We start from the raw sequence: 107,404 nt of genomic DNA on the forward strand, positions 1-107,404 counted from the left end.
TTTTTGGTAATATGTTGTGTGACAACCGACTTTTTCGTTTCTTTGATATTTTGTAGTGACATCTCATTTGTAAATCTTTTTCTAAAAAGATGTTTGTCCGTCTCCATGACATTTGATAATGGGTTTTTTGCCAGGTTAGCCTCAAAGGCCCCAGTTTATTGATATTTTTAAAACTGGTTTGTACAAACGTGTTATGTCAATAAAAAAGTTTAAAAAAAAAAAGAAGGACAAATTCAAGCAGAAAAGATGCTTTGCCTGCATAACACTTGACAATAAAGTGATTAAAACTGTCTTAAACTCCACTCTGATGCTCTGGTGTTTGTGTGGATTAATCAGATGGAAAGTCCCAAAGAAACACCAAGGAGCCCTAACAATACCTACTCATTGTACACTTTGACTTCAACACACACACACACACAGCTTCTATAACTCCACCTCCTTATTACTGGGTAATCCCTCCTGTGTTGTGACAGCAGTGATGATATCTGTGCTTCCTTTGGGAACAATTACTGTTCCCAGTTACCGTTTCTGCTGTTGATGGACTCCAAATTGATGCTGCGAGGATCGAACCTGTGACTATACAGTTGCAGGACAATTCGTTACCACTCAAAAACACACAGCTGCTTTGACTGATTGAGTTAGCGTCGACAGATAATGAGACATTAGACGGTCTACTTCAGAAAACATGATCTACAAAACACCCCGAGTGTAACTGAGCTACGATCAAAGTGTGACTTGTGGGAGTTCACCAGCAGGTCAGTCTGTCTGCCAGTATACAAAAAGAATCACGTAGTAGGCAGCTCACGCTTACCTTTGACATGTCACTCCTTTGAAGCACTTCAAAAACACCCTAATCTACAACCTCTCTCTGCACCCTCGGGTGTTTTTGTGGAGTTTTGAAGGTAAAAAGGAGTTTAATGTAAAGAACTCTCAAAGTATCAGAAGGACAGATGTTTTACGTTTTAATTCCATTAATTGTTATGACTTTGGATGTAAATTGATACATTGGGTTAGATAGACAATCAAAATGTCAACACTGGGCTGAATCCTTTTTCAGGAGCAGTCTACAGATTTGTATCTGTAACATTGATCTGGAGCGTGCACCGTAACACTGACACTATAGATAGATGATGAAGACACCAATAAGTAGATAAAGGTTGTAATAAACCACTCTATAGAGTGCTGCAGGAATGAGCCCTAAAACACGGAAATTAGGTAGCTTTTTTAGCTCTTCCGGTTCCCTCGTCTGGAAGTGAATGTTTTTTTGTTTTTTTAAATGGGTTTTTAGTTAGAAGCCTGAAATAAGGTCTGTGGTTAACACAAGCTGAATTTTAACCTTTTGTCCTACAATATAAAATACATCAGTAAATATCCCACTTGTGAATTTTTAAGCTTTTATGTGTCTTAAAACAAGGCGGTTGCTAACAAGTGGCTAAATGAGACTCAAAACGCCATCACGCCGACTCGTCCGCCTTTACAGCCACGTTGTGTATACTCACACTCATGCGACCGTGGTGTAGTTCGTTTATAGCCTAATGTTAGCTTTTTACTTCTGGAGATTGCATTCACACTTCAAAAATCATAGAAGTGGTGTTCATCTGTGGAGATTGTCTGAATGTTTGTTTGTTACAGAGCTTATTTTCTGCAATAATCCAAAACTCAATGAAAAATTCCACTGGCTTTTTGTTGAGGGAAAGCATGCGATTCTGATTTACGGGTTGGCCTACAGAAATACGTCATCCCTGCACCACTTTATTGCCTGCCTCATGAAGACCCAGCGACCTCAAGTTGACCTGTGACTGTGCTGTGACCCCTGCCCTGCAGCATTGCTACCTGGTCATTACATGAGGTCAGCTGACTGGCTCAAGAGCAGCAGTTGACCTGGATCGGACCCCACTCACCCGGGGAAATGACACCACGTATACAGCAGCCACACACACTTGCCTGCAGCAACCTTTCAGACAACTTTGGTGCAGAATAGGAGGTTGTGTGCACCTCACCTAAATGTACAATAAAGTTGGGCTTGATTTTCCTTCTTTAAAAGACACTGTGGTGTTGTGTGTGGTGAATCCAACAGATAAAAGCCTCCATAATTATATATATATATATATACATATAAAACATGGCAAATCATTTAGATAATGCCATTTTATTAGAATTTTCAGTGGAATGACAACAAAGCTCACTTTAAGAAAAGTAGAAGGTATATAAAAAGGCTCCTTTTGCATCCGTAACACAGAAAATAACCATAGCTTACATTTGTTCTAACATCAAGAGAAGAAAATGAAAATATACAACTCAAAGTATTGACTTTAAAACAACAAAAACATCTCTGCATCTTATACAGGCTTACATCAGGCTCTATCAAACATATTAACAGTGTATGTGCCTTGTGTTAAAGTGATATCAAAAAACAACATCTTTTTGTTTCTCTAGTTGGATAAAAAGGTTGATCTAAACCTAAAAGTGTACATTAAAATGAGTTCTACGGTACTGTGCAGCATGAGAGCGCGCTCTGGGTTCTAGCTGTAGGTTCTCCTCTCTGGACTTCACTGCACATCCTTCTGAATGCTGCGATGGAGACAAAACAAGACATGAGCTCTATCTGCTGTCACAATAGTCTTCAGAAGGGCTGCAACCAATCATTATTGATCTGCAAGTATTTTTTTCCAGTTAATCAATAAACACTTCTGTCTTGGAAATATCAGGAAACAATGAAAAATACACATCCCAATTTCCCAGAGCTGAAGATGTGCAGACTGACTCTCGTCAGTTTCTCTGTGACACCACGTTAGAGTACACGTTGCCCGCCCCACAAAACTTCTCCTCAATCATTACCAGTCATCATGTACAAGTTCACATTAATAAAAGATCAAATATTCATTTGAATGTGTGTTTCAGCATCCTACTTCTATGTAGGTAGGCTATGTAAGCTCAATGACATGTAACTGACCAACCATGTACAGGGCATTTGTGCTGCATTCATGTGGTGTCAGAATAATCAGAAAAATTAAGTCCCGATCATATTTCATGGCTCACCTGATCAAGTTTCCTCTGCTCTTTGTTGTCACACAAATACTGGAAACAGCTATCAATGTGTTGTTTAAATGCTTTGAGCAATAAAATACAACACGTCTTCTTTGTAGCGTCTATGTTGTTTCCACAGTACGACTTAAAGAAGACCGAAGTCTGAAGAACAACATCCCAACTCTGGAAATGGGCCCATCCGCGGAGCACATGAATGCACCATAGACTGTATATAAGAAATGGGACGCAGTCACTGTGACGTCACCCATTGATTTGTGGACTGCCGTTAAGCCTCAAGTTCAGCTTTTTGGAGTCGTCATCTTGGTTTTTTGCAACCAGAAGTGACCGAACCGAACCCTGAATAAAATGTTTTCATCTTTTTGACCAAAATGGTTATAATTAACTTTCATGAAGTGAAAACACACTGTGAAAGGATTTAAGTTGTAAGACGAAAACAAAGACAACTCCCAGACCGGACAACGCTGTGGTAGCGACCTGTCAATCACAAGGTAGCCACGCCCTAAAGCATCCCCTGCTTTATGGTCTATTTGACTCTAAATGGGACCATAATTTACTAAATGAACATCATGCTGTATTGAAGAAGACTAGAAACTAGTGATTGAGACCATAAACTCATGTTTACAAAGTGAGAAGTAGGGTCATTTTCTCATAGACTTCTATACAATCAGTTTTGCAACCAGAGGAGTCGCCCCCTGCTGGCTATTAGAAAGAATGCAAGTTTGAGGCACTTCTGCATTGGCTTCATTTTTCAGGACCTGGAGTTGCCCACTGAAATGAACCATTAACCTGCTGCGAGTCCGATTCAATTGGTTCTCGCTCGTTCATTCAGTGCCGCTGGGTCCGTCTACGCCGCTTCCTACGTTTTGAGCGACTGCACCATCGTAGCAGGCAGCGTGAGCGGTACGCCACGATATCAGCAAGTGGGAAAAGTCGGTGATTCATGAGCACTTGGTACGTTCGACAGGCTGACCCAGTACATACCGGAAACTAAAAAGAGTTGTTCCAATAGATTTGTTTGTTGATTTTTGCCCATCACTACACAGAGCTCAAGGTAACGTCTTAAAAGAGCTTGTTTTGTCAAACTTGCTCTCCAAAACCCCAAAAATATTAAATTTTCAGCTATATAAAAAAGAGAAAAGCAGCAATTCAAGCAGATTCTCCTAATTCCGTGCTCGATGCCTTAGCACAGACATTTTCCAACAGTGGTTTACAGTCAGTTTACACCGACCGTTCCTAATCAAATTCCTAAAATGTTCACATCATGGCAGTTTTAGTGAGATCCCATCCAGGTCTGAAACATTGAACTGTACAGGGAGACTGAGGCTACGTACCGCGCCAGATACTCGTGGACATTGTCGTGGCCGTTGTAGCGGGCCAATCCCACCAGGTTGCCGGTAGCACAGCGGCCCTCCTTCTTACGACACAGACTGCAGTTGCACATCTCTCGGCAGATGGGGCACGACCACGTCTACAAAGAAAAGGTCCAGATTTAATGTGGGTGACCAGCCGTGTTGTTACTCTGCTACACAAGTTAATCCCTGTTGAGGTTTCATGTTCCTTTCACCTTCAAGTCTTAAACATTTTCACATCACCTGCTACTTCTGGGTATGAATACTCAACATATACTTGTGATTTTGTCATAATAAAATGTGTACAAATAGGCATGCATTCATAAAGTCACACACTGTAAATACACTGAAAAATGTTCAATGCATCGGTTTTCTGATTCTTCTTTAGGCAGGATCTTTGCTGGTAAGCGGTCATTGATTTTTCCCACATTGTCAATAGCACTTTGACAAGACAGGGACACAATTCAAACAGGTGCCTAAAGACAAACCATGTCTACTGAGACTGTGATAAGCACAATATATAAATATATCTAATATGTTTTGTGATGCATGTGTAAGCTTCAGTTAGCACAACAGCCCCAACTGTCGTCTAGTTTCACTTATTAACTGAATACTCACACACACAAGCATAGATGCTACTTCATGTAGGTAACTATGTACAATAATAAACTACAATTAGCGCTTTGCGTTGGTATGCCTTCGCCAACCAGTCAAGTTGCAGTTTACATCCATGTCAGTCCAAAATGTCATCACTTCATTTTATCCCGTTAGACATTTGTGTGAAATGGTCGTAATTAGCTTATGAATTCTTGAGTTATGTGTTTTGTGAGGTCACAGTGACCTTGACCTATGACCGCCAAAATAATCAGCTCATCCCTGAGTGGACGTTTGTGCCAAATTTGAAGAAATTCCCTCCAGGTGTTCCTGAGATATCACGTGGGTCCATACGTAAACTTAATACCTCGGGTGTTGCTGTAGGCATAAAAATCTAATTTATAAAACAATCTTTGTCTCTTCTTTACATTTTAGTCTAGTTCTGGCTTGGACACGGTATCTTCGTTTGTATTTTGACCTTACATTCTGCATCTTTTTGCTTGGATTTTCCAGTAATTAAGTTAAAGTTTCTGTAGGTGGTGCTCTTTGCTTTGTTTAGATATGTTGGTCCCCACCTCTTCTGTTCAGCTTTTACTTAAAACAAAAAAGCCGTATGGCTGTCACTGTAAATGTAACTAAATCCCACAATTTCCAACCAGATGTTCGAAAAGAAAATATAAAAGCTTTCAATAACTACGTATCAATCGGCATAACAGAAAATACATTTATCTGAAAGCCCTTCTGATTCTCCCTTTAAAAGGTGTTATTTAAAAAATCCTGTTAGCAACACAAAAACAACTCAAACATTATAGAATATAATATCTTCCTATGTAAAACCAAGGCTAATATACATTTTAAGGAAACATCTTTGAAACACCAGACACAGTAATAAGACGGCATAACAGTGTGGTAAAAATTTTTAAATAAAATCAAAACCTCATTGTATTCACTTGTAAACATGACAGCTTATTAAAGCTTATAATATTATCCCTGACCACTTCATTACCCCCAGCTGTGAATGATAGTACTCTTACTTTCCCTGTTACGTATTATTTGCTTTTAATTGTCCCTTCAGTAGGACTTTGCGATAGCTTTTTATTATAAGTGACGAGATCCAAAAACAAGATAAACAGATCTTTAATCCGTTTGTAACTTGCAATGCTTTGTGAGATTTAAAATTCAGCCACTTCAGGTTTGACGAAGTTTGTTTTGTCTCGGAAGACCCCCACATTTATCTCCAGTTTACCAAATCCAAAGTGAGAGAAATTAAGAATTAGATGATTAACGTGTTGTGTGTATCAGCACTGACCGGGTCGACAAGCACATCGCATACGTCCTCTCCGTAGCGGTTCTTCAGGCACGGCCCACAGAACTGACCTTTGCCCTTCACACAGAAACCGCTGCGACACACCGTCTTGGTGTCCAGAGTCTTCTGTCTGCACTGGTGACACGAGCTGCCCTGAAAGAATAACACGCACACATATACACTGTGAAGAACCGTATTAACACAGGAAACCTGACAGTATAATACGGTGGACCACTAAATGGGTAAATGTGACTCACATTCTCCTTGTCCCAGATCTTGTCTTTGCTTCGGTACGCTATGTTGTCCAGGTCTTCTTTGGTGATATCGTCAACTGACCTCACCTCATAGTAGCTCCTCCTCTTCTTCTTTTTCTTCAGCCCGTTCTCACCGGCTTCTTCATCCACCTGCCCAATCACAACCGACAGATTGAGGATAAGTAATATTGAACTTTCTTTTCAGTTTAATTAGTTTTTGAGACATTTAATTTGTAGAAAGGCTGCTGAGATTAGTTGACTAGATAACTAAAGCCAAGTTCACTACACGACTTTCAAAATCGTCAGATCGCTGTAATGTTCACACGACACAACTTGCTGTCTTGTAATCGTGAGTCTTTAAGTAGTTGTGGCTTTAACACTACAGGACTGACCGGCAACAGGGGGTCACACACTACAAGATCTTTCACTGGGAGGAAACCCAGATGAGGTCTCCAAACTATGTTTTGTCACGAAAACACACGCTAGAAGTGACACAGGCGTGGTCACGCTTGTTGGCACACATGTAGGCTACTAATAGCCCGTTTCAACACCTCTTTACTATTTCCCCTATGTAGATCATTCAACGTGTTATGTTTATTCATGCAAACATCCCACACCCTAGGTGCAACAACTTTGGTCCGTGTTGCAAATGCAACACAGACAGTAAGTTCCTTGTTACAGGCGACCCCCCCGCCAGGTTTGTGTTTCTTCTGCTCTAATTGGCTGTATCTCCCCGACGGCCTCCCCAACAAGTCCAGATATTTAGCATGGCAGATATCTGGAATTATTCTGCGAGGCACCGGCGAGCCACTAGGCTTGTGTCTTTGAACAGTTCACAAATATCGCGCGAGCGCCAACGCAGATTTGCCTCTGATCTGGGGGTTTTGTCAGGGAGCTCCAGAAACTCGCCAAGTGGAAGATCAGGGCTAAAGTCGTGTAGTGTGAACGAGGCATTACTGACTGTAATTGCGTAATTTGAGTGCACAAATTACTTCACTGAAGATGTTAAAACTTCTCTCAAAATTAAACAACGTCTGGCTAAAAACGGTGTTTGAAACAGAAAATTTGATATGAAATATAACAGCACAAAATTTAAGTATGTGACTACCAGTTTATCAACATACAACCAAAGCACTTCCCTGCTACGACACTGTATTTACAGTATAGATGACATATAATGAAGAACTTCTCCATAAAAACCTCCCATATTAAACAACTTCCCTTTTCCTTTGAACTTCATTGCATCACACATACATGAGAGCTGTAAATGACTGTGTGTATGCTGTAGATGTCAGCCCACAGTGTGAAGTGTGTGTTGCTAATCGTACCTCCAACAGTCTTCTGATGTCTACAGTCCGGGGGTTTCTGTGGGGGAGCGGCTCGCTCTTTTCCTCCACTGCAAAGTTCTCAGGAGGACGAGCCTTACGGGAAGGGTTCCTCCTTTCTGACCCCCTCTCTTGTTCAAACTTGCGTTTCTCTGGCGCCCGCCTCTTCTTCTGCAGAAATAAAACAAAGACAGTGTTTACAAATCAGAACAGTAAAAAAAAAAACAGTCTCTATAATACACAAAACAGCTAATCTTATTACTAAAACATCTTACCTAAAATCTACTTTATTAACCTAAAATCTAGTTGATGAATTAAGAGTACTTGAAGTACTTTCCCTCGTAAATAAGAACCTTTTGAGGAACTCATTGCGTTTCGACAGCAGGATCCAGGGTCTATATTAAGTTCCGGGAACATTACTTTCTGAAAGTACAGGAACTTCCAGGGTGGAGTTTGCAGAGATGACCGTCGCTGATTGGTCAAACACACATAGCGCCGCTGCTTCAACTTGTGTACCACTTCAGTCATAAAACAAGACCATTTCAGGACAAGGGGAGAGCATTTCTCTTGGTTTGATAACCTTAAAAGTAAAGTTGGGCTCTGCGGTCAGCTTCCCGAATCATTTAAAAAAAGACGGAGAGAAAAGGAGAGAGAGATCGCGTGAGCAAGCCAAGAGGGCGAGCGGTAGAAGAGACAAACAGCACGTTGGTGCTGTGAATGACAGAAAAAAAGTTATTTTCTGATTGTTTCACGGCGGTTCTGTTATAAAGCACAAATAAATTACCATCAAACACTCAACAGATGATTTACTGTGGAGACAGATGCTCTTAGTTTCATTTTCCTCCTCTGTATTTCATTCACTACATCCAACGTGCATCAGTAAATATGACGCAGCAGTCAGAGTGTGTTTACCGCTGTGACCACCAGCAGCCCTCGTCCCATGTCATGCTGCTTTTTCATACGTGAGCGGACTAATTTGCCTAATCTTCGCAGGTCTTCAGACCGCTATGGAAACGCAGAGAACTGGCTGAAGGAACCTTGAAAAGTAGTCTTGGGACTAAAATTATCAGGAACATCTTGGTGGAAACCCAGCTATGGTTATCTGACCTGCAACCACAGCCCTCCATCAACTACTGTTTAACATGCGTCAGACACTCATCAAATTTACTATGAAAAGGTAAAAAAAGGAGTTACTAGAAAACGAATGACCCAATAAGTCAATATTGATAACGTCTAGTAATTACATGCAATTAGAGTTTTCATAATGTCTGAGTAAAAAGAAGAAATCCTAAAAAGTGACACAGAAAATAAAACCAAAAATAGATTTATTTTATTGTAGCATTGTTTGTGTCTTGCATTGTTCTGTATATATTTTTTTGAGCCCATGTAGGGAAAGGTTTTGCAAACTAACTTAGGCTATAAACACTATGGTATGTGGCATTGGTTCCTGCTATACACAGGACCTTATACGAATAAACATTAAATAAACAACCACTCTTTTAATTGAACTCATGGAAACCAAAGTAAACTTGTGGTCTTAAGTGAACATTGACACCCAGATTATTACCGGTACTTACAATATAGGATGACATCTAACTCTTGTTCCTTTGGAGTTTGAATGCACTTACTGAAATTCGCTTCGGACAAAACAGTCAAATACATGTAATGTTGCTGGTGATCAATTCTCTTTAAATGAATAGTTCTTTTACTTGTTAATTTTTCTATTATATGGTTGTGACGGAAACTGGTGCTAGTGTGTATACTCACTTGAGGAGTGGTGGGAGGAGTCAGGTCAGCCATGCTGCTCAGATCAGCAAACAGCTTAGCCAGCTGAAAGACAACAGCAGAGAAGACCAGAGTCAAAGTTCATGTAACAAAAGGAGGGACTGATGTCATTTTAGGACACAGATCACACAGTTTGTCAGAATATGGAGACAACACAAAAGGCTGAAAGGGTCCATTACCATGGCCTTGTTTTCCTGGATGTTCTTGTCTCGTTTCCGTAGGCTCTGGGACAGGACCTCCTCTTTGTCCTCCTCCTCCTCCTTCTCTTCCTCATCCTGCTGCTGCTGCTGCTGCTGCTGCTGCTGCTGCTGCTGCTGCTGCTGCTGCCTCTGCTGCCTCTGCCTTCCACTGGATCTCTGTGAAGGTGGAGGTTCTTTGACTGGCTTTTTGGCTTTTTTCTCTTGCAGTTCCTGTTTGGGGGTCGACAGTCTTTTGACGGGAAACCTGAGGATGAAGATTAAAATTCGATCCTTGTTCAATCACTGGAGAATCAACACAGTTGTAATGAAACAGGTCTGTGTTTCCGACGGCCCCTTGTATAGTTGGGCAATTAGGATGAATACCGTGGAAAACAGCGATAAGATGAATCTATGACCAATTCACTTTTTTTGGCCAAATTACAATTATTATTGCCTTTATATTTCTGCCTGATCAAGATTCAAGCCGTCAAATGTGACACAAATAATTAACCTCATGAGTAGTAATGTAACAGTTATCGGTTTCACGATATATCACGGGAAAAATTGCGGCGGTTAGTATTACCGTTTCAAATTTCAATTATCATTAAAACTGTGTTTGATTACTACCAGTGTTTTGCAAGCCCAGCGTAACGTTAGCGAGTGTGCGGTCGAGATAAGGAGAGAGTGACCGTTTGTGTAACCGCACAGTGCGCGTTGTGTTTGTTTACTAAAAAGTTCATGTGTTTTAGGGTTGACGAGAGGAGACGGGTTTCCACCAGCCAGTGTATTCCAAGATTGGCGGCTGGTAACGTTAGGGAGTGTGCGTTTTGAGAGAGACTGATGGGGAGTATGAAGTCAGCAGTAACGTTATAGATGTGAACGTAGCAGTGCGGTGTGTGTACAGTATAGGCTGTCGGTGAATAAATGTTACAACTCCTCCAGACCCACGCCAAGTGAAGTAAAAGTGAAGGGGGTTAGCCCCGAAGTTAGCGAGAACCACGGCTCAGACTCACTTAATGTGGGCTGTTAAGGTGGACCAGCTATTCTGCAACGTGGGTTGACTCCTATACAAGACTCCTCTATATTTATGTCAATTGTTGGGCTCATTGTAGTTACTCAAACAACACAGAGGATAGACTATGTGTGTGAGAGATTAATAATACTTCATACTTCAGATTCTTTGTTCATGCTAGCAGCACTAAAGGATATTTAGACATAAACATACAGTGATCATCCCTAGGTTAAAAACAAAAAGGTGCAGCAACTATCCGTTTGCTCATCTACAAACTGACACCCACACGCACCTCAGGGCAACTAAAAGACTCCTCCTCTTTGGTTGGGGGTCCTCCTCGCCATCAGAGTAGAAGCCTGTGTCCACCTCGCTGTCCTCCTCTGAATCCACCATCTGGAGAAAAAAACAATAAAAAAAAGCATTTGGTCTGGTGCTTCTTTAGCTGCGGTATCGCACACATTTTCATTAAATATTAGTAGTACCTTGGTCTTTAGCCTTTTGTTAACAGATCTTCTGCCCTCTTCTTCCTCATCCTCGCTGAAACCTTCAAACTCCTCCTCGCTGTCCGACTGGCTGAACAGACGAGCCAGCTCAGCGGTGATGAACTTGGATTTGAAACACGGAGCCTGTTGACAGACATATCAAGCATCATATATATACACATATAAACTGGGTTGTGGATGTGGCGCTTTTGACCCGTTGTTCTACGAGTGGGTGCCCGTTTTGTGTTTCTCGTGCACATGCACACAAGGTGACACGGTACACAGTCCTGCCATTGGTGTCACACTATCCCACTGATCAACAGGTGGCAGTGACACGCCAATATATGCTGAAATGCACCAGCAAAGAAGAAGACTGCAAGCTAGTGAACATGGATGTAAACAATGCTGGCTAAAAAAAAAAAAAATCTGCTTTGCAAATGTTTTATTGGGAAGAAAATGCACTCAACACATTTGCTAACACAATGCGTTTTGGTGAGTAACACTGACTGTAACCAGAACTGTTGTTGTTCTTTACAGGAAAACTCCACAGGATCAATATTCACACTTTACACCAGAGGGAGCACCACTCTATCAGTGGACATCCTTGAACCTCACTAACCGAATGCTGTGGGAACAATGAATTTAGTTCAGCTGTGTCAGTTGTCACGCCACTGCCAGGAAGACCAGCGCTGAGACTGGCTGTCACTGAAGTGAACTTGTCTTCTTGAGTTTACATTGGCAGATACCAAACTGTAGCCAAGGACGTCCTTATCACTACAGGCCTGTGCAACTTCTCAGCCATGGCAGGACAGGGAAATTTACGACCAATGACAAAGTGGAGTGGAAAAGGAACAGACACTTAACCCTTTTACTTTGTTGACATTGGCTTTACTTCCTCATTGTTTGGGTCTCACAGTCCCTAATGCTGTGTGTAATGAATAACTAAATAAATATTAATTTAACCATTTTTGTCACATATTTGTTTTTCTTTTCTTCTGACCTAACCTAATTAAAACCAAACAGCCTATGTAAAAAAGTTTTGAATTTGGGCATGCACACTTGATGAAGGTGATCAAATATGGAAATTACATCCCACTGAGCAAATTGACGTTGAAATGATGTTTAATAGATGTATCTTACACGTCTTTTTGTCTGTAGACGTTTAGTTTAGATTATGGTTATTCTAGATTGAAAAGTGAAAGTTTAGTAGATGTCTAGTCTTAGCCTAGGCGTTGTTTCAATCTGTGAGTCAGTCTATATGTCAAAAAAATAAACATTTATATTGTAAACACGGGGCTGTGTCAGTGCTTATGTTTATATTTTTTATATTTAAAAGGTTGTTATGCAGTTTTAAAATATGTAATGATGATGGTAAAATACCAAACACATTATTCTTTAATGGGTGCTTATGACGACAGTGTGTGCAAGCCTTTATCTAGGGGCAAGACTGAATTTTTGGGCGTCTTTGACAAATATGTGCATGTGAAACAGAATTTTTTTTATATAATTGTATATTATAAATAATAATTTGCGCATATAAGAAAAGATAACAAATAGTCAATATGATTAAGTTATATTATAAGTAATGAATTGGTATTCTGGATTGATACATTTATATTTTGATAAGGATAATTATATCAGTAATTAATTTATATTTCTGTATGACACAGATTAAAGGTAATAATTATAGTTAGAATAATTATAAATAATAATAATTATAGTTAGACAAATTTAGGAAAATTTAATTAGAGTATATGTATGGCTCAATAAGGAAGCTGGTTAATAATTAATAATTGACTTATGGAGAAGGGGTGGGATTAAATAAGTTTATACTTCTTCTCACTCCTTTTCGAATATGTAAATCAAGGCATCAAGAGTTTGACAATTTATTTTTCTTATGCTTTTCATTGTATAATGAAAAGCATTGTATTTTCATTTGTATATTGGTAGAAATTCAATTGTTTTATTCTTATTTTATTCTAACGTTTTTATCTATTCTTTTGTTATTATACTATTTACTTGCACCAACAATACCAAAGCAAATTCCTAGTGTATACCTCTTACACCTGGCAATAAACACAATTCTGATTCTTCTGATTCTGATAAATACTACTTGTTTCTGACTGTCCACTTGTTGGTATGATCATTCTCTTTATTTTTTATTTTTTTTGTATTCTACATGAAAAAGTGAAATTAAATGAAATTGTTATAATGTAAAACAGAGTCAAGCTGTGTCTGATCCATTTGTTGATATCTGCTGAACCATGCCCTCCTGCCTCAGGGGGAGTTGACCTCTGACCTTCAAGAAAGAGGGAGAAGCAACTACCAGCTAGTGATGGGAATCCGGGCTCTTTTTAGTGAGCCAGATCATTTGGCTCAGCTCACCAAGAAGAGCCGGCTCTTTCGGCTCCCAAACGGCTCTTCATTTTACCACTTCTGCCTTTTTATAATTCAGCCAAATTTAGCTTTAGTTGTTTTGACCTATGATTAGTATGTGTGCACATATATCACTTAAATTATTCAATATAATTATACTAAACCTTGTAATTTCCAGAATACCATAATTTTACATGCTGCTTCGTTTCCGACTGTCACTCATCTTGTCTGCTATTCGCGCACCTCACTCCTCTCTCTTTCTCTCCTCCTCTCCCTCCTGCTCTGTACCTGTAGACCGTCAGCGCGCCGCGCACCTGCTTGATGGTATAATCCTTGTCTGTCATCACCTGATTGGTCGCATGGATGTCATTAACACAACATTCAGTCACAGTAAGTGCATGGAGTGCCCGTGGCGCGGAGAAGATTGTCCTATCATTCTGCCTTGAATTAATAAAAAAAAATTTAAAAAAGAAGAAAAAAAAAAAAACGGCTTTCTGACAGGAGCCGGCTCTTATAGTTCACTTACAAGAGCCGGCTCTTTGAACCGGCTCGTCCGCGACGACACATCACTACTACCAGCTCCTATAGACAGAAACACTGAACATGCTCTCCTTTACTCTCAGTAATCAGCTCACTGTTCAACATGTGAACGACCAGCTCACTGCTCACGTATAAACTAGCTGACATGACAATATAACAGGATGTCTGGATTACAGGACTGAAGTAAATAACAGCCAGAAAATCCCACTTTTTTCGCGGGAGAAACATGTGACTGCCTCCTTTACAATGGAGCAGCTCCAGGCCGCACAACGTTACCTGGTAACAATAGTGCTCATTTTGACTCATTGCGACCACAAAAATCAACGTGATAAATAAAGGTACATTTACATGCAGTGCTCTGCCGCTTACCTTTGATTTGAGGGTCATTTTTATCTCCGTTTATCGGTAAAATGTCTGTTAAACGCAAACTTTTGTCTAAAAAAGAAAATCAATGAGTAGAGAGGTTGTTGTTTAAAAAACCAACCGCTAGAGCAGTCCGGTAATTTGCAAATGTAGGGGGTTTGTTGTTAGCGGGCGTACACGTAAGTTTGTAGTTAAGTCCAATGAGTGTAATTTTGAACATCATTAACAACCGGATAAGCTCAAATAGCCTCCGCTTACTTGTACTTTTCAATAAAGAAGTTTCTCTTTATGTTTAGGAGTAGACTTTCTTCTGAGCCCCCCCCCCCCGCACTCACAATGGTGCAGTCCGTCCTTTCGCGCGAAAACGGCCTATGGGCGTGGTTAGCATTCTCTTTACATCCATGGTGGTAATATAACTTGCACCCATAGGAATACAGCAGATAACATATACTGGGGAATTATTCAGTTTTTAAGAGAAACTGATTTAGTGAAACGAATCTAGAGTTTCCTCTTTATTATTATTATTATTATTATTATTATTATTATTGTTATTATTATTATTATTATTATTATTATTATTTTTATTTTTTATTTTGTTTCTGCACAATCTCCTGTTCCACACTCCAGTCGAGATGGTAGCGGTAATGCACCTCTAAGATGGTTTGCCAATAAACACCAAAGAAGAAGAAGATACTGCCCCATAGTCTTACCGTAGTACAGGCCAATGCATGGATGAATTTATTATAGTTTTAGTTTGCAAATTCACATTCAAATTGATTCTCTGAAAAGTAACTAAAGCTATCAGACCAATGTAGTGGAGTAAAAAGTACAAAAGATGGAAATACTCAAGTAAAGTACGTTTTTAATTTAAAGTTCAATACAGCTAAAGAGGATACATGTTCCATATTTTCATTATAAAAATTGTAGTAAATATTAAGGCTGTCAAAGGTAACGCGATAACGTGTTAAAGCTGAAGTAGGCGAGATTGGAGCAAATATGATTTAAAAAAGTTATTTTTATAAAACGGTCGCTATATCCTGACAGTAGTACATGAGACGGGTAACCTGAAAAAAATCGTGTCTGTGTCCTCCGGTGCTCCTAACGGCATCTGCAAGATTTCACAGACCTGAGGAAAACAAGCAGTAAGAGCTGATCTGAGGTCTGCTGTCCAGCTGCTGTCTACTCGCGAACTCCAACCAAACGGTCAAACTAGGCAGCGCTGATCAAATATGAATCAATATTATTTTACATTAATGCCTATTTCTCGCCTCAAATGTTTTCAGAATCATCTTGTAGTGTACGGTTTAGCTGTAAAATGAGAAAGTTTGTGACGTGGCCTTCATTGTAAAATCTGTTGAAGGAACGTCAAGTACCTGTCACATGACCGGAGCACAGCCAATAGGAAAGCTCTCTCAATGAAATGACCTGTGATAGATTTTTTAAAGCCTGAAAACAGAGCCATGAGGAGGAGCAGAAGTCTAGTTCAGAACACTTGAACTACAATATGCTGAAAGGTTATTATGGAATTTTTGCCCAATGATGCCAAAAATATACTGCCTACTGCCACTTTAACGGACATTTGTTTTAATGCCACTGATTTCTTTTGCATATTAAAGCAGCAGGTCTTTCGGAAGTTGTAGCAGGCTCAGTTTTAAAGGTAAAACTAGTAAGAGTGAAGATACTTACAAATAAATAACGCTCTAAACGTTTGGCGAGGAAAAACTGTCATGGCCATTTTCAAAGGGGTCCCTTGACCTCTGACCTCAAGATATGTGAATGAAAATGGATTCTATGGGTAGCCACAAGTCTCCCCTTTACAGACATACCCACTTTATGATAATCACATGCAGTTTGGGGCAAGTCATAGTCAAGTCAGCACACTGACACACTGACAGCTGTTGCTTGTTGGGCTGCAGTTTGCCACGATTTGAGCATATTTTTTATGTTAAATGCAGTACCTGTGAGGGTTTCTGGACAATATTTGTCATTGTTTTGTGTTGCTAATTGATTTCCAGTAATAAATATATGCATACATTTGCATAAAGCAAGCATATTTGCCCACTTCCATGTTGATAAGAGTTTTAAATACTTGACAAAACAAAACTCCCTTTAAGGTACATTTTGAACAGATACAAAAATGTGAGATTAATTTGCGATTAATCGCGATTAAATATTTTAATCGACAGCCCTAGTAAATATATTTCACAGTACAAATATACAAACATAAAATTAATTATACAACAAAATACAGTTATTCAGCTGTGACACGTAGGATATATGTGATAATAAGTGAGCTGTAGAGGTACAGGTGGATTTTGTTACCGTTGGACAGAGCCAGGCTATCTGCTTCCCCCTGTTCCCAGTCTTTATGCTAAACTAAGCTAACAGACTGTTGGCTGCAACCTACTTTTAGAACAACAAATAAAGGATTTCCTATAGCAGAATAGTATTCCTGGCAGTTTGCAGAAGGCTTTGGGAGCATTTTTACATTCATATTGGAAAATAAAATTATAGTAGATTTGGTAGACTTCGGCTATGACCTGAGTATTTTTTTAAAAGCCTGGCTATGACCTTTCTACTTAAGGCTAATATATCAATTTCCAAGTACACTGTGCCAGATTGACAATTACACAGCACCTGCATCACTGTCTGTTTGTCTCAGCGCCCTCATTACTATTTCATCCTCCACTGTTGTTTAGCTGTCAGAAGCCTGCTGGGTAAAATAGGCCTTCCTGTCAGGATGACTGCAAAATGATAGGGGTTAGAGGTCAGCAGCGTCAGGAAACCATAATACACACAGAGCACATGGAGGGTTTACCGCTTAACGTCATAGTTCATGCCAGCTGGAATCAGCGGAGATGAGACAGAGGCAGCTGTTTACACATTGCAAAATTATTCTGCCTCTCCCTCCTCTTTAACTACAAGCTCTTTGGCTTTAAGTCCCTTCAAACTGAAATGGTCTCCTCTTCATCTCTTCTTCCTTCTCTCAGACCCTCCTGCTGCTCCCCTCTCGTTCTGTCCCTCTCTCACGATCTAAAGGCCCGCGGTCCCATAACTGAAGCCGATCCACTTGTTTTGGGTCATTTCAGTGATGTATCATTGTTCAGGGTGTGATCAGTTTGCATTAGTCAACATTACAGGGAAGTATTATGTACAGTTTATTCCAGTGAATTCCCATTAAAGCTGGAAAGGTGGCAAGTTTTTCCACTTTTCCCTGCAAATCAGCCATTATAGAATGATTTTAACTTATGTTTTAATTATTTATTTAATTTTAGGGGAATTATTTTTGGTCCCTCTTGCAATAAAAGCAAATAATCATTTTGCTTTTTATGAATTGCTGATCAAATTGGAGATGTGGGCAGGGATTAAGATGCTCCACTTTTTGATTCATTCACTTCATGCCTGCATATGTCTGAATGCACTCAATCTTTGCTATTTCTGTTTCCTCCAGCCCTTCTTTTAATTGATCGTCTGATCTTCTCCCCATGACTGACTCACCCAGAGTATCTTTTTTTTACGGTATATTAACCGTATATAAATACAAAAACTGCTCACGTCAGGGGTACATTACATTTATAAAGTAAAAAAAATAAAATAAAAAATGAATAAAAACAATAATATATATATGTATTATTATTATTTATTTGATTTTATTTATTATATTTTATTTCTATTTTTTATTCAATTTTGTATTTAAGAAAATATAAGTATGTTAAAAGTATATACATACAAGAACTGCTCATGTCAGGGGTACATTTATAAAGTTAAAAAATAAAATGAAATAAATATTACCAATAAAATATATACATACATATATCTAAAGAAAAAGTAATACAAATTCAGAATAAATACTCATTGGTCCATATGGATTTTATCAAATGCATAATTCATTTTAATTGCCTTCTTATTTTTACTGTTTCTTGTCATGGTGCCATATTGAGGCAGTTCTTGATAAAACATATTCAAAATTTGGTTCGGAGTCCGCCCATCTCTTCCTGTGAATATGGAATTTCACAATTTTGAAAAGAACATTATATCGTTTTTCATTACCTTCAAATCATATAAAAAATGTCTTTATCCTGTCAATTGTTTTCCTTCTTAAATAATGTTGAACATCCACCCAAAATATTCTGGTATGAACACATTGATAAAACAAATTACAAATTGTTTCTTCTAGTTCACAGAAAGTGCAAGAATACTCTATATCAATTCTAAATCTCTCTAATGTTGTTTTTGCTGGATATATACGATGTAAAACTTCAAAGGAAACTTCTTTAACTTTATTACTAAGACAACATTTGTCACCAATTTGCCAAATTTTCTACCAATTAATTTCACCATAAAGCGAAGCCCAAAATAATCTTTCTGGAGGCAGAGTTACAGCCTGTATGCAGTTCCTAATGTATTTATCGGAGCATTCTCTCGGTAATGTCGACTTCTCCAAGGAATACCACTATTAAATGAATCAATCATCGAAAGCCAACCAGACTATTTCTATTTTTCAGAGGAAAATGATCCCTTACATCATCTTATCACAGTATTTTGTGGTGTTCAGAGTAGACTGAGGAGCAGAGATGTAGCCAGTGATTTCTCGACTTGTCACTTGTAGCGTTGTAGACTGAAACTTTGGTCATTTCACTGTCCTGTCATGTCTGTCAATTTTTTAGTTGAGGTGGTTGCATGTGATGTGATCCTGTTTGTTCAGAAATTATGGTGTTCATCTCAACACAGGGCCGGCTCTAGCCCTTTTGGTGGCCGAGGCGAAATTCAAATTTGGAGCCACCCCCAGTGGCGCCGTGGTCAGGGTTCAACCGTCCAACCCAACGCCCCGTAAACCACAACACACACCAGACATCTCAATGGTTTTAAGACAAAAAACATTAATATTTTTATTTTCATAAATAACTGTATTTAGTGTGTTATGATTAAACAATTGGTCCCTGATATTGTTGGCTTAGAAGTGTTTCGTCAGTTTCATTACAACAAGAGTTATATGGGTGAAAAGTGTATTTCTTTCTTTCTTTTTTTCTTTCTTCCTTTATTTGTTCATTTGTTACCTCAATACAGAAAATGATGAGGGGTGCACGCTGGCATTTAATTTTTAAAAATGTATTTATTTGTTTATTTATTATTATTATTATTATTATTATTATTATTATTATTATTATTATTATTATTATTATTTATTTTTATATTTTTTTTAAGAGGGTGACCAGCGCCCCCCAGAAGGTGACGCCAAGCCAGCATGTTCAACATGTTGGTAACTTGGAGATATTTTGATATTTTTCCTCTTGTGTTGAAAAGAGACGACAAGTCTTCAAACTGTTGTTCCCAGATTTAACACACACACACACACACACACACACACACACACACACACACACACACACACACACACACAGTGGATGGTGGACAGATGGAGCAGACACGCGAAACCACAAAAAACTGTTGGTCAAAGACTGGAGTTACCTGTGAATGTCCAACATTCATGAAAATGAAGGTTAGTGAAATGACTTGTGTACAGACACATATAAGTGTACATTTGTGTCTTTATTGAGGAGGCCAAATGCATGTCAACAGAGCAACAGGTGAGCAGTGACCAGGTTCAATCAGACATGTGTAACATCTCAGGTGCTAAGGACAGGTTATACGAGATGCACAAACAAAGGGAGAAGTTGTAACACATTCGTAGTCATTCCAATTCCATCCTGGAGAATAGTTGAGTTGACCACAGTTTTGACTACCTGCACCGTTTGGCTGGCCGGATTCCCATTTGGTAAACTTCACTGGGCAGCCGTCAGACCACATCCATGTGCTGTCTTTGTGAAGGTCGCTGAATCCAAACCAGGTGAGTCCCTCAGCAGGGTCAAAGTTCTTGATCAAGGATTTGACGAAACTTTCTTCATCCAGACTGTGGATAGACACCAGGTTGGCTCCTTGTGACAAACAGTGGATCTCTGCATCAGCCCAGGTCATGTCTGTGGCGACGTACTTGTAGCAGCGGTTGTTGAAGCTGTACCAGAACATGGGACAGCTGCCACGCTGTAGCTTCACTTCATGTTCCTCAGAAGGAGACACGGCACCCAGAGCCAGACCAAACAAGAAGAGGAACAACAGCATGTTGGTGTCTCTCTGTCACAGGAGCAGGATGAGGATGTTGTTGTGTTGGTTGGAGTTGATCTGCACCGTTTGATGGGATCAAGACCCTGAAGGAGACCGGTGACAGGCTGCTTTTATATGCTTCAGAGAGGGTGTTTGTACTGTTGGCATAATATTATTGGTCAGCTGAACTTGGCATACACTTTCAAGTTGATCGCAACCACACAGTATCTGAGCATAAGCCAAAAATAGACCACCAGCTCACCTGGAGATTTCACATAAAACATACAATTTATTCAAATCATTTTAAACAAGTTTTGTTCTTTTTGCACTTTACCTGGTACACCTGTGCTGTTCCCATATTTATCTAATACACAGAGACTGGAACAGACATGGAAAAACTAATAATTGAAAGCAACACAAACAAGCAGGTGTAAAATCTGTAGAATTAAATGTCTTCATGTCATTACTGTTTACTGCAATGCAAATTCTGTTATATTTGTATTTTGTACAAAGGGAAAAGAAATGTATTATTAAAAAATGAGTGAATTACCAGAGTGGATGCCCAACATTAGCTAAATTAATGTGAATAAAATGACCTCTGTACAGGCATGAACATGCACATTTATGTCTTTATTTTGGAGGTCCAATGCATTTACCCAGAGTAAACAACAACGTAACTTTACAGGGTGACAAATGCAGATAAAACACTAAATACACCTTCCTGTTGGTTTCCTGTCCATTACAGCATTTGACACCAGAGGACAGAGATGAGCGTCATCACACTGACTTGCTCTTCTGCTGCCCTCAAGTGGCCACAAAACATAACAACAAGTACTTTTATGTTCCAGCATGGTAGCTCCAAACCACTTACTTGTTTTCTTCTCAAGAATGCACTTCCACATTGTCAAACCTCTGAACATGGCACCTCAAAAATACATAAATAATCAATATCTTACAATAAATAAGTAGAATAGCACAATTATTCTGCTCCTTGAACACAATGAGCAGATGTGTGTTTGTGCATGTGTGGGTCATGTACAGGTTAATAGTAAAAATGACTTTCTATGACAGTGGCTCCCAAACTTTTTCATGTCAAGGACCCCAAAACGGACACAAATTACTGACTCAGGCACCGATTGACGAACCATGCCCGAGTACGGTACGGAGCGTTCACACGAATCAAACGAACTGGACTTTGGGAGCAAGTGTACTCAGATCCGGGCCCCGTGTCCCTGATGTGAAAGCACCCTTACTAATGTGAAAGCTGAGCGGCCGGGGAGTGGAGAGGGGGGGCAATCTTACATACCGATGAATTGTCCCTAATATGAAAACGCCCTAATTCTCTTAATAGATGCATGTACATGTTTATTGTGCATAATGAAAGGATATTATATTATTAACACTAATTTAGAGTTTATTAAAAAGGCGTGGAAATATTCACTTTGATCAACCACTGATACCTGTTTGAATGTCCAGCATTCATGAAAATGAAATGACTTCTTTACAGACAAATATAAGTTTACATTTGTGTCTTTATTGTGGAGGCCAAATGCATGTCAACAGAGCAACAGGTGAGCAGTGACCAGTTTCAATCAGACATGTGTAACATCTCAGGTGCTAACGACAGGATACACGAGATGCACAAACAGAGGGAGAAATATCAGAACATGGAAGGTCATTCCATTTCAGATCGTTACTGAAGCTGTTTTGAACGCAGTTTTCATGTCCTCCTTTGTTGTTTGGTTCTCCTGTTCTCCAAAAATGAAAGTTGAATGCAGACCCATAAGACCACATCCATGCGCCTTCTTTGTGGATGTCACTGAGTCTGATCCAGGTGAGTCCCTCAGCAGGGTCAAAGTTTTTGATCAGGGATTTGACAAAGTTCTCTTCATCCAGACTGTGGATAGACACCAGGTGGGCTCCTTGTGACACCAGAGAGGGTGTTTGCACTGTTGGCCTAATATTATTGGTCAAATCAACTTGGCAAACACTTTCAAGTTGCTCACACAGTATCTGAATATAAGCCAAAAATAGACCACCAGGTCACCTGGAGATGTCACATAAAACCTAGAATTTATTCAAATAATCTTTCAAGTTTTTGTTTTTTTGAGGTAAAAAGCTCTGTGTGTTTTAAAATGAAATCATGATGAACACATTTCTACTTTTTTTTTGCATGTTACCCCCCACAGATTCTCGTGGGACAATATTTAAAAAGTACAAATATGTTTGTTTGTTTGTTTCCTGCTCCAGTCCTGCCTGCTGCCTCTGACAACACACTTAATATAAACTTCACGCTGCTCTGACTCACAACAGTGTCATTTCATTATCATAAGTGAGAGTGCAGTAAATGTTGATTTTTGAGTACAAAATGAGATATTCACATGCTGGATAGGTAGTGTACTTGTGATTACAACATCTGGTACACCTGTGCTGTTCCCATATTTATCTAATACACAGAGACTGGAACAGACATGGAAAAACACTTTAATAATTGAAATCAACACAAACAAGCAGGCGTAAAATCTGTAGAATTAAATGTCTTCATGTCATTACTGTTTACTGCAATGCAAATTCTGTTTATTTTTATTTTGCACAAAGGGAAAAGAAATGTATTATAAAAAATGAGTGAATTACCAGAGTGGATGCCCAACATTAGCTAAATTAATGTGAATAAAATGACCTCTGCACAGGCATGAACTTGCACATGTATGTCTTTATTTTGGAGGTCCAATGCATTTACCCAGAGTAAACAACAACGTAACTTTACAGGGTGACAAATGCCGATAAAACACTAAATACACCTTCCTGTTGGTTTCCTGTCCATTACAGCATTTGACACCAGAGGACAGAGATGAGCGTCATCACACTGACTTGCTCTTCTGCTGCCCTCAAGTGGCCACAAAACATAACAACAAGTACTTTTATGTTCCAGCATGGCAGCTCCAAACCACTAACTTGTTTTCTTCTCAAGAATGCACTTCCACATTGTCAAACCTCTGAACATGGCACCTCAAAAATACATAAATAATCAATATCTTATAATAAATAAGTAATATAGCACAATTAATCTGCTCTTTGAACACAATGTACAAATATGTTTGTTTGTTTCCTGCTCCAGTCCTGCCTGCTGCCTCTGACAACACACTTAATATAAACTTCATGCTGCTCTAACTCACAACAGTGTCATTTCATTATCATAAGTGAGAGTGCAGTAAATGTTTAGTTTTGTGTACAAAGTTAGATATTCACATGCTGGATAGGTAGTGTACTTGTGATTACAACATCTGGTACACCTGTGCTGTTCCCATATTTATCTAATACACAGAGACTGGAACAGACATGGAAAAACTAATAATTGAAAGCAACACAAACAAGCTGTAGAATGAAATGCCTTCATGTCATTACTGTTTACTGCAATACTAATTCTGTTAATATTACATTTCTATTTTGCACAATGAAGGGAAAATACATTTATTATTAAAATAATAATAATAAAAATAGTCAGGGTCAGTGGTCAGGGAGCGGTTCAATCAGACCAGCCTGGTCTCCTAAAAATGACCATCGTTCCCATACAACGAAACTGCATTGTCAATTACGTTTCGAGGGAAATGTATTGTCTCCCAGATTACGTTTGTTTTCGACGTATCAGAAAAACGTTTCACTTCTGGCCGTGCAGATTCAAACCATGCTGCGTTGACTTCCGTTTCCATTACCAGCTTTAACACGTTGAGTTGTGCCAAGTCATACCCAAGATGGACCATATCCGGAGTTGGGTCAAAGCGCGTCCGACCGCCTCCCAGCAGGTTAATTGCAGTGAAGTTAGATGGGCTTCGTCACCATTCAGTGACCATTCAGCATCATGTTTAAAAAGCCTCTGCTGCTATTGCCAGACATAGCAGATATGGTGCTATGTAGCTGGCTACCAACAACCGTTGCACAGCGTAACAGTAAATAGTGCTAAAGAGGGCACTGCTTTTAAATGTCATCGACTCAAGACAAGCATCAGCGGGTGACCTGTTGTAATGGAGATGCAAATCCCTGCCAATGGCCCGCCGAGTCAACCTGAGTCAAGCCAAGCCAGCCCGTGTGTATGGAAAAGGGGCAATAGTCAGCAGAAGTTTGAGTACGGAGGAGGTCGGGGTGGATGGGTGGGTCAAACAAACACAGGACTTTCCCCCAGGAGACTACTGTTTTTGTCCTGTGTGAAACCAAAAGTCAACGCTGATTTATTGTAATTTACATCTTAAATAACATAACAAATGTTCTTATTTTAAGCCACACCATGACGTTTTACTGAACATAACCAAGTCATTTTGTTTAAATTTATAACGTTAACAACGTGTTTAAAACTGCAGCCGTAATCCAGGAGAAAATATGTTTCCCTCGGGGAAAAACACACACACACACACACACACACACACACACACCCACACACACAAAGTGGATGATGGACAGATGGAGCAGACACGCCAAACACCAAAAAACTGTTGGTCAACCACTGGAGTTACCTGTGAATGTCCAATATTCATGAAAATGAAGGTCAGTGAAATGACTTGTGTACAGACACATATAAGTGTACATTTGTGTCTTTATTGAGGCGGCCAAATGCATGTCAACAGAGCAACAGGTGAGCAGTGACCAGGTTCAATCAGACATGTGTAACATCTCAGGTGTTAAGGACAGGTTATACAGATGCACAAACAGAGGGAGAAATAGCAGAACATGGGAAGTCATTCCATTTCGGCTGGTTAATGAAGCTGCTTTGAACGCAGTGTTCATTTCCTCCAGCGTTGTTTGGTTCTCCTGTTCCCCAAAAATGAAATTTGAATGCAGAGCCATCAGACCACATCCATCTGCCTTCTTTGTGGATGTCACTGAGTCCGATCCAGGTGGGTCCCTCAGCGTGGTCAAAGTTTTTGATCAGGGATTTGACGAAGTTCTCTTCATCCAGACTGTGGATAGACACCAGGTTGGCTCCCTCTGAGACACAGTGGAGCTCTGCATCAGCCCATGTTGTACGTGTGGCGACATACTTGTAGCAGCGGTTGTTGAAGCTGTACCAGAACATGGGACAGCTGCCACGCTGTAGCTTCACTTCATGTTCCTCAGAAGGAGACACGGCACCCAGAGCCAGACCAAACAAGAAGAGGAACAAGAGCATGTTGGCGTCAGAGTCTCTGTCTAAGTCTTCGGAGTACGTGATCTGTACTGTTGTATGTTATCAAGAATCTTTCAGAGACAGTTGAAAGGCCACTTTCTTTTATATGCTTCACACAGGGTGTCTGCAGTGTTGGTGTGATATCATTGGTCAAATGCACTTGGCAAACACTTCAGTTGTACACAACTACACAGTATCTGAACATAAGCAAACAGCACCACATTAAACATTATTATTATTATCAAGCAATCCCTATTATACATTAATAGAGTGAAAATACCCTTTTTACCCGCCATGTTAGTCATATCCTGCCAGACTCTTGATAGAGATAAGTATTAACTTGTCCGATTTAGAAGAGGATTTCTTTTTCCTTGTGAGCTTCTCTCATCCATTTATATATCACTGAACACACATACAGTATAAGTGAGTCTACTATGACAAGCCGTTAGTGTATATAACATTTGGAAATGCTAGACCTCTTCTGTCTTTTGGGAAATTTAAGGTTTATATACCAAACCTTAGTGGTTTCTTCTGTCATATGAACTCTGAGGAATGCCCTTCAATATTTTTTGCCGTCTTCTTTGGGATGTAAGTTGGTGACATCTGCATAGGACATAGTTGTGAGGGTAATACATTCATTCTACCCATCCATGACATGGGCAAATGAGGTGAGAGGGATACCATCACACACCCTGAAATCAGCCATCATAATGTCAGAAAGCATCTCTACGAGGAGTCTGATCTGCTTTACATGATCATCAACCAGACGTGAATCCAGGGCTCATTCAAGGAAATTCTGTGTTGAAAAAGACACTGATTCCTAAACAAACAAGAGACATACAGTACATCTATGCTGCAGGACTCAGTTTGATATCTGTCACTGAAAAATACATATTATTTACAGTACAATGTTAAATTATTATTGTCTATTGGATCAAAAACAGCATAGTCCAATGAGTAACGTGAATGAGGAGTGTTTGGGTAAAAATTAACCAGGACTCTAAAATGAAAACAAGGAAATAAAAGACAAGAAATAAACATTCACTATTCATCAACAGTTGTTGAACTCTGTTTTTATTGCATTATAAAATGCTTATCAGCATTATCACAGTATCAAACAAATAGGAGCTATAAACAGAGCTATAACAGAGAGGAGAAAGAAAGAAAGTTTATCCCTCAATGACTATTATGATTCAGAAACAACCAGGAACCTTTTTATCTAATGTGCCCTTCACCCTTTGGACCAGTTCAAGTGATTTATCAGAGGTCCCATAGATCCATAAAGCGGTTGTCATTTCCTTTTATTTTGGCTGACATTTTCATTGGAATGCCCTAAAACACTCTTGATACACTAAGTAAGAGATAATATACAGCAAGCTGGTCATTGCTGTGAAAGAATCCCAGACACGGTGACGCTGCACATCATGCTCTCATCGCCCTGAAGGGGATTCTTTCACAACAATGACCCGCTAGCTGTACATTATCCTGCTTATTACACGGCTACTTACTGAAGAAATCAATAATTTGACACAAAAACGGTTTGCCAGAGTTCGACATCAGAACTACGCCCATAGCAACGGTCTGCTATACATAGCAACGGTCTGCTATAAAGAAATAACAGACCGTAGAACGCCGTGATTGACCAATCAGAATCAAGTATTCAACAACTCTCTTGGTTTGAAGTGGAAAATAGATTGCTGTATTCATTGATGGTTTTCATTAAGAATGTCATAAATACAAAGACTCCTTTTATTTATTTATTTTACAAAAAACTGTCCTTTAGTACAGATACAAACAATTATTCCACAAGGCATGCAGCTGCAGGTTGTTGTACTTTACCAAAATCCAAAACCAAATCAGGTCAACGTACAGCAATATACAGAGCAATGCAAGAATGGAATTCACTGCCAAATCATATTATACAACAAAATAATATATATGGTTTTAAAAAAACACTGAAAGAGCATTACTTAAAAGAAACTTTAGTAATTAATAAGTATTCTTTGGTATGTAAGAGTATATTGGGTCTGAGCCTTTCTATTTTCTTTGTGTTTGTGTTATTTAAACTGTGTCAATTGTTATTGTTTTATTTACAGTAGACGTGCATTACGATGTGTTATGTTAGTGTATTACGATGAGTAGCGTGAATTTGGATTTTTTTATCGTCACCATGTAAACTATGTTGACCCCAGGAAGAATAGCTGCTGCTATGCAAAAGCTAATGGGGATCTAAATAAACAAACAAACAAACACAGCCGTGTAATAATACTTGATAACATTATCATCATCAAACAACCCCTTTTATTCATGAGTAGAGTTATATATGAGAAAGTACCCATATCATTGTTGACAGTTAAATTACTTTTTTCTATGGGTCAATGAGGAGGAAAGAAAAATATTACATTATCACACACACACACACACACACACACACACACATTACAAACACACGCACAAACACAGAGTAGATGGTGGACAGATGGAGCAGACATGCTACAAACCAAAAAACTGTTGGTCAACCACTGGAGTTACCTGTGAATGTCCAATATTCATGAATATGAAGGTCAGTGAAATGACTTGTGTACAGACACATATAAGTTTACATTTGTGTCTTTATTGTGGAGGCCAAATGCATGTCAACAGAGCAACAGGTGAGCAGTGACCAGTTTCAATCAGACATGTGTAACATCTCAGGTGTTAAGGAGGTTATACCAGATGCACAAACAGAGGGAGAAATATCAGAACATGGAAGGTCATTCCATTTCAGATCGTTACTGAAGCTGTTTTGAACGCAGTTTTCATGTCCTCCTTTGTTGTTTGGTTCTCCTGTTCTCCAAAAATGAAAGTTGAATGCAGACCCATCAGACCACATCCATGCGCCTTCTTTGTGGATGTCACTGAGTCTGATCCAGGTGAGTCCCTCAGCAGGGTCAACGTTTTTGATCAGGGATTTGACAAAGTTCTCTTCATCCAGACTGTGGATAGACACCAGGTTGGCTCCTTGTGACACCAGAGAGGGTGTTTGCACTGTTGGCCTAATATTATTGGTCAAATCAACTTGGCAAACACTTTCAAGTTGCTCACACAGTATCTGAATATAAGCCAAAAATAGACCACCAGTTCACCTGGAGATGTCACATAAAACCTAGAATTTATTCAAATAATCTTTTTTATTTTTAATTCCCTCCCTGATAAAGACCCTTTGAGGTTAAAAGCTGTGTGTGTCTTAAAATGAAATCGTGATGAACACATTTCTACTTTTTTTTGCATGTTACCCCCCACAGATTCTCGTGGGACAATATTTAAAAAGTACAAATATGTTTGTTTGTTTCCTGCTCCAGTCCTGCCTGCTGCCTCTGACAACACACTTAATATAAACTTCATGCTGCTCTGACTCACAACAGTGTCATTTCATTATCATAAGTGAGAGTGCAGTAAATGTTGAGTTTTGTGTACAAAATGAGATATTCACATGCTGGATAGGTAGTGTACTTGTGATTACAACATCTGGTACACCTGTGCTGTTCCCATATTTATCTAATACACAGAGACTGGAACAGACATGGAAAAACACTTTAATAATTGAAATCAACACAAACAAGCATGTCTAAAATCTGTAGAATTAAATGTCTTCATGTCATTACTGTTTACTGCAATGCAAATTCTGTTATATTTGTATTTTGCACAATGGGAAAATAAATGTATTGTAAAAAATTTGTGAATTACCAGAGTGGATGCCCAACATTAGCTAAATTAATGTGAATAAAATGACCTCTGTACAGGCATGAACCTGCACATTTATGTCTTTATTTTGGAGGTCCAATGCATTTACCCAGAGTAAACAACAACGTAACTTTACAGGGTGACAAATGCCGATAAAACACTAAATACACCTTCCTGTTGGTTTCCTGTCCATTACAGCATTTGACACCAGAGGACAGAGATGAGCGTCATCACACTGACTTGCTCTTCTGCTGCCCTCAAGTGGCCACAAAACATAACAACAAGTACTTTTATGTTCCAGCATGGTAGCTCCAAACCACTAACTTGTTTTCTTCTCAAGAATGCACTTCCACATTGTCAAACCTCTGAACATGGCACCTCAAAAATACATAAATAATCAATATCTTATAATAAATAAGTAATATAGCACAATTATTCTGCTCCTTGAACACAATGAGCAGATGTGTGTTTGTGCATGTGTGCGTCATGTACAGGTTAATAGTAAAAAGTTACTTAAACGGAAAATCCACTCTCAAAATGTATGAATAGTAGATAGTGTCCTGGTGATTATGTTGAACTATTAAGCCAGTGTTTTTCCCAGATTTAACACACACTCACATACACACAGTAGATGATGGACAGCTGGAGCAGACATGCCAAAACACAAAGAAATGTAAATCTACACAAAACCACAGGGCGTAGAAATCTGTGGATTGAAATGTCAACATGTTACTGACTTGGGCCCGAATTGACGAACCATGCCCGAGTACGGTACGGAGCGTTCACACGAATCAAACGAACTGGACTTTGGGAGCAAGTGTACTCGGATCCGGGCCCCGGGTCCCTGATGTGAAAGCACCCTTACTAATGTGAAAGCTGAGCGGCCGGGGAGTGGAGAGGGGGGGCAATCTTACATACCGATGAATCGTCCCTAATATGAAAACGCCCTAATTCTCTTAATAGATGCATGTACATGTTTATTGTGCATAATGAAAGGATATTATATTATTAACACTAATTTAGAGATTATTAAAAAGGCGTGGAAATATTCACTTTGATCAAACACTGATATCTGTTTGAATGTCCAGCATTCATGAAAATGAAATGACTTCTGTACAGACACATATAAGTTTACATTTGTGTCTTTATTGTGGAGGCCAAATGCATGTCAACAGAGCAACAGGTGAGCAGTGACCAGTTTCAATCAGACATGTGTAACATCTCAGGTGTTAAGGACAGGATATACGAGATGCACAAACAGAGGGAGAAATATCAGAACATGGAAGGTCATTCCATTTCAGATCGTTACTGAAGCTGTTTTGAACGCAGTTTTCATGTCCTCCTTTGTTGTTTGGTTCTCCTGTTCTCCAAAAATGAAAGTTGAATGCAGACCCATCAGACCACATCCATGCGCCTTCTTTGTGGATGTCACTGAGTCTGATCCAGGTGAGTCCCTCAGCAGGGTCAAAGTTTTTGATCAGGGATTTGACAAAGTTCTCTTCATCCAGACTGTGGATAGACACCAGGTTGGCTCCCTCTGAGACACCAGAGAGGGTGTTTGCACTGTTGGCCTAATATTATTGGTCAAATCAACTTGGCAAATACTTTAAAGTTGCTCACACAGTATTTGAATATAAGCCAAAAATAGACCACCAGCTCACCTGGAGATGTCACATAAAACCTAGAATTTATTCAAATAATCTTTCAAGTTTTTGTTTTTTTGAGGTAAAAAGCTGTGTGTGTTTTAAAATGAAATCATGATGAACACATTTCTACTTTTTTTTGCATGTTACCCCCCACAGATTCTCGTGGGACAATATTTAAAAAGTACAAATATGTTTGTTTGTTTCCTGCTCCAGTCCTGCCTGCTGCCTCTGACAACACACTTAATATAAACTTCACGCTGCTCTGACTCACAACAGTGTCATTTCATTATCATAAGTGAGAGTGCAGTAAATGTTTAGTTTTGAGTACAAAATGAGATATTCACATGCTGGATAGGTAGTGTACTTGTGATTACAACATCTGGTACACCTGTGCTGTTCCCATATTTATCTAATACACAGAGACTGGAACAGACATGGAAAAACACTTTAATAATTGAAATCAACACAAACAAGCAGGCGTAAAATCTGTAGAATTAAATGTCTTCATGTCATTACTGTTTACTGCAATGCAAATTCTGTTGTATTTTTATTTTGCACAAAGGGAAAAGAAATGTATTATAAAAAATGAGTGAATTACCAGAGTGGATGCCCAACATTAGCTAAATTAATGTGAATAAAATGACCTCTGTACAGGCATGAACTTGCACATTTATGTCTTTATTTTGGAGGTCCAATGCATTTACCCAGAGTAAACAACAACGTAACTTTACAGGGTGACAAATGCAGATAAAACACTAAATACACCTTCCTGTTAGTTTCCTGTCCATTACAGCATTTGACACCAGAGGACAGAGATGAGCGTCATCACACTGACTTGCTCTTCTGCTGCCCTCAAGTGGCCACAAAACATAACAACAAGTACTTTTATGTTCCAGCATGGCAGCTCCAAACCACTAACTTGTTTTCTTCTCAAGAATGCACTTCCACATTGTCAAACCTCTGAACATGGCACCTCAAAAATACATAAATAATCAATATCTTATAATAAATAAGTAATATAGCACAATTATTCTGCTCCTTGAACACAATGAGCAGATGTGTGTTTGTGCATGTGTGCGTCATGTACAGGTTAATAGTAAAAAGTTACTTAAATGGAAAAGTGTACTCGGATCCGGGCCCCGGGACCCTGATGTGAAAGTACCCTTACTAATGTGAAAGCTGAGCGGCCGGGGAGTGGAGAGGGGGGGCAATCTTACATACCGATGAATCGTACCTAATATGAAAACGCCCTAATTCTCTTAATAGATGCATGTACATGTTTATTGTGCATAATGAAAGGATATTATATTATTAACACTGATATAGAGATTATTAAAAAGGTGTGGAAATATTCCCTTTGATCAACCAGTGATACCTGTTTGAATGTCCAGCATTCATGAAAATGAAATGACTTCTGTACAGACAAATATAAGTGTACATTTGTGTCTTTATTGTGGAGGCCAAATGCATGTCAACAGAGCAACAGGTGAGCAGTGACCAGTTTCAATCAGACATGTGTAACATCTCAGGTATTAAGGACAGGTTATACGAGATGCACAAACAGAGGGAGAAATATCAGAACATGGAAGGTCATTCCATTTCAGATCGTTACTGAAGCTGTTTTGAACGCAGTTTTCATGTCCTCCTTTGTTGTTTGGTTCTCCTGTTCTCCAAAAATGAAAGTTGAATGCAGACCCATCAGACCACATCCATGCGCCTTCTTTGTGGATGTCAATGAGTCTGATCCAGGTGCGTCCCTCAGCAGGGTCAAAGTTTTTGATCAGGGATTTGACAAAGTTTTCTTCATCCAGACTGTGGATAGACACCAGGTGGGCTCCTTGTGACACCAGAGAGGGTGTTTGCACTGTTGGCCTAATATTATTGGTCAAATCAACTTGGCAAACACTTTCAAGTTGCTCACACAGTATCTGAATATAAGCCAAAAATAGACCACCAGGTCACCTGGAGATGTCACATAAAACCTAGAATTTATTCAAATAATCTTTCAAGTTTTTGTTTTTTTGAGGTAAAAAGCTCTGTGTGTTTTAAAATGAAATCATGATGAACACATTTCTACTTTTTTTTTGCATGTTACCCCCCACAGATTCTCGTGGGACAATATTTAAAAAGTACAAATATGTTTGTTTGTTTCCTGCTCCAGTCCTGCCTGCTGCCTCTGACAACACACTTAATATAAACTTCACGCTGCTCTGACTCACAACAGTGTCATTTCATTATCATAAGTGAGAGTGCAGTAAATGTTGATTTTTGAGTACAAAATGAGATATTCACATGCTGGATAGGTAGTGTACTTGTGATTACAACATCTGGTACACCTGTGCTGTTCCCATATTTATCTAATACACAGAGACTGGAACAGACATGGAAAAACACTTTAATAATTGAAAGCAACACAAACAAGCAGGCGTAAAATCTGTAGAATTAAATGTCTTCATGTCATTACTGTTTACTGCAATGCAAATTCTGTTTATTTTTATTTTGCACAAAGGGAAAAGAAATGTATTATAAAAAATGAGTGAATTACCAGAGTGGATGCCCAACATTAGCTAAATTAATGTGAATAAAATGACCTCTGTACAGGCATGAACTTGCACATTTATGTCTTTATTTTGGAGGTCCAATGCATTTACCCAGAGTAAACAACAACGTAACTTTACAGGGTGACAAATGCAGATAAAACACTAAATACACCTTCCTGTTGGTTTCCTGTCCATTACAGCATTTGACACCAGAGGACAGAGATGAGCGTCATCACACTGACTTGCTCTTCTGCTGCCCTCAAGTGGCCACAAAACATAACAACAAGTACTTTTATGTTCCAGCATGGCAGCTCCAAACCACTAACTTGTTTTCTTCTCAAGAATGCACTTCCACATTGTCAAACCTCTGAACATGGCACCTCAAAAATACATAAATAATCAATATCTTATAATAAATAAGTAATATAGCACAATTATTCTGCTCCTTGAACACAATGAGCAGATGTGTGTTTGTGCATGTGTGCGTCATGTACAGGTTAATAGTAAAAAGTTACTTAAACGGAAAATCCACTCTCAAAATGTAGTAGATAGTGTCCTGGTGATTATGTTGAACTATTAAGCCAGTGTTTTTCCCAGATTTAACACACACTCACATACACACAGTAGATGATGGACAGCTGGAGCAGACATGCGAAAACACAAAGAAATGTAAATCTACACAAAACCACAGGGCGTAGAAATCTGTGGATTGAAATGTCATCATGTTACTGACTCAGGCACCGATTGACGAACCATGCCCGAGTACGGTACGGAGCGTTCACACGAATCAAACGAACTGGACTTTGGTAGCAAGTGTACTCGGATCCGGGCCCCGGGTCCCTGATGTGAAAGCACCCTTACTAATGTGAAAGCTGAGCGGCCGGGGAGTGGAGAGGGGGGGCAGTCTTAAATATCGATCAATCGTACCTAATATGAAAACGCCCTAATTCTCTTAATAGATGCATGTACATGTTTATTGTGCATAATAAAAGGATATTATATTATTAACACTGATATAGAGATTATTAAAAAGGTGTGGAAATATTCCCTTTGATCAAACACTGATACCTGTTTGAATGTCCAGCATTCATGAAAATGAAATGACTTCTGTACAGACACATATAAATGGACATTTGTGTCTTTATTGTTGAGGCCAAATGCAGGTGTACAGAGCAGCAATCTCAGGTGCTAAAGACAGGTTATACCAGATGCACAAACAGAGGGATAAGTTACAGAACAAGGGACGTCATTCCATCTCTGAACGTTATCGTTGTTTTTGTGAACGCAGTGTTCACGTCTTTTATGGTTGTTTGGTTCTCTTGTACTCCAAAAGACAAAGTCCACTGCAGAGCCATCAGACCACATCCATGTGCCTTCTTTGTGGATGTCGCTGAGTCCGATCCAGGTGCGTCCCTCAGTGTGGTCAAAGTTTTTGATCAGTGATTTGACAAAGTTCTCTTCATTCAGACTGTGGATAGACACCAGGTTGGCTCCTTGTGACCGACAGTGGATCTCTGCATCAGCCCAGGTCATGACTGAGGCGACGTACTTGTAGCAGCGTTTGTTGAAGCTTCCCCAGAACGTGGGACAGCTGGCAGGCTGTAGCTGCACCTCAAGTTCCTCAGAAGGAGACACGGCACCCAGAGCCAGACCAAACAAGAAGAGGAACAAGAGCATGTTGGCGTCAGAGTCTCTGTCTAAGTCTTCGGAGTACGTGATCTGTACTGTTGTATGTTATCCAGAATCTTGCAGAGACAGTTGAAAGGCCACTTTCTTTTATATGCTTCACAGAGGGTGTCTGCAGTGTTGGTGTGATATCATTGGTCAAATGCACTTGGCAAACACTTTCAGTTGTACACAACCACACAGTATCTGAACATAAGCAAACAGCACCACATTAAACATTATTATTAACATTAAGCAATCCCTATTATACATTAATAGAGTGAAAGTACCCTTTCTACCCGCCATGTTAGTCATATCCTGCCAGACTTTGATAGAGATAAGTATTAACTTGTCTGATTTAGAAGAGGATTTCTTTTTGCTTGTGAGCTCCTCTCGTCCATTTATATATCACTGAACACACATACAGTATAAGTGAGTCTACTATGACAGGCTGTTAGTGTATATAACATTTGGAAATGCTAGACCTCTTCTGTCTTTTGGGAAATTTAAGGTTTATATACCAAACCTTAGTGGTTTCCTCTGTCATATGAACTCTGAGGAATGCCTTTCAATATTTTTTGCCGTCTTCTTTGGGATGTAAGTTGGTGACATCTGCATAGGACACAGTTGTGAGGGTAATACATTCATTCTACCCATCCATGACATGGGCAAATTAATGTTACTAATAAGATTGTTCTTGACAACTATACGTACTTTGTTTAAATTGAGCCATAATGGGTTTCTAATATTACAGTTATTCGTAGGTACGAAAAATCTAGAAGTAGACCAAGAAACAGGAAGTCAGGAAAGTTCTGTATATTCTCGCCATATCCAATTATCATAGTCATTTGTTATCAAAATAAATTTGATACCCTGACAAGGAAGCAAAGAACTGTAAGATGGAAATTAAGGCTGGATTCATGAGGTTAGTAATAAACAAGAAGAAGTCTGATGATCGTTTGCCAGTAATCAGTTCACTGACCCTGGGTTAATAATATATCAGCTTAATCAAGATAATAAAACCCTCCCCTAAACCAAACTTTCCAGAATTTCGCAGAGACAGTTGAAAGGCCACTTTCTTTTATATGCTTCACAGAGGGTCTTTACACTGTTGGTGTGATATCATTGGTCAAATGCACTTGACAAACACTTTCACTTGTACACAACTACACAGTGTTTGAATATAGGCCAAAAAAAGACAACAAACTCACCCGGAGATGTCACATAAAACCTATAATTTATTAATTTCAGTCAAATGTTGACATAGTAAAACGCTGCTTTAGAAAAGACAGGTGGCTTCAGCTGTCAGAAGGTTGAGGGGGCACGAGGGGAGACGTATTGCTCTGTGGTTGACTATTTTTTTCATTTACAACTAATAAACAATAACAACATACCAAACATGGGCATATATTTACACATCAACAATATTACAATAGTACAAAGCCTTCAATGTGTCCTCTCTTTGTGTTTTTTATTTTAACATGCAAACAGGTTTTAAACAACATTGCTTTAAAAAAAAAAAACGTAACTACACAGTCATGACAACGGCTGATAAAACACTAAATACACCTTCCTGTTGGTTTCCTGTCCATTACAGCATTTGACACCAGAGGACAGAGATGAGAGTCATCACACTGACTTGCTCTTCTGCTGCCCTCAAGTGGCCACAAAACATAACAACAAGTACTTTTACGTTCTAGCATGGCAGCTTCAAACCACTAACTTGTTTTCTTCTCAAGAATGCACTTCCACATTGTCAAACCTCTGAACATGGCACCTCAAAAATACATAAATAAACAATATCTTACAATAAATAAGTAATATAGCACGATTAATCTGCTCTTTGAACACAATGAGCAGAGGAGCGTTTGTGCATGTGTGCGTCATGTACAGGTTAATAGTAAAAATAACTACCACAAGGCCTTTCTATGACACTGAATATGAACAGACCATGGCTCTGTTTTATCAGCTCTAGCAGTCAAAGAGTCACTGACTTGGTTTCACAAAAAGCATCTTTAAAAGAGACTATATAACTTTGAAGAGAAGAAAAAGCAGTGTTCCTGTTATGAAAATCCGAACTCACAAGTAATGAAGAAATTTGTTGCTGACGTCAACACACTCAGGAGTTTTGCTGCTACATGGCCTGGTATGACCAGTAGCTCATGGTGGCTGATGTTAGCAACTTTTAGGTAAATATAGGGTAACGCTTCATTTTACAGGTCCGCAAAGTTCATGGTAATTAGGTGATAATTAGCAAGTAACCTATTTGAAATTTTTTTGGAATTACTGCCAAATTATCCCCAATATTTACCTCAAAATGTATAAAAAAATTAAGTTATTATAAACATTATTTAATAATTATATGCTAAAATAGGGCCCTTAGGTTTGAGAAGCGGCTGCTATTAGTTTTGGTGGAAAACCAAAACTAATAGAAGACACTCCTAATCAGGCACAAGTCTCACCATTGTGTGACTTATTGTCTACACAAATGTAACCTGGTAGCTAATGTAATGATTCAGGGAGTTTTTTAAAGAAATTTCAAAGAAGATATATGCTAATTATTATCTATTTATAAGCAGACATGGAAATAAAGCATATCAATTAGCTTTGTATTCTTTTCCTGGAAATGTATTCAATAAAATACCAGCTATTGGGAAATAGCAGAATATAATTATTAAATAATGTTTATAATAAAGTAATTTTCGATACATTTTGAGATAAATATTGGGGTAATTTGGCAGTAATTCCAAAGAAATTTCAAAAAGTTACTTGCCAATTATCACCTAATAACCATGAAATTTGCGGACCTGTAAAATGAAGTGTTACCAAAAATAGATCTATAACAGATAGTCAGGTCACTGCCGTTATGACTCTTTTCCACTTGTGCTATTATTACAGTAGCTTAGTCTTTTAGCTAAATGCGAAACTGATAAACAGTTGTTTAACATTATCCTATAAAAGCTGCAGTGCCTGCCGTTCAGCAAAAGTTACATAGTCTCCCTTTAAAGGGGAAATACACTCTCAGAATTTATGAATGTTATTATTATAATCTTAAATGGTTGATGAAATATTTATGGATATCAGTAAGTCCTGGAAAGGAAACAATCTCAAGACTCACATGTAACACTTCCTTGAAAATAAATAGGATTCTTTAGTATTTGTTTAGATTTTACAACCACATAATAGCAAATACTTAATTGGCGCAAGGAAGCTTTCAATTTGAATTTGGGTGACCATAACAGTGTCCACAAAACATTCAGTGTCAGAGCTTCTACAAGATGTTAGAGTCTCTGCTTTTAACGCACAGTGACTAAGCTGCTCATAACACACAACTTAGATTTAAAAGTGAGCCAAAGATGTATTTTGGCACTAAAACGGTTTAGGAAATCCCAATCCTCCCTTGTTCTTTTTGATTCATTATGATCTGCAGGAGAAAGCAGCTCTGTGCTCTGAAAGGCTTGGTGTTGAAATGATGATAAACACTTGTGGCAACAACATTTCTACTGTATTGCACTTTCCCCTCCGTGTTTTAGAACTATCCAAACTATGCAAGACATGCATCGCTACATAACATCTAGGAATCTCGCCTTTGGATGTTTCCTCCTACTCAGCAGAAATGTACCAGTGAACAGATACAGATACAGATACAGGGCAAGGACAAAATGACACAAACACTAATAAGGTCTGCCAGATGTGATGTTGTGGTTCAAAAGTCTTGTCTTAATTTGTATGTATCATCATCACTCATATCATTTCTGAATGATTCCTCTCATGTTGCATTTCTTTCCTGGTGACTGCAGACTGAGATTAGCAACAAAACAGACTGGTGCCTCAGTGATTTGAATAACAAATAGATGTTTTTTTTCACATGTCATGGCCGTGCCAACAGGAAGTTGGAGGGCCTAAATAATGAGATCCAATATTAAGAGGGATAATTGTCATTAATAGGTGAACCAAAGCTGGAAAACTCCTTCCAGACAGTCTAATTATAACGCTCTGTGCCCTTGTGCTTATATTATTCTGTCCACACCCTGTGCTGGTTTTCAGACTTTATATAAAGATGGACGACATGACAGCTCCCCAAAAGTGAAGCCAAAACATCTTGCTCGCCCCCTGGTGGCTGGCTGCAGTATAGGTCATAAATCCCACCCCTTCCATGTTAGCGGATGGGCCAAAGTAAAAAGTCTAAGTACACGTAAAATACATTTTTTTTTCTCAAAGATGGTTTGTTCAAGTGTTCATTTTTCAGATAAGTTTGGTTTTAATTAGTTATCTGATGCTATAAAAAGGAGTGAGACACCATGATTGACAACTGGGAGTCTCTCTCGCTGACAAGCTGCAGCCGTGCTCGGCTCGCGATTGGTTCGGGCGGGTGACCTCGATATCGCGGTCACTACCGATCACTACTGCGTAGACTCCGGCTCCAAATGACCTCAAAATCCAAAGGTGGCAGCTCCCGTATTAGGGCTGTGACGGTGAGGATCCCAACGGTTATTAAACTTGTGACAACACCGGTGTTACCAATTACACCAGACATTTTACAAGTGAAGCTGACGGTCAACATGTGAAGCGTGTCCAGTGTCTCTTCCACTCGACACTGCTCCGCCGCGCACACAGTCTGTGACCGCTCCGTCCTCTGCATGACGATTGCCTCATTAACATTATGGTTCCCTTATAGCATTGGGTTTGAATCTGAAATATTGCCAAATAGGCGATATTGCTTTTCGCTTTAACACCAAATCCTCCGTCATTGTCTTGTCTGTCAACTCTCTGTCATCCAGTGTGTGTGAAATCGGAGTCCTGCTGCTCTGTGCTGAGACTCCGTACGGAGCAGTCACTTTCATTTTCAGTTTGTAGTGTCCGTCGTCCGAATATGTATCGATAACACGGCGTTGATACGCGAAAATGAACTAAATTGGTTTTATTTCTGCAAAAAAAGCAAAACGACGGTGGGGGCAGTGGGCAAGTAATGTAATCAGTGTGTGCCCGAACACCGCGTAACACCGATAACGCCGACTACCGCGGTAAGTCTATCTCGTATCCCAGATATTTTGGCTTCACTTCTGTACAGTGGGAGGAAGTGGAGACGCGTCAGCCATCTTTATACACAGTCTATGGTTTTCACATACAGTTTACACGAGAACACCTCTGAATGAAGTGATATTTTCAGTCAGTAAAAATGAATGTCAAAATCTCCTCATGAACATGATTTTGTTGAATAAAGCTATTTCTTTAACAAAGGTCTGCGGTGCTTGACTTTATCTGTTGACATAATATAACAGAAAAATAGCTCTATGATGGGGCTGTGTTTCCATAGCAACCCAGGGAAAGTGGGATACCATCACACACACACACTGAGTCTGATCTGCTTGACTTGATCAGACCAAATTTTGTGGTGAAAAAATACACACTGCTTCCTAAAACAAACCAAGAGATCTACAGTACGTCTACGCTGCAGGACTCAAGCGTGACATTTGGCACTGAAAAATGTATAGGTCCATATTATATACAACGTAAAATTATCATTATCTATTCACACAAAAACATCATAGAGAAGAGTGCATGAGGAGTGTTTGGCTAAAAGTCAACCAGGACTCTAAAAGGTAACGGAGAACCAAAACATATTCACTATTCATCAACAGATTTTTGAACTCTGGTGCGTTCAGGAGAGCTCGAGTTTTTAAAACATTGCAGTCAGTCAATAAAAAAACTCTCACAATGCTCCCTTCGCATGCCAGACACTGCACCTTTTGTCACTAAAAAAAGGCTAAAAGTATGTTAAAGTGTTGTACTATTTCAGCCCTGGTTGCTGCTTGCGTTATATAATATGCTACCACACAATAACCAGAAAAAGCTCCACATCATCAACACCTAAATAACTATATGGCATGTATCCTGGATGTACATGCATCACGAGGCAGGTATGTGATATGCAGATGAAATCATGTGAGACCATTGATGGGGCAGATTGTGGCCATCAGGTTCTAAACACATCTCTACTTTTGTGTTTGTAACTGATGAAGAGGCTATCAAGTCCTTGTTGACCCCCGAGTGGCTGGACGAGACTTGAAAGACAGAAATAAAGGAACATTCCACCTGCTAAACAGGCTCATAAATAACCAAAAGCTCATCACAAGAACAAAAACACGGGCATATTCAGTCCAATAGATACTGTACAAACTAATTACAGCCTTCTCTTCTCTTTGTATCAGTTTGGCAGCGCAGAATCTCCTCCTGTTAAACCATAAATCCTTTATAAACACATGTTCGGTGTCATAAAGCCGTTAGAGAGCAGACAGAGTGCAGCTCTGTGTCAGAACACATGGCACCTTATTGTCCACTTGGCACCACTGCTGGTAGTGTGATTTCGTTGCTGTACAAAGCGTCCTCCACATCAAACACACTGGTTGCGAGCATTTCCACTGCGCTGTGTGTGTGTGTCTATGAGGGTACGTGTGTGTCTGTGTGTGTCTTTAAGCACGTGGCTCGAGCTTGTGTGACAGCTCGAAAAGCGTCTGTTGATTGTCGATAATGTGCAGGTACTGAACGCTCGCCCTCACCTCCGCACTGTCGACCCCGATCACCTCGTTGCCTGAGAGACCAACACAAAGCGCGCACATTAGTCACACAGAAGAGTTTTTTTTCTACGCTGGAGAACACACGCATTTGGTACAAACACAGACTGCATTATGGCTTTATAAAGAGAGTAAAAGACTGTCTGGAAACGGTTGCTTAGAAACTGTAAGAGAAAACTGAGTGGTACAGGTGCTGTACAACAACTCGGCTGCAGATGGCGGTAGATTCCTCACAATGAATGGTCACAAGAGAGCAGACGATGAGCCTGAAGGGCCCCTGTAAGTACGCCTGTCTTATAATTTGTGATGTTAGGATTGTTGCAACCAACAGGATTCACTTAGAAGTGAGAAGACTCACCTGGCTGGTCGCTTTGGCAGTGGCGAATCATTCTCACTGTGTCTGCGATCATGTGCTGTTGGTTTAGGAGAAGACATGTTGCATCAGTGCAATACCAAACAGTCATCGCAATATGATATTATATTGATTCTTTGGACAACAATACAATGTTTGCTGATATCACTAATTGTATTTCTGGGCTCTGTAGGAAGGAGGTGCACTTGGACAGGAATGGTGACACAGATGTGCCATGGGAATTTCAAAATAAAGGCGGATCTTGAAGATGACAATATGTATTGATGTTTTCACTTTGCATCGATGACATTGGATCGTTGATCATTGAATCGCTCTATTGATCCAGATCGATGTATCGTTACACCCCCACTGCCCCATAGCACTAACTATCAACAAAGCTGCTACCTCAGCTATCACCTACTGAACCCTGATCTGATTTTTTATGGCAATATAACTGTAAACATGCAACAGTCTTACTTTTAGTGATGGTGCATTGAGGTCAAAGCCCGCAGTTAAAAAGAAAACATGGCACTTGTGCAAAACAGAGCTTGTTCTCAGAGAATTTCCCCAATATAAATAAAGTTTTCAATGAACTCGTTGATCTGTAACAGCGCTCTGACACCTCCGTCATTGGTCACTGCCTCCTGCAGCAGTTTTCTCCCCTCACACCAGACAAATTCACCCCTTTTCCACTAATGTGAATTATGCTTTTTAATGACTTAGCTAGCCAGTAATCCTGTTTCGATGTCTTTCTCCTAACACCACCCAGGAATGACTTTAGCTAAAGTTGGCAGTGATGCATTTAAAGCAATTGCAACGGCGTTAAATGCATTCTGCAGCGTTATGTGGTTGTTCATTAATACAAATAGCACAGTGATTACTTTGCCAGGATTGGTGACTGCTACATAATACACATACCAGGGCTTCCCTGGCTTTCTCGAAGCCAGGGGGAAACTTCCAGGTCTGAAAAGTGAAGCCAATGCGGAAGTGCCATAGACTTGCATTCTTTCTAATAGCCAGCAGGGGGCGACTCCTCTGGTTGCAAGAAGTCTGATTGTATAGAAGTCTATGAGAAAATGACCCTACTTCTCCTTTCATTTATTACCTCAGTAAACATTGTAAACATGAGTTGATGGTCTCAATCTCTAGTTTCAAGTCTTCTTCAATACAGCATGATGTTCATTTAATAAATTATGGTCCCATTTAGAGTCAAATTGACCATAAAGCAGGGGATGCTTTAGGGCGTAGCTACCTTCTGATTGACAGGTCACTACCACGGTGTTGTCTGTGTTTTCATCTTAGAACTTTAACCCTTTCACAGTGTGTTTTCAGTTCATCAAAGTTAATTATGAAATTGTCTTATTTAACGTTTGGTTGTACTTAGCTCCACCCTCTCGTGTCACTTCTGGTTCCACAAAACCAAGATGTCGACGGCCAAAATACAGACATCAGGGCTTCAAAACGACAGTCCACAAACCAATGGGTGATATCACGGTGACTATGTCCACTTCTTATATACAGTCTGTGCTCGATGCACACTCTTTTGGGTGAAATGTGTGTCCAACTTGTGGTTGTCAAAGTAACTTCAGGCTGTGTCTGACCTGCAGTGTAGCGGTGAGTATTTTTCCTCACACATCATCACCTGATTGTGACGGATTAGGCCGTTTATTATTTTCCTCTCCCAACTAGTAAAAAAGAATCTGAAAGTTTTGCCTTCTTTTTGGCGACATGCTGCTCTGATTAATTACTGTGAAGCAAACGTGTGATGGGAGCAGCTGTGGCTCAGCAGGTTGAGCTGTTCGTCCCCTAATCGCTGGGTTGGCAGTTGGATCCTCAGCTTCTCTTGTCCACACGTCGAGATGCCCTTGGGCAAGACCCTGAACCCCAAATTGCTCCTGCTGGTTAGGCCAGCACCTTGCATGTTAGCTCGCTGCCATCCGTGTGTGTGAATTAGAGGCAAATTGTAAAATGGCGCCATATAAATTACTACATTTACAATTTGTGTGACCAACCAATCACCTGTTGATGCATCTCATCTTGTTATGAATGTAGTTACTTGATGACAATTTTAACAGTCGCCTCACTCATTTAATATGTGGCCTTTGCTGTGTGACATTTTGAAACTTAAAACACTGAAAGACTTTACAGAACTGACTCACCAGCTTCTCAAAGTTGACCAGGTTGTCGTGGAAGGTCTTATTTCCCTCGTGGATAAATGTGATATCTAAGAGCAGAGGACAAGTTTATTATTATTGGTTCATTCACCAAAAGCAATTAAGTGTGTGTGTGTGTGTGTGTGTGTGTGTGTGTGTGGAGGGGTTACAGATGATACCTTTCAGGAGAAGAGGCATGAAAGGGATCTTGGGAGGCTTCATCTTCTTGAAGGCTTCCCTATAGGCTTTGTGGTTCAGAGATGGATCCTGAAGAAAGATGAAGGAAGAGAGAAAACAGAGTGAAAGGAATAGGGTTGGGAAAGGAGAAGAGATTTAAAGATGTGATTATCAAATCAGGAATAAATTTCAAGCTCTGCATCTATCTCCTTCTCTGTTGAATAAGACTCACCGTGATGAGCTCCAACTCTGAGAAAATTTTCTTGAACTTCCCCGGACATTTCTGAAAGGAAGGTGTTTGGTCAGAATCCGATTTAAAACGTGTGTATAAATACACTAAATATGCAACAGCACACACACATACCTCCCAGGTTTGGTTGAGTCGGCTGACAGCTGCTGTGTTAAGACCCATGATGATGGCAAACGCAGAGTTCAAATTTCTTTGGGCTTTACAACTATAAATACACAAAAATGCATACAAAATGATATATATCATAGTGCATAGAAGTCTTGATGCGTTTGATACATGAGCTTTTATTCGCTTGTGTGTTCTTACTGAGCTGCGATCTTGATGAACTTCTTGAGCAGCTGTACTCTCTTGTTGAGCGATACACACATGAGCACCTCGGACATGACCCACTGCTGGACCTCGTTACAGCGCTGCAGCAGGACTGAGAGCGCCGCCGTGTGGCCGGTACCAGGAACACGGCTGAGGGTGTAGTACGCCAGCTCCTGCTGCATGTGGAGGCGATGGAGAGTGTGAGTGAAAGACACCAAGCTTTTTAGAAAAATTACCCGAAATATATAGTCCCATTTTCCAGCTCTGTCTCCTAAAAATTACGTTCCCATACAAAAAAGGAATCTATTGGTATTTTGTCGCAGATTAGATAGTTTGTTTTTGACATATCACAAATACATTTCAAGGTTCTTTATTTGTCATTTGCTCATAAAATATATAAGTATGTATAAAAGGAGAAAGCACACAAGTAAATGTATAATCAAAATGATAATCTAAGGCATAAAATAGTGCAGTTAAAATATAGGGCTTAAATATAAACATAAGTAAATATAAAATAGTAATGTAAATGTAAATTTGTGGAAGACAGTATTTCAGATGGGAAAGCTGAATGAAAACAGGATGTAGTATGTACACTACATGCATGATGAGATGTAATATATGTACACAGAGGTGTAAACAGGAATGTATGTATAGAGAAGAACATGTATATATACAGTATACACAGAGGTGTAACAGTTTGTAAAACAGTATGTTAAGTATATAAAGGTAAATAAAGAAACAATGGTAAAGTGAAAACATTTGTAATGATAGTCCACAGAAGTCTGCGTAGGGAGGAGGTCGGGGAGGTGTATGGGTCAACGAACACCAGACGTTCGCCCAGGAGGCAGCTGTTTCCAAAAGTCAATGTACACTTATTTTAATCATGATGTTTTTTACTAAACTTATCCAAGTAGTTTTTTTGTCTAAACCTAACCAAGTACTTTTGTTACGTTTTTGTTGTTTTGTTTCAATTTGCAACATTAACCACATGATTAAAACTGTTTAAACCTATGACCGTAGTCTGGGAGAGAATATGTTTCCCCTCAAAACGTATTTGAGAATGCAGTTTAGTTGTATGGGAACTTGATTTTGTAGAAGACACGGTTGCATTTTCAGAACCCAAGGTGACATCTTGAGATCACTCGTTTTGTCCAACCAACAGTCCAACCAACAAAAACAGCAATTGCTCACATTTGAGAATGGGAAAAAACATTGTCTAGATTTCCTAAAGATACAGTGACATCCACATAACAGTGTAAGATGCAGCCTGTGTCTCCTCATCGGTGCTATGCTTCAGCACGTTCACCACACATATCCAGCTCTTCCTGACAGCTGCTCTGAACACTTTCTGTACTCATGATCCAGCAAGTCTTGTAGAGCATTTGCACTTTCAGTGTTTATGTTGCAGCACTCTCTGCCATGAATATTAATTTATTATAAACAATGTGCACACACGACATGCATATATTTGAGTGTGTGTGTGTGTGTTTGTGTGTTTGTGTGTGTGTGTGTGTGTATACCTCGTGGACGGATTTGAAGAGGCTCCAGTCCAGGTGTGTGAGAGCAGCTGCCACATCCCAGGTGTTAATACCCAAGAGTCGCACCGGCCTCCTGCTTAGCTCAGCACTGTCTGTTAAAGGAGGCTGCACACACAAAGGAAATGATGTAGAAAGACACAAAAAAGCAGTACATACTGTACATACACACAGATGCTGTATATCTACAGGAATAGGGCTATCTCTAAATAAGCATTAGCAACAATATCTCACCTTCACAATAACCTACAGAACAATGAGGCTGTGGGGGAAAGAAACAATATAGCACAGAGCCATTAGAGCCTCCTGGCTGCATACAAGCAGAGCTGTAAGCTGAGAGGGGAGCAGTGATTCATACAACACAATTGCTCCGTACAGCTCTGGTTACAGGTCACCGTATTAACTAAAATTCTGCATTTGAGAGCCTGACAATTGATATTAACTCAGCAGACAATATGCTAAATAACACTAAATACTGCATGCCTACCAGCCTAATAAGAGGACAGTAGATTCAATTAAATTGGTCTAATGTAGAGCATCAACTGGTTTGTTAATGACAGGCTGCTAAATATACCGATCCAACAAGAAACCAGAATCCCTAGGACTGCAGTTTGTAAAATGCCTAATATTGCAAAAATGATTTAAGGATTCACAGCTGAAGCTCCACTGTGAAAAACATGCCATTACAGAGCAACACTTCGCCCTGATACAGCACTTTTCAATCCTGCTGTCACATGTTGGGCAACAACAAAATAATTGTGGCTCACACCTTTTCTCTCCTACTGAGTCAGAGTCAATAACAATCACCTGGCCTAAGTCTTTCCGGCTTGCTTATAATGCATGACTCACCGTAACACTTTGAAAATATGTCAGTTGGGGATTTTAAATATTCATTTTCATGCCTGATTTAGCCAGAAGATGATGCAGAGGCAAAGGACAATATCAGAGGCAGCAAGTGATCACATATTTGAGAGGTCGTGGTTTGCTTTAAACCTGCAAGCTGCATCTTAAGCCTCTATAAATGCCTATGAAAAACGGAGATTGAGTGCTACAGAATGACACAAACACAAACAACAGAGCATTTACATACCAGAATCTCAGTGAGATCCCTGCGACAGGCCACAAGCTTTCCCTGTGGGGTCATAGACTCTGAATACACACAGTCGCTCGGCTGTAACACCCTCCGCTCTGCAGACACAAAGGAAAGAGAGAGATGATGATAACAATTTAGAGTCAAGAGTGTAGAACGGTGATTCCCAACCAGGGGCACTTGTACCCCAGGGTGTACTTGTGAGGTTGCCAATGGGTTCGTGGAAGGATTGTTGAGTAGCTCTATTTTAATCCAGGAATGATTAAAATAGATAGCTAAGTAAAAGTAACAAAATAAACAGCTGAAATAGTTAACGTTAACTAAAAGTAACAAATAAACAGTTGAAATAGTTAACTAAAAGTAATGAATAAACGGTTGAAATTGTTAACATTAACTACAAATAAGGAATAAACAGTTGAAATAGTTAACGTTAAACAGTTAACGTTAACTAAAAGTAACAAATAAACGGTTGAAATAGTAGCATTTCTTTGTGTGTTTGTGTGTGTGTGTGTACCTCCAGTTTGCATCGCCACAGCAACCACCATGTCTTCTTCTGCTTTGTCCATCTTCTGACCCACAATCCTTAGCAGCTCATGGGCCTCCAGTGAGAGGTGTGTTTGGACACTCAGGTAGGAGTCAGCGCTCACATGCACGCAACAAATGACTGGAAGATATATAGAAATCGTTCGTAGGTCATTGAATGTGTTTATGTAACTCAGTAGATGGCTAAAACAAAAATAGTGAAATACTGTAAAATTATAATGAAGCAGATGCAGGAAGTATTTACTGAGAGAGAGTTCATGTTTGTCAAGTACTCAAAGCAAACAAAAAAAACTAAGCATTCTGTATTTAAGCAATTTGCATGGGCGCATTGAAATTAAAACTCATAGACTGTCATTATGCTTAACTGTTTACAGTCATGGGCAGCGGGTTTTGTGTTGTGTACGTGTGTGTGTGCATGTGTCGGTGTCTGTTACTCACCCTCTTTAGAATCAGTCGGTGGACTTCGGAGTTGCAAACAGTTTTCCTTCAAACTCAGCTGCTGATACATTTGTTTACTCTGACGGAGAGAGAGCAGAAGAAACATGATGAGATGTAGAACACTGTATGTTTATTCACTGAATACGGTGATGCACTGGTAACATCTGCGCCTATACAGCTCAGATCTGAGTATTACAGTTGAACCTCTATGGGCTTAACTTATTTTACAATGTAAAGCACAGTTTATTGTATGACTGAATGTAATTATTGTACTTTTTCCTGTAATTGTCTAAATTCATGATATATTAATGGCATGACTGACTAATTTAAGTACTGGTATTAATACTTAACATTGGCTGACATAATCAGGAACTTGGTACTTTGCCTGGTTTTGAAAAAAACACATCACAGCACCTCTAATATTTACAAAATTGTATTTTTAAGAATACCATTAAAGCATTTGAAAGCTAGAGCTACAGATTTTGAGGTCACATCAGTAAAGTGTAGTGGACAGTCTCAAGCAGCATGGGTATAGTAAATATTCCCTCTCATCCACCATCCCCCCTATCTCTGGCTTACCTTTTGGTTTGGAGGGCAGTCATCGACGGTGCTACGAGAAAGAAACAAGCACAACGGTGAGGAGGGATGCAGGCAGGCATGGAACAACAACAATACACACACACACACACACACAGTGACAGGCGGTCATATTTAATACAGAGAACAAAGTCCTTGTGCAGCAGAGACAAACTAACTTACTGTCTGCGACGCAGAAGTTTCTGGAACTCCTTCAGGTCTTTCTCCAGTGTGGGGAACTCATACAGATCTTCTAAAACACACCTGTACAGGGTCTAACAGAGAGAGTGAGAGAGAGAGAGAGAGAGGGGGGGAAACAATCATGTTAACATTTGTTGATATGTTTGTTTGGTCCATCAGGAAGGCTGGTAACAGCATCTGAATGCCTCAAGTCTCTGGTCTTTGGATGTTCTCAGACTTTGGCTCTGCAATCCACCAAGTTCAGTCTTTAACCATCATAGTATCCATCTTAGGTGGAGCAACCTTTTAACCGTACCGGTGCTTATGGAAGGTAAGCCTAAAAGCTCAGTTTCATACACTGTCAATAAATACTACTTTCCATAAACATTTCTGTTTGTTAGTGAAACAATGACAAGAAGGACAAAGAGGCAAAGATAAGGTGTCACATACGACAACATGGCATTAACATTACAGTCTGTGCAGCTCATTTACTGTGTTAATGATGCTGCGTAGGTAGATTACATTAAAGAAACATCAGACTAATTCTGTACCTTGTACTTAAATGGGTGACTAGGCACGCTCTGTGTGTGTGTGTGCATGGCAGAGAATAAGGAAGTAGCATGAAAGCTCAGGAGGCAGCAACACTAACAACTTGCAAGGATACACACACACACACACACACACACACACACACACACACACACACACACACACACACACGTCTCCAAACACCTGCTTATCGCTGTCATTGACCCACCGTAGCCTCCCATCCCAATTCCCCCTCTCATTCCTCTGTTACTAGGCAACCATCACCTGGGTTACGCACTCCGTATGAGATTATTATACCCATGCCAACCCTCGCACTTTTGGTTTCCGTGGCAACCCGGCACCGAGCAACGTAACCGCCAGGTTACGGAGGGACAAGCGATTGGGGAGTGTGTGTGCGCTGGCTTGTTGTGGGTGAGCGTCTGGACGAGCACACGTGTGTGTTTTGTTTCTCTTTCAGTGTCACGGTTGTCAAAGGGATTCAAATCCAATTCAGACGAATATGTAGAGATATAGCAGGAACGCAGAGGATACAAGCAGCATTTGTTGTGAGAAACGTGACACGAAGTATCTGTGTGTGTATGTTTTCAATGCCCATGATGTCCTGTGCAGATATTGTATTTTGTACATACAATAAGTGGCAGGATAATGATTGCTTTGCTAATTTTATGTGTTACTTGTTATTAGATGTTAATAATTCTAATGGTTATCTTGTCTAGTCTCTGAAAGAAAAACATACAGCCACATATTAAGATTATAGCCCCCATTCCTCATATGACACACCATGAAAGTGCCTGTATTCTTTCTCTTTCTTTTTAGTTTGCTTTGTCAGAAGGATGACATAAAAACATCAACAAGGTTCCCCTTTGGGAGAAAGCTGAAACACAGTTCAGTTTAACAGGAGATGCAGCAAACAAAAAGATCAGACACACAAATACACTTTTCAGCTCTCTCCACAAAACGCTTGATGTCCTGTCCTGTCGTGCAGAACTAGAGGAAGGACAACCCCATTTTAGAACAAGACAGAGAGACAAATGAAGATGAATGAGGCGTCTTATGTCCTTCAGTGACATGTGAGAGAGGACACCAGAGGATCAAACTCATTAAACCCTTGAAATACAAGAGAGAGAGAGAGAAGAAAGATTAAATGTGGTGATGAAGGCGAGTACCTTCATGAAGCTCCTGACGTGCTCCTCTTCCTTCAGGAAGTCCTTGTAGAGTCTGCTCCAGTGGGAGACCAGCTGCAGTACCTTGCGCTTCCTGAAGAGAGCGTCTTTGCCCTCTTCCTGGCCCCTGCAGCGGGCGCTGCTATAGGTGAGAGAGGTCAAGGAGACAACGAAGAGCAGTGCGGAGGCTGAAAGGATATATGTGCGAGTGTGTGTGTGATAATGTGAGTGTCTTTTCCAGTAAGGATATTGTCCCAGCAGAGCCTGACAGAGGTCATTGGTGGACATGAATACCAGGTAGGTCAACAGGAAGTCATCCAGCAGCATTTCTGAAACACAGGAAACAGATCATCAGTCACTTCCAAGGCCTTCACCGGCAAAGGGGTCAAAGTTTTCAACTTATTTGTGGAATTGAGATGTGAAAAGTCACATTTTCCCTCCGTCTGCATTACTTACTAATGAATGGTTTCCTCTATGCGTCAGCCACATTACAAATAGACTTTAACCCCTCAACTTTAAGAATGATCCTTCCCATTTTCCCCTTTTCATTTTGAATAAAGTAGCTTTAAATTAGTGATAATAAGTTATTGTATATCAACAATGGATCTACCTCAATATCAGTATTGTGACAATATTGTAGGGTTGACTATTGGAGCTTTTACAAATTATTTAGACAATGAGATTTTTGATAAATAATCATCAGTAATGTGATAATAAGTGATAATAGAACAGCTACAACAGTCTGGTAATGCAGCCTTTAAAATCAGGAAAAGACAACACTTTTGCCAAATCAAGATATCCAAAATCGAACACAACATCTAGTCTCTTATCACGATATAGATATTATATAGATATACTGTATATTGCCCAGCCCTAATCACGATAAAGAGGTTACTATTCAATATATTGTGGTATATTGTGATACTGTAAGCAAGGTGATATACAGCGATTTTTTAAAATCTAATATTAACAAAACTGTCATAGTATAAAAAACACACCACCATATCCATAAAATCTGAGTAAAAGAAGTTATGCAATTTATGCAATCAGAACAGTGGGATCTGTGTTTGCATTTATCACAGTTCCTGTAACATCCAACATCATAGCACTACTTGTTGTGCAATCTGAGCCAAAATTATTAATTAAAAATCAATAGTGTTTTTGGAAAACTGATACAGTATCACAAAATATAATGGTTGCGTCCGAAATTCCATACTAACATGCTATTTAGTACGCTAAAACAGTATGTGCGATTTTTTAGTATGTCCAAAAACTATGCAAATTGCATACTATTTCTGGTGAAATATTGCAGTATGCAAACGCTGAACACTATGGTGGCATAAATATCCCAAAATGCCATGCAGTAGTGTCGACAACATTCATAACAGACGTTGACGGATCGCTCTGTAACGTCAGTAACGCATCAATTTAACTGTAAGTATAAAATTTCCCTTTGCTAGGCGTACGTAATATATATTTTTAAATCAGTTCAGACTTTATGATTCTCACAAATTATCGTTTTGGTCACATGAGGTTGGCACGGGTTACCATGGTTACACGTCTCCAACCGGCAAGGAGGCTCTCAGGAAGTGACGACGTAAATTACTGCTCAGTGTGTCTGAAAAGATAAATACTACTGTTTGAACGATAGTACACATATTGGGTATATAGTGCATAGTATGTGATTTTGGACAAATCCAACATTGCGATACTCAAGTGAATTGATATTTTCCTACCCCCCTAAATATAACTATGTGTAATCTGAAAGGGGCTGCTGATGGACAAAGTTAGCAACTAGCTGGTGGACATCGTGGAGCATTTAGCAGCTTAAGAGCCAGATGTTTCCCTCAGGAGTTGGTGGTGACCAAAAACAGAGATAAAAGAAAAGTGAATATTGGACTTTCATTCATTATGTGTCCAGAAACATTTATTTATGTCTTTATGTCTGTTGGATGTTTAAATATGCAACTCTTTGCAAAAACATTCACCATATCAACTTAAAAAGGTGATATGTCTTTTATGGCGACACCATTCCATCAAATACAAACATCCTTCATGTCTTGTGCATATTTTCATACACATTTCTGGAAAATTCAGCCTGACATATTTGGTATCTTTTTGAGACTTTGGGATCCCCACGAGAAGTCAAAATAAAGTTCTGTGGGCTCGACCAAAGTTTGGTTGCACAGCATGAGTTTGGGTTTGAAGATGTTAAAGCTTGCTTGGTTATGGTGCCAGCCACTGCCAATCAACACCCACACAGTCCTGATGACAATCAACACCCACACAGTCCTGATGAAGATTATCTGAGTTTAATAAATAAAAAGACCTAAAGATGCTCCCCCCCAACTATTAGCTTTGATTGTTGCTTATTTTGTCAAGAATATTTAACAGAGAAATACTTCAGATTTGAAACCAGGCTTTAAGAAGAAGCTAGGTAAACATTTCTTTCTCTTGGCTCATATTCAAAACAACTTCAAAAACTAAAGAATTACATCAGTGGAGAGCAAGCAAAAGTGAGACGGCAAGAGTGTGTGTGCGTGTGTGTGTGTGTGAGACTCAGCAGGTGTTCAATGGGTAAGAACCGAATATAAACAGCCCTCGTGGCAGATGGGTAATGAGCCGTTGTTGGTGGTGTGAGGGAGCTGTGATGTGTGTGTGTGTGTGTGTGTGTGTGTGTGTGTGTGTGTGTGTGTGTGTGTGTGTGTGTGTGTGTGTGTGTAGTGTCAAACTCTTTCCCTGGGAAAATGTGTGACCCAAATATGGCTCTGTCGGGCAGAGAGCAAAGAAATCAATTATAGAAGACCGAGCAAAGGCTGCTGCATTAATATTTGATTCTCTTTAGAAATAAAAATACAACTTTTCTCAAGACATATTTTTAGGCAGGTCTGACTGAGCTCATCACTTTTTCAAAACCCTGTTGACTTTCTGTAGCGCTCCTTCTTGACCAGCTATCAGTCTTTTTTTTTCTATTTCTTACTCTCTCCATCAAACTCTCCTTGTCCGCCCCCCTTCCCCCACACCCCCATTTTTCATTTTCTCCTTCTCTGCGGTTACATTTCCTCCCGCTACTACTCCCCTCCTACGCTCGCCCTCTCTCAGCTCTCTGTGATGATAAATATCCATTTTTATCTTCAACATATGCCCTCTGCGTTTGCCCGCTGGCACGCACAAAGTCAAACACATGCACTCATAGACACAGCAACACACACACACACACACACACACATGCACGCACACAGCACCCTGATGAATAACTCATTCAGTTCTGACCTTGGGGTCTATATCTCCTGTGAGAGAGAAACGAAAAAGAGAGAGAATGTGTGTGTGCTGAACTAATCGCAGTAATCTGCTGCTGAGTTTTTTGTTGTGTGTGTGTGTTTTTTTTATGTGTACGTGTGGAGGGGTGGTGGTTGGGGTAATCGCTCTCTCTCTGTGTGGAAGCGTGTTCGAGCCTGTTCAACATGCTGCACAGCTAAGCCCACTAAAACGGCACACTGATGCTCAGCACCACCCCAGAGGGCCTACACACACACACACGCACACGCACACACACGCACGCACGCACGCACACACACGCACACGCACGCACACACACACACGCACACACACACACACACAACCTCATGCTTATTCAGCGCACACAGACAGAAAGATAGACACACAGATACAGAGACAAAGACAGCCAAACATGCACATACACTCTTGATCTGCATCCCTGCTTCTGCCGCCTTACAAAAAAAAAATAAAGCAGTGTGTCTTTTCCGTCTTCGGTGAATAAATATCAGGCGGTCCTCCTGCACAAAGACCATCTCAGTTCTCTCCTACATTCATCGCTCTCCCTCTTTCTTCCTTTGCTTCCTGCAACTCAGTGAGATGGCTCCCTGTGGACTGCTGGGAACTGGTGGTGCTGAGGAGTTGATACATAAAGACGCCTTGTCTTAAAACGGTGTGAAAATGCGCAAGAGAAGGGTTTTTATAAAATACAGGTTGGGACCCAGATGTCGCTGTGTGATAAAAGTATTACTTTACTGGACCTGGGCTCCATGGTGACGCTGAATATTATTTATTTGAATCCAGTGGACAAAGAAGTCGAGATCCATCGACTATGACAATAAATCAGTTTGTATTTTTTATTTTTAAAGGACCAGTGTGTAACATTTCGGGGGATCTGTTAGCAGAAATGAAATATAATATTTATAACTATGTTTTCATTAGTTTATAATCACCTGAAACTATTGTTGTGTTTTCGTTAGCTTAAAATGAGTCCTTCATATCTACATAAGGAGCGGGTCCTCTTCACGGAGTCCACCATGTTGCTCCAGCATGTTTCTACTTTAGCCCAGAACGGACAAACCAAACACTGGCTCTAGAGAGAGCCTAAAGCGTTTTACGTTACTTGAAGGCCACCGTAGTTCTCCGACACGCTTGTGAAACTGCGGTAACGTGAGCCGCAGAGTGCAAAACCGTGGTACCGCCAACTGCCGTCTGACTTCCGTTGCTCCTAAAGTAGTGATATTATGGTAAGGATGGCATGTGAGCGAGGCGAACGGCGTTACCACGGTTTTGCACTCGGCGGAGAAAACATATATTCTAATCATCATGATCTTACCAACTTACCAACTCTCGCGAGATGGTTAAGGTTAGGCTCACGTTACCGCAGTCTTGGAAAGGGAGCAGTGAGCGGAGGGGTGCTCACTTGGTTGCAATCTGCAACCACACCACTAGATGCTGCCAAATCCTACACACTGTACCTTTAACTGTGCAGGAATGATTATCTTACTTTAACAGCATGAGAAGGACAAAAACTTTTACTCTCATCACAATTATTTTCAAATAATCCTAAAACGATTAGTTGATTAATCTCACGTTACCGCAATCAACTAATCAATTGAAAGATAACGGACTATTTTGATTTGACAAAACAATGTTAACTTCCAACTTATGTCTTTTTCACTACGTTCTAACATTTTACATTTTAAATGGTTAACTGATTATGTGCAAAAAATAGTCCAAATTAATCAAAATGAAAATAATTAGTAGTAGCCCAACTTTCAGTTTGGTCTATGTGCTAACTCGCAGCTATAAAACAAAAACAAAAAAAAACAGTGTAGTAGCACTAACTGCTGCACTATCATAGAACCCAGCAGCTATACGGTAGACACATCAGGATTGTGGAATTGAGATATGACAGTTAGCAGCCCATTGAAATTGTTTGCAGCAGAAAATGCCTACAGCATCCCGAGGGAATCGTTTCACAAACTCATTAGACCATTTAACCTCTTGAATGCTCCTCATATCTACACATTTACAGGCAATGACTTGGTTGAATGAATGCGCACACACACACACACACACCTGGATGTGGTGTGAGGGTTGACTGACTCACACAACCACACACACACACACACACACAGACGGCGTAATCGAGGGTAAGTGCATACCTCCCGGGTTTGAACCCACTGTGTGGAAAATGAAAGAAACAGAAAAGTCCAGGTTGGGCTGTGTTGTAACTTGTTGTGTGGCACTGAAAACAAAATTCCTAGGAATGAGAGGGCGGGTAGTCGCTTTGTTTGAAACATACCGTTGGTCAAACAGCAGAGACAAACATCACAACTTCTTTATTTATATTACAAACTGTCTTATTCTCCACTAACTTTTGTTTTACTGCAATCTCTTTATACAGCTATAGCCGCATTGTGTGTACGGACGCCTTCTCACAGACGTGTTTACGAAATGTGTGTTCACACGTGTGTGTCGACAAACTTACCACTCTCCCTGCTCTCTGGCGCCCCTCTTTGGTCGTCCAACCGCAGGTCACTTAGCAGATGCTCCAAGATCTTGAGCGGCGTCCCCGACACCACCACGTACCTGTAGGACGAAGAGTCGTGACAAACTTCCTCAGTAGAGCACCAAGCGCGACCACGTCCATCCCTCCATCCACCCCTCCTCTCTTCCTGCTTATTCTCCTCCACATCGTCGTCGTCGATGTAGCGAAAATGGGGAACGTCAAATGTACAGATCTCTGAACTGCTAACATCTTCATCATGATTGCTATCATCATCATCATCATCTTCGTCATCTATGTCTTCCTCTGCCACTGCGAGCGTGGCTAGCTCGGTAGTCATCTTCATATCTAAACACTTCCAGATGATCAGCCCTCATCTAGGCTTTGCATACCCAGGAAGGGTGCTCTCCTGTGGGGTAAGCTGCCTTGTCGTCTGCCCCTGTCAGCTAAGAGCTCCAGAGATTAAAACCCCTCTCTCTGACAGCTTGTAGCACTCTGATTGCTACCGAAGATGCTGAACACTGTATACACACAGACATACACACACCCACTTAACCTGCCTGTCACTGACACTCCCTGCATTGTGCCTTAGGTCTTGGCACACACTGGCCTAAAAAAACCACACTTGTACAGATACACACATATACACACAAATGATCCTGAACGCTTGATTTGTTGAAGGAAGTAAACCAGTCTTGGTGTCATCTTTGTTTCCCTTTCAGCTGAAAACAAAAAAGCCATTCTCTTCTTCCCGCTCTGCGCCGGAAGCCAAAGCATACATTATCTTAGAGACACACAGTGTTGACAGCACTGCTGATAGTTTGCATGTACGTGCAAGAGTGTGTGGTTGCAACTTGAGATCCCGAAGTTAAAAAAAAACTGAAAACAAAAGGGAGGAGTACTATGATTATGTTTTTGTTGTTACTGCTGGTTTCAAGGGCTCTTATTATGTAGGAGGGACTGACCTCTTGTCGCAGTCCTCCTCTCTGGACCCGCCCCCTGACGACGTGGGTGAAGGCCGGTCCGATGGCGACGTCACGGATGATGTCACTCTCCGCAACACCAACACGTCCCGTCCTCTCTCCTTCAGACAAACCCTCCCCACCGCCTCCTGAGAGAGAAACAGAGAGAGAGACGTCACAAAGTGAGGCAAGGACAAAACTGTTGGAAGGCGATTTAAGGGATTAAAGACACTGGATGAGGAGTAGACACTTTCAGCCTCAACAGGCAATAAAATGAATGTGATGCATTCTGTCTACATTATTTGTATACTGCCACTCTTTATTGACGGAGCGGACTCTGATCACTGAAAATCCAGTCAGCCCTCATCTAAGCTTTACATACCAAGGACGAGAATAGCGCTGCACAATTATTTGAAATAATATCAAAATCACAATATGACCTACTGCAACTTTTAAATCACAGGAGGTGATTTTGAATTAAATATGGTTGTGCTGCAAAGATGTCCTGGCCTACACATCATATTCTACAGACTTCTACAGAAAACATCTCTGTTTGGTACAGATTAGAGCTGCAACAATTAATCAATTAGCTGTCAACAATTAAATTAATCACCAACTATTTTGATAATCGATTAATCAGTTTGAGTACTTAAAACAAAAAAAATTCTCAGATTCCAGCTTCTTAAATGTGAATATTTTCTGGTTTCTTTACTCCTCTATGACAGTAAAACTGAATATCTTTGAGTTGTGGAAAAAAAAAGACATTTGAGGACGTCATCTTGGGCTTTGGGAAACACTGATCAACATTTTTCACAATTTTCTGACATTTTATAGACCAAATAACTAATCCATTAATTGAGAAAATAATCAACAGATTAATCAACAATGAAAATTATCGTTAGTTGAAGCCCTAGTACAGATCCCCGCAAAAATCACACCACCAAAAAGTATCGCAAATGCAATATCAGTCAAAATAGTTCCAATTAGATATTTTTTCAAAATCGTTCAGCCCTAGATGAGAACAAAACACCTGTGTGTCCAGTAAAGCCGACCGACACATTACCCAGGCCGATATTATTGGCCTGTTTTAGCTTATTCCAAGATGTATTTCTGTGTAAACTGTATGATACCCAAAACGCCAAAGATATCTTTGAGGTCATTTACAAACTTTGTTGCCATTACATTCTTTGTCCACCAGAGAGCATTGACAAGTTTAACTTTCATCTGTTATTTGTCTCGTTCAATACATACTATCTTGGTCATAACTCTTTATTGACCGCCTTCAAGGGATCATAATGTGAAAAATGATTTTTATATAATGTGTTTGGTAAAAAAAACAAATATCAGTCGATACATTGTATTGAATAATATTGATATTTTCATGGGCCTCAAAAATCCAGGATCAGTCAGCCTCGAGTATCCAGACATTTTCACTTGAGACTAAAACGTTTCTCCTAGGGATGCACGATACATATGAGGCCCGATAAATTATCGCCCGATACTAGGAAATTTATATTATTATATTATTATTCCGATAATGAAATTAATAGCCGATAAATTATCGACTGATAATACGAAATTGCCAAATTGCTTTCATTGACTTAACAAGCGCAGCATCTACACACTCCGATACAGTAAGTGGCGGTATGCACCTTTAAAGTTGGTTTGTGATCCACCAATAAACACAGAGAAGAAGAACAAGAGCAGCACGCTGACTAGAGAGCCAAACATGTCGTCGCCGGTGTGGATGTTTTTATCAGTTTCAGATGAAGACAACACGATTTTCAATACAAGTTTTTTTTTATGTTCTTTACTAGAAAAAATATATGAACATTTGAAGAGTCAGAAGTGCTTTGTTTTTGTTGTGTTAACAATACTGATGTCAGTTAGATTTTGGTTAGATATGGAATATCAAATCATCCATCTTTGCTTACTACATCTTAGCCTTTACCCTCAGGTGTGCATAAACTACAGGTTATGAACTTATTTTTAAAATATACAAAAATGTGAAATTAGAAGCAGGTAATTATTGATTATCGTAATCGGCTGAATATTATGCATATCGTGCATCCGTAGTTTCTCCTACACACTCAATCACCAGTCCACGCATGCAGACACAGATTGTGTTGGCACCATCGCAGGGAAGTATTGCATTTCCTGCCTTCAGAAGAAATGCTATTGTGTATTAGATAACAATGGGGACAACTAGAAATGTAGGCCGACACTTGAAATGATCTCCTGCTCCAAAAATGAACAGCAACTTGATCTGTGACTCCGGCACACACACACACACACCTGACAGTGGAACAGAGCTCCAGATGGACAAAGGAGTACAATAAGAAACAGCCTGAGGAGAGGAGAGAAAAATGAGAGGAGAGAGGGAGATCAAAGGCAGAGGAGAGGAGCAGGAGGAGAGATAAAGGAGCGACGTCTCTCCTCCAGCTGCTCGCTGCACTCTCTGTCGCAGCCGGAGGGATCGAACAGCAATCGCAACCGGCACAGAGAGCTTTCTCTGCAGGGCTGTCTGTCTGTTGCACTGGTTCTGAGACATTATGTAGGTCTGCACACAGTTGTGTTTAGTAGTATATTGACATTTAGATGCCACAATTACATAATATCACAGCGATGATAGCTTGTTAAAAAAATCCTAAGGTTCATACAAAGTGCCGACAGTATAGTTATCAATAACTGTGATTTTAGACATCATGGAGACCCAAGACAGAGAGCTACTAACGCAGTCAGTCACTAGCCGTGTTTTCCATTCAATTGTCAAACTAATTTTAAGCGAACTTTTGAAATGGTGCAAAAAGGAAATGTGATATAGGCCCGTTTCCATTAGCTGGTTTGGAGCGAAAACACTTGGGCGTAGTTTCGTCAGAAGTCGGAGCTATAGGCTACGCATGGCTGTAATCCGCCAGTAAACTAGGAGAAGCAGAGGTTGCAAACCATAAAACAAAACAAGTTTGCTTGGCCATCTACAATAGAAAAATGGAAAGAGGTCTTCAAGAAAAGTCTTGATTGGTTAAGTTTTAATTGTCCTTTCATGTCAGCTAGTATTGGTCATGTTTCATGTTGTCCAGAGACGAAGATGAGCATTTGCACGTTATGGGAATATCTGAGAAGACGCCGACGGCGGAAACAGCTGATCAGTCATGCGAGTTAAATGTTCTACGTCAGAATTTATCAGCAAAGGCATAAAACGCCTTAAGCGAGCGTTAAACTTTTCTTTCCTCAATTGAGGAAGTTTTATAAAATGTTGTTGTTTCCACTCAGCTCTTCTAATGCGATACTTCAAAATGCAAACGACAACAAGGCTACTGATACCTCTGTAAAACACAAAGACAAGTCACTAGACTGGCCGGCATGAACAAGCAAACACAATCATAAAAACATGCACGCTGTCCCTGTGATCGTCTGATGAAAGAGTTGTCTGATCCTGAGAGACAGCAGGTGAGGTCTGACTTGGGTCAGACAAAACAATTTGCCCAAAGTGCTGAACGTGTGTGCGTGTGGACATGCCCTGATGACTCATATTCTACAATACAGATATTCATGCACTGAGGTCACTGAATCCTCTCCCTCAGGTGTGTTGGTGTGTCACATTTAATTCTAAAACCTTCGTCTCATTAAATACAATATATGATTTGAATGTTTTTATTACAATTCTGGCAAACCCCTTTTAGCTCACACACTTTTATTTATCAAAATAACTACAGTAGTTTAAATAAAGTACTTTGTTTTTATAAGTTGTACAGCCCTTTGAGGCAAATTTATGATTTTGGTCTACATATATGAAACATGTTAAAGGCAGGGTCGGTGATCTTGAGAAATATTATAATATAATAATATAATATTTTGGAAAACAGAATAAGGGCAATAGTCTGGAAACAGAAAGGTTTTTCCATACTCTTTTCTTTTTTTCCATACTTATCCAGACCTGGAAATTACTAAAATCAAATTCCACACTTTTCCATACTGTGTAGGAACCCTGATTTGATTTATTGATTGCTGTTGGGACGTAATAAGAATTTCAACTAATATAACAAAAAAAACGTTCTAAAATCTTTACCAAGCCTACCTTTAACTGTCCGTGTTTACATTACAGCTAAATGATAATGATGATGTAACACTTGCAACTGCACCACAGAATATTGTTTATTTATTTTCACAGCTTTTAGTGATTCATTGTAGGGGGGCATTCAGGTAGTTCATGGGTTAAAAGCAACTCGCCCACTACTGCAGAGGCTCTGGTTTGATTCCCGGTATCTTGGCTGAGACCTCGGAGGGGAAAAAACAACAACAACTGGAGGTGTTGAATGACGTCTTGTTCAGGACTCTATTTAGCATCTTCAACTCTGATCAGACAACTGGAGCTCCTTTAAGTTGCATATTGCAGTAAGTTAAACTGCAATTTTAAAATGTCTTTATAATTAATTGCTGAGTCCTCCTATCCCGCAATCATTAACTTAAGAAAAAACACTTTCCTGTATTATACATGTCATGAAGTACAGAATACAAAAGACGACGCATACTTAAGAATCATTTCATAATGCAACATGCTGAAATGAAATGTCCTTGAGGATTAGCAACACAGAGATGCATACAGCTGATAAATAAGGCAGTGACAGCTGATGTGAAGAGATCTGACACTGCATGTCATTAATTACAATTTGGGCTGGCACCCAGACTGCACCCAACGGCCCAGATGTGATGTCGAGATAAGAATAGTTTTGTGGCTAAGTGGTCTAAAGGGGACACGCCATTAGACCACATCATCCAGGGTTCAAATATGAAACAGGACGCCAAGTCTAAATCTAATAAAGGAAAAGTGCAGCAGAAATACTGTGGAAAAAATAAAAGGATAGAAATGATGATATTAATAACTACTTTAAGAACAAAGGAGAAGAATATGTTGTGGTGTTGCTGTTACGGTAGCAAACTGTTGATCTTTCTGATAACGCACTCCTTACTCTTATGCCAAGAAAAACAACTCTGAGCTGAGAGTGGAGGAAGGCAGCACACACACACACACACACACTAGAGATCAAAAGGTTTCCAGAAAATGCACCAAAACAAAAGTACAGCATTCCCACTATGCAAATGTAACTATATGTGCTGCACACAAATAATCTGTAAAGAGTTAAGTGCAAACAGCAGCTCCCAAGAACAACATTAATTTAGCCTGAGAAAGAATGCAAGCCATGAAAAGTAAAAATATACAAAGAAGGAACGCTGAGGAGACGAGGGAGTCAGAAAGTTATGCAACACAGAAAGAAAGAGAGAGAGAACAAGAAAAGAAAAGCAAGATGAAAGGCAAGGGACCGGAAAGTGAGAGACACGGAGGAGTGTGGGGAAAAGTGAGAAGAAATACAAGTGGCATTGAGTGTGAAAGAGACGCTGTTTGAATCCAATGGGTTTTATCCAAAAGGGCCAATAACAATAACCATCAGCCGGAAAGTCAATTAATTATCTTTGAGAAAAAGAGAATCTTGCAAGAACTGATTGATTAGTTTCTTTAGTCTCAGCCAACAAAATGTCAAAACAAATACGTGCAATTGGCAATTATGTAATAAACTAGGGATGGGAATCACCAGAGGACCCACGATACGATATTATCACGATACTTTAAGTCCCCGTAAAACGGAAGTTGGAGCATCTCTAACTGCTGTACTGTGACATATCTCACAGTGAGACAGAATATTTGAGCGGTGCACAGTTACAAGACAGATTTAAATCAAATCATTCGCATTTAATTGGGATGCTAAAAAGTGGGCGGGCTTAGAGTTTAGCTCGATACGGAGCTAGGAGTTACAGAGCAGAGGACTGTTGGAAGTACATGCAGATGAATGGCGCCCGGAGCCCCCCGCTCACCCACCGGTAAGACCCCATCGGTCGTTTCATGTTGTCATCCAGTGGACGTTTACTGTATGTACTGCCGCGCTGCACTGACACAGAGTCGGTTGAAAATCTGTAAAGTTTCCTTTGAATGAATTAGACCTCAACCACATTGTTTTGGAAATGAAAACACGTCTCTTTCTGTCTCTCTCCATATTGCTCTGTTAGCTACTTCGATCAAAGAACGTTTAATGATTCGATCCTCAAACGATTGGCTCGCAAAAGTCTCATTTGATTGGATGAATTTTTTCATCAATTTGGATGAAAGCCCCCGAGTGGAGGATGAGTCATCAAACACTTTAAACTGTTTACAGGAAGAGACATTTTGATCAGATTTTGATCTAAAAATACTCAGATATGGGTTTTTTTACATATATTTGGCATATAACAAGAGGTAAATGAACAATTAACACATGGACACAGCATTATTATTATTATTATTATTACTAAATTTTTTCATCTGCAAATTATGCAGTTTGTCAACATCTGTTTTATCTAATCAGATACAGTTTTCACTCTGTTCTTCTGAGTTTTCATTCACATATCTTGAGGTCAGAGGTCAAGGTACCCCTTTGAAAATGGCCATGCCAATTTTTCCTCACCAAAATTTTGCGTAACCTTGGAGCGGTATTTAGCATTCTTCCCGACAAGCTAACGTGACATGGTACTAATCGATTCCTTAGGTTTTATGGTTTCATATGATACCGGTATCTTCACTCTAGCTTGAAGACCGAGTCCTCTACAACCGCTGAGAGACAGACTAGTGGCCGGATTGTTAAGAGGTCAATAGTTTATATAATAAACGACTGATACTTGACGTCCTTGTATCGATACAATATTGCCACGCAAAATATCGCCATACTATGCTGTATCGATTTTCCCACCACCCCTACAATACACCCTATGATGGTTTAAAACTACAGGTTGGGTATGACATTTCTGGGTGGACATAACCTTTAAAGACAGAATTTCCGGATGTCCAAACCCACTTACAAACTGCTGTGTGACAAAACTGGAACCAGGTACGTACAAATCTCCATAACTGCTTCTGTAAAGTCCGTTCTTGGTACCGTCACTTGTTCTCAGCTTACAGGTGTGTCTGTCTCTTTCCTTCCATTTCCTCCCATCCCTTCCTTCAATTCAACCATCTGCGCTTCCACCTCGTCTCCACCCTTCTCTCCTCTCTACACTTCTGAAAACACTTCTTCTGTTTCCTCTCCTCACCCTGCTCGAGCCGAGTCTCTCTCTCTCTCTCTCTCTCTCTCTCTGTCTCTGTCTTTGAATGGTCCGACTTTATGCTCTAGAGGTTTGAGATTTGGGCAGAGAAACTAGAGAGAGACCAGAGGACAGGACATGCACTTGCTGTGCCCCTCACGGGTCATAAACTGACACACACACACACACACACATACACACACAAGATGACGTATTGTCCAGAGGAAAGGTGGGCCTCACGGAAGCCTAAAGGAAGCACTCTCTGTTCCCTTTGTGTTCCTGTGTGTGTGTGTGTGTGTGTTCCTGTGTGTGTGTGTGTGTTCCTGTGTGTGTTCCTGTGTGTTCCTGTGTGTGTGTGTGTGTGTGTGTGTGTGTGTGTGTGTGTGTGTGTGTGTGTGTGTGTGTGTGAGTGCGTGCGTGTGTGTGCGCTGATAGTGACCGAGCCATATCTGTGTTGTGATAGCTCTGGGCCTGATTCCTGGAAATAATTGATAAGAATATGAAAACACAATGCTTTTCGGTCAGCAGCAGAGTAATCTCCACAACTAGTAGAAAGTAACACAAGCCTGTGTGTGTGTGTGTGTGTGTGTGTGTGTGTGTGTGTGTGGGAGTGGGTGTGTGTCATGCATGCTGTGACCTTGTATAATCCCATTTGCAGGTTGACCTCTGGTAAACTCTGATGGCTGAAGCAAATTAATGCAAGTCTGAAGTGACTAGAAGGCAGATATGCACCCATTGCACTGTACTGACACATGAGTTATATCACTATGGAAACAGCCCACACCAGTTTGTCAGAGCTTGACTATCATGGAAAAAAAGGAAACTAAAAAAAAAAATCACCATGACAACCCAGTGAAAGCAGAGTGGTCTTTGTGGTGAATTCGAGCTGGTTGATTGTTTTTTGGTTTCTGCCACATTTTGCAGCTCCAATTTGAGCTGGGCAATGAAATCACACCTGTTGCACATATTCTGACATTTGTGGTGCATTACTGAGAAGCATCATTCCTGTGCACACCCGTAGAAATGATTATAGACCAACATGTGCTTCCTAAGAGCCTCTTATTGAGCCCATAAACCTGCAAGAATAGATTGGTTCATTTCCTTTTACACTTTTATTGTAACCACTGGCAGCCTCTGGGAATTGAAGTGCTGCTTGATGCAACATGATCTTTTAATTATAAGACAGCCGGATGATGATAAATACAGTATTAAAGATCAGGAGAATGAAGCGGCAGAAAAAGGAAGGATAGATGGGTGCTGCTCCTGTCCATCCCTTAGCTGATATACACCTGCCAATAATTCTCCTCCTCTTCCTCCGCTTGGTTATACTGTATAAGGATTTCACTGCTTACGTAGCAATGACGCACAGTAGACCCATGACAGTCACGACCACTCAGCACCTGGTGATGCTATTCAATGCTTTTTAATTTATAAATATTGGCAAATATACTATAATACTATAACTTTTTTACCTCCCCTAACTCTAATACTATAATGCCATATTAGTACTAGTATATAGAGGTGCACATATAATTGTCTTTTTCAGAGACTGTTTGGATTCTGTCAACAGATGCCTTAAACAGAAATGATAATTTGATGACAAGCTGACGACTCCTGCAAGAGCTGCTGATGCTTCTATTAAAAAAACATATAAGAAGCTTGATTTGACATTAGTACCTATTTCATCCACAGATATAAAACAGTAAAAACAATAAATAATAATAATATATAAAGATAATAATAAATAAAACAATTGTTTAATATCTATGGTTTCATCATTGACCTCTTACCATGAATCAATCAATACTGTTCTCAGCAGTATCCCTCAAATCTCTCTTTTAATAAAGTTAAAGGAAACATTGATTCCTCACGCTGTGTCACATCAATCATTTCAGTCTGCTTGTTCCATTTCTATACTTAAAACAAAAACAACACAATTTCTTCTGCATAATTTCATACATTTCCCTGCAATTTGGCACAATATATATATATATTTATATATATATATGTGTTAGCAAAAATCATGATCTGGAACAGTATCCAAACCATAAACCACAATGATTGAGCTGTAAATAACAATGTAGGTTCACTGAGCACATCATAAGCCTTAGAAACCTTAAAATGAAAAATAATATTCCTACTAAGGAAAAGACTTATCCTCATGTAACATAGAACAGTTTGAGAAGACTTGAAATTATACTTTACGGGATGAAAGTCAACCTAAAAGTGGGCAAATTGGTTCACAAATTAAAAGGTTCAATATGTCGTGTGTGAAGAGCAATCCTGCTTTAACACTATTTAAAAACGTCTCTTTAGTTTCATACAGCAGCAGTGCTGTTATAAAATACAATATATTTTTACTTTTGAATATAAGGAATGAAAGTGAAATCATATGCACTCTGGAAAATCCCCAAAGCTGGGCTTTGGTCAAACTCACCAGGCTGATGAGATACTGTATATGTGGTAGATTTCAGAAAGACACGCATCGTGGTGTAGGGGGTGAAATCAGACTGCGTTTGCTTCGTTTCCTGCCCTCAGGTGCACTGTAGAGCGGGATTATACAGTACAACGCTTCTCTAACACCCCACTCATTATGGGCACACACTGACTCAGCCTGCCACAGCACCAGCAGTGCATGAACACACACACACATATGCTCCCACACATGATTATGAGCTCTAGCCAGCGAACTCACGCACACATAGACACACTCAGTACTTTACAGACTGTAAAAAGGGCATGAGATCACATTGCACTAAGCCATTATTAACACCCACATTAGACGAGCTAGAGAGCCGGTGGTTATTTAATCTAATGTGATATGAATGAAGCGAAGCTATGTGTGTGTGTGTGTGTGTGTGTGTATGCAATGATAACTGTAGTTTGCGTGTGTGTGTGGGTGCGTGTCAGTTCACAGATGTGTCACTCAGATGATGTACAAAAGTGAACAGGCACGCTGTAAACGTGTATACGTGTGTATGTCCTTCAAGTCGAGATTCTGCTGCACGGCACGGCTCTGCCAGGTTCGTTTCTCTATGCCGTGTTTCCACTGCAGGTAGTACCCCCTCAGTGTGGGCGGGATTCTCGGTCGTGTCTAGAAGGTTTGTGTCAGCGTGTGTTATCAATACATAGTCGGACGACGGACGCTACAATCTGAAAATGAAAGTGTCTGCTCCGATTGGAGTTTCAACTCAGAGCAGCAGGAGTCAGATTTCATACACGGGACGAAAGAGAGTTGACAGACAAGACGATGGTGGATGATTTGGTGTCAAAGCAAAAGCAAAAGCACTTATTTGTCAATACTTCGGATTTAAACCCAATGCTATAACGTTAACCATAACTTTAATGAGGCAATCGCCGGTGTGCACGGCGCAGCGGGTCCAGGTGGAAACCTGCAGCCCCGCAGCAAAAGCTGGACCGGAGAGACCAGACAAACAGCCATCCGCAATAAAGATCAAAGCAAGCACGCCACATATACTGAGTGCTGTCTTTTCTTGTAAAATATCCGGTGTAATCAGTAACACTGGTGTTGTCAGAAGTTTATTAACCACTGGGACAATTTCGTTATCCCCATTGTAACCTTTACCATTCTGGGTCAATGCCTAACCTTAACCATCTTGCGTGAGTTTTGCAATTTGCGTGTTACCTTCTAGCCACGAACAGGATTCCCAGCTTATCGCCGTAGCGACGGCGCGTGAAACTGCTGTGACATCATCTTCAACGGGACAATCGCTGAATCATTTCAACAGCAACGAAACAGAGGAACATCTGCACTTCGTCAGTTGTACGGTGTAGTGTACATAGTGTGTACGGCATAGTGTAGGCCCTACGGTGTAGTTTTGCCAGCTGCCACCTTTTAAAATCTATCTGGCCAAGTGAATTCAAAATTGCGGTCGCTATTGATGTTAACTTGGCTATTTCTTTATTACGGTTTTCTCTGACCAATCAGTGGTCTGCAGTGTTTTAACTCCTTTTAGTATCGGCTCAGCTCACTTGGAACCTCGACCGAGATGGTAACCAGAATGGAGCGATTCTATTGGTACCATCATCCACAACTTCTGCTAATGAAAACACAAAAATAACCGTTCTAATGTGTAACGAACTGAACTGAACTGAACTGAACTGAACTGAACTGAACCGGACTGCTTTGTGGAAATGCAGCTTTAGATCGACGGCAACTCATATCAGGATGGTCCTGATGAGGATTTACTCACATGATCCCTGAAGCCAAGACTTAAGCACACCTGAAGTGTGAGTGCTTAAAAGTGACGACAATACTGACAACATTTACCACATGATGACGTCCGTTACTCTCTACTCACACTAACCATATAGCCGCAACTCGCTCTGCAGATTACATGGTGAGAGACCAACGACTTCACAAGACAACATCAGATATACTGTAGGATATTAATGATGCTTTAGTGCCATTATGACGCTCTCTACTCACCGGCTGGTTCCTGTCGGGCAGCCGGTAGTTGTGGTTCTGCAGCAGCCGGCAGCCGTCCTTGGCCAGCCGCTGGACGGCCTCCAGCCCGAGCCGGCTGGTCAGCTCCTCGCGGCCGCACACGGTCCCCATTCCTCCACCGCCGCCGCCGCCGCCGCTGCCACCGCCATCCCGCAGTGCGCACACCCCGCTCAGCTGCAACACAGGTGGCATGAACATATATCTCAACCCGCAGTCCCAAGACATGGTGGAGACAGTCAAAAAGTGTTTGTGGGATGGAGTTCAAGAAAGTTCACTGTTTTTGTTTCAATGGAGACTGAAAGCAGTTTGGGCATAAATCCAGAAACATGCTATGACACGTTTTCAGTTGCCCCTTTATGTCCATGTGAGGAGAATGAGATGAAAAGGTAATCCCGTGTCTCTCTAATTCTTCCTCGTCTCTTATTCTCTCTATCTAATACACTCTGTAATTCCCTTTATCTGTTGCACTTCTCTCTTTGTCCCAGTCTGACTGCTCCGTGTCAGACGATCTGGCGGAGAAAGAGTGAGTGTGTGTGATTAGTAGTAGAAGTGGGCGGGAGTGTGTGTCTGTGTGGGAAGAGTGTGTGCTGGGGGGTGTGTGTGTGTGTGTGTCTCCTCCCCTCTATAGTTGGGAATGTGTTAACCATCCTGGCAGCCCAAGACCTAAAGACATGAATAGAAAGAGAAAGAAAAGCAGCAAAAGTAACAGAAAGAGACAGAATAGATTTCTTTAAAAGAGCTGCAGGACTTCAGATAAACTAATGGCTTTGTCCTCGTACAGACCTGATGACAGAAAACATGACTGTGTGTGTGTGCGTGCTCCCTAAGGTGCAGCTAGTATGATGGTTATCACCATTGGCGGCCAGCCTGGTCTGTTTATTTTCCTTGGAAAAGGGAGAGAGAAGGGTATTTCATTTGGCTCAGAGCTGGTTAACCCTTCCTGTGAGCTCAACTATCCCACGGTGCCATGCTCTAGCAGAGGGTAACACACAAACACACACACACACACACACAGAATGATAGCATACTCCCACGCTTCATTTTGTTTACAAGGAAAACTCCCCCCAGTGACAACTCTTATCTGCTAGAATAGCCACGTACACACACACACACAGACATTATATCAGAGCCACAGCCCCCTGTCCCTTGCTGCTTCCTGTTAACCTGTTTTCAGCTTCCTGTGCTGATAAACCTGTCTGTGTGTGTTGTGCTTGTATTGTGTGGCTGTCTCCGTCTATCTCCTTTTTTCTCTCCCATTGGATCCTAATTTTTCCTTTGGTCTCTTGTGTTTGAGATCTATGACGAGCTAAAACTGTCAGTAGGCTGATGGATAACTGAAACTAAAGTAGTAGTAGTAGTAGTGTGTGGTTTATTGTCCTCCTTCTCATTATGTCAAATAAACCAAACAATCAGCAGCGGCTCCCAAACCCCTAAAAGGATTGCAGGATGAATCTTATGGCCCGTGTCCACGGAAACAGCCGGTGTAGCAATCGAAAGCATTCATGACCTCAGCGTCTCACTCTTGGTTCATGTGTAGCTCTTTTCTCTCCTCCGCTATCTTTACACACCAGATCTATATTTGTTGGAGCAGCTTGTCTCTGAGGTGTGAACTTCACTTGTAAATGTATATATTAAAGGTACAGTGTGCAGGATTTGGTGGCATCTAGTATCCCTCCGCTCACTCCTCCCTTTCAAGACTGCCGTAACGTGATCCGCCGAGTGCAAAACCGTGGTAACGTCGTTCGTCTTGCTCAGAGGCCAGTACACACTACTTTAGGAGCAACGGAAGTCAGACGGCAGCTGGCGGTACCACGGTTTTGCACTCTGCGACTCACGTTATCGCAGTTTCACAAGTGTGTCGGAAAACTACGGTGGCCTTCAGGTAACGTAAAAACATGAAAGGCTCTCTCTAGAGCCAGTGTTTGGTTTGTCCGTTCTGGGCTATTGAGGAAAATTTCAAACAAGTGTCAAAAATTCAGTTTTCGAGACAAACTTCATCTAGACAACACACAGATGTCAGTAATTAATTTTGATTAAGATTGATTGCTCCATAAGCGACAAACTGATGTTTGAAATGCTTGATTTCCATTGACTGCAATGGTTCACATGATGATAGAATTCAAAATACTGTCAAAAATACAGTTTTTTCATGAACACTGGAGCTTTATTTATCGAGAATTTGCAGTAGCTGTGTACAGTACGGTTTACACTAAAATGTTTTGATGCTCTCTGGGCTACATTTTTGACAATTAAAAAAAAAAAATGCAGCAAGTTTTGTATCAATTGAGCAAAAAAATGTGGGAGGAGGTTTAATAGGTTCTAAAATGTTTGAGAAAAACAGTGTGATGGACTTCATAATTCCTGCCATGCTGAAGCATGTGGATATTTCTAATCACTTGGGCTACGCTTTGGTGGACGTTGCACAGTTGTAGCACGAACGGCTGATTTGTTATGACTTTTCAAAGTTTTAAACTTCAGGTGTTTGCTGTAGCGCCACCATCAGGACTGTTGGCCCACAAAGCCAGTTGAGGAAGTTCAGCATAGGACTCAACCTATTTGCAAAGTTTGGTTTATTTCCATGCATTGGAAGGCAGATTTCCTAGGAAGAATAATCTGATGACAAAAACAAGAGGGCTTGTTTTTATCTTGTAAAAAGGGACAGTTGCAACACTTCAGGGGTCTTATCATTAACATATAATATGATAGGGGAAAATCACATATGCCACCTGCGGCGAGGGGGTTGTAAGAAGCCATTTCTTTATGTTAAGGGGTCACAAGCCAAAAACATGTGAACTACTGATCTAAAGTACTGTATATATAATTGTGTTTTATCTTTTCTCTGTTCTTCTCCTCTCTCCTCATCTCTGGTGTAATCAGAGAATGAATAATTGATGGAGAAAAAGAGGTTTTCACTGTAACGAGATGGGACCAGAAAGCATACAGGCCTTCCTCCTCTGCACTCTCTTCTGACCCCATTTTCTACGTTCAGCCACCTCACACATGCACACACAACTTGCACTCAGTGACCTTTGAAAGAGAGCAAGGTAGTCAGAACAAGCCAATTATGATCTGTTATTAAGGATGTCCCAAGCTGATCTGTGTTGGAGATGTTATATTATAATTGGCCAGTATTGGTCATATTGAGACTGGTCCGTCTCCACTCCTTTGTTTTTACAGCAATCTGGTTTCAACGACAGTCAAAAAGCTTTACTGTGCCCTATTAAAAACCTCTTCCAAACGCAGCCGTCAGAAAAGATGACTTAATGTGTTGCTGGCTCTCTGCGGTCACGGATTTCGATGGTCACAGATTTCAGTGCAACACCGGCACAGGTTTAAACAACGGCCGCTTTGCATGTATTTCAGCAAAGTTTTAAAGGCGTACCACGCCTTTTTACGTTTTTTTTGTTTATGTTGTGTATGAAGAGAGAGAAATCTTCCTGCCTTAACAGTTCCAAACATTACTATCTCCACTGATACTATACCAAACTATAAGCTTTATTTAATACTTGCAATGCTATCAGGAACATTTCAATGTTAAACTGGATTGGCTTTACTAACTCTATTGCAGGCCTACTTTAAGCCGATTGTGCACTGCCCAGATTATCCAGGAAAATATAAATTTTGGATTGAAAATTAACTGGAGGATAAGGATTGGAGGGGAAAATAAAATGACATGATAGGGACATTATTTAGAATAAGTAGGAGTGTGTTTCTATGTGTGTGTATTACCGGGCTGCTCTCCTCGCTGGGCGTGCGAGGCTCCTGTTGGCTCGTCTCCGTCGTCTCAGAGTCCTGCTCTGATACTGCAACCAACCACAAGCAGAATCAAGTTATTTAGGACACATCTTCACACTCATTGTGTAACATTGTCACTCATGGTCTCATAATGCAGTTGAAAAAAACACACCAGGAGAACTTCTCATGAAAGCACACACACACACACACACACACGCACACACACACTCGGGCTACATGTATACGTACAAGCTTTGCGAGTCTTTCGGGCGAGAGCAGCCGCCAACTCACATTGTACCTGTTGGAAAAAAAAAACATGACGATATGCAAATCATATTTAAAAAACTATAAATGATCAATCAGTAATGAAGCAGCAATATGATACTGTGTTTATCAATCTTCAGACACACACTGACCGTAGAAGTGAGCCTCTCGAGAGCTTTCATCTGGAGAATCTCACTGCAGATGTCCCTGTTGCCTTCAGAGTCCTCCTCTGACCTTGGATAGACACACACACACACACACACACACACACACACACACACATGCAAACACAGCTTTACTTACAACTGACATGTGCATTATTCTGATCAAAAACTCTCCAGAGAAATCAGTGTCCTGCAGAGCTTTGGTCCTCTCTACGCTGCCCCCTGGTACATCTACAGAAGAACTACAGCCTACTAACACACCTACTTCTCAGCTGGATGTGGTTACCTGTGCTCCTTTACATTTTCCCACAAGTCTGTATTCAAATTGATTTCAGTGGATAGAAGCCACTTTTCTATTTTCAACCTTTGTATGAAGAAAACTTCACATTATAGCCAACCAAAGATATCCAACAATGGCTTCTTCATGTTGCTCACTGGTTTCTCAGAGATCAAACCAGTAGTAAAACTGATCGCAAAATTAATTGAGAGAAGATGAGGCAGATAATAAGACCTGACAATTGTTGTTCAATCTTGTACTACAGGGGTGGGGGGTAAATATTCTTCCTCAATCCATATTTGTTGGCCTTTCAAAAACAAAATGTTCACTGCGGGGTACACACAAAAGGGAGACACACACTGACGAGTTACATTCATTGTTGTATATTCAAAGTTGATTCGACGATTTGTAATTTTCATCTTTAACGTAATGAAACATAATTAGACCTGAAACAATTAATAAATCAAATGCAAGTAACCTGTTTACATCATTTATGAAGTCTACATCATTCCAACTTCTCAAAATGTGAAGATTTGCTGTTTTTCACAGAATTTACATCATTTTAAAACTGAATATTTTTGTGTTTTGGGCCGTTAATCAGACAAAACAAGCAATTTAAAGATTTTACTTTGAGTTTCGGGATATTGTGTTGGCATTTCCCCCTCCCATTTTCTGACATTTTATAGACTAAACGATTAATTGAACAGATCTATCGTTGCAGCTCTAAACATGATAAATATACAGCAGATGAGTATATTTTCTGAGTGAATATTTTCTATTCGGCAGAGTGGTATCCGCCTGTTTTATTTTCCCCGTCTTTCTAGTTCTTCACTGCTCGCATGTCTTTGTATCGAGCATCTCTCTCTGCACCCCCCTCCTCTCTTTCATGTGGTTTCATTTAAAATAGCTCCCAGAAACACCCTTCTATTGATGTTAGCGAGGCTGTGTATGCATGTGTGTATGTGTGGCAACACACCGGCTGTGTACATGTGCTCGGAATGTATATAGACGTGTAACTCGTGTCAAGGATTTTTTTTTCATGCCTGAGTGCATCTGTGAATACATTTGTATATGACTTCATTTGTGTGTGCTTGCTGTATAAACAGGTGGTTGTTTTGGGGTAAACTCTTTCGTTATTCCCACAGCAATAATATAAGGTTGTAGAGTTTGTCTTCAACAGCGGCAGACTGCACCCGAGGGCCCCTCATCTAATATGTTCTCTTACAAAACCACTGTTTGGATTGGTCTCCCACACACTGCCTCACCCCCGCACAAGACACACACATTCACACAGACTCAATTTGCATACAATTTGGATTTTATCAACAGATCCCAGTGGCACTAGTAATAGTTGTGGAGGAAAGGAGATGAAGCTCTGTGTGACTATGTCTGTGTGTGTAGTGTAGACTGTAATCTGATAAGGGAATGATAGATTCAGATGCGCGGGAGATGGTGATAACATGTAGCCCACAGCCTGACACAGATACATAGGTATAGCTACGAACGCTGTATGAGAACAGCCTGCTGATGCTTATACATCTCACCGAGCTGGATGAACAAGGGCAAATGATCAAGTTGTCAAAGCGATGTAATTTAATCAGTGGTGGAAAGTAACTAAGTACATTTACTAAAGTATTGTACTTAAGTACAAATTTTAGGTACTTTATTTGAGTATTACCATTTTGTGCTACTTTATGCTTTTACTCCACTACATGTCAGAGGCAAATATTGTACTTTTTACTCCACTACATTTATTTGACAGCTTTTTATTTGCAGATTTTGATTATCAATACAAAATATAAATCAATCAATAAATTATGATATATTATCATGAATTAAGCTAATTAGCTCCACCTTTACCAGCTGAAACATTAAAGTAATGAACACATTAATGCATCAATAATTATAATCCAATAATATAATACACATCATTCTGAAATGAGCAATTCTGCAAAATGAGGACTTTTTACTTTTGGTACTTTAAGTATATTTTGATGCTAATACTTTCATACTTTTACTTAAGTAAAAATTTGAATGCAGGACTTTTACTTGTAACAGAGTATTTTTATGCTGTGGTATTGCTACTTTTACTTAAGTAGAAGATCTGAGTACTTCTTCCACCACTGAATTTAATGCTGGGGATTTTTATCTTTGCTATCCATTAGTGGATCGTGAGATGTACAAAGTCTATTCCAAGTCATCATGCTAAATTTATTCTCATCGGGGTCGTTAAGTTTCTTCAACTGCCGTTCATTTGGCAATTTGGTGACTCACCACGAGTGTGAATGCACCAGAGCTGGAAGAGAGGCACAGTGGGAGGTGTGTCACCAATCATTAAGCAGCGCAGAACAGTATTGATAGAGGATTAACATGATTGGGGCTCCCTTTTTCATTCCACATCAAAGGTGTATGCCGCAAGTTGTTCTATGATTTACCAGAACAGATCCCAATTAAGAGCTTAGCAATTCTTATTGTGCACAATATGTAAGTATGTTCTTTAATCTAACTACTGCATATGCACATGTGGCTGTGATGTGAATACTGCCATTCTAACACAGAGTTAAAAGCTTGTGCCACAATGCAGATGGTGCGATTTGTGGAGGAGGAGGAGGAACCAGTGACTGTTAGGTTGCCCTCCTCTCTAGCCAAAATGTTCCTTCAGCATTCTGCAGAGTCTGTTTGGCTTTTTGCCCTTCTTGGACCAGCGCACCGTGCAAAGCAAGCAAGTAGCTAAGTGTGTTTTCTCCTCCCAAGCTAAGGTGTCATATTTTAGCTCCTGGCAATTCTGCACTTCCTTCCCAATGATATCAGAGAACACTGTATTTCAAAAGGTTATTGACTGACGCCATTCTTCACAAAACAATAAAGTATGTATATAGGTAATGTATATCATATACAATGGGGTGGCGTTCAAGTTGCTGTTGTAGTGCATTGAATAATATCACAAGGCATAAATACCTAAGCAATTGTTTGTATACAGGGTGACAATTAATATTAGACATTCTCAACATAAACTGAACATGTAGCTTTAAATCTATTTGTTACAGGACTATTGCATTGGATTACATTACATAGTGCAGGTGTTCATATTGCTGTGTCTCTCCTTTGTGTTTTGTGTCTATACGGAAGTTGTATGCAACTGATACTGTACAGTGAAGAGCTGAAATCAGTGCATACAGTTTAGTTTATATATCTAAACACAAGCTTCTCCATGATCAGTTCATGCTCTGACAATCTAAACTTGACATGGACTTCATTTTAAAAAGACAAACGTGGTGGCTTTTGCTGCAGGGGCAGTGTGCAGGACATCTTTTCACAGTTACATTTTAATGTCCTCTCCTTACACAGCTCTTTTAAAAAGCACTATATATGTGCAAGCTTTGCCCTTAGTGTAATGTGAGCCACAGAGGAAGAGAGAGAATGAGACGGAGAGACTTTCTTGCCAATAAAGCTCATTAAATTGAAACAGTATTACATTCAGATGGAGACAGAGAGAGAGAGAGAGGAGAGACATGGTTTTTGTACAACGTATTAGACTCTCAGTTAATATAACTTTTAAGATTTAGAAGACTATGAGATTCTTGTTGTTTTACCCCGCAAAAGAACATTAATTTCTAGCGAGCATTGCAGTGTATAATGAACAATAAACTAATCAACTTTAATGACCAAATTGTGCCTGGTAGCAAAATACTATTGTTCAGACACAGCGATCCGTTGAGACACGCTGGCAGTGTTGACACAAACTGAATAATGACACACAGAGAAACATCTTCTACACATGATGCGGAGGAGATAACCCATTTAATTAGTAGCATGTTGTTCTTAGGCTTCACTAAAGTAGAAATCACTGGCAGGAGGCCTAACAGTCCGCTAATGCTGCCTTATCAAGTATCAAGTTATCAGTATCAATTTAATGCTTGCCTCATTAGATTAAACTACAGCGAGAGATAGGGAGCCATAATTCATGAGCATCAGTTACACACGGCTGCATTATAAATCGTGCTGCAGAACCTTCAGAAATAGTGGATTTCTCTAAATCAAAATGTGGTAACAACAACACAAGTTGCTTGCTTTGCTTTAAGCTGGCCATACACTGATTTTAGAAATGTTGTTGCGTAATTCCTGCTCCTACTGTACGCGTAGATCGTTTGCGATGTAAAGCCAAATCTCACAATTTATTATTGTTCATACTGTACGGTCCGATCGTCAGCCACACCCTGAGTGCTCCCACTGTATAGTGGGAGCACTCAGGGTGTGTCAGGGTGTGGCTGACGATCGGACGTCAGCCACGATTAACGTTAGCGACTTCGGCCGAAGCAGGAAGAGTTTATACTGTTTGGTTTGTTCGTTCTGTGCTACTGTAGAAACATGGTGGACTCCGTGAAGAGAGGACCCGCTCTCTATGTAGATATAAACAGCTCATTCTAAGGTAACGAAAACACAACGATTCCTGCCAATAGAGCCCCTTAATTGTTACACACTGTTCCTTTAAGATTATTTCATTTACATTTTCATTTCACTATTGGCTGAGTTACCAGAGGAAATGTATAAGCCTATAAGCATTGCTGAACAGGTGGTTTAAGACACGTTTGTTTGCTTGGGGCAGGTTCAGATGGTGCACATTGCCAGGATTTTATTTAAATTACTGCATCTTATTAGCCCTCTGGTAATTCTATCTCCTTTTTACAATTTCAACAACAAGAATCAGCATTAACCAATGCATCGTAAAAGTCTCTTGGAAGCAGCCAGCGGAGATTTACATTAGGTGTTTTCTACTCACACAGCTACAACTATTCTCCTTTACACCGACAAGAGAGCGAGAGACAGAGAGGGAGGGTGTGAGACGAGAGGATGCCTGCAGAGAAATGGTGCGCCAGTCAAAGAGAGACACAGTCAGTAGCGGGGTCAAAGTGACAGACGAGTGAGGACGTTGAATGCATAATCTCATCTATGTCCAATCTGCAAAAATGGAACAACTGCACTTTTCCAGATGGAGTTTTTTAAGCAAAAACCTACAAAATATTTTTACATCCCTTCATAAGAGTGAGAATACATGACAGATACAACATGATACACATATGCAGAGCCCTTAGTCGTGTAAATTCTGGTCTGTTTTTCAGCTTTCTGCCGTCACACCAGAGAACGACAGGTTAGAAAAATGGGGTTGCTATCTAAAATGTCAATAACCACCATCTCTTCCACCCATTCCTCTGCACCCTGCCAAACTGTGGAAACACTGCGGTGGAGTGCCACTAATGCACGTCATAGTGTATATAAAATAAAATAGATGTGCATACAGTATGTTACATGAGATTTATATTAGTAAGTATGACATTCAATTCCCCTCGCTGCCGTGCTCTCTCCCTGGTGTCTGCAAATACAGCTTTTGAAGTTGACACACCGATGAATGTGTTGACGTGTGCCCTTGTTGCCTCGTTCTCCATATATATATATATATATATGCTCTATATCTTTTCCCGTTACCCATCTCACTCTCTCTCTCTTTTTACTCTGAGTGACAGATTGAGTTCAGTAGCAGCCTCAGCAGGAATCCCACACATAGGAGCAGCAAAGCAGGAAACTCTGGCTGACACCACTCTGCATGTGTGTGTGATCACATCATGTGTCAGTTTTTGTGCATTAGATTGAGGATTTAAAAACACTGAATAGGGATTAGGTTTCTAGCTGGGATTTGAGGAAGATCTTTGGAGAGGGTGTGTGTGTGTGTGTGTGTGTGTGTGTGTGTGTGTGTGTTTGTGTGTGAGCATATATTGTGTTGCAAAACAGTAATGTACTTGCAAGCGTCCATCAAAACAAACACAGGGACTTGTCACTTTTCATGGTAAATCATCAGACAGACAAATGACCTCAATCATGAATCTAAACGGGAACGCTGTCACTTTGATATTTTACCAGACGGACAAGCTTCCACTTCAGGTCAATGGAGATCATTCAGTACATTACAAACTGAGTCACGTTCACCATCAACTATGCTCAACATTCTGCAACAGTTTAACATGTTGGCTCTAATGACAGAGACCCAGTGACAACAGTGGAAACCACTAACTTTTCATTACAACAGATAAATATAACCAATTATATCTAGGGCTGTCCTCGACCAAAGAAATTCGTAGTCGACTAACACTCAACGACAACAATTTTGTCAACTAACTACTGTGAAACTGAGCTTCTTCACAAAGAATCACACAAAAGCACAACTTTAAATCTTGTGTTTACCAGAGATGTGCTTATAGGTTTCTTGGAAATAAGTCATTCAGCATGAAAAAAAGCATAAAAAATGACTAATTGACCAAAGAAATCGTAGTCGACTAAGACCACAACGACCGATTAGTCGACTAATCGACTGAGAGGGGGCGGCCCTAATACTGTACATGGGTGGCAGAGCTCCATCTACAGACAGATTTCCGTCGAAAGTGAATTATTACTTCCGTCATAGTCCGTATATTTTACAGCTAACGCAAAAAAAGATTTTACATATAATGCGTAACAAAAATTCTCAAGCTTGAGTTCGGCTCGGAAACTTTTAGCTGTACGCTGTTAGCAACATATGCTGAGGTTAGTACCATAAACTGATTGGCATGCGATTCCGTCACACTATGGCGAGCACAAATGCATCATCCGATCATTATTTCATTCAATCCGGAAATAAAAGTGTGAGTAATTTTGGAATCAACATCATGATGAGGCGGTGTGCTTTCTTTTCAAAATTAAACTGCCTTACAACAAATCCGAAGTTAGCTGTTTGCTAGTAACTCATGTGAACCGAACCATGTCAATTTTACAATGTAAAGCCAGTTGAGGATTAACTCATTAGTGTTAATTGTCATTTGTTCAAAATAGATTTTTTTTTTTTTTAAATGAACTCCCTAACATCCATCCATCGCAGTGTAACTTGCAAACAGACTTTAATGGACACTTACGGGCTGTTGGCCCCGCCTCCAGAGCGAAACTGGACGTACGGGGCGAGTTGTAGGAGGAGCCTAACTGCCTCTGGCCACTCCCCCTCATTGGTGCGAAAGTCACAGGAGGCGGAGTCACACTCCTCAAAGCTGAACTGGTAGTAAGAGTTTGAATCTGAAAACACCACCCGCTGGTCCACTGGAGAAAGAACAGACACACAGAAAAAAAGAGTGAGAAGCAGCAGCTTCCTCTCCTGTTGAGTGTCAGAATTTCATTGAAGTCTTCCTATTATTGACTTTATTATTTTCACCTATAATAATACCTGATGGAGGTAAACTGTGTATAAAGGTTATCACAGTGTAATGAAAGAGTTGGATGCCACCGTGTTAGCTCACATATCCTGCATCATAATCAATAAGTGACAGTCTAAGGCCCCGATCAGACGGAGTGTGTTTCAGCAGCTTGGGGCGGCTTTTTGTAATTGTTTTCAATGAGAATGAAACGTTTTGCACGCTGCTTTTGCGTTGCTGAGCACCTCACGTTTATCCGTTCTGTGCGACTCGTGTTTTTAAAGGAGCACCCTTAACAGCTCAAGTTGAAAATAGTTAAACTCAGAGCGGAAAAACACCCGACGTCATTAGTGTTTTTTCTCTATTGTGGTCACTTTTACTGGATACCCCGAGCTATCTGACATCATCAACCTTAGTAATCATGATCTGAACACAAAACTACAGGAGGCATATTAGTTTGTTATTTGAGATTTTCGGTAAGTTGTTTTCATTAACTCAATCTGTACTATTGACTATTTGGGTAGCGTATAGTTCAGGATTTGTATTAAGGTAACGTTAGCACTCATTTGGTGGTTGCTTAGCAACAATATAAAATATCTGATCGGGCAACAAAAACGCAGTGCATTGCGCTTTGCGTTTTCCACCTGAAAAACACACTCTGTGTGATCAGGGCCTTTGTACAAATATACACAGATTACACAGTTAATGAAGAATTAAGTATTCATCATTCACATTCAAATCAAACAACTTGTGAGGTTAGCAATTTAGAAGTTGTAGTTCTTTAAAAATAGCCATAAAGAAGAGATGATGAATTTTTTAACCATGCTGATTACACCAGATTTAACAGCCATTTAAAACAGGGCCAAATGTATTTAGACTGTGGGTGAGACATTGCTTCGTGCATTGCTTTGTATCTATATTGGTGCACTGAAATGGGTGCCAGAATCACTGTAATATAAACCATACATTAGTGGTTTATAGCAGGCACGTTTTAGTTCTAGAGAACGAGTGGAGACATGGTGACAACAATAAAAACCTGGATAAACTATTTGTATCAGTTATGGTGGATTAGCCAGACCGATGAACTGCACCTGAGCAAATGTCCAAAAGCAGCTTCAAGAGGATCAGGTTTGCTCATTCTTTAAAGAAACATTAACCGGCTTTGAATATTATTCCCTCTTTGATGATGTGTCATCCATAGCATACGGAGTATAGTTTCAACACAACACAGGGTCTTCTTTATCAGCTCTGTTGAATACAGAAATATGAATCACATCCACAGTGATAGTAGATTCACAGTTTACCAGAAGGTTAAGGGGCCGTGTCCACCAAAGCGTTGTTTCCCAGCTGAAAAAAACCCAAGGTCTCTACTGAAAACTGAAGAGAAAGCTGAAGCACGTAGGGAGAGAGAACGGACCCGCCGGTCATGTGGGTTCATGAGATTTTGTGGGCAAGAAAACATCTTGGCGAGTATGATCGTTCGGTTCAGAAACAGATTCAGGACCAAAATTTGTTTGGTCCAGTACTCCAGATGTGAGGACAACATAAAGTCGACAGTGAAAACAATAAAAACAATAGCATAACATACACAATAGGACCACTCCACTGTGATTGGACGGATGGGTAAAAAGTGACAGTGATGAGAGTTTTACCCAAAGTTGAACATTTTTCAACTCTCAACCTGAAAAAAATCACCAAATATGCAGCTCTCGGCACAGAATAGACACTCTTGCGCCTTGTCACGCTACTGGTGTTTTTACCATTACCATTAAAAAAAATCAGGATAAAACCTTTTGGTGGACACAGCCGCTTAGTGTGGTAAAATGTTATTTGTTAACGTGGTCTTTGGTGAAAAATGAAAGAGGATATTTGGTATTGTTAGTGGGGGGCTTGGATACACAGAGCCACAGTGTCATTTTACCTTGTGGAAAGAGAATGAAGGAGTGAATTCATCCCTCTATTCTGTTGGAAATTACCTGGTGCCTGGTTCATCGTTTTTACAGGATGTGTGCTATAGATCGTTGCTGATGTCACTGGAAGGTGATTATACATTTTGAAGCACACTCCGACCTCCCTGCATGTTAGCGTGTGTGTGAATGTGTGTGTGTGTGTGGTTGTGTTTTTACCAGACAGCAGGACTCCCAGCTCCAGCAGCACCTGCCAGACACGCACAGCAGTGGTCCGACAGCGCACGTACACACACTGCTCACACAGCCACTGCACCAGCTCCACACCCACGTAGCTACGCCTGTTAAAATACACATACGCATTTTCAGCACACAGTACAGCCACACAGTGTTATGATGCACACACTTCTTCCCTCGGCACAAAGCTTGTCTTTTTTTAATTTAATCAATATCCATTGATTATTCATTAGTTCTCTGTAAGCCTTTTTCCTCTGAATACACTGAATTCTTTCCGTCTGCTTTCCTCCAGGATACACTCCTTGTGTGTGTGTGTGTGTGTGTGCGATGACTGTTAAAAGCACCTATTTATATTTGTGTCCAGATGTTCACATGGTCTTTACATGCATCTGTATTCATTGTATGTACAGCATATTGCATGAGAGTGTGTGTATTCCCAGACCGCCTCGTGCTCTGCTATATAATGTCTACGTCACGCTTTGCTCGTCTTACTGCATAAACAACTCAACTAGCCAATCAGGACGGGGCTCAACGGTGACTGGTGAGTCAGTGTACATGCTTCACCAGACACATCGATTCATCACTGCACACAGACAGACACACAAACACAGAGGCGTAGTGTACCGGATGATCCTGGCCAGGTGGATCTTGTCTTTAGCCGGGTATGGTCCATGAGAGAGGAAGGCGTTCCTCACGGCCCGACCAGCACATGGAAAACTCTGGGAACAAGACTGACACATGCACAAAGAGGCACATCAAAACGTATTATTTATTTAACAAAAAATTAACAAATGCAATTCAAATTGTATCCCGACATTGTGTTGGACATGGACTTTAGACTGCAGGGAGCTAGTGTGGCTACATGCTGTCATTGACGGGCTCACAAGGACAGCTCGATTTCTTTCCCCCTGAGGAATGAAGCATTGACTGTGTCTACACGTTCTGCAATAATCCTGCTATTGACACTGTGGTTAATAAGACCGTATTTCAATTAAGCTGTTTACATGGGCTGTTTGTTCTGTTTTATCCATATTCACGTTTACATGCGACAGAGCAGAGTCCACTCCATTCACATTACGTTACAACATGAGAAGCAGATTCCCTCATGGAAGCAGATTTTGCAAATGACTTCAAGTCATTGTAACTTCTATAGTAGGATGGTAGAGCATGTGTTAGATATAAACTGACACATGTACTGCAACATTAAAGGTACCCTGTGGATTTTTGACCACTAGTAACACTATGGAGTAATGTTTCTAAGAGTGGGACTGCTAAAGCACAAATGCAGAAATGTGCCAGCAAAAGGGAGGAAAGAAGACTGCTAGCTGATAAAAACATGGGTGTTAACAATGCAGGTTTCAAAATATTTGGTTTTGCAAATGTGCAAAAGGAAAGGCATCATAGACTGTATATATGAAGTGGACATAGTCACCGTGACGCCACCCATTGGTTTGTGGACCGCCGTTTTGAAGCCTCGAGTTTGGGATTTTGGTTTTTGCCATCGCCATCTTGTGTTTTTGCAACCAGAAGTGACATGAAGTGGCTGAATACAAAATTTGTAGGCGACCAAAATGTTACAATTAACATTCATGAATAGAAAACACACTGTGAAAGGGTTTAAGTTGTAAGATAAAAACGCAAACAACACCCAGACTGGACAATGCCGTGGTAGCGACCTGTCAATCACAAGGTAGCCACGCCCTAAAGCATACCCTGCTTTATGGTCTATTTGACTCTAAATGGGACCATCATTTACTAAATGAACATCATGCTGTATTGAAGAAGACTTGAAACTAGAGATTGAGACCATAAACTCATGTTTACAATGTTTACTGAGGTAATAAATCAAATGAGAAGTAGGGTCATTTTCTCATAGACTTCTATACAATCTGACTTTTTTTGCAAACAGAGGAGTCACTCCCTGCTGGCTATTAGAAATAATACAAGTTTAAGGCAGTTCAGGATTGGCTTCACTTTTCAGACCCTGTTTATTAGTTCTCAATGATACACACACAGTGTTTTGGTGAGAAACATTGAATGTAAACATGAAACTCATCATGGTACATTTAAGGTATGTATGAGTATTGCAGTCTGTGTGCACTGCAGTATTTGACAAATACTGTGTTAATTTTTCACCTGTGTGTCTTGGGCTCAAAGGAGGTTTCTGACCTCTAAGCAGAATGAACTCATCATTGTGGCAATAAGGTGCCCTTCAAATAAAGAACCTGGGTTCAATCTGGCTCACACAGCCAGACCTCAAATTTCACTTCACACACTGTGGTCTGCTGAACCTTGATCGGCAGTCTCTTCAGTTATGGGTGTTGCCAATACAACTAAATTACTTGGCAGGCAATTGGATCAAGTTTCGATAAACAATGACAAAGGATTTACAACATGCTGAAACATGTTTTGCTTCATATTTTAAAGCTGTTCTATAAACTTTGTGAAATGTGACATATCTACCAAAATCTTTGAGAATCAATCTGAGGTGACAAAGAGACAGCTGTGTAATCATGTCTTATAGTTGATCACAAAGTTTGAGTCAAGAGGTGTGAATGAAGCACCGCTCATTGTCACCACTAATCTCCATAGTTCATTGATTGGTTCAACTTTCAGCGACCAGGTTAAATCAATTCTTAGTAAATATTTTCCAGACTAATATCTGGTACCGGGAGATTAAAACTGGCCCAGCAAAGATCAAATTTAAGGCTCCTTCTTGCAAGCGTCGTGCTGTTTCGGCGCTCATGGGCAACTTGTTTTTACCAGTGTCATACTGCTTTGGGTACCACGTCAATGTTAGAATATAGTAATTTCCTTTGAGGCAAGATATAAAAGAGAATCTACTGAAATATGACAGTTAGAAAAATACAACAGTGCTGAGGGACAAACATCCAGGCAGACACAAAGATTTTTTGGCACAACAGTGCACATAAATAAGCAGCATCCAAAATTCAGATGTTGATTTCTCATTTATTTTTTAAAAACTTTTTTATTTCTTAAACTAATGTTTTCAATGTTCAAAGAGAAATATACTCAAGTGAGATATTTAAGCCCTAAGGCCTTTTCAGAGTGCAGTACCATATATTTGCGAAACTGTATTAGAGTGATGATGCATGACAAATTAAGACTTCCCCTCAGTGTGTGCGTGTGCGTGTGCGTGTGTGTGTGTAGTTGGTGAAACTAGCTTGAAAAAAGCCCCAGGTAATATCAGCACTGATGTCACCTGTATTGAGGCTAAACAAACACACTTTCGCGTCACAGCAAAACTAAAGGGATGACATCACCTGTGTGTGTGTGTGTGTGTGTGTGTGTGTGTGTGTGTTTCCTTACCTTGTGTACTGTAGGTCCAGTGCTCGGTCCAGGGATAGTGTCAGGTGATTGCTGTTGAAACACAATAAACACACACACGCCGTCAGAGCCAACACACAATGACACACACACACACACAGTAAATGCACTGAACAAACAAGACTCTGAGATGAGAAAGACCAGTTTAACCATTAGTCAGGTTTTGTTTAAACCAACAGCATTACTCATACTTTCACACATAACTGTAATACATTTTGCCAAAATTAAAGAACATGGCCATTCAAAGTGTTTGATTATTATCTGACCTAAATGGTGACACACATTCACTCAAAGCACTCATCAATACAAAACCAGGACAAAAGTAAAAAGTAATAAAAACACATTTATCACTTCAATTCCTCAACAATAAAATGCAATTGTCTGTCCAACTGTCACAATATAACAGTGACAGCATAACAAATCTCTTCTACCATCACGCCATCATGTTGCAGCCTCAGCCCTGGGCGTTATCACTCTACCTCTACTTCCCCTATCAGGAAATAAACTCTTAATCTTTATGGATTATTATGGCGCCGCCGCCAGAGGAGCTGGATGACGGTGTCGACACCGTGCTGCTGACACACTAGTCATAAAACAGATTAAAAATGATAGTAAGTGTTGGATCAAATAGAGCGGAAACAGCACAACATGCAGACATCTGTTTTTGTGTTTAACTGCAGCGGTAATACGTTGTGATGCAATGTAGTAACACCTCGTCGTCTTGGTTGCTCTGCTGCTGAATTAAAAGCTTGCTTCAAATGTTTCATAGCCCCATTTTCAAACTCCGATAATGATTCTTGAAGATAATGGTTCATAACATGTATGTGGAAGATGTAATCTGCCAAAATCTAAAATAAATATATAAATAAATAAAAGGGAAAATTAAATAGAAAGGTAGATAAATGGGGGGATTAATACAAAGGTAAATAAATAAAGAAGCAGATTAAAACAGAAATAATGCCTGCATTATTTTTAATATTATTTTGGTACATTTAATGTTATATTTATTCATGTATTTATTTATTGAGTCATTTATTTATCTATTTATTATTTGGCAGGTTCTGTGCTCCATAGTTTTGTGAGACACTCAAATATCATTCAACTCAAATATAAAAATAATGAAATGACGGCATTGATTATGAAGGTTTTCACTATTTATAATTAACAGTATTTAGGCATCTGTTGATGAAGTGTCCTGTACTGGGACATAATATTGAATCACACATTATATTATTATAAAGTAATTACATTGTACCAGCTTAAAATAAACACCTGTATTGTTTTTTACTGCAAAATATATGGTAAATATTTAATAACCATTTTATAAAAAAACATTTAATTAAAGTACTTAAAGATACATGTCTAAAAAGCCTAATCTGTTACCTTCAAACCAACGCAGGGAAACCTTTACAGTTTTCATGTTTTATTGCTTTACAACACTGAATCACTGTGGTTTATTACACTGATCAACATGTCAAAGCGAACAATCTCTACTAAAAAGCACAGAATGACTGTTTGCATTAACATTTACCGCCTTAACACCGACACGCCCAAGTTATCACTGATTGAATGGAGATCACTTTTGTGTAATCAAGGCGTGACAAGTGATTTCAGCTTAAATACACCAGTCTGTATCTGCAGTTTCCAATAGCTGGCTAGTCAAATACTTGGCTAAAACTACATAAGCACGACAGAGGAAAAAAGGTCTTTTTCACAGCAGACATTTTCACTTGTGAGTAATAGAAAAGGCACAGGTGTTACTAATACCATTAACAATGGCTCTGTTATATTCAAGTGTCCCAGTGAGTCATGACAATGTGACAGCGCGGGCAGACAGCACAATAGCAGGACCATGAAACTGAGGCAGCTAAATGGAATTCAGCCATCATTCATTTTGTTATTTACACCTGTGTTTTTTCTACTGTGACATGTCAAAATGTATGCTCCTATTGTCTTCGCATATTCCAAACAAATCTGTGAAAGGCCTACTGAAAAGGATACCAGAGATTTTTCAAGGCACTGAACAGGAGGAATGGAAAAAAAAGTGGTACAGCCATCCTCAATAACTGAGTGTCCATGAAAAATGGGCAGTGAGAAAGTGGCTGAGATACTGAGCATACACCTGCAAAACAAGGCGGAGAAGTTTCTATGGTCTGATGAGACGAAAATCAATCTTTTTGGTACTAAATGTTTGGCCATGGTTAGTGTCATGCGGAGGGCATGCTTTTCTGCAGCAGGCCTAGGAACGCTTTGAAGATAGATAGAACAAATGCAGCAAAATAATAATCCTGTAGAAAAAAGTTGCTGCTTCAAGAGAACGCTGAATTGGGGGAAGGCTTGTTTTTCAGCAAGAAAACAAAGCCACGGCTCTGATTTCAAAAATAACAATGAAGTACAAATATTTTGTAGATTTTAACTGAGCCTTTATTGTGTGAATGCCGTTCAGCAGCATTCACACTATTGAGATCCAAATGTTTTTAAAAACAATTTCTTCCGTACGTTTTGTGGACTCTAACTACTTCTGCATACTTTCAGCTACAGAAACCATTCAAAAATCTAAATATTCAGCTCTTTAAGAACTACTTCTGCTGCTACTACCACTGCTGCTCCTACTACTGCTATCCCACTACTACTGCTGCTGCTGCTACTAGCCTACTACTACTACTACTACTGCTGCTCCTACTACTACTATCCCACTACTACTGCTGCTACTACTACTACTGCTGCTGCTACTGTTGCTACTACTGTTGCTACTACTACTACTACTAATACCGGTGCAGCTACTGATGTTGCAGCTAATACTACTACTACTACTACTACTGCTGCTATTGTTGCTACTACTACTACTACTACTACCGGTGCAGCTGCTGCTGTTGCAGCTACTTCTACTAGCCTAGTACTTTTACATTACTGCTGCTGCTACTGTTGCTACTACTGTTGCTACTACTACTACTGCTACTACTACTACCAGTGCAGCTGCTGTTGTTGCAGCTACTACTACTACTACTACTATTTTGACAGTATAACAGTTTAGCTTCCAGCTTTTCGAGCATAGTATGCATTTCAGCTCTTGGCTTCTTTAGGTAATGCAGTTCAGCTTCCAACTCTCTCAGTTTTACATTTCAGCTTCCAGGTTTTTAGCAGTAGGCTACAGCGCACTGCATTTCACATTTCTGCATTTCAGCAATTCTTTGCAATTAATTTCAGCTATCAGCATTCACACACATTTTCTGCAGGAAATACATTTTCTAATTTTGAATTTGAATTTGTACACAGTCTTAGAACAATACAGCATTATTATCAGTGGATATGGTGTGAGAACATTTCAGATACTGGCATCTGCTTTGAAAATACCATGGTTACGCTGATAAAAATACAAAAGTGTATTAGGATGAGGATCACGTTGCCAGCGTTCATTAAAGGCAGACAGATGAGAAGCTCCTGCAATAGCAGTGCAACTGGTCTGTGAGCTCATTCAGTGAAGTGGGATCACTGATGGAGTCGTGGGTTTGATTCTCTCTGGAAACCCTCACAGGAAACTGAGCCTGTGCTGGAAATCGCTGCTGCCCTTCGCCTCATGACGAATAGGGAGATATACAGAGAGATCAAATGATGGAACAAATGAAAAGCACCTAAGCAACTGTGGAAGACGGATGCAGATGAGGAAATATAAATGAGTTAGCACGCAAGAGGAGAAAGAAGAGAGGAAGGCTGAACAAATCACAACAGCCTATGAATATATGACGGGGGATATGAGCATGACAGATGGAGCAGGAGAGACGAGGCGGTGAGAGACGGAGAGAACGTTTTAATTGTAATCGTGAAAGAGAGAAGAAGTGAGTCAGACAAAGACAGAGAGGGAGAGAAATGTACGTCTGTGGCTTTGAGATGCAAGAAAATGAAATAGATGATTAGAGAGCTGTAGAGCAGTGTTTGTGATCCTCATTTGAGCGATGATAGTGTCTGGGATGTCACACACACAAGCAAGCGAGGATACACACTTGCACACACACCTTATTCGAAGCAAGTGACTATATCACAGCATACAGTACTCTTCATCAAAGGAATATTTGCTTTCTTGCAGAGAGTTAGAGGAGGAGATCGATTTCACTTTCATATGTGTGCATTGAATATAATGCTACAGCAAGCAGCCAGTTAGCTTAGCTTAGCATAAAGACTGGAAACAAGGGGAAATAGCTAGCCTGGCTCTGTCCAAAGGTAACATAATCCGCCTACCAGCACCTTTTTGGATTGTCGGTCGGACAAAACAAGCAATGTGAAAACGCCATCTTGGGTTTCAGGAAATTCTATTGGGCATTTTTTTTTACTATTTTCCTACATTTTATAGAGCAAACAATTTATTGTTTCGAAAATAATCTGTGAATTAATCGACAAAGAAAATAATCATCAGTTGCAGCCCTAATATTGACATTTAAAGTGAGAGATCAGGAGGAGACAGGAAGTCCGAAACATATACTGTAGGCTATATAAAGATGGAAGACATGACAGCTCCCCAAAAGTGAAGCCAAAACATTTTGATCGCCCCCTGGTGGCCGGCTGCAGTGTAGGTCATAAATCCCGCCTCCTCCATGTTAGTGGATGGGACATGAGCAAAATTGAAAAGTCAAAGTACACATCACATACATTTTTCCCAAAGATAGTTTCTGTCATTTTAGGTAGTTCTTATCATGCTGATGCATGTTCAAGTGTTTAATTTTTTTCTTTCTGATAAGTTTGGTTTTTAATGAGTTATTTGATGCTATAAAAAGGGGGTGAGATGTCATTATTGACAGCTGTGATTGACAGCTGCTCTGAGTGAAGTAGTCGCAGCCGGAGCCTCGGGAATTGTACGAGAGAGGAGACGTTAGTTTAACTTTCCATAACTGTCACGAGTCTGTGTAATAGAACGTGTCAATTTGATCATAAATGTAGTTATAGAGATATTAGGATTAGTTGTTGTGTCTTTCTAGCTGAACAGCTACTGTGGTGCTAACGTAGCAGCTAGGTGTCTCACGCTAACAAGCTGTTGATTGCTCGGGCGGACGAGTGGGTGGGACCACGATACCGCGGCTCCAGCCCCCCGATATATATATATAAATATAAAACTATATATATAAAACTTCTTTTGGACCACAGACTGTATAAATATACAGTCTGTGGTCCAAAAGAAGTTTTTCACAATAAAACGCAAGGCTGGAGTATAAGGTTTATCAACACTGGAGAACATTTTCATAAGAGCTTAGTTTTTGGCTGTGAAGAACGCCAGCTCGGGGTGGACGCCCTACGAGATATCAGTAAGGAAAGACTAGAGCTTTTTTTCTGCGTTTTTTGTGTGTGACGACATGCAGTGTTTGGACTGGGGGTTAAGTAGAGCACACCAGCCAGCCAAGCACACAGACTAAATAAATTGTTTCTGACTCTCGCTATCTCTGTCTTGCTCCTTCTTTCTCTCTTTTGTCTTGGCCACTCTATCTTATCTCTCCATCTCTTTGTCTCCCGGTCTGGTGGACACAGATCTCTCTCGAGAGGTCTTTGTTTCTCCACCATCATCTCTTCTCACTAACACTCTCTCAAGACACACCAGCAGCACCGGAGGAGTTTCATTCATACTGTATCACACGACGAGAGAAATGTCTGCTGGCCATGTTCCTGTGAGCCTCTTTGTCTGTGCCTCCGTTTTTCTCACAACACTCCTCCATCACAGACAGGGTATACTGCTGCTGTCGGTACACCGGAGGCCGAAAGAGAGTGACAGAAGAGAAGACGAATGAGGAGGAATGAGAGCTATAAAGAGAGAGCACATGCTGACATGCTTATCTGTGTGATGACTTCAAAGTGTGTAGAGAGAGAGCAGCAGAGAGCGAGGTCATTATCTGCAAGAAATGGATTACTCAGATTAGATTGCTGAGCACAGTGAAGAGCTGTAGCGCGGTATGCTTGCAAGCGCCCTCACACACACATTCACACTAATCTGCTGTCGACTCCTGGACAGATTTGTCATACAAGGAAGTCAAAATGGAGACATCAAAGCAGCTAAAGCTCAATGGACAAACACACTCAGATTAAAGCTGTTAAGAAACCCACCTGCCAGCCCACGCCTAGCTGCTAGCATACATGACCTTGCCAACACTTCAGTGATCTATAGTACACTTGTGATGACTAATTTCAGGAGTTATCAATCAACAGAAAATCAATCAGTATAGTTTCAACTTCTCAACTGTGAATATTTAGACCAGAGCATAGACTGCATATAAGAATTGGAAGTAGTCACCGTGAGGTCACCCATTGGTTTGTGGACTCCCTTTTTTGAAGCCTCAAATTCGGCATTTTGGCCGTCGCCATCTTGGTTCTTTGCAACCAGAAGTGGCACGAGAGGGTGGAGCTAAGCACAACCAAACGCTGAAGACGTTTTTAGGCGACCAAAATTTTTTATAATTAACTTTCATGAAGTGAAAACACACTGTGAAAGGGTTAAAGTTGTAAGACGAAAAAACGGACAACTCCCAGACCAGACAACGCCGTGGTAGCAACCTGTCAATCACAAGGTAGCCACGTCCTAAAGCATCCCGTTTTATGGTCTATTTTACTCTAAATGGGACCATCATTTACGAAATGATCACGATGTTGAATGATCAACATCATACTGTGTTGAAGAAGACTTTAAACTAGCAATCGAGACCATAAACTCAAGCTTACAATGTTTACTGATATCATATTTATACACAAAAGTAGAAATCAAACTCATTCACCTTATTTTAAATCCCTAAAACGTTTGAAAAACAGCTAAATAATTTTTCTTTGTTCCTTTGTTGTCTTTCCTATATTTATGAGCATTTGCTAATTCTGCGCACACACTTTCATTATTGTGCATATTTTCTTTCATCTCAGTAAAGTGATTTCCTAACTTTATTTAAGTTGTTAATAAAGTTTGGAAGTGGTATTAGCATACTTGCCCCTTCAGTCAAATACAGTGGTTCTAGTGATAGTGTGCATAAGTTTATACAGTATGTGGGTGTGAATGTGTGTTGAGCCTCTCTACACCCCTCACTTGCCCTTTCATCTTTCTTATCTCAATGTATAATGCAGTTATGGACGTGAAATATTGCTGGCAGGCATAAAAAACACATCACAAGCCACTGTTTTGCTGCATATATAATGTAGAAATGAGATAATCTTCTGAGGAGTATCATCAACTATCCTCCAACACAGTGTTCATAAAGTCTGCTAGCTTACATTATGACTGGAATAATCTCATTTTCCAGCTGAAATGATACGTTTTGAGCAGCTTACAGTAAATCTGTATACAGTATTTGTGTGTCAACGTATTGTTAATCCATGTTTCAGTTTGCATTTTATTCAAGAAACTTTGACTTCACAACTAATGGTCACATTGAGTGCATTTGTTTTATAATAAACATCCAAATGTCCCATTTGAAAGTGAAAAATCTGGTATCATCTGGGGGCAGCAACACAATTTCCAGTGTGTAGTCGACCATAAATTTAATAAAGAGACCAGGAAAGACGAAGAACCTGCAACCCCAAACAAAAATGGCATGATTAAACTGGGGGTGCACCATGATTTGACTGTGTTATAATAAGATTATATTGTGAAAAATGTGCTGCTGCATATTTCCACCTTCTCTACAGCAGCTTTCCCACTGGACAAAAAAAGACTAACATCTGTCTTCAGTGGGAAATGTTACTGTACAATCGGCATTCATTCCCGGGACAAATGAGCTAGCTCCGATCGGCAGTAATGGAAACATGTGGACACGCTAATTTTCACCCCTTTTCTGGCGCCATTGCTATGACGACTATGACCGACTCTTTGTCATCTCGGCCACAAATTCCATCCAAGCAGCGCTTGAATGTCAAACGTCCAAATTAGTCGCCACAGAGTTTGAAAGAGAGACTGAAGTAACAGATACAAAAAAAGAAGTAACCGTTTGCTAACCCTGTTTTCCTGCGTGTTTGTGACGTTGAATGTGACTAGGGCTGCAACTAATGATTATTTTCATTGCCAATTAATCTGTTGATTATTTTCTTGATGAATCAATCAGTTGTCTATAAAATGTCAGAAAATGGTGAGAATTGTGGATCAGTGTTTCCTAAAGCCCAAGATGACGTCCTCAAATATCTTGTAGAGGAGAGAGGAGAAGTTTTTTCTTAAAAAGTTTCTCAAACCGATTAATTGCTTATCAAAATAGTTGGCATTTAATTCAATAGTTCCCAACTAATCTTTGCAGCTCTAAATGCGACATGTAAAACAGAAAGGCATACTTGTCTACCAGCAATTGGGAAAGGAGTCTATCGCATATTTTAGCAGGTTTTCCCACGTTTAAGTAATCTTGATATATGCGCTAATTTTGGTGGAAAAAGGGTATCTCTTCAAGGAAGCCTTGAGTTACTAGTCGGCTGTTTTCTGATTACTGTTGGCAGCGTTATCAGTGAAGAAAGTTTCACGTCACATGCACACGCGTGCACACTGGTTCTTCCACTGTCAGCAACAAAATCCAACCAAGACTAACAGTCCACAGTTAAAACTGGTTGCAGAAAACTGACTTGGGGCTTGAGTATGACCTGTCAGCATCTGTGTTTCCAGCCCCGCTAAAGCAATAGCAGCCTGAACTTGTGACTTGCTCTTCTACATTTCCTCCAGTAGAATCCTACGAGTATGTTTTAGGCCCAATCCCAATGCCTCCCTAAGGCCTTAAGCCCTGAACCCTGACAAGGAAATGCTTGAATGTGAGAGGCTGCAAGGGCTTGAAATGATAGAAATACAAATTGGACAGCACTTTGCAGCGACATATCACATTATCTTGACAATGCCAAAACATGTTATGTCCAATTGTGGGTTTTCATTTTATGTTTTTTTACTGCCTGATTTAAATGTCTTCCCGGCTCTTGCCTTACGAGACAAGAGGTAATTGTCAAATAATCAATTTACCGGTACTCATTTTTGTCAAAACAGTATCATTAAGCAAAATTAAAAGAAATGGTGAATAAACTAGGTCCTCTTTGTTTACCTTTTTTTAACGCCTCCACGCATCTTCTGGTAACCCTGTGTTTGACGTCACAAAGCTATGAATTGTGGGTAATTCCATCAGGCAAAGTCTGAAATGCAGACTTGCGGCAAGTGTGCATAAAGGGCTCAAAATGTCTGCGAGAGAGCCCTCAAGCACTTGACGATTCGACAATGGGACAGCCTAAACCCTCAGAGACTTTGCGGGAACGCACCTTAAAGTCCGTGAGTGTGGACATTGGGATTAGGCCCTACTCTGACGTAAAGTCCCCCACACACATGTATTGGTAAGTGACTTTGGCTGACCATTAAGTGGCTTTAAAATCAGACACCTGACTGATCTGTGGTCAACTCTTTGGAGGAAGAGGAAAGACAACTAGCCAAGTTTCACCTGGTGTAAACTTCTACAGCGTGGCTACTGCACAGACAGAGCACCCTGGGAATTGTGTACTGAAAGTTGAAAAGTCGGTTCCAAATTTCTCTGCTCCCGTCAAATCGTAGCCAATAAGGGATGATTACCAGAGCAAGTCACAACAGAGAATAATGGAAGATTTTCAAAGGTGAGGCTGCTGCTGCAGGCTGGGACCAAAAGCGACAGATGGCTCTATGCAACACAACAGTTTCAATTCACTTCATAAGCTGTCAGCGAACATCAAAGAAGCACATGAGGCAATGTCAAAACCTGCTTATGTCAGATGTTTTGCACTTTTACAGGCTCCGAATATTCGAACAAAAACAAACAATAGCTGACGATTCTGCATTTGCAACAAAAAAAGGTGTGCAGGTGTACACCTCTGGAACAGATGCTGTGATTTGAGACCATGTCACTATTTTCTTTGTCCAATTCTGAATGCCATTGTAGTGCAAAAACAATCCATTATAGTTCTTCTCTCATCTTTTTGGAGAATTTATACATGCATAATAAAAACAAGAGTCTGTTTGAGTGTGTGTGTGCCAGGTGAAGCATAGCCAACTGCCAGTGTCTGGAGAGAACCAGTCTGCACAGAACAGCCATACCTTTACACCACTTACCCACCCCTCATCACACTCACCCACACATTCACATTAAGTTAAATGAAGACAGGAGAAGGAAAACTCAACTACATCTACTCAGTATTCCCCTCTCTCCTTCTCTTCAGCTCAGGCAGTGAACAAAAACACAAAGATGATACGGTACATGTCAGAGTTAAATGATTGAAACTAGGGCTGTCAAAGTTAACGCGATAATAACGTGTTAAAGCAAATTTGTTTTAATTCTACTAATTTCCTCAACGCAATTTTTAGGTTGTAACATGCTTAGTTTTAAAGCTAGAGTGAAGATACTGGCATCACATGAAACTAGAAAAAAAGGAGGTTAAATAACGCATGAAATTTATGCTAAATTTTGATGAGGAATAACTGCCATGGCCATTTTCGAAGGGGTCCCTTGACCTCTGACCTCAAGATATGTGAATGAAAATGGGTTCAGCTGTTGTTGCCTGTTGGACTTGAGTTTGCCATGTTATGATTTGAGCATATTTTGTATGCTAAATGCAGTACCTGTGAGGGTTTCTGGACAATATTTGTCATAGTTTTGTGTTGTTAATTGAGTTACAGTAATAAACATATACATACATGTGCATAAAGCAAGCATATTTTTCCACTCCCATGTTGATAAGAGTATTAAATACTTGACAAATCTTCCTTTAAGATACATTTTGAAAAGATACAAAATTGTGATTAATTTGCGATTGAATATTTAATTGATTGACAGCCCTACTTGAAACACAGTCTGCTATTTTGAGTGCGATGATCCAGCTGATTGGTGTAGCTTCATAATTTTGACACATCTGTAATACTCAATAGTAAAGTAATCCATTCATTCAGCCATTCTTTATAGTTTCATTATAATGTTTTTGTCTGGACTATTATTTTGATTTCATATGTGCATTTTCTGTTCTGCACTACATTATAGGATTACCTACTGTATGGTTGATTTATTACCACACCAAGAGAATTTAATCGCATTAATCATACAGGTAACAGGAACATCACTTTAAATAACAAGATGCAACATGACAAACTGTTCATCTCCTCGGCCCAGAGTGGCTTTACACCACAATTGTTGCATATCTTTAGCACATTTGGCACCAGTGGGACTGGAAGCGTTGGCACAGATTCCCACAGAGGCAATCAAGGACACATTTTCTCCTGGCTGCCACCGGCGACGATGATGAAGATGAGCGGAGCTGACACTGTGAGCAGCTATTTGGCTTGTCAGGTGTGTTTGAGTCACACACATTTACTGCTTACTAGACCAGAATTGTTGATGATTGATCTACAAAATTGACCCATTTGGACTGGGAGTTTATTTACTACAGAATAGAGCTGAAAAAATTAATATCTCTAATTAGTCGATCAACAGAAAATGAATCTGGAACATTATTTTTAACCCAAATGTGAGGATTTGTTGCCTTTCTGTGTTTTATATCATAACAAACTGAATATCTTTGAGTTGTGGATGGTTGGTTGGGGAAAAAAAACAAGGCATCTGAAGGTTAGTTATCATCACCTTGAGCTTTCAGAACTTGGGATGCCATTTTCACGGTTTTATCATTTTATAAACAAAACAATACAAGTACGCTAATTGTCATAAAAGAGAGGTGGAGACTAGGGCTGCACAATTAATCCAATATTAATCACCATCACCATTTTGGCTTCCCACAATTAAATGAACATGATCGACTGCGATATTGACGTTCAAAATGCGTGTCCGCTCAAAGAAAACTCTGATGCATATCAAAGCAAGCGCTTCCTAAACGTGATCTCACAGAAATACGTGAAATGACCACAACCTATTGACAGCACATTACATGGTGGCGGCATGGAGCGTGTTGAAATTAGGTGCCGCCACTGCGGCTGGTGTGCGTGTGCTTGAGAGAGAGAGGAGGTAGAGGATGTGTACTATTGCACACAATGTTTCTGTAAGTTATTAATAACTTACTCGGAACGCTGCTTTGTCACTTTTGACCCGCCAGCACAAACCCACGATATGTTCTAGTAAGCTCACCCGAACCAATCCGACCGACCTGTGGGTTGTGGGTCGACCCGAGCATCACTAGCGCACATCACTAGCGTGCATCACTAGCGCACATCACTAGCGTGCATCATTAGCGCGCATCACTAGCGTGCATCACTGGCGCGCATCACTAGCGTGCATCACTAGCGCACATCACTAGCGTGCATCACTAGCGCGCATCACTAGCGTGCATCACTGGCGCGCATCACTAGCGTGCATCATTAGCGCACACCCTGCAGTGGCAGCCAGTGAAAAACTTTACTGAATGTTGTGGCTGCAGTCCAGATTAGAAGAGTAATATACTATATATTATTGTTGTTTATTGCACGGCTTTGTTGAGTACTCGTTCTGCGTTCTGTTATTTCTTTAAAAACAGACCGTTGCTATGAATAACAGACCGTTGCTATGGGCGCAGTTCTGATGTCAGACTCTGGCGGACCAATTTTGTGTCCAAATATTGATTTCTTAAGTAAGTAGCCGTGTAATAAGCGGGATAATGTCTGGGTTATTGCCCTATCTGGGTTTATTTCACAACAATGACCGGCTTGCTGTACATTATTCCTTACATAGCAGAGAGTAGAAGTAGTAGCAGTAGATTGGCAAAGGGAAAATGCACTGAATTCAGGTGAGGAAGAATCTTATTTTAAGTCTCTCTATTGTTTTTTTTATAATTATTTATGTTCCATTGTATTCTGTTGTATATGATGGGAATTTCCTTGGAAAGCACTTTGTGCTTTAGGCTGGAAAAGTGCTCTACAAATACAATTATTATTATTATTATTATTATTATTATATTAATCTTGTCTTTATAGGTGGAGGTTTCAGATAAGCCCAGTGGGTTTTTTGCACTCTTCCTGCACTGTATATTATTCATTTATTTATGTATTTTTGTTATGTTGTATAGTCTTAAATTGTGCAAAATAAATAAACAAAATATACAACAGTGTGTACTTCTTAGTGTATGTATGTAGGTGTGTTTGTGTGTGTTTGTGTGTGTGTGTGTGTGTGTGTGGGGGGGTAGTGTTGCCTTGACTACCAGAGTGTGCAGGTATGGTGTCCAACAGCATTATTATGGATGTAGCACATGCACACAACCACACACATACACACACACTTGTCTTTTTTTATATATTTACTGTATTGTTATTGTTGTTATTATATATATCTTGTCCTAATTGTTTGTTATTACTATTATGTAGTCATATTATTTCTTTATATTAGTCTTGTCTCTAAGTGGGGTTTTTTGCCTCTTCCTGCACTGTATATTATTCATTTATTTATTTTTTTGTTATGTAGTATAGTCTTAAATTGTGCAAAATAAATAAACAAAATATACAACAATGTGTACTTCTTAATGTGTAGGCTTATGTATGTATGTAGGTGTGTGTGTGTTGGGGGTGGTAGTGTTGCCTTGACTACTAGAGTGTGAAGGTATGGTGTCCAACTGCGATTATTATGGATGTAGCACACACAACCACACACACACACACACACACTACCTCTGCGACAGTAACGCCTGTAACAAAATGAAAACACCTGAGTCGTGACGCGGTTATGAAACAGCCTCGCGCCAAACAGACACACACACACAGGTATGAAAAGACACCAACCGTCAGTTCATCAGACATTAAACACGGAAGGGCTGAAGGACGGACAGTGAGTCAGTCAGAGGTCGGGTTTGTTTGAAAACACTCACGCTCTTCTTCCGCAGGTGCAGCCCGTGCTTCAGGAGCCCCGGTAGGTCCCGGATCTTGTGTTTGAGCTGCGCCTGGTCCCGAGCGCTCCGGTTCCACCGCAAACCCGCGAGCAAGCCGTCCTCTGCGGGCTCCGAGTCCTCCTGCATGGTGGAGGCTCCTTCTTCTCTTCTCCCGTCGGTCCTCCTCGAGCTGCCGCCTGCCACCTCTACTCCGGTATCCTCACGAGGCGCACCGCCACCGCCGCACGTTCGCCATCATGTTCCTCCTCCTCCTGCATCTGCACAAACCGAACCGCGCGCTCCGTTAACGACCTACTGAATGTGTATTCCGCAGCACGCGACGCCGCTGCTGCTCCACCCAATGGCTCGTGTGTGTGTGTGTGTGTGAGAGAGGGGGGGCGGACACAGGTGCATAAAAACATTGCATCACTTCCACCTTTAATTCTCTGACTAGTCTGACAAAAGAAAGTGCGCATCTAATTTAGTATAATTTTCATGTTTATTCTAGGGCTTTCAGTTGATTAAAATAGTTAATCGCGATTAATCATATTTTACAAAAATATGATGATGTGCATTTTTTGTGCAAAATGTACATTAAAGGGACTGTTTGTAACTTCTTACACGTATAAATCACCCGGGTCGGTGTCCCATGCGTGCTGCTCGCGTGTGGCTACGCTGTTCAGACAAGACCAACAGAGGTTTTCCGTGTCTTGTGAAGTGACGGGGCTCCGCAGCGAGAAACGTTATTGTCTCTGACCAGGGTGCCGGTGTCTCCCCTGTTCCCTCCGACCGCGGTCGGGAGGCTGAGCAGGAAAAGCCAACACTAGGATCAGCATTGATTCATGGAGAGACCTTCGTCTGGTCAGCTAACATTACTGCCAAGCAGGTGAAATATAGAGTGATATTGTGGTTTTAGCTGACGTGTGTTGCCTCAGTGTTTTGAGTGATGCTCGTTCATGTCTATTTAGGGCGAGCAAGTGCGAGCTCGACGCTGACTTTCGTTGACTTAACGGCCACAGGTGTCGCTGTTAACAAGCATTTCTGAATCTTACAAATAGTCCCTTTAAAGGGAGATTTGTCAAGTATTTAATACTCTTATCAACATGGGAGTGGGCAAATATACTTGCTTTATGCAAATGTATGTATATATTTATTATTGGAAATCAATTAGCAACACAAAACAATGACAAATATGGTCCAGAGACCCTTACGGGTACTGCATTTAGCATACAAAAATATGCTCAAATCATACAACACAGTCTCATGGCAGTTCATGAAATAGTCACGAAGTTGAATCTATGTGATTCGTGTACAAAGTTTCTCTTTTTTTCCCTGTGACACTCAGCACGACTTTCAACAACACGTGAGGCACGTGTCAATTTCCGCTCTAGTCTTTTCAAAATAAAACTACTTAGTTAGGATTAGGAAAAGATCGACTTGGTTAGACTTCGGCAACAAAACTACTTAGGATTAGGAAAAGAGTTCGGTTTGGGTTAAAATAACTCTGGAAGTGCCGTAACTTAAGTACGGAAGTTATGTGGCAAATAAATCAACTTTGACACAGGATCGAACACCAGTCTTCTGGGTGAAAGTCCTGTGTTTTTTGACGCACCCAAATAAATGTGAAATTCATGTCTATGTACACAAATCAATACATTACATTTCGTGACTATTTCACGAACTGCTGTGCGACTGGGCTGAATCATAACATGGCAAACTCAACCCCAACAGGCAACAACAGCTGTCAGTGTGTCAGTGTGCTGACTTGACTATGACTTGCCCCAAACTGCATGTGATTATTATAAAGTGGGCACGTCTGTAAATGGGACACTCGTGGGTACCCATAGAACCCATTTTCATTCACATATCTTGATGTCAGAGGTCAAGGGACACCTTTGAAAATGGCCATGACAGTTTTTCCTCACCAAAATTTAGTGTAACTACATAGCGTTATTTAGCCTCCTTGGCGACAAGTATGACATGTTTGGTACTAATGGATTCCTCAGGTTTTTTAGGTTCATATGATGCCAGTATCTTCTCTCTCTGAGCCCGCTACAACCTAAAAATCGCAAGTTGAGTTAATGCGTTAAAGAAATTAGTGGCATTAAAACAAATTTGCGTTAACTTTGACAGCCCTAGTTCATTTATGTCATACGTTGTAAACTGAATACACTTCTAAAGATAATAGTACGAGGGGATTAACCAGAAGGCACCCGGTGGGGCTACGTCACCACATTACCGGGCTCATATTTCCTAAAGTAAACAAAGAGCAGCCACAGAGTGTATGTGTGTGGGAGGGTGTATGTGCTACATGGCAGAGCCTATGCTCCAGGTTTGGAGCTGTATTTTGTCCTGAGAACTCTGCAGAGCTTTGAGCTGTTTCATTCCAGTCTAACCTGAGGCAGAAAGTAGGTGAGCTGAAACACAAGAGGATCTCAACCCTCCACCCTGTGAGGTGTTAGAAGATGAGACACCATGTCTCCCCACTCTATACATTATCATAATGCTAATCATCATCCGGCAGTACGTCTTTCCTCTTCCTTTGTCAGAGGCAGTGAATGTTTGCATAACATGCTGATTATAGTGGAGGTTTAAACTATAGCACCAGTGTGTGTCTCCTATGTGTTAAAGGACCAATATGTCATATATTTACTGTAATAAATCATAAAATTACCATGATATGTCATCAGAGATAACGTTAACATGAGATTCTACCCGACCTGAAAAGCCTCGGCACATCTCTCTGTGGTCCGTGTGCAGCTGGGTTATCAAGGCAGCGAGTATTTGAGACACACAGCCGGTGAAGTGATTCCGACTACTGTTAACCAGAGGCTCATGTGGTCGTGTCTAGAAGGTGACCCCCCAAATTGTGAAAACATGCGCTGCTATCAGTCACACCAGAGGACGATCTAGTATAAATGTATATCACATTAGGGCTGCAACTAACGATTATTTTCATTGTTGATTATTTTCATTGTTGATTATTTTCTCAATTAATGGATTAGTTGTTTGGTCTATAAAAAGTCAGAAAATGGTGAAAAATGTCGATCAGTGTTTCCCAAATCCCAAGATGACGTCCTCAAATGTCTTGTTTTGTCCACAACTCGAAGATATTCAGTTTACTGTCATAGAGGAGTACAAAAAAACAGAAATATTCACATTTAAGAAGCTTGAATTTATACTGTTTTTTCTTTAAAAAAATACTCAAACCGATTATCAAAATAATATGGTGATTAATTTAATGGTTGACAATTTATCGATTGATGAACTGTGATAGACAACAAATCTGTTTTTATTTTGAATCTGAATCCAACAGTAAAATGCGTGCACTTCCCTTGCATTATAATGACAAATCCTTTTTCCTGCAACATGCAAATCAAAACCATGCATTTTGCAGCATAGGAGTCAAGGACAAGGACAAAATTCACTGTATGGCTTGAAAAACAACTCATCTCTCTTGGGAAATTGGGGAAAGTGCAATACACTGGATTACAGATTACAAATGAAGATGAACTGAAAGAAAATTCATTTGAATGCAGTAGATCCAAGAGGATCTGAGCCTGATATTTCAGAGGACATAAATCTGAGTTCAGCTTGAGTGCAGTGCGTTCAGTTGTACAACTCGGATGTCGAGTCTGCTTTCCTGATAGGATTTATAATCTGGGATAATTGGCCCCTTTCAGGGACTCAGATTACACTAACACCACTGTCAGATGTAATGGGCCAGCATACATACTGTTTAGCAGCTGAATAACACACACAAGGAAAATGGTCTATGGTTAACCCTTAAATGGGGTCAAGTACAACAATTTACTTACTGACTTATATGACTGACAATACATATTATATGTATTTATATGAAAAATAAGTTTATTTTTATCATTAAAACACACTTGTCATCTGATACCCCGCAGATGTGCAGACAGAACACATGTGCCACTAACGTAAAGATGTAAAGCGAACTGCAGCCTGACTAGCTAAGTCAAAATGCCTCACCAAAAATCAGGGACTTAAAAAGAAAATGAAAAGAGCAGAAAGGCAATGGCCAAATTTCTGTACACAAAAAAAGTGTGAAGAAGCACCAGCTATGACAGGAAGCTGAACGTGGCAAATGTGAGGAGCTGGCAGACGAGCAAATAAAAGCAGCTGTAGCGGGCTCATTTTTAAAGCTAGAGTGAATATACTGGTGTCATAGGAAACTAGCAACCTGTGGGTGTGGATAAGGGGCCCAGTTTGGAAAATGTTGTCCCCCTGTCCATTATTCCTGATATCATGTATGCCATAATCTGCCAAAGTGCTACAAGAAAGCTAAACACGATTACTGAGAACCCGAGCCCATCAGTTCTATTCAGACCAGATAGCTGCATGAGATGTGGTGGACAGCGCTGAAGGCGAAGTCGTGAAACTACTGTCGGCTCTGAGGAGGGAAATGACGCCAGAGATGCCACTGAAGATTTTGCATGCACTAAAATGAACAAGGCCATTGAACATTTTTAATATAATCCCTGGAAATGGCATCGTTCAGTGCTCATGTGTCATATTGACTGAGAAGAAGTATGATAATCAGTGCTCTTTTATTCACTGAAGTCCAGAAGCTAATTTTCAAAAGGACTTCAGTTAGGAGTTACATCATATGACGGGTAAATTCAATAGCTCTCCAGTAAATCTGAAGAAAGCAGCAGAATTTGTATTTAGACTTAAAGCACCAGCAGACGCCTGAAAGTGAAAGAAGGAAATAAGGAAAACACTGCTGAACTGCTGAAGAAGCAGAAGAAGAGGAGGGGACTTTGGGCTTTCTTGTGCCGAGTCTGGAGGATGATGAAATATGCTGCTCTGCGGTCCCCGGGGACCGCTGAGTCCAGCCGCTCATACACACACACACACACACACATACAGTCCCATATGCACACACAGCAAAATCAAATAGTACAGCATTTGAATGAATGAGCCCTACATAGTTGTGCACACGCAGTGCTTTACAGTACACCGGGGTTACATGATGATGCACGGGGAGAAGAATGGATTATAGGGGGAGGGGAGGTGGAGTAAAGATGGGGAAAGGAAGCGGGAAAGGGAACAAGAGGGGCCGAAGCAGGGAGACCGAGATAGTAAACCAATTACCATAGGACTGGAGAAAGCCTTTCATCCCAAAACTGTCACCACACATACGCAAATATACACACTTTCTTCCGCCTCTCTCCTGCATACAAATACAGTATCCACACACACACACACACATGGTCAGACATCTCTCTTTATCACTCACACACACATTCAGAGCTCTCTTCAAACAAATGTACTCTTGATTAAATATTGAAGAGTGCCTGTAGCGAACTGAGCAGAGATACAATTCCTCTCCCTCTCTATATGGAGCTCTCTTCTGTCATTTGGAAGAAGAAGAGGAGGAGGAGGAGGAAGAAGAAATGCCAAAGGAAGGGAGAGAGAAGAACACAGTGGTCTAAGGAAAAAAGGACAAAGAGGAGAAACCAGCTGGGCAGCGATGAAATGACAGGAAAGGAGAAACTGAGAGCCGAATCCGGAGGGAAAGAAAAGTGAGGAGAGGAGTGCCATACTAAAACGAACAAGGAACTGTAACACAATGTGACAGATAAGGTCATATATAAAAGAACAGAAGCAAGGCTCACACCATGAAAGAGCTGATATTGCTCTGTGCACTTTTCGGTAACTGCACTGCCCTTTAGTGCACTGCACAGACATTATAGAAATACTTTTTTAGCCATGCTAGCTGTCTGGTCAGTCCACCACTGATGTCCAGACTGAAATATGTCAACAACTATTGGATGAATCGTAATTAAATTTTGTACAAACATTAACGGTCCCCAGAGGATGAATCCTAATGGTGATCCCCGGACTTTTCATCTGGCATCATCATCAGGTCAAAATTTCAATATGTCCAATACTTTGGTTTATGACCACATACCTGCAAAACTAATGACATTCCCATCAGCCTCAGCTGTACTTTGTGTTTAGTATTAAATAGCAAATGTTATGTTAATGGTGCCTTCAAATGGGGTTGTGTTTACCGTGTTCACGAGAAGAGTCCGTATGAACGCCCCCCTCTTGTGGTATCCACGACCTCGTAAGTGGAAAGTTTCTGAAAGCTCCGAGTTCACGACTTGTGACGTGTTGGCGGAGGCCATGGAAGTTATTTTTTCGGTGCATAATAAGTGAATATTTTGTAAATTTAGTCATATGTTGTTTTTCTTTGTAATTGTCTGAGTAAAATGTTGATATTCCCAACGACATCATATTTTTCCTCTGTCATTATGCCTTTGCATTTACTGCATTATGTTACCCACTTGCTGGCTTACTAAATTTTTAGCCTTTGTGGCCTCTAGGCAACCGCAGATCCAGTTACACTGCGCATGTACACCCAATAGCTCAAGACTGTGTCCTAGCCTCTTTTAATAGGCCTTGAGAAATACTGGGATGTCCTACTGTGTCTGGACGTATTTTGCAGTATGCAAGTTAAAGTGCTTTTCTGGCTATTCTGACCCACAATCCTCTGTACAGCGGATATAAGAGCAAGAGGGTCAAAGTTCAAGGCGCAATGTCATGACAAAGTAGTATGTCCCAATTGTATGCATACTGCATGCAACAGTACGTAGAAAAAGTATGCAACTGCGAACGTGCATGCATGGCTGCAGAGTCTTGTTTTTTTCTCAATCTGGATATAGGGTCAGTTTGTGCCTGCAAAACACTGACATGAGCATTTTAGTTTATGAAGCCAAACTGATATGAACCTGCACCCGGGGGGCAACATATGAGATGCGACTCCAAAACTTTTGCTTCCAAAAAA

At 40.3% G+C, this 107,404-nt stretch overlaps 5 protein-coding genes across 7 annotated transcripts; all 5 read right to left on the reverse strand.

Moving 5' to 3' along the window:
- Positions 1 to 2,130: 2,130 nt before the first annotated feature.
- cdca7b (cell division cycle associated 7b) lies at positions 2,131 to 14,890 on the reverse strand. 2 transcript variants are annotated; one of them, XM_074612593.1, is made up of 11 exons: positions 14,872 to 14,890; positions 14,620 to 14,685; positions 11,335 to 11,478; positions 11,145 to 11,245; positions 9,841 to 10,105; positions 9,644 to 9,706; positions 7,880 to 8,047; positions 6,555 to 6,701; positions 6,301 to 6,450; positions 4,380 to 4,516; positions 2,131 to 2,571 (listed from the first exon to the last, which is right to left on the reverse strand). In XM_074612593.1, exons 2-11 carry the CDS (start codon positions 14,635 to 14,637, stop codon positions 2,550 to 2,552), a joined length of 1,215 nt encoding a protein of 404 aa, XP_074468694.1. In that variant the 5' UTR covers positions 14,638 to 14,685; positions 14,872 to 14,890; the 3' UTR covers positions 2,131 to 2,549. The 2 variants fall into 2 exon arrangements, with proteins under 2 accessions (XP_074468694.1, XP_074468693.1); XM_074612592.1 differs by lacking the exon at positions 14,872 to 14,890 and having other exon boundaries at positions 14,620 to 14,776.
- A 5,254-nt stretch (positions 14,891 to 20,144) lies between these two features.
- On the reverse strand, positions 20,145 to 20,824 carry LOC141754025 (ladderlectin-like). The gene has a single exon (XM_074612778.1). The coding sequence runs from the start codon at positions 20,731 to 20,733 to the stop codon at positions 20,248 to 20,250; it is 486 nt and encodes a 161-aa protein (XP_074468879.1). The 5' UTR covers positions 20,734 to 20,824; the 3' UTR covers positions 20,145 to 20,247.
- A 4,461-nt stretch (positions 20,825 to 25,285) lies between these two features.
- LOC141754026 (lactose-binding lectin l-2-like) lies at positions 25,286 to 25,965 on the reverse strand. The gene has a single exon (XM_074612779.1). It carries the CDS (start codon positions 25,874 to 25,876, stop codon positions 25,400 to 25,402), a length of 477 nt encoding a protein of 158 aa, XP_074468880.1. The 5' UTR covers positions 25,877 to 25,965; the 3' UTR covers positions 25,286 to 25,399.
- An 8,939-nt stretch (positions 25,966 to 34,904) lies between these two features.
- Positions 34,905 to 35,546, reverse strand: LOC141754023 (ladderlectin-like). The gene has a single exon (XM_074612777.1). The coding sequence runs from the start codon at positions 35,457 to 35,459 to the stop codon at positions 34,971 to 34,973; it is 489 nt and encodes a 162-aa protein (XP_074468878.1). The 5' UTR covers positions 35,460 to 35,546; the 3' UTR covers positions 34,905 to 34,970.
- A 1,119-nt stretch (positions 35,547 to 36,665) lies between these two features.
- On the reverse strand, positions 36,666 to 101,017 carry rapgef5a (Rap guanine nucleotide exchange factor (GEF) 5a). Of its 2 annotated transcripts, XM_074612754.1 has the most exons (27): positions 100,585 to 101,017; positions 86,791 to 86,841; positions 84,893 to 85,003; positions 84,085 to 84,191; positions 83,443 to 83,564; positions 81,047 to 81,224; positions 73,817 to 73,898; positions 73,650 to 73,698; positions 73,395 to 73,468; positions 69,648 to 69,839; positions 58,091 to 58,236; positions 57,108 to 57,208; positions 51,588 to 51,666; positions 51,341 to 51,485; positions 49,629 to 49,720; positions 49,449 to 49,479; positions 48,870 to 48,948; positions 48,403 to 48,552; positions 47,889 to 47,986; positions 46,784 to 46,906; positions 45,261 to 45,439; positions 45,069 to 45,159; positions 44,937 to 44,987; positions 44,707 to 44,794; positions 44,534 to 44,598; positions 42,381 to 42,435; positions 36,666 to 42,039 (listed from the first exon to the last, which is right to left on the reverse strand). In XM_074612754.1, exons 1-27 carry the CDS (start codon positions 100,729 to 100,731, stop codon positions 41,921 to 41,923), a joined length of 2,805 nt encoding a protein of 934 aa, XP_074468855.1. In that variant the 5' UTR covers positions 100,732 to 101,017; the 3' UTR covers positions 36,666 to 41,920. The 2 variants fall into 2 exon arrangements, with proteins under 2 accessions (XP_074468855.1, XP_074468856.1); XM_074612755.1 differs by lacking the exon at positions 84,893 to 85,003 and having other exon boundaries at positions 100,585 to 101,015.
- Positions 101,018 to 107,404: the final 6,387 nt, after the last annotated feature.

The sequence above is a fragment of the Sebastes fasciatus genome, chromosome 17 (assembly GCF_043250625.1).
Source record: "Sebastes fasciatus isolate fSebFas1 chromosome 17, fSebFas1.pri, whole genome shotgun sequence".
Lineage (NCBI taxonomy): Eukaryota > Metazoa > Chordata > Actinopteri > Perciformes > Sebastidae > Sebastes > Sebastes fasciatus.

Excerpts from the sequence above, each read along its gene's own strand:
- LOC141754026 (XM_074612779.1), bottom strand. The coding sequence starts at position 25,876 with ATGCTCTTGTTCCTCTTCTTGTTTGGTCTGGCTCTGGGTGCCGTGTCT.
- rapgef5a (XM_074612754.1), bottom strand. The coding sequence starts at position 100,731 with ATGCAGGAGGACTCGGAGCCCGCAGAGGACGGCTTGCTCGCGGGTTTG. Across the intron at positions 73,899-81,046 it reads GGAGGCGGGGCCAACAGCCC|GTCAGAGGAGGACTCTGAAG; the intron begins GTAAGTGTCCAT and ends TGTCTATCCAAG. Across the intron at positions 47,987-48,402 it reads TGTGGCGATGCAAACTGGAG|AGCGGAGGGTGTTACAGCCG; the intron begins GTACACACACAC and ends TTGTGTCTGCAG.
- LOC141754025 (XM_074612778.1), bottom strand. The coding sequence starts at position 20,733 with ATGCTGTTGTTCCTCTTCTTGTTTGGTCTGGCTCTGGGTGCCGTGTCT.
- cdca7b (XM_074612593.1), bottom strand. Across the intron at positions 9,707-9,840 it reads TCCAGGAAAACAAGGCCATG|CTGGCTAAGCTGTTTGCTGA; the intron begins GTAATGGACCCT and ends GTTGTCTTTCAG. Across the intron at positions 2,572-4,379 it reads GTCCACGAGTATCTGGCGCG|CATTCAGAAGGATGTGCAGT; the intron begins GTACGTAGCCTC and ends TCTCCATCGCAG.
- LOC141754023 (XM_074612777.1), bottom strand. The coding sequence starts at position 35,459 with ATGCTCTTGTTCCTCTTCTTGTTTGGTCTGGCTCTGGGTGCCGTGTCT.